Source organism: Panthera uncia, chromosome F2 (assembly GCF_023721935.1).
Source record: "Panthera uncia isolate 11264 chromosome F2, Puncia_PCG_1.0, whole genome shotgun sequence".
In the NCBI taxonomy this organism is placed as follows: domain Eukaryota; kingdom Metazoa; phylum Chordata; class Mammalia; order Carnivora; family Felidae; genus Panthera; species Panthera uncia.
In genome coordinates, this window is record NC_064812.1 from 69,210,401 (window position 1) to 69,354,579 (window position 144,179).

Here is a 144,179-nt window from a genome sequence, read left to right on the forward strand (position 1 = left end):
CACGTCACCACCCCCAACGCTGTGACAGCCAAAATGTCCTCACACAACTCCAAATGCCCTACGTAAGCGGAAGGGGGCCACAGTGCCCTGGGTTAAGAACCAAGCTGAGATGATATGTTGTTGAAATCCCAAAGGAAAATTATTGAGGGGTCTGCTTCCACTCCACAAGACTCTCCATTCGCTGCCCCCTTCATTCATTTGTGCAACAAATATTTACGGAGCACCTCTTACAGGGAAGACACTATGATCCCACTACATCTGAGGCTGGCTGGAGGGCAGACTTTTCCCATAGCTTAACCAACAGTTCCTGCCTCTATCATTAGTCACATCTTTTTATGAATTGCTCAGCTGAACTACACAAGCAGAGCAACACTTACACCCAGCAATCCTGCCTCGAACCACAGCAGAGAGGCAAATTGCCTCTGGCTCACCGCAGATCCTTGCGGACTTTCACTAAGTGTTGTGGAGAATAAAGCTGAAGAACCACAGGATCTCAGCACCCTAGCAGGCCTGCTGAGGAAACATGACAGCTGAAATCAGTCCTGAATCTCAGAAGATAGGGATTATGGTAGATGACCTCTAAAGCATAATTAAAGAAACAAAAAGGAAAAAGATTCTAAGTCCTTTCCAGGGCTAGCATACCAAATGGAACCCTTAGTATCTTAGAAGAATTAAAATATAACTCTAGATACTCTTTTTTTAAATTTTTTTTTTCAACGTTTATTTTATTTTTGGGACAGAGAGAGAGCATGAACGGGGGAGGGACAGAGAGAGAGGGAGACACAGAATCGGAAACAGGCTCCAGGCTCCGAGCCATCAGCCCAGAGCCCGACGCGGGGCTCGAACTCACAGACCGTGAGATCGTGACCTGGCTGAAGTCGGACGCTTAACCGACTGCGCCACCCAGGTGCCCCTAGATACTCTTTACTACATGGAAAATATAGCATTAAGAAAGCATTACGTTAGTGGCCTGAGAAAGTATAATTGAAATTCTTAGCTCACATTACCCTGCAAACTTCCTAATACTACCAGTCCAGACCTGAGGTTAATTTATTATATTTCAGCTCTTAGGCACACCGTGATATCTCATCACAGACATCAGAACCAAGCTATTCTCAATTCTCTCCCTGAGTCAGTCCCATGTAGAGCTTTCTTTCTAAAATTCCCAATTTCGGGGCCTGCCACAAATCTCAGGCATAAAGAAAATAGTAAGAACAGACAAGCCATAGAGTTTATTGCAATAAAAAAAAAAATCTCATTCGTGGCCCTATCTTGTTGTCATGAGCTATTCTGTTGAAAGTTCAGGTCACAGTAAATCTTACTGATGCTGCATTCCAATCCAGGTAGAAAGGGATCCACTTTGATTTATAATTTCAATCTTTGACTTTCTGTATGGTTTTTAGGTAAAATTAATGCAGCCTCGTAAGTACTTTGAAATTTTTTTTCTAGAGAGAGAATACTCTAAATGTGTTTCATGTGCAACACTCACTAGGAAACTATGAGGAATATATATTTTCTTATGACATCTAAAAATATTATGTTTTTAATACTAATTTTTCATTATTTCACAAGACACCCTAAATTTCAACATAACCACCCTTCACTATTGCAATTCCAACATTGTAACATGTTTTCAAAGTAAACATTTAATATTTGAGTTATCAAACAATGGAAAAAGCATGTAGACGTCCAGAGCTAAAATAAAATGAATTCATTAATTTTTTTTCATTATTTGTACTTCAACATAAATTATTAACTTTATTTTACTTAACCTAAACTACATGGAAATTTTTAGAAGATAGATGGACTTATTTTACCCCAAGTGCTGTTTTTATCACTTCCCACGAAATGGTGAATCTGATAAGAATGTTTGATTACGCATCATGTACATGCTGGAGTTTTCCATCCAAAGGCAATATCAACAACATTAATGAGCATCATCAGATGCCACGCATGTCAAAGTTGTTGGCCTGAAGTAACTTACAATTGAGTATAATTGACAATATATGGCTGTGATAGGAAGACAGACCTCAAGGTGGACCCACATAGCTTGATAAATGCTAAAATGTTCACTGATAATAAAATCCACATATTGGGGCAGTAAACACGAATGTTCCAAAGCTTATTTTCACAGCCCTATAAACTTTGCTATGCTGCATGTATTAACTAGAACAGAGTATCACCTGAAGAAAGGAACACGGTCGAAGATAATTAGTTGTATGCCCAGATCAGCAGTAGAATGAAAAAAAAAAAAAAATGGACTGCTCCAGAGATATATCACCTAACTTACCTCAGAAGCAATTTTCTAGGGAATTGGAATATGAGAAACTATAGGATTGAGAGAAAACTCCACAAACTGAGCAATTTTCAGCTTACCAAAGAGCTCTGTTATAAAGAACTGTTGAAAGTTGGTTGTTTGGCACACTTTAGGGTTCAAAATGGTTTTTGAAAGCCCATGAAAGCCTAGGTAAGCCAGAGTGCTGCTGAGATATTAGTAAATACTGACATATTAGTAAAGTTTCAAGCTATTCTCATCCACCATGCACAAGGATTTTATTGGCCAACAGTCTTCTAGATTTCAGAATTACAGAGAATACATCTATCTACAGATTAGGTCCAACCCTGTGACAAGAGAGGGGGCCTTTGGCACTGGTGGCAGCAAATGACAGTGACAGATGTAGTTATAGGGGGTGCTTTTCAGATAGCAGCAGAGCGGGTTCACATTTTAGTGACCAGAGAAGAAAAAAGTATAGACCCACATGCCAGAAAGTCAATAATTGTACTTGGAGATGTTAAGATGGTTCACATTACCTATTTAAAAGAGGACATAGCTCAAGTCAGAGTCTCCTGGGTCAGACCTCCCTAGGTTTCTGATATCATGTACACTGTCTGGTCACCCTACGGCACCAAATACTTAACCACATACGGCAAAGACACTTTACCTTTCTCTATTTCATTTCCCCCAGTGTAACACTGGCTATGTGTAGGGTAGTTGTACAAAATATGAAGAATAACATAAAATAGCTAGCATAATAGGCAGTCTATAAACTTGAGCCATATTATACGTTCCAACTTACTGAAATATTCTCAGCGGCTATGTCAATTTCTGATAATGTTAGATCTTTAGAGAAATATGCAGGACAGCCATTCTCCAGTCCTTCTCGCTGAGAGAACCCTAGCTCCATTCATGCAGCGAGGTGTCCTGCCTAGAGGTTGGGTGATGCTGGACTTGACCTTGAGAGTTCTGCAGGGATTGACTGAAGGAGGGCAAATGACTCAATTCTCATCAAGTAAATATGGGGAGAAATCTGGAAAAGATTCTCTATTTTTTTTTTTTTTAGTATTTTTTAAGTTTATTTATTTTGAGAGGGAGAGAGAAAGGGAGAGTGTGAGCAGGGGAGTGGCAGAAAGGGAGAGAGAATCCCAAGTAGGTTCCGTGCACAGCATGGAGCCTGATGCAGGGCTCAATCTCACAATCATGAGATCATGACCTGAGCTGAAATTAAGAGTCAGACACTTAACCGACTGAGCCACCCAGGCACCCAAAGATTCTCTTTCTAAATGCAAAGAAAGCTACAAGAGAGAAAGGCTTTTTTCCATCTACCCCTTTCTCGTCTGAGATGAGTATTTTCATGGGAAAACAGAAGACTTGGAACCACTGATGGCATATTGTAAGCAGGGTAGAAGAAAGGGAATTCGAGGAACACCAACATAGAGCCCTAACACTACTGAACTGGTAATCCAACCCCAGCAACTATTTCCCTCTTGATTTCTTGTTATGTGAGATTTATTAATATGCACACTCGGGGCCTAAATGTGTGCTTTCTCAAACACTCTGTAATAAAGAAACTTTTTTTTTTCAATTTTCAATCAGTTGAAGACAAAAACTGCTGTAAAATAAAATAAAAGTAAGTTCTTAGGATAATAGTCACACACTTGAATGTCATGAAAAATTCAAATTGCTATAAATGTTTCTAAATGCTTAGTTAAGGGGCGGCTAGGTGGCTCAGTTGGTTAAGCGTCCGACTTCGGCTCAGGTCATGATCTCACAGTTCGTGGGTTCGAGCCCCACATCTGGCTCTGTGCAGACATGCTCGGTGTCTGGAGCCTGCTTCTGATTCTGTGTCTTTCTCTCTCTCTGACCTCCCCTGCTCACGCTCTGTCTCGAAAATAAAATAAAATAAAATAAAATAAAATAAAATATAAAAAAATAAATGCTTAGTTAAGTACTTAGCTCCTTACAGATCAGAAATGAAGTCTGTGTGCTGATACCAGTCTAGGGATCACACTTTGAGGAGCACTAACCGAAGCAACTTTTACCCACGTGTTTTGTTTTATGGAACCAAAAGCATCCTGATGTTATAGGAAAAAATAACTCACTTATTCCGAATTCAACAGGTATCTATTGAGGAGCTCCTATGTGTGAATCAGGGTGCAGGCACTGTGGGGAATATAAAAACAAGTAGAACAGGAACCTTCCATCCTTACGACAGGAGAGAAATATATACAAATAATAGAAAATAAAAAAGTGATAATCTGGAACATTGGCACAGAGTCATAATTCAGAGAAGATAACCACTCATGTTAATGTAGCATATTGTCTGCCAATAGAGGTGTGGCAAATAATTAGGGGGAAATACAAAAAACTGCCAATACTTGACCTAAAAACACTGAAATCCCATTGAAATTTCAGCAGGGTTCACTGAATTAGTAATCTACTAAAAATTAAACAAATGGGTTCCATGTAAGGAGAAATGCTGTGCAAGAAAATTGAGTCATTTGCTGTATTGCTACGATTTTGAATAATCTACACAAGCCAAAATTTCAATGGTGGAACACAAACAGAGAGTTCTATTTATTATTTGTTCTAACTCAGAAAATAGTGTTATATACTTTTGGAAAAAAACCACAACATAGTAAAAATGTTTGCTGTAAATACAATTATTATACAATGGGCAGTGATGGCTACTTCATCTCTTCAATGGAATATTTATACAATTCTCAAGAGTCCCCTTAGAAAATCACACTATGAGATTAGCTCTTTCATGCAATGTTCCCCTTTGAACATGTCTGAAGTTTTGATAATATGTATTTGAAATAACACATTTTATTTCATATGTGTGTATATTTCTAAATGAATTTGTCATCATTTAGTGTGAAGGTATGCACATGAAGAGAAAAATCTTAATTTTTTAAATCTGGAAACTTCCTAGCAAGAATTTTAATAAGGAACTTTTTTAAATTTTAATAAATAAAAATAAATAATCTACATCTTAATAAATCAACCACTTATAGTTTCTAAACTAGTGGCTTTAAGATTCTTTTCAGTGGTAGAACCACTTTCCCAAATAAAGTCTTAGTTAGACTTTAGTGTTTTCTAAAACATAGAGTCTTAACTGCTCTGCTGAAAGTGTTCTTAGCCTTTATGTTCTACAGAAAGAGATCAGGAGTAGAGTCTGGGCCTGTTGACTGGGACCCCCTTATTCCTCCCCTCTGAGGAGCCAAGAGGCACTTTCTGGGACTCTAGGACTCCTTAAGACATTTTAGCATATGTGTGAAAGAGCACATCGGTGCACTAGCATTTTTTTTAATCTTCACACCTGTTATTCTCTCTATCGGAGAAGGTATGGTAGATTATTTTTGTATCAGAAAACTACATTTCTTATTGACATTTCTCACTCTTTTAGATATTATTCATGTCCCATATGGTTTGACCTTCTGCTTTGTTCACAATAATACTGTGCATAAATTATTTACTCAAGACCGTTATCTATCAGTTAATCTTATCCAAATTGGTTGCCACTGAGCCACCGGCCTGCACACTTTGTTCCAGCATAATTTCCTCTTGGAAGCCTCCCTTGAGTGCCGTGTTCTTAGCCTGGGTTAGATGCCTACTCAGAACGCCAAGCTTAGTTCTGTGTCCTAGCACATTACACTGACATTATCTATTTACTTAACTGTCTCCAGTCACAAGACTATAAACTCCTCAGGACAAGGATGATTTTTTTGTAAAGTTTTATTTAGTTAAGTAATCTCTATACCCAACATGGGGCTCGAACTCATGACCCCAAGATCATGGTCTTCCAACCTAACCAGGAGGCACCCCTAATTTTTAAGTCCTCTCATAGACAGTCATGTAGCAGTAGTAATGGTGAAGTAGTAAATAAAAATGATTAAGTAGTAAATAAAAAGTATTTCAAACACTTTGTTAGGTAATGTTAATATTGACCACAATCTTACCACAAACCTTAGCCAAAAACACTCAGACATACAGCAATTACTCAAGTTATAATCCTCTGTGCTTCAGACATGTACTGTAACTAAACTCTGTTTATCATTAAACACCACACTCCATGAGGGGAAAGCTATGTGTGCCCTATTCAGCCATTGTCTGGCACTGTGCAGAGCACATGGGTAGCCCTCGGTAATTATACCTGAATAAATTCATGAATAAATCAATAGATGCTTGGAAGAATGAATGAATGTAATGGCGTCTGAGATTCAGTTCATATCTACCTAATCATATTTGCTGTGTGATCCCATACATGAGGCTCTAAAAACTCTCAGAAATAATCTTGTTGGTAGAAATGAGTTAATTTTAAGTACCACAAGTATATCGAATGGGAATAATAGTGTTCAAAAGTAAACTGGCACTCAGGAAAAATATGTACCAGTATAAAATATATTATCAGCCTTTCAAACTCCTTGTCTTCTACATAAAGTTAACAGAAGGTAGAAAAGAAATACAGGATAGGAAAGGCAGAAGGAAGGCCAAGGAGAAAGAAGAATAGAAGAAGAAAGAAGGAGGAGGGGGGTAAAGAAAGAATAAGCTCCTGTTGGAGTAAAGAACTCAATTTAAATCAGTTTTGTGGGACTGATTTATCCTGAGAAATATGTCCCCAGAGTGCTGTTAATTTTCATCGTGGTCCTACATGATAATGCAGGAATTACACTGCGTATTTGAATCCACCGACTTTCAGATACTTAAAATCTCACACCAAACTGATTGGGAAAGAAGTATGCAATATTAAAAGCTTGGAATTGTTTCAAATTCCCTTCTGCCTCCCAATCTGAAACCACCTAATTACAGTTTTGATGCCACATACTGAAAATGTAAACTGAAAAAATGCAACCAAAGAAGTTTCACCAATGTAGAGCTTCTCAGAAACTCTAATTTAGAGTGCAAAATTTAAGCGTTAATGAAAAAAGAGGGGAACTGACTCAATGACATCATTAAGATATAAAACATGCTTTATCTCATGTTTAAATGAAGTCACATAATTAAAATTCATAATTTAAAAAATAAAATGTCAAATGTTTGCTTTGCAGGTGGAATGTACCAATTGTATGTCTATAAACATTTACTGAAAACTTCTTATTTTATTTTTCTGCCTCAGTAATGGCTGTATGATGATAATTTTTATGTGTCAACTTGACTGGGCTAAGGGATGCCCAAAGTGTTGATAAAACATGATTTCTACTACAGGCTAATATCCCTGATGACTACAGATGCAAAATACTAGCAAACCAATTCAGCAGCACATGAAAAGGATTATTCACCATGATCAAATAGGATTTATCCCTGAGATGCAAGGATATTTCAAAACATGTAAATTAATCAATATGATAAATCACAGTAATGTAATGAAGGAAAAGAATCCAATGATCATTTCAATAAATGCAGAAAAAGCATTTGACAAAATTCAACATTCATTTATGTTAAAAAACTCTTAACAAATTAGTCAAAGAAGTAATATATCTTAACATAATAAAGCCCATATATGACAAGTCCACTACTAACATACTCAACTATACAAAACTGAAAGCTTTCCTCTCAAATCAGGAACAAAAAAGGCTGCCCATTCTTACCACTCCTATTCAACACAGTACTGGAAGTCCTAGCTAGAGCAATCAGGCAAGAAAAAGAAATGAAAGGTATCAGAATTCAAATGGGAGTAGTAAAATGATCTCTATTTGCAGTTGATATGATGTTATATGTAGAAAATCATAAAGGTTCAACCAAACCTTTTGCAGGATACAAAATTAACATAAAAATCAGTAACATTTTAATATACTAACAATAAATTGTCTGAAAAAGAAAGAAATCAATCCCATTTACAATAGCATCAAAAACAATAAAATAATAAAATACTTAAGAATAAATTCAGTGAATATATATAATATATATCATCACACTTCCTGATTTCATGCTATACTATAAAGCTATAGTCATCAAAATAGTATGGTACTGGCATGAAAGCAATCAGATAAATGGAACAGAATCAAGGGCACAGAAATAAACCCAAGCACATATGGTCAACTAAATTTGACAAGGAAGCCAAGAATAGTCAATGGAGAAAAGAGAGTCTCTTCAATAATTGGATATTCACGTGTAAAATGTGAAACTAGACCCTATCTTATACCACTCACAAAAATTAACTGGAAATAGATTAAAGACCTACATGTAAGACCTGAAGCCATGTAAATCCTAGAAGAAAGCATAGATATAAAGTTCTTTGATATGAGTCTTGGTAATGATTTTGGGGATATGACACCTAAAGCACAAGCAACAAAAGAAAAACTAAACAAATGGGACTCATCAAACTAAAAAGCTTCTATACGTCAAAAAAAAAAAAGAAAAAAAAAGAAAAAGAAAAATCGTTAGCAAAGTGAAAAGACAACCAATAGAATGTGAAAAAATATATTTGCAAGCAATGTATCTGATAAGGGATTAATATCCAAAATATATAAAGAACTCAAACAACTCAATAGCAAAAAAAAAACCAAAACAAAACACAAAAAACTAATAATCAAATTAGAAATGGACAAAGGAATTGAATACACATTTCTCCAAAGAAGATATAGGAAAGGCTAACAGTACACGAAAAGATGCTCAACATGACTGGTCATTAGGATAATACAAGTTAAAATTGCAATGAGATATCATCTCATGCCTGTTAGAATAGTCATCATCAAAAATAAAAGAGATAACTGGGGCGCCTGGGTGGCTCAGTCAGTTAAGCAACCCACTTCAGCTCAGGTCATGATCTCACGGTTCATGAGTTCGAGCCCTATGTTGGGCTCTGTGCTGCCAGCTCAGAACCTACAGCCTGCTTTGGATTCTGTGTCTCCTCTCTCTTTGTCCCTCCCCCACTCACACTCTGTGTGTGTGTGTGTGTGTGTGTCTCTCTGTGTGTCAAGAATAAATTAACATTAAAAATTGACAAATAAATAAATAAAGTGATCACAAATGCTGGCATGATGTGGAGAAAAGGGAACCCTTGTGCACTGTTGGAGGATTGTAAATTGGTACAGCCACTATAGAAAACGGTATGGGGGATCCTTAAAAAGTTAATAATAAAACTATCATGTGATCCAGCTATTCCATTTTGGGGAATATATGCAAAGGAAATGAAAAATAAAAACCCTACATGGAAAAGATACCTGCACCCCCACGTTCACAGCAGCATGTACACAATAACCAAGACATGGAAACAACCTGAATGTTCATTGATGGATGAACGGATAACGAAGTTGTGAGATATATATATATGCTATAGTATATACTGTATTATAGTATATACAGTATCATATATATAGTATTATATATAATAATATGGAATGTTATTTCATAAAAAATGAGGAAGTTCTACCATTTGCAATAATATGGATGGATCTTGAAGGCATTAGGCTAAGTAAGAAAAGTCAGACATATAACACTGTATGATCTCACTTACATGTGGAACCCTTGAAAAAGAAAGAAGTCACAGAAAAAGAAATCAGACATGTGGTTACTGGAGGTGGGGGGTGGCAGGAGGGGGGATTGGAGGAAGTGGGCCAAAAGGCGCACATTTCCAGTTATAAGTACTAGATATGCAAGTTACAACACGATGGCTTCAGCTTAACCCTGTTATGTGACATAGAAAAAGTTAAGAGAGTAGATCATACATATATATTTTAATTTTCTTTAAATCCAAGTTAATTAACATATAGCATCATAATGCTTTCAGGAGTAGAATTTAGTGGTTCATCACTTATATACAACACCCAGTGTTCATCCCAACAAACGTTCTCCTTAATGCCCCTCACCCATTTAGCCCATCCCCCACACAACACCCAACCAACAACCCTCAGTTGGTTCTCTGTATTTAAGAGTCTCTTCTGGTTTGCCCCCTCTCCGTTTTTATCTTATTTTTCCTCCCCTTCCCCTATGTTCATCAGTTTTGTTTCTTAAAATCCACATATGAGTGAAATCATATGATATTTGTCTTTCTCCGACTTATTTCACTTAGCATAATACATTCTAGTTCCATCCATGTTGTTGCAAGAGTATATCCTAAGAGTTCTAATCATAAGGAGAATTTTTTTCTTCTGTTTTTTTTTCTTTTTATTGTATCTATATGATAAGATGGATGTTAGCTGAACCTATAGTGATAATCATTTCATAACACATGTAAATCAAACCATCATGCTGTATACCTTAAATTTATATAATGATGTATATCAATTATTTCTCAACAAAACTGGGGGGAAAACCCACATTATTTCTAAATGTGCCTGTGAGGATAGTCTTTTTGGGAAAAGATTAGCATTTCAATCAGTAAGCATTTCAATCAATAAAGTAAATCACCTCCCAAATGCCTGTGGGCATTATCAACTCTATTGAGGGCCAAATAAAACAAATGGGCAGAAGAGAGAATGTGGTCTCTTTGCATTTGATATCCGTCTTCTCCTGCCTTTGGACATAGATGTAGATTGATGATAGATAGATAGATAGATAGATAGATAGATAGATAGATAGATATGGAAAAGCAAATGGAGTAGTAGAAAGAAACATGCATCTACTCTCAAAGTCCAGGTTGTAATTTTAAACAATGATTCAAGAAGTAGACAGTTAAGAACTGATTACTTACATACCTAAATTAACATCAAACTCATTTTCTGTAATAGTACCTTTCATGCACCTGTTTTATCCACCATGTGCTGCCATAATGTACGAGTTTCTGATAACACTTTTTCTCTTTCGTCACGGAAGTGGCCATGTTGGAAAATGTCACATGGCTCCTTTCTCAGCCATATGGGTGGAAAAGCCTGATCATAAAACACTGTTCCAGGTGGCCTCTGAGTGTCTCCATAAGAGTGTCACATTTACAAAAATACAACTGAGGAGAGAACTCATGGTGTGACACAAGCAGACGGTGGTCACAGAAGCGGTGGCACAGGCGCGGTTACATTGTAATTTTATCATCACAACGGACAGCTGAACAGATCAAGCTGCAGCTGGGATTTGCAGAGTGAGGGTGGTTTGTAATGACAATTGGTATATAAACCTCAGAGTCTGCATCTTTCACAGTGGTAAGAGACTGATGCAGGAAGCACAAGAAAAAGATGTAACTAAATACGGTGCTAAGTTAACGTCGATTGCATCTTATTACATAGACAGGCCCAAGCCAACAATACAGGGTAGAATCGGTTGTCAGACTTAGGAACCACCAAGAAAGCTGAGGAACCAAGTGGGTAAGGAGCAAAGTGGGACACCTTGGGAAAGGTTTGACTGATAAATCATCTTGCTATAGTGTTATCTTATTCTTTCTGCTTCTAAGAAAAAAAGATGTTCAGGTATGTGATTTAAAGTCTTATTGGCCACAAACTGAACAGCTAAAGATGACATCTGTACTATTCTAACGCTGTCAACATTGGCTCAGTAACTAGGATGGGTCAGAATACACACAGTGGGACAATGATTCCAGGGATGAAGAAAACGGGGTGCTGGGGGTTCATATTTTCCTTTCAAAGTTCCGTGACAGCTCCCTGTTATACTAATAATCCACCGTTAGGCTAAATAATCTGAATTCCTTCATTTTTCCTTCTGAACTGTTTTCAAATTAGCATTCCCTTTACATTTGACTACACATTTCTCAAAGTACTTCACTATGAGGAACATAAAACTATCACATTATTTTGTTTAAATATATCTGATAAATGCCGACAAGAGTGGATTGCTACATATCATGTTTATATTTGTGCATTCCAACATGCGATGCTCACTCATCTTTTGCCTGTACTTTATTACTGTTAAGATCTTTATCTTCAGAACTTTCTTGCATACTGTTATCATTGCATATAATGGAGTTTATACACCAATATGTTCCTTAATCCCACCAAAAGCACCATTTCCCCTATACATGAACGTAATAGAAGTCTGATGATCAGAAACTCCCAGCAATGTGCAATGATTTTATTCCTTACACTTACATAGATGAAGTTTATAAAATTTGCCATGATTTCCTGCACTATCTTTTTTACTCGCATTTAGTTCAATCTGAACAACCTGTTTCTAATGTCATCTGACTCGCTGCTATCTTGGGTTAAGTTATAGCACATTAAATGGTGCTCTTACAGCGCTAATCCTACCACCTAGTTGTGATCCGCCTCCTAGGAGGTCAACCTCCAGTGTCTCAGAGCACCTTGGAGAGAGTCCTGGCTAGAGAGCAGCTCACCATCCATTACGCAATTCTGATGCCTGTGGGATAAGGGTTCTCCACTGCTTTTCCTTTTGCTTTGAGTCATGGAAAGCACATCGGCACTGCAGTTGTTGCTTGACCCAAATCTAAATTCAGATTACCTCTTAATTAAATATAATGCACAATACATATTGACCAAAGAAGCGTATTTCTTTTTATAAAAAGGGCTTTAACTACCATTCTGCTAAGGGCGTTTTAAACCTTTCCTCAAGGAGTAGGATGGCAATTAATCAACCCTTCAAAATCAAATCAGATTTTATAATGAGCAAAATTATAAGACATATAAAGTTCAAATGTCTGAAAATATGTTCACAAATAATTCTCTCTTCGGTTTGGGTATGAAATAATATTATTTCTTCGATATCATAAGACAAAAATATGATCTTGAATTAGACTCCATGCATGTTTTTTCAACTACCGAACAGGTTTGTCATCAATAAGGAAAAATATGTATGAAGAAAATTGGTATCCTGTATTTCGAGTTATCTTAAAAGAAAATCAAGCCACTACTTACATCTTAAATCAGACTCCCCCAAACCTCTGCCCTCTAACAAAAAATATAATCAGTGGTGAAGAAGTTAAAAAGTATGTGTAAAGATACTTCAGGACTAGTCAAACAAACATATTAATAATAGATGACCAATGCTCCTCTGCATGATGTAGTCTGTGAAATGTTACAGAATGTTAAGTCTCCTACTTGTGAAACGCTTCAACAGAACCATGTGTGTGGAGGACAGATCCCTGAGGACGACTCCATCTGTATTACCAACCACAGCTCTCTGTTCAGATGAAAAGGCTGTTAGGGGATCTTTGCAGGCTTCCTAATTGTTCAGTGGCTTCATCTAATGATTCCTCTAATTGGCCCTGCATTTAAGATGCTCAGTCAATAAATGGTGTGGCTGTAACGTTCAGATCTTTGACAGTCATACACTCCAAGGCCAAAAAAAGATTTCCCATCAGAGAAAGAAAAAAAATGCCTTAAAGTCTCATGGAGAGAAAGGATATTTGTGAGTAGATGTCACGATGGTATTAGTAAGTTACAACTGAACAGTAAAAGCATTTTGGAAGTGGTTTATCTGTTGAAGAAAATAGAGCATGCAAAAATTGCAGACTATCTGGTCTGCAGAACACTTGCATTTTATTCTTTTGTTTTAGGATAAATCGGAGTGTCTCCTGAGGGACTCCAAATATAGGTATCAGTCTTGAGGAAGCCGCCTTGTATTAACAGAAGCAGAAGAGAAATAAAAGCTATTTCAAATAGTTACGGTGTCTCTACTTATTACTTAAGTCACCTGGGTAACGTTTGAAAAACGACATCGTATGGAAAGAAAATACTTGCTTAAATAAATACTCTTTCCAACAGGTTTAGCCTGAGCCCAGAGAAACCACTCTTTTAATCCAGTCATAAGGTAATACACAAAATTTTGTTATCCATGTTTCTGCATTTCTCACGGTTTAAGCCATACCGTACCATACCGCTTCATATACTCCTTCATTTCTCCATGTTTCGGTTTTCTCATCTGGAAATGGGAATATATTAACTAGCTGCCTTATGGAGATGTTCTAAGAATGAAACAAGGAAACTGAGGCACAAAAGGACTTTGTTCCATATTGTAACAATGATTTCTTTTTAAAAAAATAACATTTAGTAAGAAAAATAACAAAAATTTAAAAATACATGTTTTTAGTACGTGCTCAAATAAATCACCTTCCAACAGCCTCCTTCAAGTATGACTACTTAGGATTTCAATGTGCGGAAAACAGAAAACTGAAGCCCATCCCAAGCCTGGAAGAACCTGGTGTGGTTCAAGAAGATATTTTGAACTTTTTGCCATTGATTAGTTGACATCCCTGTGGATAGAGCAAAGATAACATGGCCAGGTGGCCAGGCTGGGGCATTGGAGTGCCATCACTCAGGGGAATCAATTAACGCACATTAGACAGAAATGACTTTCCCTCATAGTGAAAGATCCTAGAGTACAGTCGGTTACCTGAAATGAAATTTAAGAACCATTACCAATTTTGGATCATTTAGTTACAAATCAGTTATCAACTATAGTGCTTAGGGAGATCTGAAAGCTGTTATATAAAAGGAGTTAATATTGTATCTTTTGAAAATAAAAACTCCATCACGTGTAAACAATCTTACAGATGCACTCAAAGCAATAAATAAAACATTTAGGTTAGGAAATATCTTTCTATTCATGCATTAATTAGTTACATCAAGGGCTTATAAATCAGTCCCTCCTTGTACAAGAAAACTGGCTTTCTTCTGAGGAAAGCCCCTACCCAGTAGCATGCTGGTAAATGTTTAATAACTGGCTCTGAGGGGTGGCAGGAGGGCCTGATTTGTGGGTTTTGTGTATCTTCATGATGTAAATACTTCCACCATGATAGATTTTTAGCTACCAGTATGATCTCACTGGATGCAGAGCTTGAAAGAGACGCTCAATAGCATCCTGTTATATGGAATCTCTACCTTACAGTAACAATGGACAGCACAGCTTAACAGTACAATGCAGAATCAGGAAGCGTTGCATTTTTAATTTAATTTAATTTAAAGTTTATGCAATTAATTTTTAATAAAGGCTGGGTTTAACCACCGGCTTGCAGAATTTCTAGAAACATACCAGTGAACTCTCCCCAGCTAGAACAAGCCAGCTCCAGAACGTCACTGCCTGTATCTGCTATCCTCATCCAGATAAAAGGCAAATGTGTAGAAGAGAAGCTAGAAATTGAAGCAAGAGAAATTCTATCTATTTTTGGGGGTGGGGGGGTGCGCATGTGCACACACGGTGGAGGGGCAGAGGCGGAGAGAGAATCTTCAGCAGCCTCCACATCCAGCCTGGAGCCTGACTTGGGGCTCAATCTCAGGACCACGAGATCATGACAGTCTAGAGGTCACATGACCTGAGCAAAATCAAGAGCCAGACACTTAACCGACTGACCCACCCAGGTGCCCCAAGAAATTCGATTTACACATAAGGACGACTTTGCTAACAGTAAAAGTTTCCATTCTCAGAGATATTTGAGAATCGCCAGGACAGTCGTCAGTATTGAAGAGTCATGCATAGTCCTGCCATGGTGCTAAAGACAGTTCTAGATAATTTCTTGAGGACCCCTCAACTCTAAAATAGGTTACCTTTTATAAACTATCATTTGAAAGACCTCCCTCACCAAGAATTTGTATTTGAAATACAAATTGATAAAGAACTGCCATTAACGAGAATTTTAGGTTTCCCATTTTCTTAATTATGATCAGTTACAGCTAGTTATCAGTACAGGAAACATAACCCGCGTATAGAACATTCTTCTTTGTACCAATTTAATTAACCAATTTAACCAATCAACCTCTATCGCCTGGGGCTTGCCACATGCAAGCACTTATTATACTACATATTAATCAATAGCAAAGTACAGCCACGTCTCTAATTACTGGAATAGAGAGAAACCGTCAGAAATATATTTACGACTTATCATCACATCCATTGAGCTCGTATCTCTTACGAGAATCTGATAGCTAAAATCCTATGCAATACTTCTTGTTAATAAAGGAACTGGGTGTCTGTAGGAAAGCAATCATAATGCAAGTATCCGTGAAGGGAGTGGAGAGAAGAAACTGAAACGTTTAATTCTACTTTATAATTCAGGAGTACAATTAATCAGGAAAACATTCTAAAGAGCGGCCCTCGATGCAGAAAAGAAAAAAAAAAACTGGAAAAAAAAGAACAAAATCATTAATACTGCCACGATCTTGCCCTGCTTCCGTTAACAACAGGCCATCTAATTCTGATCCTGAGAACCTCTGTCAGTACCCCCTGCTGCCCACTGGCCTTCCCCCTTATCTCCTGTTCCCAATAGACAAGATGCTCTTCCTCCAAATCAAGGAACTGGGGATTCTCTAACCAGCACCAAACACAACAGCAATGCAGCAGTTCAAAGGCTTCATCTTTCTCACCTTATGGCATCGAGTAAGATGAAATGCTTTCACAAGAACTGTCTATGCCCATCTTAAACTATCTGTTCTCCAATTCTCTACCAACACCAGAAGATCAAAAGGTTCTATTAAAGGGATTTAGGGCCTGTGTCCCATTTTATGTTGGTATCTTTGCAAAATGTACCAAATTAAAAATGTAAATTAGTTTGTGCCATGTGACATTTGCTTGTACTACCATTAACCGGTGTTTTGAATACTAATCATCGACAAAGTGCTATCTTTTAGTCTAACGTTATACTCTGTGGTAAATGCATGAAGATTCACACACATTAATACCAGTTAGTGTTCATGGGGATTAAAAGCATGAATATTTGAGTACCTATGAAAGAAGGTCCACTCACCTTATCAAGTATTTGCCACACAGTTTCCCTAAAATTGACATAGAGAACACCTTCAAAATTAGGTTTGAAAATCTCACCTTATGGTGTCAAAATTACTTTCGAGTGTAACATAAAAAGTATTACAAGAAAATCAAAATAAGCAATTAAAAATAGTCATTTGTGGGGCACCTGGTTGGCTCAGTCGGTTTAGCATCCAACTCTTGGTTTCAGCTCAGGTCATGATCTCATGGTTTGTGAGTCTGAGCCCCACACTGGGCTCTGCGCTGACAGGGCAGAACCTGCTTGGGATTCTCTTTCTGCCCCTCTCTTTCTGCCCCTCCCGTGTGTGCGCTCGGTCTCTCTCTCCCTCTCTCTCTCTCTCAAAATAAACTTTAAAGACATAATCATTTGCGGTTTTCTTTTTAATCTCCTCATTGTTGTCTAAACTACTATAAATCCTAACTTATACATCGGTCAACTTTCCTTTCAAAACAATTAATGTACTTATTCTCCTATTCCATATCTTCTCCACAATGGCATGAGGCAGCTAACCCTGAAGATGCAAACCTCAAAGGTTCCCAATGCTCCAGCCCCACTCCAGGGTGCCCCTTGTGATAAGCAGAATAATGTCACATTTCAGCTCTTACAAGAACACCTCTATGCAGTGCACAAAGCACACGGCCTTAGATTAAGGCTCTGTTCTCTCAAATACACTCTGCTTCATATCTTACTGGACTCTGCAATTTTGCTGGTCATCTGTTTGCCCCATCTTTTTCTTCCTAGCACAATTATTGTTTCATTTGAACACTGGGGCCTTGGGAGAAAGGGGAGATACACTCATCTACTGTTTGTCATCTTATTTTAAAAGCCCTCAGATTTTGTGTTTTCTGTTCTGATTTTTGCTTTTATCTTTAATAAGTAATTGCTAGTAAGTACTTGAAATCCTGCTATTTTAAGCAAGATATACCTCCCCTGATTAAAAAAAAAAATGCTTTTAAGGAAAACAGTCAAAATACACACATATAGATCTATTGCTTCTTCTGCCCACTCATGCAAACTCTTGCAAGGAAACCATGTAAAGTTTATGTTGATGTGCATTTTTGTCTCTAACACCAAAGTCTTAAGCAATATGAAGTCAAAATTTCTTATGAACAAGAGCCAAATTATGGAAAGAGCCCGTATGTCCATCAACTGATAAATGGATAAAGATGTGGTGTGTGTGTGTGTGTGTGTGCGCGCGCACACATACATATACACAATGGGATATTACTCAGCCATCAAAAAGAGTGAAATCTTGCCATTTGCAACAGCATGGATGCAGCTAGAGTGCATTATGCTAAGCGAAATAAGTCAGAGAAAGACAGATACCGTATGATTTCACTCATGTGGAATTTAACAAACCAAAGAGATGAACATAGGGAAGGGGAAAAAAAGAAGGGAAGCAAACCATAAGAGACTCTTAACTATAGAAAAAAAAAACTGAGGGTTGCTAGAGGAGAGGAGAGGTGGGCAGAGAGTGGGCTAAATGGGTGATGGGCATTAAGGAGGGTACTTGTGATGAGCACTGGGTGTTGTATATAAGTGATGAATCACCGGATTCCACTCCTGAAACCAGTATTACGCTATACGTTAACTAACTAGAGTTTGAATAAAAACTTGAAAAATATTTCTTATGTTGAAAGTATATGAGGGTGCCTTGGTGGCTCATTTGGCTCAGCGTCTGACTCTTGATTTCAGCTCAGGTCATGATCTCATGGGTTTGTGAGTTTGAGCCCTGCATCAGGCTCTGTGTTGGCAGCGCGGAGCCTGCCTGGGATTCTCTCTCTGCCTCTCTCTCTCTCTCTGCTGCTTCCCTACTCGCATTCTCACTCTCTCTCTCTCAAAATAAATAAACTTAAAAAAAAAGAAAGTCTTTGAAATTCTTCCTTATATACACATATATATGTATATAGATAGATAATTATTCAAATCTTTCCTAGACGCCCAAAATGTACATTGTAAAATTCGTGACAGGATGGTGAAAAATATGAACAAAGAAGTTCATTTTTTTTAAATAGAAAGCACTAATGAAGTTCTAGGGATAGAAAGCAATTCATTTCTCAAAATATTATGATAAGGACTATTCTCTTAGGGGAAAACAAAACAAAACAAACAAAACAAAATACTAGGCAAAACAAAAATCCACACGAAAGTGACCAGAATTAAAGTGATTTGATCATAACTGGAGAAAATGTCTAAAGAAATCAAGAGCACTTCACATTTTATGAAGAATAAAATAGCAGGTTTATACAAATATTTCCATTTTGGCACACTTGGCTCATTTCCATTTTCTCAGTCTTACAACGTTGAGTCCTGTTTCTGATACTACCCTCATCTATCCTTACACTCTCTCCTCTGGGGTTGTAAACACCAATCTTGCTTACGAGTCTCAAATCTGAGTATTCAGTCTAGTCTTACCGTCTGAGTTCCAGGCTCACAGACCTGACGGTTACTTGGCCTTAGGTATCAGAATCTCAAAGTGTCCAACCCAGAACCCTTATGTCCCCAGACAAACACACCTCCTCCACCTCCATCCCCCACAACACCCAGTTCTCACATTCTTAGTAAAATGTGTTGTGATATTGTTGCGCAAGATGGGGAGGTAATCCCCACAGTGAGTCCTAGGCTTTCTACCTCCTCCGTCGTGTCTCAAGTCCATCCTCTCCCCCATCTGTTCTCGTCTGACACGTGTCTGACTTGCATTATCTCTGGCTCAGAATAAGAGAAGGGCATCCCGCCTCCCGTCTCCTCCCGTTTCCCTCTGATCTGTTCTCCACTCAGCGGTGACGGTATTTCCAAACATAACTCACATGATAGCCTGGCTCAGTGGATCCACATTGCTCCCTAAAGGAAATCAGGTGTCACGGCGTGCGTCCAATGTCATCTCGCTGCATGCACGCTCTCATACCGCACCCTAGCCACACCAGGCACCTGTCACAACTGGGGACATAGCCTGCTCTTCTCAAACTAGACACTATGCTCATTTGGTTTCCTCCACTGAGAATGGTTCCCTTGTCTTTGCATGACTAACTCCTGGTCATTCTTTCAGACTCCACTTCCAAATTCTGGGAAGTCATCCAGACCACCCCATCTACGAAGGACATTGTTCATCTTAATGACACTTGACAACATTTGTGATTAGATAATCTTTGTTTACATATTTGTTGACAGCCCTTCAGCCCTTCGACATAATTCACACTGGTACACTCAGTGCTTAGGGACTCTGAACATTGGTTGAACTTTGTTGATCATTTCAATTGCAAGAAGCACTAAAGAGAGTGCAGACTCCAAATCTGAACCCTGGCTCCATCATTTACCAGCTCTATGGTCCTGGGCATGTTACTCAAACTCTTTTTGCCTTAATTTCTGAATCTATATGATTTCGTAGACATAGGTAGAGTACCTAGAACAATGTCTGGCACATTAAAAAATTCAATGAAGTTTAGCTATTCATTCATGCATCATTTTATTCTCCAAATATTTACTGAGTGCTTACCCTTTGTAGGGTATAGTGGAAGATTCTGTGAGTCGATCAGAGTCTTTGCCCTTTGTGGACTTCAAATCCAGTAAAAGAATTAGCACATACACAAAGAGATAAACTCAAAGAAACATGTGATTCGTGTCCTAAGAAAATAAAAAACAAACACCAGTGCTCATTTGTGAGGGCTGCCATGACACAATACCACAGAAATTATACGGTCTCATGGTTCCGGAGGCCAGATGTCTAGAGGTTAGACTAATATGAAGGTTTTGGCAGAGTTCTCTCCTTCTGAAGCCTATAAGAGAATCTGTTCCATGCCTCTGTCCTAGCTTCTGGTGGTTCACTGGCAAACTTTGGCTTGTAGAACCATCACCCTGATCTCTACCTTCTTCGTCATATGGCATGCTTCCTGTGTGCATACCTGTGTCCAAGTTTCCCCTTTATATAAGGACACCCGTCATATGGATTAGGGGTCCACCCTATACTAATATGGCCTCACGTAACTAAGTACATCTGCAATGACCCTTTTTCCAAATACGATCAGATTCTAAATTACCAGAGATGAAGACATCAACATAAGAATTTGGGGGGTGGGGGGGCACAATGCAACCTGTGACAAAACCATAAGAACACAATATTTCCCCAGCAAATTCAATACTCTGAATGTATACTTAAATAACCAGAAAGCTATAAATGGATCTGGATGTGTTTAAAAAAATCACTAATGCAGAATGTTGTAAGGATTTCAACAATCATGTTATAACTAAAGTCTCATTATTAGCCATAATTTTAATTTCCCTCAATTTTCCTAGGTTTCGCAAGATAAACCAGTGCTTGTCAATATAGAAAAAGAATGGAAACTGAATGATTAACAATGATACTTCACAGGAGAAAAGGGCTATTAAAACGAAAAACATGTTAAAGCAAAAGTGTCATTGTATCTACACAGTAAAATAAATGTATCTCTGTATCCACTGCCAAATATGTAGACCAGCTGAGCGCTACGGTTCATAAAACTTAGTTTAGAACATGTTACCACAACCACACCATCATCATTCAGACACCTCTCAACACATTTTAGTTCAGCCTTACAGAGTCACCGGTGGTGACAAGATAGTTTGAATGTGGGATGGAGAGAAAGTTAACATAGTTTTTCCTGTGAGAAATTAAAAAAAAACAAAAACGAGTTTTCTTTAATTTGAGAGGATGTCCTCTAAAATGAAAACATACAGCCTATCTGTGTGTTGAAAGCTGTGTGGTTTCTATAACTCTTCTAAAGGTTTCTGTTACTACAGATATGTAAAGGGAAAGTTGAATTTTGTTCCACTGATTATTAGGCCTAATAGGCATTATGGCTGTCGCCTTTCCATAAAGTGATGCAAGTCAATAAATCTCTGGTAATCCAACAACCAGGGACAGAAATCCTGTTGAATGTGTCTTTGAGTCACCTTTTTGATATATATAAAAAAAAGTGTAAAGCTCTCTGACAACCACGAAGTTCAACACTTCACTGGGGCCACTATAAGAAGATGGCTCTGAAGTGATATGTGGAGCCAATTTTTGGCTTTCAAAAATGCAATTAAGACTTCTTTAAATGTAGCAACTGTAAGTAATTTACTAAAAGCATATAATTGTTTCTTTTTTATTTCTAGATTACACATATGTGATAATAGAATACACATTATTCTAAGCCAAGCAAAATGAAAAGTATTCTTAACAACAACAACAACAACAAAATGAATTTAAATGTTCTTGGGTGACTCGATGAATCTGTTACGCAGTGGCGAATTGCTTTTTCAGAAAAGATTTACTTTGCATAGTTTTCTATGGACATGCATTCATGCTTCTCAATTTCCCTTTAAATTCGTTCAGCAGAATTTAGAACATGAATGTAAAATCTGGGGCATAGTGCACAAATTTGCTTAGGGGTAGAACTATGGAGACAAAGTAATGACGGGAGATGGGCAGAGCAGCAGAATGAAGAAAGCAGAAAGAAGGACTGAGATTTTGCAAACCAAAGCTCACCCAAATACACTAGCCTGTAAGTGAGTTCTCTCCAATTCTTCTTATTCCCAGTCTGATGTTTCACTCTGGAGCTGGGCTTGGAGGAAATGTGAGTGAGATAATAAAAACCTTCCCTTGTTTCTTTAACTTTTAGAAAGAGCTAATGGGCCATCTTTTAATGACCTGCACAGTTACTCCTAGTCATTAGCATGTAGATTCTTTTCAACAAATGTGTTCTCCAAATGCCATTCCCCTCTCAACACCCACTCTTATTTACTGCTTCATAACCTCCAACTTCCAACAGTTGGTGGGAGCAGAAAAAAAAAACATGAAAGAGAAAAAATGACAGCTGGTTTCAGTGGAAAGAACACTAGATCTTTTTCCCTGGTTTTTACCGGTTTTACCCGTGGTATGCTGGACAAGGCTTATAATGGCTCAGAGAGTCAGTTATATTTTTAGGATTTTGTGACCCTGTTGTTAAATGGAGCCATTATTAACAATTAAATAATATAAACTTAATTTTAAATAAATAATATTAAAATAGAGGTAATAAATATTAAAAACACATCCTTTCTTATTTTACTGTATTTTACTTTCACCTGCTTTTGAGGTTATTTGTGCCTATTCTAGCTGTATGCTAGCAATACTATGTAATGGTATTTCAAACTGGCCAAGGTGGGAATATTTACACCAAAGAAATTGGCAAATGCTAAACAAATCAGGGTGTAACTCTGTTCTGTTGATTGTCTATGTTTAGGAAAGCCATGGAGAAGGTTTTCTAATAATACATATTAAACCTAAAATGTGCTGTCATTATCCTGTCAATAGCACACAAAAAAACTGAAGTTTCCCAGCATGTGAAAATGATTACCCAATTCAGCAAAGCATCTGCTGGAGGAGGAGGTCACTGAGAGGACATGACTGCCAGCTGCCCCTTACGCTGGGCCAGGGCTATCCAAGGCTCCTTACTTCTCCCATCCTTGGAATATACATCTTGCCCACTGTGGGAGTCACTTTAAGGACACAGTCTTGAGAAAGTAATGTGTTGTTGAGACCTTCGCGATGGTACACATGGATGAACCCAGTTAAGGCCCCATTTAAACTTTTAAGATTCTGGTAGGCAGGGGTGGAGATCTACTCATCTTGTAGCCGCTTCGTACATAAGTCACCTTGCTTAGGAATCTGCCACCTACCAATCCGGAGTGGCCTGCCTCTTTCTTTGGTCTCTCCTTGCCTTCCCTGTATGAGAGCCATTTTGTTTGTTGGTTGGTTGGTTTTTTAATTAATTTTAGTGTTATGTTTGAATTATTTTCTCTATATAGATTGTGTATCTAATCTAGATTTTTGGTTGCCGTGAGGTTCATATATAACAACCTGTATATACAAGTCTATTTTAATTTTTTTTAAATATATGAAATTTATTGTCAAATTGGTTTCCATACAACACCCAGTGCTCATCCCAACAGGTGTCCTCCTCAGTACCCACCACCCACCCTCCCCTCCCTCCCACCCCCCATCAGCCCTCAGTTTGCTATGAGAGCCATTTCGAATTTCACCCAGGGAGGTTCCCTGAGGCTGTGAACCAACATCAGGTCCCAGAAGGATTAAAATTCCAATACTGGCTTCCTTGTGTCACTTTCCTATTACTCCTCAAAGGAAATAAAAACATTAACCAGCATTCAGATCTATATAACCAATCTATATATCAGATCTATATAACCAAGAGTATACCAAATTCAACAAAAAGACTCTTTTTGTTGCCAGAATTAATGGGCTATATAAATTTTACAATAAAGAACATTACATCATCGTCACTATTATTTGTCCAGTGAGCACTACACATCCTTTAAATATATACAATGTATTATATACAATATCATGATGTAATAATATATGTAATATAATACATACATGCTTTGTTTTGTCTGAGATCCAATTATTAAAAGTTTACTCTCCCCGTCTCTACCATGTAAAAACTATTGATTTGGAAAAGTTGTTTAACTGTGTGAGTATCACCTTTCTTATCTGCAAACTAGTGAAATGGGTGCCTTTCTCAAAAGATAATTTAAGAGTCAAACATTCAGCCAATAACCTTTCAGCTCCTGATATGAGCTCTCTTAAGCACTTGCAAGGTTTGAAAAGATGAATAATGTTTCATCTTTATCTTCAGGTAGCTTACAGTCTAGAGATGAGAGATATATGTAAATAAAATAATTTAAGACGATGAAATGTGATCCAACAGAGGAAAAGGCAAAGTGCTACGCAATTCAAACAAGAGAAGTGATTGATTTTACCTGGAGCACCAGGAAAGCCTTCATAGAGAAGACAGAATTTTGAGGTAAGTTTGAAGAGTACGTTGCATTTTGTATCAATTGAGGAGGTATATGTGGAAAGTGGAGGCATTCCAGGCTGATAGATGAAACACCAAACATATTTTCATCACAAATACTATAATATCAACTAAGGAAATCACAATTGTATTGATAAATCTACTGCATCAAAAACTCCTACACGTAATTTCCATGTACAACAGAAAGAATTATGCTATTATACGATCCAGGGTGCCTGACTACAATCTTGCATATTCAAGAGTTGACTAAATATTTATTCGGTTTTTCCTATTTATAAGCCATGTTCATTTTTAATAACCAAACTGTAAATTATCCTACGACCTTTCTTTAGTGAAAGGAAACATTCACGTCCAAATGAATTTTAAAATTATTTTTTCAAGAAACTATGTACTATGTCCTGTCCTACTTAACAGGACAGAAGGGACTATCCCACGGACTTAAAGAAAAGTCGTCACTGACTGCAACTCTATAAATACATAAACTATGCATGTATTATGTAAACAAGGAAGAGCACATCTAGAGGGAGGTTTTAATGGGAGAGTGGAACACTGAGGCAAGAGTGAGACCTTTCAATACATTTGCAGGAACAAGGACTATTAAAGAAAGAGCATTATTTCATCTCTCAGTTAATGAATCTTGGAAGGGCTGACATTACTCAGTAAAGTTCACTGGAAGGCTTTTCCCCTTGCTAGGAAAAACATGCTAGTTAATGTACGTAACTTTCAAAAACACTTTGAAGAAGGCTTGGCAGAGCATCTACAGAATTTAAGTGTAAGAGAAGGAGATGTTTATTAATCTCTCACATACAAAAGTCTGACACAATGGGTCTGTAGCCTTGACCTCAAGTGACTGTGGAAGAGACCACAGGGCCGTCTGTGTCCCTAATAGACATATGTTAAGAAAAGCAGCCTCCCAACACACACACACACACACACACACACACACACACACACGCTGAAATGAAAGCCTTTTTCCTCTTCACTCTGGATCTCTCGCCCCCCAGTACATGCACTCCCCTGGCAAGCCACTGTGCCAAAGGAGCCTTTCACTCGTTCTCTCCCTGATGACAACTGTCAGTGTGTCGCTGTCTGAACGTGCAACACTTCAACAAAATCTAAAGGGAAACTGGAAGCTCGGGGGCTGGAATACTCTGTTTAAAACCACACAGCCAGACCTCCTTCCTGGAGATCCGAGACTCCTCCACCACCACCTTTCAAACTGCGGAAGGTAAGAATCACCCCAGTCTGAGCTAGGAGTTAAAGCCGTTTCTGTGTCCTCAGAACCTGAGCACTCTTACGCGCCTTCTAATTAAACAATGTGAACAAAAATCATCCCGAGAAGAAAGAGCCCACAAGCCCCGGGGAAACTTCAGCAGGAAAGCAGACTGTGCTAAAGCCAGTGGTCCGACAGAGGGGCGGGGAAATCGCTCACTCTCCAGCGCCTCGGCAGCGGCCCCGGGACCTCGGCGCGACGTCCGCTGGGTGCGCGGTGACCCCCAGAGCTCGGGGCCAAGAGGGAGACCGCGCCCTCCCGCTGAGCGCCCGGGGCCGGAGGGCAGTGCGGGTCGGGGCTGCGGGGAGGCGGGGGCCGGCGGGAGCCCCCGGCTGGCACTCACGCGCCCGGCGGGGAGGTGCAGGTCCGCGGCGGGGGCCGTGGAGGCCAGTCCCAGGGCAGGCGCGGATCCCGGGACTGGGGCGCGCGGGGCACTCACCAGCTGCAGCGCGCAGAGGCAGATGAGCGAGCAGCGCCCGGTGCAGCAGCCCATGGTGCCGGCGGCGTCCGAGCGGCGCGCGCGGGGAGCGATCCGCGTCCTCCGGCGCCGCTGCTCCCCGCTCCGGAGCGGCCCCCGCCCGGCTCTCGCCCGGCCCGGCCCAGGCTCGCCCCGCCGCGCGGCCGCCGCTCGCGGCTCTCGGGTTCCCGGCGAGCGCACCGCCTTTGTTAGTTTCCCGGGCGGGCAGAGGTCAGTCCGGCGCGCTCGACCCGAGCGTCTGGCGGGGTCCCTGCCTCCCACAGTGCAGGTCTGCTTCTTGGGGAGGGGGAGCCGGGCGGGCGGGGCGGGGGGCGGAAGGGAGGCTACAGATGGTGAGTGGGTGGAAGTCTGTTTAGGGGAGGGGAGTATGGAGGAGGTGGGCGTCTGAAAAGTGGAGTGGGCTGTCTGGGTTGGGGTGTGTGTGTGTGTGTGTGTGTGTGTGCGCCTGTGTTTGCGTGTGGTGGGAGGCGATGAATGAAAGGGAGTGCCACCGAGGAGGCCCGGCCTGTCTTGTTAGGAGTCTTTGGAGAGAGAGGCAGAGGAAGACAGAGAATGAGAACGAGGATGAATATGAATGAGCGTGAATTAGGGCAGCTGGTGGTGGTGGAGACCCTCGGCGGCCGGTGTAATGGGGAGACCCGGGCAGCGCTTTCTCTCCGGGGCTCGTGCTAGGGGGTGGGAGGGCGGTCGGAGGCGTGCGCAAAGGAGGGGACTGGGTTTTACTGAGCAGCCCCAGGGGTGGAGAGGGTGGGAGTTGAGAGGGCTTGGTGTCCGGAGACGCGGGTCCCAGAGGCTTGCAGCCAAGGGCGGGCGCGGCGCAGCGCCGGGCGGAGCTTGGAGACCGCGGTGCTGCGAGCTCGGGAGGCCGGGGGTAGCGGGCGCGTCTGCTCGGCCCGAAGCTGGGCGCGCAGCTCTGGGGTCCCGAGGCCAGGGTCGCTCCTGCTCGCCGCAGTCGGTGGCCCAGAGGGCGCCCCTGCTGCAGCCCGGGAGCGGAAAGTTGGAGCGAGTTGGTTTGGTTAGAGGCGAAGCGGCGGCGGAGGGCAGCGCGGGCTCGGAGCGCCGGGGTGAACCCGGACTCCGCGAGGAGACGCGGCGTAGCTTTTCCCACTAAAAGCTCTTTGCAATTGTCGCCAGGGAGGAGAGAGGACCAGGAGAGAAAGAAGACAATGAGTGGCTTTTTCTAGAAATGGAGACTATTTCCGGGATGAGGAGACGATTTCTTTTCAGAGAAAATTAAATTGTTTGAGAAGGGCTTGGGAAGAAGACCTCGTCCCGGAGAGTTAAAATCCCGGACTAACTCTCCACGAATCCCAAGGAGCACCGCTCGCTCTGGCTCACCTAATAAGACTAGCGCGGAGGAGGTCTGCAAGGACCAGGTTTCACCGGAGCCCAATGTCAAATTTCATGGGCACATTAGTTGTACCTGGTGTTACTACGCAAATAGCTGGAGCACGCGGGAGAAGCAGACAGCAAGCCTCGGGGCCATTTGTCACAGAAGAGGCTTTCTTCAGAACTTGGCACAGAAACCCCGTTTCTAACCTACCGCTGCCCTCCTGGGCCCTCGGTGCTAGGTTAGCAGGAAAGGGAGAGCTCTTTGCATTTTTAAAACATTCCCCCTACACGTGGAAACTGTGCGCAGGTCATTCTTTCAGGCATTAAAGGGAGTTGTGGGGTTTGGTTTGTTTGCTTGTTGGGCGGGGGGGGGGGGGGGTTGTTTGTTTTCTTTTGCAATTAACTGCCTTTTTTCTGAACCGTTCCTCCAGAACCTATGTTTTTAACTGAGTAGTTACAGCTCCCAGGAAAAATCCTTGCGTGGTAACTTTGAAATTCTAGTAGGGACACGCGAATAACCTCGGGATCTGGGTTAATTAAATTGTCAAAAACATTCATTGTTTAGGTTCCACCTCTGTCCGTTATTTTGGAAAAGGGAAAAATGGGAGTCGGAAGCCTTTGTTGTTGTTGTTGTTGACCCAGTGTTTAAGACATCAAGCGATCCGGGATTATGAGGGCACACTTCTATGCACAATAAACATAACCATCATGATTTATGATGAATGAAAACAATAGGGGAAAAATGGAGCCTGACAAATTAATAATTTAGCATATAGTAGAGGACAATGCAAAAAGTTTCAGGCATCAATGTGTCTGAAGTCTGTAGGAAGCAAATGAAGGGGGAGGGGACATGAACAAGTCTACCTACAACTTCCAGAAATAATCATAGCCTCTTCACTACCAGTGACTGTGATGGATGATGATAATAAACATAACGACGCTCCTCCTCTCCACATTACCTGTGTTTGCCCCAATATACATTTTCTCACCATCATTTTTTATTTACTAATTTAGGAAGTAGGAAATTTGCAGCTAACGTGCATTGTGTCCTTGTTAGGCACCAGTCTCAGTGCTTTGTGTATATTCACTTATTTACTCCTCACAATGCCTAAGAGATCAGTGCACCACCTTGAACCTCCCCAGTCAAAAGAGGTGGAGATGGGAACAGGGATCTCATCTCTCAACCGATGAAGAGAAATGCAAAGCCAGGTAATCGGACACAAGATCTCCTTGATTTACACATTCACTGCTGCCTTTGAAACTTAGGACCCAAGTAACACCTGCTCTGGGCCCAACTGCTCTCTGGGAAGTAGGTATAGTAATTTGCATTAACCCTACCTCCATAGTCAGTGCCACCCTTGTGGTGTCATTTCAGGGGACCAGGACAGTCTTCCTGTACCTTTCCCTTTCCCACTGCCCCCTCTACTGATGGACTTAGATTGGAGTTTCTTCCTTGAATCACTTAAGATGTTGAAAATGCATTTGGCTTTCAAAGAGAGAAAGAGGAAAGAAGCAAAGATAAGACAATGCTAGTAACAAGTCTAGAAATTGTGTGACGCCACCTTTATTTGTCTCTGCAGTCTCTTATTCTCATTGTCTGAACTGCATCATGAACTAAAAATCTTTCTCCTTACCTTCCTGGGTTTCCTTCTTTCCTCAATCCCACCCTCAAATATGTCTTACTTGCTTCATTTCTACATTGCTTTTTATGCCAGGGGCCATACTGGTTGCCAGGTTTGCAAAGGTAAATGCTATACTCCCTCCCCTTAAGGGCTCGGTAGGGGGAGGGAGAGCAGCTGAGTCAATGAAGTAGCAGCCCACTCTGAGAAAGGTCAGCACTGAGTGCTTGCACTGAGTTTTCTTTCTGCCGGGTGAGGGAGGTTTAAAAGAATTACCTGTCGGGATGCCTGGGTGGCTCAGTCGGCTGAGTGTCCGACTTCCGCTCAGGTCATGATCTCACAGTTCATGGGTTCGAGCCCCACATCAGGCTCTGTGCTGACCTCTTGCTCAGAGCCTGGAGCCTGCTTCAGATTCTGTGTCTCCTTCTCTCTCTGCCCCTCCCCTGCTCACGCTTTGTCTCACTCTGTTTCTCAAAAATAAATAAATGTAAAAAAATTTTTTTAAATAAAATAAAGAAAAATTTAAAAGAATTACCTGTCTCCTGGGGGGGAGGGGGGTGGAGAAGAGAGTAGAAAATGACAACAATGGAAACGGTGGGGCTTAGAGAGGATTTTGGATTTTCCCAAAATCAGCTGACGAGGAAATAATCTAATAGAGCAGCGGATGCAACGTGTGGTTGGTTATGCCGCTTCCTGGCTGCGGAATCTCAGAGAAGTCACTTTGCTTCCCTCCGTCTAGCTCGCCTATGTAATGTGGGTATGATGGTATGACTTGCCCCACAGGACTAAGCCTTAGGTTGTTCTTTATCTTCTATCCACATGTGTTTTGCACCCTGGCCTCACGCAGGTCTCAGCCTCGTGTCAGGTCCCAGAGAGGCCTCACTGACTACACTGTCTGAAATAACACTCATGTCACTCCTTCACTGTCTTTTCATTCAAAACAGCGACTCGGGGGTGTTTAAGGGGCTCTGTCAGCTGAGCCACCTACTCTTGATTAGGACTCAGGCCCTGAGAACAAGCCCTGTGTTGGTCTCACACTAAGCATGGAGCATGCTCAGGATTCTCTCCCTCTCCCTCTCCCCTTCTCCCACACACACTAGCTCTTTCTCTCTCTCTCTCTCTAAAACAAAACCAACAAACAAAACCCCAGTGATTGGTTTACTTTATAATTTCCTGTCTCCTCCAGCCAAAAATAATGTTAATTTTTAATAATAACATTTTTAGCATCCTACTTCCCACACAGTGTATACACACACACACACACACACACACACACACATATATATATATATATATATATAAATGTAGTATATAGCAAGTACTAAACATATGTGTATATACATGCATACAGGACATTCTAGTCTATGTTTTTTTTTTCCTTTTTTTATTTCTCAGTTTCTTAGTAAAATTCCTTTTTTTTAATGTTTTTTTTATTTACTTAAGTAATCTCTACACCCAATGTGGGGCTCAGATGACCCCCTGATCAAGAGTTGCATGCTCTTCTGACTGAGCCAGCCAAGTGCCCCTAGTAAAATTCCTTTTGAAAGACTCTAGTCCCATCTCCCTTAAAGTCCAGAGAAAATCAAACTGTCTATACCAAGAGTAAGAGGACTGGGTGGGAGAGAGCACATCTAGAGACCAGACCCAGAAATGCAGATTTGTAGATTTCATAGGACTGTCAAATACAGTTGACCCTCAAACAACACGAGGGTTGGGGCCCTGACCCCTCATGCAGTCAAAAATCCAAGTATAACTTTTTTTAAGCTTATTTATTCATTTTTGAGGGAGACAGAGAGAGAGCATGAGTGGGACAGAAGCAGAGAGAGAGGGAAAGAGAGAATCTCAAGCAGGACTCATGCTGTCAGCACAGAGCCCAATGCAGGGCTCAATCTCATGGAACCATGAGATCATGAACTGAGCTGAAATCAAGAGTCAGATGCTTAACCGACTGAGCCACCCAGGTGCCCCCAGTGTAACTTTTGACTCTTAATAGCCCACTGTTCATCAGAAGCCTTAATGATAACAGAAATAGTTGGTAAACACATATTTTGCATGTGTATTTTATAATATATTCTTTAATATAATTATATATTAATTAAATATTAAATTAAATTAATTTAAATTAAATTATTAATTTAAATTAATTTAAATTAAATTCATATATTATATTATATATTAAATATAATATATTAATTTATAATTGTATTTTATAATATATTCTTATAATAAAGTAATCTAGAGAAAAGAAAATGTCATTAAGGAAATCATAAGGAGGAGAAAATACATTGACAGTACTGTACTATAAAGAATCCATGTACAAGTGGATCTGCACAGTTGAAACCCATGTTGAGAGTCAACTGTACTAGGAATGGAGACAAGGGCTTGAAGGAATCAAAGTTCCTCCTTAACTACTGCACTTTGTTTTTTGAAGGCTTCTAATTTGGCATTTTTGTTTGAGCGAAATAAAGTACAGTATGTTCAAGCATTTCTCTATATTCACTGAGAAAAGTTCCTAAATGTGCCCCTAGATATGTGCTTTTCCTCTAGCACCTGCTTGATGCCGGGCCCCTCCTTTGGCACCTTCTTGGAGCGAGCAAATTACAATCTTCTACAACCCCTCCTACAACTGGCTGACCTTCATGGTTACCTGATAGACACTGTACTAACAGTATGGCTGCTCAGATAGAGCAAAGATCAGGTTTACACTGGAGCCAGAGTGGGAAACACACATGTGGAGTGTTTCAAGCATGGCTTGGAGCCTTCAGTACACCTGTGTGCTGCCCGATGCCTGTTGCGTTAGAAGTGGTGATTCATGTTGTGCATAGCAATGAATACCCCAGAGTGTTGGGGACAAGGGGAGAGGTGGCAGTCATAATTTCTCTATTCCTTTTCTCCCTAAGGAGACAGATACTCTTGCTATTGTGAGCACTTTACCTCATAGCATTTAAAAGTGATCCCCCAAGGGAGGTGAGGTGAGAAAAAAGTGGGAGATGGTTATGTGGTGTGGGAGTTTTAAAGGACATGGGAGAGCCTGGAGGATGCCAGAATTACAAAAGAGAGAGAGTAAGGAAATTCCTTGGTATATTTTGCCTCAAGAAATGTTGGTAATAACTAGTTTTATTGCCAAGCGCCATCTTTTTTATTTCTGTTTGGGTTAAAAATAAGCCTCAATTAATATTTTTCTATCGTACTCCTCAGTGTCTAACAACACTGATCCTGTTGTTGCTATTATCATAATTAGTATTGCAGCGATATGCATTTAGAGTTTTTCTAATGTCAAGCACTGAGCAGCCCCGGCTGACACCGACAAGTTCAAGCTTTTTTGACCACTTAATTTACTGCCAAGCGTTGGCAACTATTGTTGATTTCTATGCAACAGACATTACTGCACGCCTATTATGTCAGAGTCCTCATATTGGAGACACAAACACTTTCTTACTACCATTAACATTTGCTCCCCTGCCCTCTGTTTTTCTCAGGATTCCAGACGATCAGATCAGACTTCTCTGCATAATGGCCTAGCTAGACCCCTAACAATTGGCAGTAACAGAGGAAGAGAAAAGGTAGCATGACTCAAAGTAAAAAGAAAACATTAATCCAAAGTCCTGGTGAATCCTAATGCCACCAACATATTTTTGTATGGATGGATACAAACATCTATCGATCTACTTATCTGTCTATTGGATTGCATTAAGTGTTCCAAAGTAAAGACTTTCTTTTTTTCTCCATTTTTAAACCAAGGACGTTAACAATAACCACAACACAAACACGTTTTTATCCACTGCAGTACCATATATGGAGAGAATATCTCTGTAAGATAATGAATCCTTATGGTTTCCTCACATGTATCTGTTTTAAGGATCAGTCCTGTATTGTTGTATAATGCTTGTGTAAGACGATAACATTAAGGAAAACATCTGAGATCTCTCTGATTTTTTGGCACCTTTTTTGTAAGTCTAAGATTATTTAGTTAAATAGTTAAAAATAAGAAACCATTACATAAAATGTGTTAGACATGTGGAGCAGGCACGTGCAGTGCTGAACAGGTCGTCCATCAGAAACGTAAATCCTAATATAAAGTACATTAGCTCATGCTAATGTGGAACAAATTCTTTTTGAGTAATGTGTGAGCGATGTATTTTTTATTTGTCCATGATAATTTAATATGCATATAAAATCCCTCAAAATTACACCAGTGCACATAAATACACATTTGTATTATTTTAAAAATCAGTGAAACAAACTTACAATTCACACTGAACAAGCTTTCGCTTTTTTTCCAGGCGTTTTTATTTATGAAATCTAGAAAATTTTAAACAATCAATCATTAAAGATAGTACAATCATATAGTTTCCCTTTATATTTTTGAATGGCAAAATAAGAAAATGTATTTGTTAGTGAGTGAAAATGAGTAGTCATTTGTAAGACCACTGTCACATTCTGAAGGAGTCTTGAATAAGGAGTGGCAAAGCCAGTTAGCATAGATTCCCTTTGCATTCACTAGATCCCAAATGTGCCTTCGGGAAGGCCATGGTCTCATCTGAAAGAGATGCAAATCACCACAGGACAGCACATTTTCTTATAGGTTTTACTGTTATTTCTCTTAGGTTTGCCTAGTATGTTCTCCAGTGTGTATATACTGAGCAGTGATAAGGAACCGACAGATTTTGAGTACAATTGTAAATATAGTATAGTTCAGTTTTTAATATAAGTCACATATAAAAATAAATTGATTAAAATAAAAAGTAAAGGACACAGGAGTCCAATTTGCGGTTATAAACAATCCTGAGTACCTGCAAACAGGTCCTTTTGGGGTGTAACCATATCACTGGTGCTGGGATAGAGTGGGAAATGCCCCAAAGTAATTTTTCCAAGCAGTACATATACAGTCTAGAAAAAGTTTTGTTAAGATGGCACCCAACGGCGTTTGTAATAGATGTTCTGGCTGTCTCACTCACATCCCCTTGCCCTCACCATTTCAGGGCACAAGGCTCCAACTTCCTCCTGACAGCACCAAGATTTCACATACAAGGTAAGCTGCAATTCTGGAGAGACACCACCTCCCAGGAAGAACTCTGGGACTCCAACTGATAGGAGTTGGTATATAAAAACCTTATTACCTTCCTAGACCATTGGAGAAGAATCAGAGGTGCATATATTCTGTACCATTTCCAGAGTTCCTCAGCTTCAGTGGCCCATGGGAATAATTTGTTTCATAGTCCACCTTTTATTGGCCCTTCCCCTTGGTTTCACTTCCACTTGCTCTACTGTGGTTTCCAGGAATTATCTCCCAAACAACCTGCATGCACTTGCATCTGAATTCTGGTCAAAGGGTCTGCTTCCATAAAAGCCCAAACTAAGACCGTGAACTCTGCTAGTCTTCCATTCTTGGCACCAGCATCTGGAGCAAATAATCAGCAGGATTCAATCTCATTTTTTATACATGAGAACAACTTGAGGGATTCTTCAGATTTGATAAAGATAAAAGATTGGCAGATAATGACTTCATCCACAACATAGGATCAGAGGTGCATATAATTCATGATCATTAAACCAAGCATGACAATAAATTACATATAGAGATTTTACACAGTGGGAGTGCTGTCATGAATTTCTTATTTCTTCCTAAGGATTAGGAACACTCTTAGCAAAAGGTGACTATAAAAATTTCTCTGTTTTTGTTGCATCTGTTTTTCTCTTCCAGCATTGATGGGTCATGCCAAGGCTACTTCTAGATATTCTGTATCATGATGATCTCCAATGAGTAATCTTGCCCTTGTGCCAAACATTCTCAGTCTCTGCTTTATGTGTAGTTCAAATTCCATTTTCAGTACAAAGTTATTACTACTTGTATTCAGAAAAAGTGACTTCTGAGAAGAGTTTTCTCATACTCGCCTCTCATCAGTCCCTTGTATCTCCAGTGAGGGCTTCCTTTCTCTCGTTGGCACAGCTCTCAGTTGTCTGTCTATGAGTTCTAATTTGGAAGAGGACGGGGAGCCTTTATGTCTCTACTCATTTTGGCAGGAAGGATAACTTCCAGATGGTGTCTTACTTTGAAATGGAAGCAGAAACATACACCTGTGATATGTGTTATCATAACAGCTCAGAAGTTTTACTACTTTACTATTTAATTCCAGTCATGTGATGACATACTGATTAATGAGCTGGGTTTTCTTCCTTAAGTCCCTTGGATAACAGACACTTCCAAGGTTGAAAGATGGAGAGAGGCCCATCTCAGCTGCAGTTAAACTTGAACCTCTGGGGACACACGTCAATGCACGTTAGAAATAAAAAAGCTGCCAGAAGAAGAATGTTGCCATGGTTCTTCTGCCATAAATACATACTATAAATGATTGTGCTTGGCTGACCGTCTCTGCAGTATAAACTGCCCCTTAAACGGGGCAGGATCACATGTTAACATCAATGTTTGGCCCAGATTTATAGTTCTAAGGTGTTACTGTATCTTTTAAATCACGTGGTTCTCAGAATAACCAGAGGTACCTAGACTAAGTGACAAACACAGCCAGCTAGTGGTGGCCACCTCTTTTACTGCCATTGCCTGCCATCAGCAAAGCACATGTAAACTCTACAAGGTAAGGCAAGGCGTACTAGCTGCTACAATAAACAAAGCCTAAATCTTAGTAGCTTTACACAATGCAACTGTCTCTCTCCCTCACACAAATGTTCCTCATTGATGGGGAAGGCTGTCCGCGTGTCATCCAGTGACTCAGGTCCTTCCACCTTGGGGCACCACCCTCCTCCCATTCAGCTGACTGAGGGCGAAAAGCTGAGCAAATGGGGATTTGTATGGGGAAAGTTTGTAAGGGCCAGACCTGAAAAGGAATACGGGGCTCATTGCTGGGCTCATTCTTTGGTTAATACTCAGCCACAGTCAGGTGCAAGGGAGAACTGGGAAGGTAATCTAACTCTGGGACCAAGAGGAAAAGAAGCAGGATTTGGAGAACACATAGTATTCTTTGTGAAATGTAATACGCTGCTTCTAAACTCCCCATTGTGTCCTGTAATCTCCCCTACCTAGAATATTCCCTTCCCTTCTTGCACTCTCCTTCTCTAGACAACATTCACCCATCACGATAGCTGAGCTCAGATGTTGCCTCCTCTGAGAAGGCTTCCCTGATGCACTCATTTCCATCCTCAGTGTATATAAGGTGCCTATTTTTTTGTTCCCTTTCTACTCCTAATTATCCTCTATAATTGACTTCTATCAGCTCTATTAACATTTTCTACTTTTGGATAGTGCATGTTGGCGAGGACACATATTTGCGGAGCTACTGAAGAAATGAAGCCCATCATTCCTCTTACTATGACATACTTTCTGGTGGCACCAAATGGCAATCCTCTTATAGTAGGGCTGACTTCTTGAGAGTCACCTGTAGAGTTGTTACACCCAGTCCCTCAGTCCTAACCCCCACAGGTGATCATTCCTCCTCTCTTTCCCCTTGAGGAGAGTATATTTTCCAACCTCACTGCCTTGGGCTTGGTCACATGGAATGTGGGCAGCAGTGCGGATGGGTTGGTTCATAATTGAGCTTTAAGGACCATCACATGTTTTTATTCACCTTGCTTCTGACTTCTGCCATGAAAACAGCCGCCCCAGATGGCTGCTGTTCCTTTAGCCTGTGTTCCAGAACGAGAGACATGTGGCGCAGAGCTGAACCGAAGTCCAGCCCAGCCCAGCTGAGCCACAACTAACTTGCACACTGTAACAAAAGATAACTAATAAAGTCTCCCAACTGAATTCTTTTATAATGAGTCAAGCTGGGGCCTAGAATATGCATTTTTAAAATGCCTCCAAGGTTATTTGGATGCTCAGTCAGCCACATGTGGAAAGCGTTGTACACACTAGTCTCCCACTCAATAGGAGAAAAAAACAATACTTAAACCCATGGGATAGGGCATCCATAAAGACTTCACTGCCAGCCATCTTCCCCATCCCATGCCAGGAAACATAACTTCAGATAGAATCCCAGAAGTTCTCAAGTGGCAGCTGAACATGAACCCTGCTGCAGCGGAGGACTTGGGAGGCAGAAGGATCCAGAGGTGTGTGCAGCTGTACCCTTCCAACCCTGGTGTGGGCAACAGTGCTATATAAGCCTGTATAGGATGTCGGTTAGTGGGGCTTTTCCTTCAACCTGAATTCACTGCTCCATCACAGTATTTAAATGGGCCAGATTACTAAATCTTAAATGATCCCTTCATTCTTTGTAGTCATTAGGTAATATAATTTAAAGGTAAAATAATTATACTCTGCATACAGTCTAGCAATAAGAGACATGGCTTACTGTGACTAACACAATTCCTATTTCATGTCTACAAGGTTCTTTTTTCCCCATCAGTCTGGCATGTGGGGTGCTATTATTGGCAATTTTTTAAAAGATGTGTAAATGATTTTTTATGCCTCTTTTCTGGCTTATAAGTTCACCATGTTCTATTTATCCAGTTATATGTTCTCTGTCCACGAATTGAGGATTTGCATTAGGCACAAAAGAACCCGATTCCATGACAGCAGTTCTTATGTGCTGTGATCTAATAAGCAGTAGGCATTCGACTTCTGCTATTCCTTGGCAGAGTAGGGAAGGTGTAGGGAGAAGAAACACATTGAGTTCTGTAAATACTAGGTCTTATTTCCTTTATCATGGTAGAAAAGGAAGAGGATGGCAGTCATAAGAACACTCAGAAATTTGTCACATCCATGAATCACATTAGGTAGGGAGATTAAAATACTTTTTAAAGATAGTCGAGTGGGTGGGCAAGGGGATGGGAGGTTTCTGCTGAGCAGAAACGGGAATCATTGAGGATGCTAATCCAACAAGCTACGTGGACGGTTAAACAAACCTTTGCTGCCAGGAACTCTGTGCAAGTGGAAGGTATCGGGCTCACACCCATTGCCTACCTGAACTGCCCAAGCAGGACAGTCTTCCAGACAGGCCTGTCACTTCCTCAAACAGTGGCTCACCTTGTTCCCGACACAAGTGCTTTAGAATATTTTTGTCTGCTGTTATCTTTCGCCTGGACAGTGCTGAATGTTTTATAGCATCACTGGTGTTTTTTTAGCAAATCCTATTTTCAATATATCCTCTAAGAGACAGACATAAAGATGATCTAATTTTATTTATTTTATTATTATTATTTTTTAAAATCTTTATGTATTTTTGAGAGAGAAAGAGAGAAAGAGAGAGAGAGTGCGAGCAGGGGAGGAACACAGAGAGAGGGAGACACAGAATCAGAAGCAGGCTCCAGGCTCTGAGCTGTCAGCACACAGCCCGACGCGGGGCTCGAACTCACAAACCGTGAGATCATGACCTCAGCCGAAGTCGGATGCTTAACCGACTGAGCCACCCAGGCGCCCCTAATTTTAAATTCATGCTTATATCTCATGTTGGGAAATAACATTCTTCATTGAAATTAAAGCAGTTTATATAAAATGATGAAGTTACTAAGCATTTGTAAGCAAACTGAGAGGAAGTGTTATCAAAATGCTGTGCAAAGAGATAGTGGAGAAAAAAAGCACAGTCTTCTTATTATAACCAACGTAGGATCCTGCTATGAGTCTATGTAGATTTAACATATTCTGCACAAGACAGGAGTGAATCCTCTGAACTTAACCTAAAGAAGACAGGCAGGTTTTTTCTCACATTATTACTTGTTCAGAGGCACAGGAATTCAGGCAAAATTTCCTCTCATCACCCCTGAGTCTACGTCATAGGATGAGGGGAAAGGTAAATGCAACAAATATTCTAGAGTGCATCACGATCATTTTAAGCATAGGCATCATTAGACAACCGGGGGAAAAAAAAGGAATGGTAGAGGGTAGATGGCTTAGTCCTCATATTAGAATGCACATGACAATACTAATTTTGATATTGAATAAGAAAGGAAAACTCTGGGGACTCCCAGCCAGGTTCTAACTACAAGTTTGGCCTCAATCTCATTCCTTATCTTTTAATGCCTGGAGCAATAGTCTAGCTAAGGATGCTTAGCAACTCTGCCCGTAACACAGTCTATTTCTAAGACATTTGGCTAAAGAGGGTCTGGATTTTTCTCCCTAGTAGAAAGTTGTCACCAAGTTTGCAGCTCAGCAATGCAAGTTTCACCAAGACAGACCATGCTGAATTTTGCTTTCCCAATAGGAAATTAGAAACTACATTGCCTTGGGGCGCCTGGGTGGCTCAATCAGTTGAGCTTCCAACTTTGGCTCAGGTCATGATCTCACAGCTCGTGAGTCTGAGCTCCACATCGGCCTCTGTGCTGACAGCTCAGAGCTTGGAGTCAACTTCAGAATCTGTGTCTCCCTCTCTCTCTCCCCCTCCATCGCTCACGATCTGTGTCTCTCTCTCGCCCTCTCTCTCTCAAAAATAAATAAGTATTTTTAAAAATAAAAAAAGAAACCACATTGTCTTTGGGACTTCCTTTTGGATCCAAGGACTTTTATAGGCTGAATCTGGGCCACTTATCCAAACATAACTACCACTCCTTCCTAATATAAGACACCAAAAGCTACTGCAAATTGCAAATCTGGTTTCCTGTCCTTTCAGGCTTCTTTCTGAGATGGAGACAATATAACCTGAGGGAAGGAACATGAGCTTTGCAAACAGACATGTCTGAGTTCACCTCCTTTCTTCTACTGCCTGGCTGTGAGGGGGCCCCTTGAATGATAGCTATGATCGCCTCCAAATCCTATTACTTGTCCTTAGTCTGTGTTTCTTCAGAATCTCTCTGTGCCATTGGACACTTCTAACCATGCCCTCCTTCACTGGTTTCTTCCACATGTGAGAGCATTCTTTTCTAGAATGATCCAATGCAGTGTTCCTAAAAATAATGTCATGACAACAGTGTTGGGTCAGATAGTTATTGAGACTGTGCAAAGAACCATGCGTGGTAGAAAGTGTTGAGGAATAAAAACTTGCCCCTGCCCTTAAAGAATTTACTGTCTGGAAGGAGAAATCAAATTACAAGGAAATGACTGCAAACCTCATAACTTGTAAGTGGTGGTGGTGGTGGTGGTGGTAAAAGACTAGTAGTAAGAGACAAGTAGTGCCTAGATTATTAAAGTTCTGGAATGCGTGAATGAGTAGCTTAAGCTTTATTCTACAGGTCAGTTCTTTTTAAAGTTATTTATCTATTCATTTTGAGAGAGAGAGAGAGAGAGAGAATGAGAACGAGCAGGGAACAAACAGGGGGAGTGGAGAGGGGTTACCCAAGCCAGCTCTGCATCATCAGCACGGAGCCTGACACAGGGCTCGAAATCACTAACCCTGAGATCATGACCTGAGCTGAAACCACGAGTCAGATGCTTAATCAACTGAGCCACCCCGGGGGCCCCTACAGGTCAGTTCTTCTTAGACATGCTTTATTATGTACAGTTATCAGTAAAAAGAAACTGAGAATACACTAATGAATACACACACACACACACACACACACACACACACACACCACACACACTATACAAACTTCATTATTCACACAACTTATATTTGAAAATTCACCTGCTAGCTAAAATTTAATTGTAGCCCCCAAGTCAACACTCAGCACTCGTGTAGTCATTTGTGGACACGGGGAGAGCAGGGGAAAAATCTGAATGCCTGAAAGGCGGGTTTCCAGCTGAAAGCAAGCAACATGATGCTTTGCCTTATTTCATTTCTCCTACTGTAAACAACTGTCCTTTTCATAGTCTGGTTAGTGCCCGAGTTTTTGTTCTTCTGTGCTTCTGCTGGGGCTTTTGCTGCTTTAAATGGCCCCCAAACACAGTGTTGAAGTGCTGTCTCGTATTCCTAAGCACAAGAGGGCTGTGTTGGACCTTATGGAGAAAATACAGGTGCTAGATAAGCTTTGTTCAGGTGGCAGTTACAGCACGGTTGACTTGAATTGAAGTCAAGTTTCAACTGGTTGAATTGAAGGTTAACGATTCAACAATTTATATTATGTCAAGTGTCTTTAAAGAGAAACACACATAAAAACTTGTTTTATCAGTGAAATTGTTTTCAGCTGAGCACATAAGGACAGATCATAATGACTTGATGTAGATAATTCAAGTATTTTTTTCATGTTCAGTTCACTACTAAGCCAAAATAAACATATCTTTGAATAAAAATTTTTGGTGGGGTCTAACCACAGCGGGAGCCTGGAATTTCACCGGTTGTCACTTTCGAAACACATGCTTTACAAAGTCACCATCTTAAGCCAGTTTCCTATTGGCAATTTTATTAGGTGTTTATCCTCTGTTGCGCAATTTCTATTAGTAATTGCATTGTGAAACCCCACGACTGTCTGCTGGAGTTTATATAGGAAATAAGACTCTACTATCCTCAGCAAATGGAAGTCAGAGAGACCAAGGAGGAGACTTTCAGAACGGAGGGATGTGGTGGCAGCATGAAGTGAAACAGAAAGGCCAATATTTCAGTGTGAAGAAGACTAGATAGAGAGCATCCTTAACAAGATCAATTTTTACTGAGTGCTAGAAACAGAAGGTGGCTTAGGCCATTGCAAAGATGAGGGAATGCTGGCTGATATAAAGGTCCAGATCACAATCATGGGAGGGAGGGAGAAAAACTTTGATTGGAATTGGGAACAGTTAGACATCAAGCGGCCAAAGAATTCTGCCTTCCTGAAAATGACAGGAATTGGGATAAACAAACAAACAAACCAACAAACAAACAAAATAAAACAAATCAATGAACCAAGCACTAAATTTCATCCTTTATGTAAGAGAATAACCCAGAGACTGAAGATCATACAGAAGTGGACAGAAAGGTGGTACGAAAGCCTGGTGCCATGGACTTCAGTATGATTTTTATTTAAGAATGGAACAAGAGTGGGGCACCTGGGTGGCTCAGTAGGTTAAGCATCCAACTTCAGCTCAGGTCATGATCTCATGGCTCGTGGGTACGAGTCCCACCTTGGGCTCTGTGCTGACAGCTCAGAGCCGAGAGCCTGCTTCGGATTCTGTGTCTCCCTCTTTCTCTGTCCCTCTCCTGCTCTTGCTCTGTCTCTCTCTTTCTCAAAAATAAATAAATAAATGGGACACCTGGGTGGCTCAGTCGGTTAAGTGTCTGACTTTGGCTCAGGACATGATCTTGCAGTTCGTGAGTTTGAGCCCTGCTTCGGGCTCTGTGCTGACAGCTCAGAGCCTGGAACCTGCTTTGGATTCTGTGTCTCCTCTCTCTCTGCCCCTCTTGTGCTCGAGGTCTATCTCTCTCTCTCTCAAAAATGAATAAACATTTAAACAAACAAACAAACTTTAAAAAAAAAAGAATGGAACAATGGTGCCTGAATGGCTCACTCCGCCAAGGTCCTACTCTTGATTTCAGCTCAGGTCATGATCTTGCAGCCGTGATATCGAGCCCCCCACATCAGGCTCTGCACTGAGCATAGAACCTGCTTGGTCTTTCTCCCTCTTTCTCTGTCCCTTCTCCTCTCATACCCTGTCTAAATAAAAATAAATAAACATAATAAACATAATAATAATAATAATAAAATAGAACAGTAATTGTTTGAAAAAACTGGGTAGATTGCTCTAGGTTGAGAAATTAGCAGTAATACAAGGGGAGGGAGCAGCTCCCACCTTCCAGGAAACCTTTTTTTTCGCCAACCTACTGATTTCTTTCATTAAGTTTTTAATTTGGGGGTGCCTGGGTGGCTCAGTCAGTTAAGCGTCCGACTTTAGCTCAGGTCACGATCTTGTGGTCCGTGAGTTCAAGCCCCGCGTCGGGCTCTGGGCTGATGGCTCAGAGCCTGGAGCCTGCTTCCGATTCTGTGTCTCCCTCTCTATCTGCCCCTCCCCCACTCATGCTCTGTCTCTGTCTCAAAAATAAATAAACGTTAAAAAAAATTTAAAAAAGTTTTTAATTTGAATTTCAGTATAGTTAACATACAGTGAGTGTTTTATTAGTTTCAGGTGTACAATATAGTTATTTAACAATTCCATACATCACCCAGTGCTCATCATGACAGGTGCACTCCTTAATCCCCATCCCCCTACCCACCTCCCCTCTGGTAACCAACAGTTTGTTCTCAATAGTTAACAGTCTGTTTCTTGGTTTGTCTCTCTCTTTTCTTTGTCCATTTATTTTGTTTCTTAAATTCCACATATGAGTGAAACCATATGGTATTTGTCTTTCTCTGACTTATTTCAGTTAGCATTATACTATCTAGATTCACCCATGTTGTTGCAAATAGCAAGATTTAATTCCTTTTTACGGCTGAATAATATCCATTGTATATACATACCACATCTTCTTTATCCATTCATCTTTCAGTGGACACTTGGGCTGTTGTCATAATTCGGTTATTGCAAATAATGCTGCAACAGATATCAAGGTGCATGTATCCATTTGAATTAATGTTTTTGTATTTCTTGGGTAAAATACCCAGTAGCATGATTCCTGGATCCTAGGGTATTTCTATTCTGAACTTTTTGAGGAAACTCCATACTGTTTTCTACAGTGACTGTACCAGTCTGCATTCCCACCAAGAGTGCAAAAAGGTTCCTTTTTCTCCACCTCCTTGCCAACACTTGTTGTTTCTTGTGTTTTTGATTTTAGCCATTCTGATAGGTGTGAAGTAATATCTCATTGTAGTTTTCATTTGTATTTCCCTGATGATGAGTAATGTTGAGCATCTTTTCATGTGTCTATTGGCCATCTGGATGTCTTCTGTAGAAAAATGTCTGTTCATGTCTTCTGCCCATTTTTAACTGGATTATTTGTTTTTGGGGTGTTGAGTTATATCAGTTTTTTAAAATATATTTTGGATACTAACCCTTTATTGGATATGTCATTTCAAAACATTTTCTCCCATTCAGTAGGTTGCCTTTTAAACTAGTTGGTTGTTTTCTTCTCTGTACAAAAGCTTTTTATTTTGATGTAGTCCCAAAGGTTTATTTTTGCTTTTATTCCCTTTGCTGGGAGAGACATATCTAGAAAAGTGTTGCTATGGCCAATGTCAGAGACATTACTCCCTGTGCTCTCTTCTAGGTTTTTTATGGTTTCAGGTCTCACATTTAGGTCTTTAATTCATTGTGTGTTTATTTTGTATGTATGGTATAAGAAAGTGGTCCAGTTTCATTTTTTTTTGCACATAGCTGACCAGTTTTCCCAACACCATTTGTTAAAGGGACTGACTTTTTCCCACTGTAAATCCTTTCCTCTTTTGGTGGAAGTCAATTGACCATATAATTGTGGGTTTATTTCTGAGTTTTCTATTCTGTTCCAGGGATGTATGTGTCTATTTTTGTGCCAGGTCCATACTGTTTTGATTATTACAGCTTTGTAATATAACTTGAAGTCTGAATTGTGATACCCCCAGTTTCTTCTTTTTCAAGATTGCTTTGGCTATTTGGGATATTTTGTGGTCCATACAAATTTTAGGATTATGTGTTCTAGTTCTGTGAAAAATGCTGTTGGTATTTTGACGGGGATTGAATTAAATCTATTGATTGCTTTGGGTAATACAGACATTTTAACAATATTTGTTCTTCGAACCCATAAGCATGGATGTCTTTCCATTTCTTTGTGTTGCCTTCAATTTCTTTCATCAATGTTTTATACTTTTCAGAGTACTGGTTTTTCACCTCTTTGGTTATTATTTTTGGTGCAACTGTAAATGGGATTATGCTCTTAATTTCTCTTTGTGCTGTGTCACTATTAATGTATAGCAATGCAGCAAATTTCTGTACATTGATTATATGTCCTGCGACCCTCCTACGTGTCCACTGCAGTGCTCTGTGAGGTCTTATCTAACTCCTCTTCACCTCCTCACGGGTCACCAAACCCTCCTCTGGCCTCAAATTTCCCAGAGTACTTCAGGCAACCTGAAGGTAACCTGAGGAGGAGGCCACAGAATTGGACAGAACTAGACAGAATTAATGTGCCCTGAGACTCCTAAAGATGTGTTTAATATCCATATCTAATGGAGAAAGCATTAGCAAAGTCTGTAAATAAACATGTAAACATATACATCTGGCAAATGAAAGCCAGCACTGTGTTGTGGTAAAACCTCCAGACTCTGACTTACTGGGCTAAAATCCTGCTCTACCAGCAACTAACTCCAAGGACTTGAAAAACATAGATTACTTCCATTTCCTTTTCTGTAAAGTGAGAATCATAATAAAGGTATTTAACACAGAAGTGTTATGAGGATTAAATGAGTAAATTAACATAAAGCCATTAGAACTGCCCATGGTGAATGTGCAGTAAAAGGTAGGTATTATTTTGATTAGCACAGTTTTGTTTTTTTTTAAATTCTCTTGATTTTAAATGAAAATTGATGTTGACTTTAGTTACATACTTGGTTTTCCTTCTTTTGGTGTTCATTGTTTTATACTTATGTTTTTCTTCTTTTGGCAGAATTTAAGCAATGAAAAGTAAATTAAAGAAAATTGTTAGGAAACACTTTAATTATTCCCTAAGTCTAATATAGCTTATGCTTTCATATTTTTACACTTAACACACAAATACACACATGATAATAACTGAAATATAATTTCAATACGTTATCTAAGGACTTCTCTCATTGAATTCTACCAATAATCCTTGAAAAAGAGATTCTATAAAGTATTCTTAAATAGGTAAGGGAAACTAGGAAAATGTTTAGACGGTATATTTAAATTAACATGAAACTCTCCTTCTCTCTCTTTCCAGTTCTTGCTCTTACTAATCTGTAAGTTATTTTAGGCAGGGATTCCTTACTTTCCCTTCTTATTACAATCATGTGGGAATGTAAATACTGGTAGCTTTTCAGATGAAACTGCAGAGTGAAATGTACTCTGCACTTTAGTGGGCCTTTACGCCGCTCCTAAAATGAAATAGCAAGTGGAAGATTTTAAGACTTGAGGTCTATTTATTAACAGGCTGCTTAGGATAGCATTTGTACTGTCCTTTCCTGGAAATCTTCCGAACTCAACACTAGCCAATCTATCATAGCTACACAAAGGAGACGATGAAAAACATGCCTGTCTCCTGCACTTAAAATTGAAATTAGCCTGATTGGATTGCACAAAGAGTCCTCTTGCAGCCAACCCTGGTTGACTTCAAAGGATTCATATACATGGAAGAAACAAAACAAAACAAAACAAAGCTACAAAGAGTCGAGAATCTGGCACAAATAGTGTCATTTTCTCACTCAAAGCTTAAAACAAAGAGCAAGCAAAACAAAACAAAAAACACCAACAACTACAGCAAAAAAACTGCTCTTACCAAACAATTTTAAAACTATGTTGATGTGATTAGTCTAATTACTTGTCATTTAATAGCTACAGGTGGCTCTAAATGTTACAACTCAAGTTTAAGTCAATTATCTTTATATAACTTATAAAAGACATCTTGCTTTGTAAGTGAAGAAAATAAAGAATATTCCTGAAATTCGGCTATGCTTGTTGACCATTTACAGTGGTGTGGCCAACATAAATGCGCGCAGGGCCAGTGAGAGGTGTGATAAAGGAAGCAGTCCGCATGGGGAACTCGGTGAACGGGGAGGGACAGTCTTGTTTAAAGGACAGCCATTCCTCAGCATCATCCCGTTGGTGCTTGGCAGGGAGGCAGATCAGCACTGCCAGCTCTGAAAGACTGTCAAGGGAAGGCTGAAAACTGGAGTTTTGTATGATCTCTCCCAGTTTACCTACAATTGCAATTAATTAAAAATGTAAACACTGTGCAGGCTAACCAAGGAGTCATATTTATCATATTTTGTAGAAAAATCAAGACACAGAGGTGTTTGCAGCAGACGATGAAAAGGTTGGGTTGTTCAAAAATTAATAACTACACGAAATCTCTTCTTCTTCTAAGTTGGAAGAGTGAAAATGTCATCCAGAGGTCAGTGGCAGGTGCCTCAAGGCTTCAGATGTCCAGGTCCAGCTCCTTAAGCTGAAGCCCAGGAAAGCCGCTCTTCCGGGGCTGGGCCATTACTGCTGTCCTTGAAGCTGCAACCGCGAGGACTCACACATCAGCTGCTACACCTGCAGCGAATACTGTTATTGCTTCCTGAATTATTCCCATTGCTGCCCCCAAAGCCTCCTTCATGGAGGATCCCTCAGTGCTGCTGCTGCTGCTGAACGCAATGTTGTTAGTGCTTCCAGAATGGTTGCCACTGCAGATTATGCCTGCAGCTACCACTGGAGATCGCTTCAGACACTGGGAACAGAAAGACAGTCGCTTCTCCCCTCCAGCTGTATGGTGTTCAGTCGGTTCCCCCATAGACAGATGACATAAAAATGCTATGCCAACTTCCTTAAGAGTACAGATGCCAAATTCTCCTGCAAATGTTAGAAAACTAAGTTGACCAGTGTGTATGCATGTACATATATATACATCAGTCATACAGAGTAATGGCACTGGTTTCATCCAGTAATGCAGGAATGCTCTACCAACAGAAATCCTTTCAATGTCATTTACCACATTAACAGACTGAAGAAGGGAAACCATAGGATCATCACAGAAGATGCAAGAAAAAAATATACGAGAATCCAATATCTATGTATATTAAAAGCTTTATAACCAAAGTGGGAATAGAAGACAACTTTTTAAACCTGATATGTTTATCTATAACAAAACCATCAATGCCAACATGTTTAATATTGAAATATAATATTTTCTATAAAAGCGAGGAAAAGGAAAGAGCTGTCTGATGACACTGCCTCTATTTACCACTGTCCTGGAGATCCTGGCCAGTGCAGTAAGACAGAACAAAGAAATGTTATAAAAGTAAAAACAAACAAACAAACAAACAAAAAGACACAAGTTATTATTGTTTGGAAATGTTAAAATTACTCTTAAGAAATCTGAGAACATCTGCAGTTAATACTATGCAAATCAATAAAGCTTTTATATATAAAGTCAAAGCAAAAAAAAACACAATAAAATTGTCATAAAACAGTGGGAACCAATTAGAAAAAAAAACTATTTTAAAAATATAACATTTACAATAGTTTCTGCTATGACTCTGCACTGTGTAACATACTTGAGTCCTGACCCAAACTCACAATGCGGCTCCTTATCACAGGACCTTTTTTTTTTTTAAACCAAAGTGGTTAAGTAGATGGTTGGAAAACCACAGTCGTGTGGATTCTGGGAAATGCTGCTGCATCAGTACATAACTACCTGCCATGGATGGCCATAGTCCACCATAGAAGACGCTACAAGCTCTGAAGCTGAGTGCTCCCTTCCCTCAAATTGATCACCATAAATGCTTGTTAATTAAGTAAATGAACACTGTTTCAGTTACCAAGTCACATACTTTAAAAGGGGGGAGAGAAGACCATTCTTAAAAACAATCTCAAATTTTCCTCCAGATTCATCTTGCATTTTGTAAGTTCAACCACTGGATAACACCAGCTCATTTTAGTCCCTGCCGGTAACATAACCCATTTAGAAATACTGAATGTCTTTATGAGCACATGAGTAATTAACCAAATAATGGGCAATACATCAGCCAATTATTCCAGAGCATAAGCTGATCCTTGGAAGGAAATCTGATCATTAGAGGGCTTTGGATCACTTCCCCCCTCCCCGCCCCGTTATTTTAGGAGTATCAAACTAATTCCCCAATGAAATCTAATGCACTGAGATAATCTGATTCAATAAAAGGAATAGCACCCCTATGCCATTTCTAATGAAGAAAATTAATTTTCTGGTATACTTGAAATGTCAGAATTCATACCCACAACCTCTATGAACTAAAATAAATCAACTAATAACAAATATTAAGGGAGAAAACTGAAATACTAGTGTTATCAAAGGGGTTATATGATAATGATTTCCATTGAATATATAAAAATTTCTGTATGTTTTCCTAAGAATAAATGTTTTAAGGAAAATAGAATGTATTAACACAGGAGAAACACTCAAAGGGAATACATGAATTTCTTTTCCTCTTTTGAATAAATGTCAGCTATTGGCCCATAATACACCGGGTTAGATACACAGAAAAAAAAGAATGTGATTAAATAGCTTCTCATTTGGGTGCACTGTTTATGTATTCAGTCTTGATGATAATGCACTCAAACACAATCGATCACTGATTTTAATTTCCTTTATTGTGTTACAGACAGATGAAAAGGAAAGAATTAAATGAAGGAGTTGTTTAGCCAGGCTGTGCACCATTTCCCTGTCCAGATGGCACCACACGTCCTGTGTTCTTTGCAGCATGAGTTTGGCAGCAATGCACACCCCACCCCAGTGCATGCGGTTCACACGGTACTTTCCTGGGTGATGCTGTGCGAACGGACTCATTTCCTCACTCTGTGTACGCGAGGGGACCACGAAACAATGAGCGAGACACTTTCATGAATCATAAAATAATAATAAAAAAACAGTCTCATATTCTGTATGTGTTACATGTTCTAGAAATTACAAGATCAATAATAGACGTCTTTGACACTACTAGGGATTCCATGATCAAGGCTGTCTTTGCTAATACTTTTCACTATAGTAGGGTTGGAAATTCCTGTTGTCTTCTCCCTCTCTCTCTCTAACTATACAAACATTAACCAGAATTTATAATATAAAGTAAAAAAAATATTGTGTTGACATGAGAATAACAATTGTTTCTTTATTGAGTATTTTCTACAGGAGTAAAGTAAAACCTAAAGAAAGGATCTGTAATTAAAAACCTGAAATTTCTTAAGCTTTATGACCAGTCAGAATATAGCATTTTTTAAGCCTTTTATTCAGCACTCAGGTTTACTACCCAGCACCATCCGTTCTGAAACCTGTATCTTGAGAAATCGTTTCTTCAAGGAACTTCCTCAAAATGCCTCACTTTTCCTGGAAATTCATACATACAGTCTCTTAACTTGGACATCTGTCAATTCAACTGGTTAAAAAAGTAAAACATATGGTGACTAAAACAAGAGTCTAAACAAGGACCCCCATTCCCAGACAACATTATCTGACGCTCAAAGAGAGCCCTCGCTGCCAGGGCCCCCCACGCTCTCTACCTCTAATATCCAAATATCCAAATAATCGTTCCTATGTATCTTTTCCAGCTAATTGTGCCCTCTTTGAGGGACAGAGTCATGCCTTCTCCATCCCTGTATTCCCCAGGGCCAGGGCCAAGGTACTGGGCTCATTTTCTGAGTTCAATAATGCGAAAAGGATCGTTGAGAAATCCTTATATGAAAATAAAAGCTACTTTTGTATTCCTTGTCATAGAATCTATTGTGGACATTTTTCGATAGTTCAGAATACACTTGAAACATTTCATCCTGTGTTCTTTTATGCGCTGGTCAGTCGAGTGTGGCCCAACACAGGAGGCACAGGAGAAATCTGGGAGAACTAAGTATTTTAGACTCACAGGTCTGGGCAAAACATACAGAAGCACATGGGGAAGATTCGGGGTGGTGAGGAGGCAGAAAGCAAGGGCAGGGGAAGCTGGGTTAGGCCCTTTCTTGGGAGTTCCGGGGGGAAAGGCAAGGCAGAGCAATGGAAACAGTTCAGGACTGACTATCTGAATGGTTTTGATAGGGTCCTAGCTTTAGGGGTGGTCCCTAATTGCCTAGGGCCTGGCCCTGGTATGCCCAAGACAGAGCCTATTGCCTCCTGGGTACGCTGACCAGGGAGAGGAGGTGGGGCTCTGGACTGGGGAGTCTGCATATTAAAGGCATGCTTTGGCCTGACCCTTTCACTCCCTTTCCCCAGCCAGAAAGGTTTTTAAGATACCAGAACATCAATAATATACAGAGATACAAAGGATATCTATCCAGAAGCACCTAAAAATATGAATAACACACGCATGCTCACGGAAAGGCTCATGCAAGTCTGTAAGCAGGAAAAAGGCGGGGTCCCAGCCACTTAGAGAAGTGGGCAGTACTGCCCACCTCTCCTTTCCTTTCCCAGTACAAGACCTCTTGGTGTCCTCTCATCTATTCTGTCTCCATTTAAGGTGGCGTGTAGATGACTGAGAACAGCGGGGGCACAGTGGCGCACGTCTGTGCAAGTGGAAGAAGGTGATTTATCAGCGGTGCTGAGATTCAGCACCGGTGCATTCCGTGGAGAGACGGGGCACTGGAGGGGGAAGACTCTCTCTTCCTCTTGTTGAATTCAGAGCTCCTCTTTCCCAGGACCAGCGGCAAAAGTGTCAACATATAGAACCCTGTGAACTGGGCTGACGTCATCCTGAAATCACGGTGGGGTCTCGGGTCCCAGACTGCCGTCAGCAAAGACAATGGAGGTAGTAGACGTGCCTTCTCTATCCTGGCTTCTTTGTAAGCCTTGTCAGTCCAGCCATGATGCTCTGTTCCACCTGCTAGGACTCTCCCCTCTAACACAGGCCACCCTGTGCAGGAACCTACTCCTCCACACATCTAACAGCTTTGTCGACTGCCTCCGAAGCAGTCACAGACCTGTGACTGTTCCACGGGCAGGCACTTCCAGCCCACCCCATGCTCGTTTTCTGTGGTGCTGCTGTTATCGGTGTTCTACCTTGCACTCCCTGAAACCCCTGTTCTCAGACCACACGGGCCTCTGGTGTACAGATACTCTCTGTATGTGATGTGTCAGGTAGGAGAAACCAGTCACGCTGATTTTCCTCTTTTGGGATATTGTGGGACATCAGTTATTATTTCTGGATTGTTAAAATTCAGTATGTTAGTCTACTATAAAGGATTACATCACAGAATGATTGTTTCTCCAAAAGTATTACCATCTTTGTTTTGGACCTGAAAAAGTTACTCTATATCAAACTGAAAGGGAGAGTAAAAAATAAGGACCCATAAATAAATGCTGATTATTTCCTCTTTTCTTCTGGAATGTTTGTATAGAAGCCTCCAGCCTGAAAATGCTTTCCCTGGAGCTCTTTGTCTGAGCCGGTACCGATGATGTCGGAATATGGTATATGCCACTCAAATTTGTTTCCAATTTAAATTCTAGGGCACTGAGAATATAATCTAAAGAAAATTAATCCTAAAAATTATAACTTTTAGGAAGTAAAGCCACCATGAAAAATTAAAATCCACTTCAGTGTTTATAAAAGAGGTAGAACAGACTTCCCACCACTTATACTTCAAGGACAAACGGTAGGAAAACAAACAGCCACATCCAAGGTCACAGGTACCTCTCCATCCTCACCATGGACCCTAGATACCAGGTTTAGAATGGGACTGAAACCTATTCAATCAATATTAATAATCATAAAAAGTGTGTCCCTATAACTCCATGGAACTACTTTCCATAAATTTTCACTTAATGGAATTGAACTGCAAGTGGTTCCAAGGCATTCATAGTGTTCTCATTGTCATGTGGGGACACGGCACAAGAAGCCCCCTTAAATATCAGACCTCAAGGTCAAGGAGAAAAGAAACAGTGCCTCTGTGTTTCCTCCCATCCTGAAACAGTGTGCTAAGGGGTCGCATTGATGGAAGGCAAGAAACAAAGATATAAAATGGCAGGCATTGTCCCAGGAAGAACAAGGCAGAACATGCAATACAACACATATAAAATGTGTCCAAAGGAAAAAGACAAAAAAGCTCTTTTCTCTTGCCATAAATAAATAGAATAAAAAAGCCAGCAGAAGAAAAGTGGACACACAATGGAAGACAGTCTGTAATGTGTGACTTATTAGCCCTGTATTTTTGCCGATGATACGCTACTCTTTGATTCCATATGCCAGACAGTTGGAACATAATTAAAAATAAGGCAGTGTATAAAAAGAAAGGTGACAATAAACATTAAGTAGGATGATCAAACTACTTTCATGGAAATAGAAGGGCATCAGTGATTGCTTTAAATCACCATCTCAGACCTGATAAAGATTATGCCTTTAAGCTTCCATTTCCTTTTCGACCTCACAAATTGATTTGAAAAATAATGAACTGCTGTTTGTGGAGCACTTATTTCTTAAATAATGATTGTAGTAAGAAGGAAGATGATGGTCAAAGGAGGAAGTATTCTTTTCAGAGCTGAACAGGTTTTAACCAGTGACATCATCTCTGAGACTCCAACTGGCTAGGTCCGGATGATATTCTAGTACCTGGACCTCATCTCTCGGGAAGCAGCAAAGAGTTACCTGCAGCGATTCTCAGACCCTGAGTGCTTGATCCTCACATCAGATCAAAGTTGCCGCTCTCAGCTCTATTTCAGGAGATAAAATCACGAGTTATTTGTGCATCCTCACACCCAAAATGGAAAATTAGTTAACTGTGTCACTCCACCTGGAAGAAGAAAATACATGGCATTCAATTTGCCATGGTACAGAATGTTGAAAAGATAAAACCTGTCTGGGCCAAAAAGAAAAAAAAAAAAAAAACAGATAAATTGCAACTAATACTGGAGTGTCAGAAGTCTCAAAAGTGCCAGGTTGTTTATATCTTCTGCAATGCTCTTAACACTAAATTAGGAAAGATACTAAATAGCATTGGAACTGACAGACTGTAGAAAGTGATATCAACAAAACTGCTCAGAGATAGAAGGAAGTCTTAGCTTTAAACGTCAAGTCCAAATTGATCTGTAGATAGAGAAAGATTCCCTCCTGGAAAAAAAAAAATTGCAGCCAAATGCTCATCAATAGAGACAAAGATGAGCTCGGCAAACTCATTATAGTGCCGAATATATAGCCAGTGAAGCTGTTTGATAAACCACAGGACAGAGACAAAGCTCTCTGTTAAAGGAGCAGTCTGAGGCTCTCCACTCAACCTGCCAACTGCAGCTAACATGAACATCTCTTAACAAGAAATGTGCAGGGGGTGGAAAAATGAAGGAGCGATTCACTGAATGAGACAGAAAGCTCCAGATCAGTCAAAGGCAGTGCCTGAAATGCCCGGACTTGGTTAGATGCCAAAGCCCAATGATGCAGCGAAAACATCTGCAATCAACTGCTCAGAGGAGATCAACATTCAGCACACCCCAAACTTAGCTAACTATTCATTTACAATTCTACACATCTGGGGCAGGGCAAAACTGAACAACGGGCTGGGCCAAATGTCATCCATGGGAGAAATAATGAGGGCTAAATATCAGAACAGCCATCTCTTCTGCCTGACGCAAAATGTCCTTGCAGATCAAGCTTTGTTCAGATCGTTTGTGACTTTGTATGGGGTCTAGATGTGTAGGCTTACACACTCAGCCCGGAATGAGTCCCGGTCTGCTGGTCTCGACAAATGTTACTCTAAGCTAGTGAGAGAATCTGAGCCAGAAATAATATATGCTCAAAGATTCAAAATGGGATAGTGCTGCTTTGAAAAGAGATAGGGTTGTGACAACCGTGGAGATGCTCAGGCAGTACCTCCCTGGTAGAGAACCTCCCAAGAGCCTCCTACGGATGACAGACAGCGTCCAGCTGCCATATTTCTAAGTGCACAAGCTGAGGTCCGGCTTCCCCCTGCTGCTCCCGTCAGTTGCTTAGCAGGGCAGGGCCACTAGAGCAGGCCACCTCTGTCTGATGTGGGAGTCCTCTGACAGGCGGTCTTTGCTTGGGGACCTCCTGTCAGCATGGGGAGAGATCTCAGAACCGCACAGTGGTCTGAGACCTGTCCCACCCAGCCCTTCCATGCTCTTCTCTTTTCACAGGTGCCACCCCTAAAGGCTCTTTTCTCCTGCCCCCCCTTCTTTCTCCTTCCTGCCATCTCCTCAGTAAATCACCTGTGTGTCTAAGCCTGCCTGGGCGACTGCTTTTTTTGAGGACCCGAGCTAGCACAAGTTTGCATCTACAAACTATAGGTGGCCATCAGTCTTTGATTCCACAAGCTACGGATTCTACCTATGGAAGAGTCCAGATTGACCTATCAGAATGTTTGTTTAGAGTTAGACAAGTATGGCATGGGTCTTCTAACTAAGGCATGAAACATGCCTTACAAGATTTAAATGGTTTTCTTTTTACAGTAGGGTTACTAGCATGATACATGGTGGGGGTGGGGGAGCAGAAGACATGTGTATTTCACAAGGCATCTGGCAATGTCCCACGTATGACACCTGGTCTGTGAATGTTGTAAGGGCTGTGGGGTGACTAACCCTGACTAAGCCCATCAAAGGACACTTCGGGGGGAAGGCTGTGAAGGATGCGTGGGAGAGGTGCACGCAGGGAAGATGGAGAAGACTGGGCAGAGACCCAGCAGGCAAAAGCTGCCATCCACGGGGATGCTTCCAGGCCATTTACTACACACCAGGCAGTGTGTAAGACACATTGCATACTTTATGTACATAAACACATAAAACCAAAACAAAATCCTTCAGATAAGCCTCTGAAAGAGAGAATTTCCTCTGGGTAGGGCTGAGGAAGCCAAAGCATGGGCAATTTGTTCAACCTGACAAAGAATGTACTGGTGGTTAAGGACCAGGATCTGAAACCAGGTCTGTCAAGCCCTGTGCTAACCACACCCCCCCTGCCTCCTGTCTTTGGGGAAGGATTTCAAGTTCAGCGTGGCCAGACTTTGACATGCAGTGTGAGGAGTGGGGGCAGACGAGGGTCTCCTCCGTAGGACGCTTCTTGCACAATTTGAAAGCAGACCTGCAAGCCCTTTTTACAAGCAGCCAGTGTCCTCTGCAGGGCAGCACATGGGGGTGCAGGAGAGTATGCGGTGAGCCTTGGGCTGCTCTGCAGACACTAACAGCACGGCCACCCCACCGACGGGGTGGCCTCTGGGCAAAACGCCAGCAGGATGAGGTTCAACCTGGGGAGGGTGCGAGCTCGGTCAGGTGACGAGATCGCCCCTCCCCGTAATGCCACAGGTAGCGGATGTGACCCATGCTCCCTTCACAACAGCTTATTTCAGTTTTAACCGTGGCGGGCGGGTCCAGTCGAGCTCAGCCGGCTTTCGTGCCGCCAGCTCAGCAAATCGAGAACCTTGCATCTTCTGCACTTCTCTCGTAAGACCTTACACAACTCGGTGGGATCTCGCTTCGTACCATGCTCATATGCAGCCTAGAAGTACAGAAAGCTTAGCAGCTCCTTCAGGGGAAGGGAGTCACGGGGTCATGCTGGGGGCAGTCTCTCTGCTTCCTAAAGGTCATGGAAAAAAATTGAGCTACTGTTTTTACAGTTGCATTCTAGATAATGTGCCCTTATATTGGCTTTTCATTTTTTTTTTTTGTCTCAGTTTCCCTGCTTCCTCATTCCCCTGTGATCACCTCTGAAAAGAAAAAAAAAATACACACACACACACACACACACACACACAGAGAGAGAGAGAGAGAGAGAGAAGGGGGGGGGCAGCGGGCTGGGCTGTAGTCCTTGTGATAGGCTCTCCTATCCGGGTAACTTAAACTAAGCCAGGTATAGGAAATGATTCTAGAACATACTCAGGATGGGATCTGGTACGAAGTCAATCACAGATCATCGCCCCATTTGTGATTAGATGGGGGCAGTCAGTAGTCCCTGGAGCGCCTGAATTATAATGACTCAGTCACACGTGAGGTGACTGGGCTGAGGGACAGGGTTGTGCGGTAGCTTTAGCACCTGAGCAGCATGAGGCCACGGTAAATAGGAAGGCGATGGCTGGCAAAAGGCTGACTTTTGCTTAACTGCCTTCAAAGGCTTGAACAGAAGAGACAATGTAGGTTCAGGTTAGTCAACTATCAACCCGGGGCATGCCGTGCCGGCCAGGACCCGTGCCAACTAACACTGAAATACCTCCTGCAGCCATAGGACAAAAAGTGCCAAAAACACATCGCAGAATTCATTGCTAAGGCTGAGGGCTCAGTGGAGACTGAACGTCTCAGCTCAAGAGGTAGCCTCTGCTGACGTCAGGGCCCTCAGAGGAACAGAGGCAGCATGCCACAGGAACGTGTTCCTCATCGGAACATGCCAACGGAACCAATGGCACCTTGAAGCCTCGGATGGGGACTCTCAGACGTCTGCATCGAACAAAGGTACAGGCAGAACGGCCCCACTTCCCATAGCGGCCAGCAACACACCTGCGGGACGCGGGCTCTATGAATCTCGGGCCCCACCGGAGCAGAGGTCCAGGGGGAGAAACCAATGGCAAACATTCCACCGAGGGACAGAAAGGGCAGTTTCCCCTGAAACTGGAGCTCCGATTGGTAGTTTTAGACTCCTTAGCTCAGCGTAAAAGAGGAATGGTGTTCTTTTAGTGCCACTGATTCTGGTTACTTTCGGGAGCTAAAGGGGGAGGGGGCATGGCGGCAACTTGGGGATTCCCTGGGGTCCTCTAGTCCTTCCACGCCTGGTGATCACTGAACAGACCACTGTAACAACCATTGCCCACAAAAAGGGCAAAGCAATCAAGAATGCAGATCCTGCTGGGCTGAAGGTCTCTGTCTCTCTACAGGGTGAGCAACGTAGATCTGCAGCAGCGTTGGATGAGGGTGAGGGAGATCGAGAAGGCGTGGCTGTGGCTGCAGAGAGAGCTGATAAATGCCCACCGTGGACTTGATGCCAGCTGCAGCAGGGAGTTTGTCCTCCCAAACCTGCCTGCATGAAGCTCGCTGTTAGAAAGTGTAGCCAGTCTCCACCTTGAAAACACAGTGGCAGAGCAGACCCAGTGAGGGACGTGCCCCGCTCTGAACAGCGCCACGGGCCGGAACGTGGCAGATACCACTGGCGCGTTGCATTCTGAGCCTCACCTGCAGTGACACCCGCATGTGAGCTCAGACGCACCTTGTTGTGCCTCAAAGGAGCATGGCCTGAGTCGATGCTCCAGGGCTTTCTGAGATGCCAACAGAACTCGCTTGCTCTCCTTGTAGGCCCAGCCTGAAGGTAATACCCTTGGGAGTGACCTTCAGCCAATGGGAGATCGGTGTCAGTGAATAACGGCTTCAGTCTCCCGACTTTCATGAGGACGTTTCTGAAAAGTATTCTGTTCATTTCACAGAGACTCTGAACGGATTGCCCAATTGCCTTTGGCAGTGGAAGCAATAATGCACACTTACATCCTTTTCCTCCTCCTGTGTCTGCCTCCTTCACTTGTGCTTCCTGAGATCATCTCTCAGACAAACTACCTGCCTGAAACCCCTTTTCAAGCTCTACTTTCAGAGGAAAGCAAACCAAAACACACAAAATGTCTTGAAAGTCTTCATATTTTCTACCGATAACAAATGTGCTCGCGCCTGCTAGAACGGTAGCTGGATTGAATATTGGATAAGGGGTATTTATTATTTAGAGCCAAGAACAGTATGAGTCTGGGGTATGTGCCAGATTTCAGATTTCTACTGCTCTGCAGAATCTTCACCATAAAACGTGGTGGAGATGCTGAAAACCCACAGTCACAGCCAGACGAGTTATTGCAACTGGAATTTTTAAGTCACTCACATAACATATTTTTGGAAAAAGTCTACCCCAGAGCAAAATTGGAAGCACTGGAAGGAAATATACCTTATGGGCCTATATTTTTTTAGCTTTCAGATTCCCTTACATATCCAGTTCAAGCCATCATTAGTATTGCTTTGGGGCACTCCAAGCTGTCCCCAGTGAGCAGTCTGCTACTGGCTCTAACCACTTTCTAAGAAACATGAAGTTCAAGCAGCGTCTAAAAGCTTAGATCAATGAGTCATGAAGAAGCTAAATGAGATGACTAGCCTTCACAGAGCTCCCAGCCCCAAGTGCAACACGGAGGAGAGCTGACTGATGCTCTCTCGGGCACGGCAGTTAAGACAACACTTAGCACTTCGCAGCTTCCAGGCCCAAATTTACTGAAATCCTGTATACTCCATAGCCGTGCCTTTGAAACATGTCATATGACTTTCGTTTTTCTAAACAGAGGAGAAGAGATTACAAGTGACTTATTTAATACTAGAGTGGTCAAAACTTTAAAAATTGGAATTTAGTGGGCCCTGAGTTCAGGAACATTCCTCCTGTGGCTGTTTAGAATTTAAATCGGACTGACGTATCATCCCAGAAGTTTTGTTTTGTTTTGTTTTGTTTTGTTTCCTGTACGCTATTTCCGGCAGTGTCCTAGATCCAAGTGCCATCAAGGAGTTCTTTGCAGAGAAGGCACTGGCTTCAAGCTTTTGAGAGTGAGGAATGTTTTTGTTGCACTCAACAGGCCACAGAGGTCTTGGAGACTCAAAAATCATTGTTGAAGACAATAAAAGAGTATTTCCTCTTCCTCACTTATTGTGAACACACAAAAGAGGAGGTGCAAACTATAAGGAACGGACTGACAGGTGTAGGGTAGAATGGACGTCTTATTGTGTGACCACAAGTAGTCCAAAATTAAGGCACCGTTCCTTTATTATGCTACCTGAGTTGAATAACTTTTCATTTAGAGTGCTTCTTGCAGAAAGTGTGTACACGGACTTCATTTTTTATATTATAAAATTTCCTTTTAAATGCAGCTAAAATGACTCCGTTAATTAAGTGATTTTACATGACCTTTTCACATAGATATAATTCCTGAAGTTCTGGTCATAGTTATACCCCAAAAGCCTAACAATCTTCTCAACATATATAAATCTAATGAAAACTAAAAAGTATAGAAGAGAATTAAACTAATCCAAATTACACCGATATAAAGTAAATATACAGTAAAAAGCCTGATACCTAAGTGCCATTTTCTTAAAAGCCTCTGGGATGCTTATTCAAAATACAGGTTTCTTGGCCTCACCGAGGACCACTGGATCAGAATGTCCTAGGGTAAATTCCCATTTCTCTTAAGCACACTCCACTCCTACCCCTCCCCCTACCAGCACGGGACTGAACAACTGAATCCTGGGAGGTGTGGACAACCAAAACCCTGAACGTTGTATCCTTACTCCCCATGTGTGGACAGCAAGTTGCATAAGAGTTCTGGTTTATAAAAGCATGTAAGTTGGGATTTATTTTTCTCACACACACTACGTCGGCCTGTGAGTGTCTATTGGCTTTGCTCCAACAGTGCTGTGGTGCCAGGGGCAGTGTCTATAGGTCCCCCGCATCTCGTCCTCAGGACTGTCACCTTCCACTAGGAAACACTACTTAGCTCACGTTCAAAACACCTGCTGTCACCCTCAGAGGGTGCAGCCTAAGGACATGCACAGTCATCAAGAGATGCCAGGTGTATTAGCAGGGTTCTGTTGGCCTCTTTCTGACGTCTCTGTTAAGCTGTCCACCTCTGACTGTATCACCCGTAGCTGTTAGGCTACACTAATAGCTGATTAATTGCTCTATTCTTTTCTTTAAAATTTTTTTTAACATTTATTTCTGAGAGAGAGAGAGGAAGATAGAGCACAAGCGGGGAAGGAGCAGAGAGAGAGAGAGACAGCATCTGAAGCAGGCTACAGGCTCCAAGCTGTCAGTACAGAACCCAACAAGGGGTTCGAACCCACAACCTGTGAAATCATGACCCGAGCTAAAGTCAGACACATAATGAACAGAGCCACCCGGGCACCCCAAATTGCTCTATTCTTTTCAATGATGCCATGGGCATAAATTTCTTTAAGGTCTGTGATCCTCTGCAGGGATATTTTTTGAGGCTAGTATTTGAATTTTTCTTAAGTTTATTTTATTTGGCGGGGGGGTAGAAGAGGAGAGAGAGAATCCCAAGCAGGCTCCATGCTCAGCACAGAGCCCAGTGTGGTGCTGGATCCCACGACTGGGAGATGATGACCTGAGCTGCTATCAAGAGGCTGATGCTTAACCGAATGAGCCACCCACGCATTCAGAGGCCAATATTTGAATTTTGTTCTCGCTGTGGGAGAACATTCTTTTTCCTCTTTCTTTTTCTTTTGGTTATCTCTGATAAAGTAGACGGCCTTCAATTTAGCTTGTTGTTCTAGTGCAACTACCAGTGTCCTCTTAGTAACTTTCCATAAAAATCTCCATTGTTTTAGAAGTGCCCTGGTGCCTCAGTCGGGTAAGTGTCAGACTCTTGGTTTAGGCTCAGGTCATGGTTTGTGAGTTTGAGGTGACTCAGGTCTCATGGTTCATGAATTTGAGCCCTACATCGGGCTCTTAACTGTCAGCACGGAGCCTGCTTAGGATTCTCTCTCTCCCTCTCTCTCTCGGCCCCTCCCCAGCTTGTGCATGCTCTCTGCCTCTCTAAAAATAAACTTAAAAAATATATCTCCATTGCTTTTTAAAGCAACTTTAGGTTTGAATACCACTTGCTCAACTCCAAACAACGTCTGTTTCTTCGGGTAAAGCTTCAGAGCTCTGACCTGCCTCTCTCTCTTTGCAAAATCTCTGAGCCACTGCTCTTGAGATGGGACACTCCTGGTTTATGAGCAGGATGCTGGGTGGAGGCAGTAAACTTAGGTTACCTTAGCTTGCCTCTCTCAGCTTTGAACCTCCCGGTATGAATGATCTAGGGGAAAGGTGATTAGGACCTGCCAGGCCTAGAGCAGAAACTTTGCCCTATAAGTGGGGGACAGGTCAAAGAAAGCCCCAACCTCCTAGGCTTGCTTGGAATTTAGTCTCTGAAACATGGATCTGGGAATACAATATGAAATCCTGGTATCCTGTTCCTCCCAAAAGATGTCATCGCCCTTGACTAGGAACTGTGAGGAGTTGTTAACTACATTCTTAACCACATTCACCTGAGGAGTGGAATGTCCCTCTTGCAGAGCTGGATGCGGAGGAAAGAAGCAGGTCAGGTCAAGTGACACAGACTCTGTTCTAACCAAGATATGGTAGATTTTTTTTTTGAAAAGATGTTTCTTCATTTTCTATAAAGCCTTAACACAATTTCCAGAGACTGTGTGTGTGTGTGTGTGTGTGTGTGTGTGTGTGTGTAACTAATATTCATGAGTTATGGTTGTATTGCTGGGGACACATCTGTGGAGCTACTCATACTGCCATTTTGGAAGTCATCTCTTTTTTTGATTCTTTAGACCTGTTAATTTGTTAAATTACAGAATTTGCATCTCCATCTGTGGTTATTAGTTGCCAGTTTTTCTCATTTGTCTTCTTATAACGGTTGCAGTGTATTATTGTGGCATGAAGGTTTAAAATGAAATTGTTCAATTATTTCCTCTTTATTAGATTTTGAATCTTAGTTGGAAAGATAGTCTCCACTCCCATGTTATAAAATAATTCACTCATTTTCCCCTAGTACTTGTATGATTTAATTTGTACATTTAGATTTCCAAACATTTTTAGTTTCTTGAAGTGGGTCGTGTGAGGTATAATTTCTAAATTACCTTGTTCTAAGTGGCCACTTAGGTGTTCCAAACTAATGACTAAAAATTCCATCTTCTTCTCAGTACTTGAGATTGCACATTTTCCACATAGATTTTAGTTGGTTTTAGATTCCATTCTGTTTTCCTGGTGTATCAGTCTATTTATGAGCTATACTCTTTTTCTTTTTCTTGAATATTTGTTTCTGAGAGAGAGAGAAAAAAACGTGATTGGGGGAGGGGCAAAGAGTGGGGGACAGAGCATCTAAAGTGGGCTCTGGGCTGAGAGCAGATGCTGGGCTCGAACTTATATAAACCATAAGATCAGGGCTTGAGCCAAAGTCCAATGCTCAACTGACTGAGCCACCCAGGCACCCCTGTGAGCTATACTCTTAACTCTAAAGGTTTTATGTTTTAAAATGGTTAGCCCTTTCAACTCAATTATTCTAATTTTCCAGGGTTTTCTGGAAGGTTCTTATTTATTTATTTTAAAATTTTATTAATTCTAGAATTAGCTTATATAGCTCCGGGCCAAGAAAATAAAGTTAAACTGTTTGGAATGTGTGACCACATTTACACATTAACTTTAGAACTACATCTTTTGATTGAGTTATTACAGAAACAGCAGCACTAAATATCCAAAAATATTTTAACAATACACATGAAAAGTCTATAAATGAGGAAAAATCTAAGATGCCACTGAAAAGCAGGAAAAAATGAGTTCAATCAAATGGGCAGACCTTCTATAATTTTGAATACAGTAAGTGGCGATTTTCTCTTCTAACATACTTTATGCATTGTTGTTTTTGGTCTATAAAAGGGCAATTGACTTTTGTGTTTTAACTTCATAACCTGCTAAATGACTGATTCTTTTGCTGTTTGTATTCATTTTTTCCACTGTCTGTCTTTGGTTTTCAAGGTATACTATTATAAAATCTATAGATGAAAATATTTTTTTCCTTTCTTGTAACTGTTATGCCTCAAATTATTGATCTTGTCTGAAGGACTGGCTAATTCTTCCAAAATAATAATTAGTAGTAATGGATAGTTCAGTATCTCTTGCCTTGTTCATGATGTTAGTGAGAATGTGAATGATGTTTCCATCTTAATTAAGACGCTGGTGCTGATTTGTCTTCATTTTCCTGGAATAAGTCCCACTTAGCCATGATGCATCTTTTTTATGGTACTGTTGGATTCTATTCACTAATGATTTTTTAGAACCTTCATCAATATCTGTGTGATTAATTGGTGATTTGGTCATGCAACTGTTGTTGCAACCATCGTCAGATTCGGGGACCCCCTTCATAAAATTAATCTGAACGCTTTCCTTATTTCATAAACCCTGGAACAGTGTAAGCAGCAATAGCAATATTTGTTCTTTGAAGGTTTGATAGAAGTCTCTGTGACAGCATGAGTGAGGTCCTTTCTGGGGTATGACACTTGGATATAGTTCTCTACTTCTTCTAAGGACACTGAAATTCAAACTTTCCCTTTTTCCTGGGGTTGGTTTTGGCAATTTTGTTTTCCCAGAAATTCAGCTTTGTTCATCTAAGTTTTCAAACTGATTTACAAAGAATTGTGTAAAGTCTTCTCTTACGAATTTATTATATTTTCCCGGCCATTTTTTATTTTATTATATTTATGTTTCTTTCCTTTCTTGATTGTGTTAGATACTTATTTGTCTTTTAGGTTGTCTATTAGTTCAAGACACCAGCTTGTGTACTTACGTATGTTACATTTTTCTTGTTTTCTGATTTGTTAATTTCTGCTTGTATCCTTCTTACTTTATTCTTTCTTTGTATTTATTTTTTTTTCTTCTCTATGAAGTGGATCTCTCCACTTATATTTGTATTAAAAGCCACAAATTTGTCTTTGAACATTGTTTTAATTGATTCTACAGATTCTCTTTTGTATAGTTTTAATAATTTCTACAAGAAATCCCTTCAATTTTAATTTGTATTTCCCTTTGATTCAAGAGATGTTTATAAGGAAGTTTGAAAATTATGCATCTAGGGGCGCCTGGATGTCTCAGTCCGTTAAACATCTGACTTCGGCTCAGGTCATGATCTGATGGTTGGTGAGTTCCAGCCCTGCATCGGGCTCTCTGCTGTCAGCACAGAGCCTGCTTCAGATCCTCCGCCTCCCCTCTCTCTGCACCTAGCCCACTCTCTTTCTCTCTCAAAAATAAATAAACATTAAAAAAATAATAAAATAAAATTATGGTTATAAAGACTTTCCACCCTCTTTAAAAATTAATTTCTACTTTCATGTATCATGATCAGTGAATATTGCTTGCATTGTTTTTAATGAAACATATTCAGATTTGGTTTATTATTTTTTTTAAGTTTACTTGTTTTTGAGAGAGAATGTACATGTGTGTGTGTGCAGCAGGGAAGGGGAGAGAGAGAGGGAGAGAGAGAATCTCAAGCAGTCTCTGCACTGTCAGCACAGAGCATGATGCGGGGCTCAATCCCATGAACTGTGAGACCATGACCTGAGCTGAAGTCAAGAGCCAGACACTCAACCTTCTGAGCCACCCAGGCACCCCTTGCCTATTTTTATATGTTAAAATTTGCATATCCTTCTTTATTAAGTTTTGTTCCAATTACTTACTTGTCTTAGCTTGCCAATATTTTGCTCAAGTCTCTTCTTATTGGTGGGATTCTGATTTTTTGCTATGTCATTTATTATTAGTATCTATTGCTGTTATTTTTTTATTAACATTCAGAAATGTTCCATATACTCATTGCAAAATTATGAATTTACTAAACACCATAATTCTGCAACATGCCAGACAATTCAAATCTACAGAGAGGAGCACCATTGCCCCTCACATACCCATCACCTAGCTTTAATAGTTCTTCACTCAAGGTAAGTACCGTTCCATTTATACACTTCTACCAGCCCTCCACCTGTTTTCCCTGCATTATTTTGAAGGAAATAATAAAATAAAATTGCCAAATTTTCTTCTTTTTCCATGCTTTCAAACAGGTTAACACTAAGATTATCTAATCTTTAAAAGTTTGTCAGGATTCCCCTCAAAACCATCTGGGTCTAGTGCTTTTTGGTTGTTGTTGTTAGCCATGTCTCCTATTTCTTCTTTGGTAATTGTTCTGAGGTCAAATTTGGTGGGCTGCACTTTTTCTAAAAGACCGTGTGTTTCATCTAGTTTTTCACACATATACAAACAGTATTATAAAGCATGTTTCTTTTGATTTTAAAAAGTCCTCTATTTTATGGTTAATTCCCTTTATATATTTCAATATTATAAACTTTTGTTCTTCTGCTTCTTAAAAGCCACTATTATGAATGAAAAGATAATAAGCTTTAGACCAGGAGAAACATTTGTAAGCAATATATATGATGCATTCAAATATGCACATAACTATGAAAATAATAATAAAACAAGCAGTCTAGTAAGAAAAAATGAACAAAAATTTTGGACAGGTCCACAAAAAATATATGTGAATATCAAATAAGCACACTAAAAGAGTCTCCATATCATTAGTCATCAAGAATCGGAGTGGTGCATGGATGGCTCAGTCATTTGAGTGTCCAACTCTTGATTTTGGCTTAGGTCATGGTGCCATGACCCTTGCACTCATGTCCTTCAGTTGGTGGATGGATTTTTTTTAAATGTGGCAAATATAATGAAATAATATAATGGAATTAATGAAATACTTCTTAGGGATTCAAAACAAATGAACAATTGATACATACCAGAAGGATGAATCTCAGATATGCTTTGATAGGTAAAAGAAGCCAGACTTAAAAAGCTATGTGCTGATAATTCTGTTTGTATGATGATGATCTGGAATAGATACACTTACAAGGAAGGAGATGAGGTCATTGGTGACCAGGTTAGGGGACTGGGAGAAGAGGTGACTATGTGAGGAGCTCATGGGGGGATGATGGAATGTTCTGTATCCTGATTGTCATGGTACTTGCACAACTCGATGCACTTGTCAAGAGTCATAAAACCATGCATCAGTAAGAGATTATATTCACTGTATGCAAATATAAAAAATAAAAATAAAGTGGATAGGTATCAGGATGGTATAAAGGTAAAAACAAATTCAAGGAAAACAAAATAAATACATCAGATATCCCATTTTTTGCTACGAAATTGCTCTTACTCCTTCACACCCCTCTGTGTGCCAGCAGGCTGACCCTTTTAGGCAACATCAACATACTCCCTTTCCAACAGTCTTTTGGTGGGCACAGCCACATGGGACCCCCCATCATGAGATCAGAGGAGTGAGGAAGGCAATGTTAGGGTATTGATTCTCCTGGCTCCTTCCCTGTGGGACTGCTTCGGGCTGGCTGTGATCTTCCACAAATCACAAAAATTCTTCTGGTCATCCTAGCAACATGAATCTCCCCTTTCACTTTCCGGCATTCACTTCTTCCTCTGATCCTTTTTGATCTAGCCAAGGTAACAATTCCCACTGATACTAGCCCTAGGGGATTACCTCACAGAGGTAAGAGGTTTCCTTACCTCTGTCCATACTTCTGTAAACATTCTTCTATTAAAACCTTTCAAATCATCCAATTTAAATTTGCCATCCGTTCCATGCAGAGATCCTAACTAATAATATAGTGAATTAAGACTCACGAGAATAAATGTTCTGGGGACAGCAAGGAGGCCAGCTTCACTGCATTAAGAAGCTAAAATTTGAATAACTGAGAAATAAGGTAAAATGCACAGAGTGAGGCCATAATCAGCAAGGTCACAATATCTAAAATTAGGTTACTCTTAATTATGTGGGGAAAAATGAAACCATTGGAAACTTCTGAACAGCAAATTCATATTATTAAAGTAATACTTAATAAAGATCAGCTGTATGCAAGATGGATTGGAGTGGAAAACATGAAGTTTGGACGAACAATTAAAAGAATGATATATGACACGTAAGGCGAAGGAAGCTACACAATCATTATGCAGTGGAAATGACAAGCATAGAAAATTAGACCTTGGAAAGTAAGTGGATACAGGACAAGAAAGAATAAGAGGAGCCAAAGATGACTTTGCAGTCAAAGTCTGGGTGACTGGAAGAATAATGACGTTATTAAAGGGTGACATTTGTTGGGAGTACAGACTGATTTGCAAAGGAAGATGATGCTTTAGAGGTAAGGAACTCACCCCCTCATACCACCATTTCAGGAATTTGCTCTGGGTGGTGGATTTGATTTCAGCTTTGAATTTTTTTTTCTCCCTACATTAAAGGAAAATCTCAAGTTGTTAATCCCCATTGAGAACCAGCAAATGGCTCAATGTGAAGAATTTATGGAGTCTGATTCCACAGACCACTGGGAAGAGAGGCTCCAATCCCAGGAACAAGGTAACATACTAATTTCTGTGACTCAACTCAACAGGTCAGACAGATTGATGGTTGGACTCAGGCAAAAGTTACTTTGCATTGAATTGGGAAAATGGAAAAACTGTCCAAACCGAAGGAAACACTGAGAATGGAGCTTATCTAGGAGCAGCTGTACCACACACAGGGGTAAAGGTGAGGGGAATCATTATGCCAGACAATTTACTTACTTAGCAGTTTACCAGGCTAAGGCTAATCACCACAGTGAAATTACTTAGCCTGGGAGGGGGTGGTATTTGGATTCGAAGGCCACAGACGTGCATGGTGTCATTCCTGTTCCAGCTCTTGCTCTGGCTGGCAGTGAGCTATGTTTGGTGCAGTGTGGGGGAACCCAGCCATGATGATCACACTACTGAATCTGACATCTGAGGAACACAGTTTAATAGTAAGCTTAGGTTCCCTGTGTAGTTACTGATACTCTTGCTGCAGACGTGAAGTCTGGCTTGAGAACTGGGGCCCGGGAGGAGATGCAGACAGAACTCAAGCAAGAGAAAGGAAGCTGCAGACGGAATACACCCCAGACGCAGAGTTGTGCAGACGTCAGCGCTTTTTCTTCCCTTCGGTCTCATATAGGATCTAACGCAATATTGGATTCACAGAAGATGCTCATTAAATAAATGTTGAATAGGAGTGGTACGAACCCAGACTAAAGGCAGTCTCGCTTTTGGCTTGAAAAAAGCCAAAAGCTTGTGAGACCCAACAAAGATACTTAGGTTTTGAACAATCCGATTTGCTTCCAGAATCATGAAGTGGAATTCTCAAATACGTAAGGGTAAATGAATGTCTTCTAGATAAGGGGTAAGAGCTGATATGACAAGACAGTATGTATACAGCTCAACAAAAACTGAAGGAATAAGGAGGGATAGGCAGACTGAAGTTACTACTCTCTATTTTTCAAAGAAATCCCCGTGGGGATGAAGCTTTGAGTTAAGAGGGCATATCAGAGATGTTTCAGCAAATCAGTGGTTTCTCAAATTGAAATTGAAACAAGTATAATGCAGATCTGTTCACACATACCTAACTGATAAATTTCTTTCATCTCAAAAGATTAAGAATAGATATTAAAGAGGCATTTCAATAACTGATTTAAATTCCATCACTTCCAAATGAGTAAGGGCACTGTAACAAAAAGTACATGTAAAGATCATCCTACAAAGTACATTGCAGAATCATCTCCTCCCTGGATACGCTTCTCCAACGGTGTTTGCCAGTGGCCAGAACTTCATGATTCAATGTTGACAGTAAAATCTTGAGTTTACATTTTTATCATTGACTCAGAAGGCTCAGAAGAATCACTAATAGATGCTGTAAAAGAAACCTATCCAAAAACCCTACCTGCATTTCCAGAATCCCTTGGTAGTTTATTAGGAAGCATCCATATCTGTGATGCTAGATTTTTCAACTGTAAAAGAGATCTTTGTCTTTAGGTTTTTTTTCATTGTCTCTGTCTAGGAGGATTGAAGTAATAGTACTTAGTTTACTGGGGCTGAGCCCCAGAAAAATTAATAAAAGAATACTCATTAAAACATATTTATTAATTATCTCTAATATGCCATAAATGGATTTACAAGTATTCCTGACAATAGGTGCTATTCCTGCCATTTCAGTTATGATGGAAAACATTAATGTGCCCAGAATATATACTGCATACCTTAAGGGCAAAATCACTCTCACTCGTTCTTAATTTTACTGATACAAACACTGAGGCCTGGCTGTGAAGTGCTCAAAGTCACAGAACAATACTACTGCAAACAATAAACTCACACAAAACTCACATGTGCAACCTCATTTTCATGAAATATACATCAAGAAATCATTTTTATTTTCACATCACCAAGGATAGCAAACAATGTAGCTACATTAAGGTATTTATAAGAATCACTATAAAATGCAATGGAGTAACCCCTCCCAATACCAATATGTTTTAGTAGACGGTGAGGGACATTTTAAGTGGACGGGTAGACAGGTATTTATTAAGTTCTTGGTATTTTATTAAATTATTAAAATCACAAAAGCTCTAACAAGTGCTTCCCAGCAGAGAAAGAATACATAAAGAAACCTAACTGAAGGGGCATTTCATTTAAAAAACAATATGCATTATCTTATTTAAAAGTTTATTAATTAAAATCTGAATGGGTTCTTTTCTTCAGGCTTAGAGAAGAGTAGAAGTTCCCTTGGGAAATTTTCTCAGCTTTCCTCAAGGCTAAAGAACTTGGTTTTATACAGATTAATAACCTTAGAATTTTATCCTCAAAGAAATGTTTAATAGCCTGATGGATTATGGTATAGTGCAGATGATTTCTATGAAATGTTATCTTTTACTTGTTTTCAGCACAGCAAAAAGGGACCTCATAAAATCATAGTCTCCCTTCCTCAATGTAGTTTCCATTACTCTCTGAGTTTATCAAGAAGAGTAATGATGCTCTAATTAAAAAAGGAACACCAGTGCTGCTGGAGTCGGGCCTCACCAAGGGCAGACCTGCACATCATTCTTTTGCTCATTTTCCCAGCAACTGTGACGGAGAACAATGGTGAAACACCTCAGATTATGACAACTGCGTAAGGGCGGCTGTGTGTCTTCAGTTCCTCAGGAAACATTGACAAAATGTTTCTAAACGCTGCCTTGCATATACTTATCAGTCTTCTGTTTTTCCTCTCTGTAAATATGTAGAAATATGCTAAAAGAGGCAGTCTATCAGCCTCCTGCCCATCAGCCCAGAGTCACTATCCCATTAGTGTGATTCTAAGATCTAAACAAAAAGGGCAGCACAAGAAATGTGATATATTCTGTATTTCTTCAACTTCCCCATCCTCACTATCACTCCTCTGGTTCAGTTTCTTACCACAGCTAAGCTGCTTTCTTGCAAAGGTCTTCCAGGCGATTTGCTTGCTTCCTAATTCATTCTTCACTTCAGGTCAGCACTCTACTCTCTCACTGCCAGAATTTCTAAACCTTTTAGGTTGTTGACCCTCTCAACCCCATTCCCATACATCCCTCCCAACCGTGGAGAATATCCTCCGCCCCCTTTCAAATCTCTTTAGACTTTATTTTCCCCGTCATCCTATTTTTCTGAACTTTGTGTTATTTCCTGTCCAAGTTATGTCAGGTGATTTGATGAGAGTGCTTCATTGATAAAACCTGGTAAGTTTCCAGTGGGTTCAAGATAATTCATCCTGCAGAAATATTCATGTGAATCAGTTTTAAAACACTGGAATTTCTTATCTGTCTCTTTTTAATCTTTAATGATATTTCTTTCACATTATTCCAATGAGACAATTTCTGGTAGTTTTAAAGGCTAACATCTTATATATTTTTAATCACTTTAAGCATATAAAAGGCAATTTGACTATTCACAATGTATTGTCAGAGTATTTTTGGACACTGGAAACATTTCTTGGCAAAGGCAGTGCACTGTTTCCTGAATTGACATTGATCTTCCTTTTAACACACCATGACTAATGTAAAAGTTTGTGAATATTTTCTACGTGTGGTTCTACATATGACCACAAGAAATTATATAAGTGCAGAATTAGTCACATGGTTCTGTTGTTTAGGATCTACATGTGGAAATGGTCCATATGTGAATGATTGGTCCTGAATGATTTATGGAGAATATGAGGTGATATAAATCCTATTGATATTATTGGTTCTGACTTAAGACACATGAGGTGTACAAAACTGAATCTGAGCAGAAACTGGTTTTTCTACTCTCTTTACCATTTTTTTTTCTCATCAAAGCAAAACTTGGAAAGCCATACATATTCAACACTATACAATTTGGTGTTCAAAGCCACTTTGTCCCAGAACATGTACTATGCTAAATGGTATCTGTATATAGTCCTTTATTCAAACTCTTAGGACCAGGTGTGCTTCTGAATGCAGAACTATGCATATTTTAGGAAAGCAAAACAGTGCATGCATCTTCCATTAAAAAAGACTCCCAGAGGAACCCTGAGCAATATCCTATAACCAAACACATTAGTGTGTCAGCAGTGAAAATCATGACTATTCACTTAGGAATAATGAACTTTATAAATGGCCTCTTCTCAAGATAGACAAGGTTTTGCAGCCAAATGAGTAATAAAGACAATTTTAATTTTTTCAGCTTTTGTGGATTTCAGAATTGTAGATCGAGGCTTTTGGACCTGTGATGTTTAATGAAAAGTAGAACATAGATTCTGCTCTCAAAGAACCCAACAAGTGTTAATATTTAGCTAGTTCACACTGGTAGACCCAATACTGGTGGTAAAATATTAAAATACTTTTTTTCCAGTGATTAAGTGGCCATTGTCCCAAGCCACTCAATGACTCTCCCTTCCAACCCATGCATCTCCTGAATGCCTAGTGCTTCTCCTGCACCTACCATGACCCAACTACGGAAAGAATAACTTTGGCTCCATGGCCAACCTCTGTGTGGTTGGTGGGTGTCTGAACCATACCAACTGTTCAAAATTTTGAATATCACTCCTGAAATCACAGGATATTACTGAATTTTGACAGAGCCAGAGAATTCTGACAGAATGAGAAGAGGTTGAGAGAACTAAGGAGTCCTACTTCCTTTTACTTTTAACTTTTATAGATCAGAGGTTTGGGTAACCAAAAAGCCAGTGAAATCATCCGCAATCCTGTTTCTACTGTCCAACAAGGACAGCCAGTCCCCAAGAGAGCAAGCAGGGAAGGGGTGACCCCAGGAAAAGATTGTCTTCCATGATCTCTCATCAGTGGCTTTCATAATTATATTCATTATATTTACCTCAGATGTAGGAAATTCCATATATGCTCATTGATATTTTTTTTTCAACAGATGTGAATTTTCAGCATGGCGCCATTGAAAGAGAACACGATTTGATGAAAGACCTATTGTTAAGAACCTCTCCTTTACTTTTTAGAAATAATATCCCTGAGCAAATTCCAACCTCGCTGAGTGTTATTTGTATTTTTCATCTATAAAACGAGTATAATAGTTCCTTTCTGATGCCAGGATGTTTGTAAATATTTATGAGATGGTATATATTGCTACACTAATACAAGACATTACCATTTGTTTCTTTATCAGATTGAAAGTGACTCTTTTAGATTCCTGTTGGTTTTTTTTCACTGAATTTGATCAGCCCTGATGGTCATGCTTCAGAATGAGATGTATTGATCTGTCCCTACCCTGCCCAACTGGCCAGAGGTCACAGTGTTGAGTGGATACTAATTAAGACTTTCATTAAAAAATGCTGCCACCTCTGATTTAGTGTGACAGGCAGTACAACAGAGTTGCTAAGAGCATGGGAATATGATTGCCTCGGTTTAAATCCCAGCACTGGCACTTACTAGCTTAAGCAAGTTACTTAATCTCTTTGTTTTTCAATTTCCTCATTGCTTAAATGAGGATAATAACTGTTTCTATCTCATAATCTTGATATAACACTGAAGTGATTTAGTGAATGCAAACCACCTACTACTGTGCCGAGCAGAGAGTAAGCTTTAAGTGCTGACCATGGCTGGAAGGACACCTGCCTCCAGGAGGAGCCCTTGCCACAGTTACTGCAGACTTGTTAACTGCTGGCCAGCCTGTAGAGGCTGCTCTCGACTCAGTTTCTCCGGGGCCATGCAATCAAAGCAACTCAACTCCTTATCAGACCTTTCTCATGGTCACTGCCATTGCTGCTGCCATCCTTCTCCTTCCTTTTCTCCTCCTCCACATCATCCTACCCTCCTTCTCCTCCTCTTCCTTTTCCTAAAATTCACCTGTAATGCACATCTCTTAGTACTGTAAGAGCCAAGGGCACTTGGCTCACGATGGGCTCACGATGGGCCACTCTGACATGAAGATTATTCTGAGCTGAAGGCAATCGAGACCCTACCTATTCAAGAGAAACTCTTGCCACTCCCTTAACTACACAGAAGGATGCAAATTGAGGACTTTCCCAGAATAATTAGCAGAGAGACATTTTGTCTGAGTGACCTATCTATATGGCAGGGCAAACATCTAATTACCAAACATCTTCTCTTTTTCCTATTGCTCTGTGAAGTACATTCCTTTCCCCTGAAGTCCCTTTTCCTGATTTCAGGATGACGTATAGACCTCATTTTGCCTGTCTTGGCAATTTCCATGTCTGCTTGGATTCCCCATACACACTCTATTAAATTTGATTTCCTCCTGTTAATCTAATGTCAATTTGACTCTTAGTCCAGCTAAAAGGATCGTTAGAGGGGACAGGAAGTCTTCCTCCCTGACAGTACAAAAACATGTTATTAGTTTTTGCTCTTCCACCGCTAAGCTTCCCATGCCTAAATTATTCTACTGCATCTTGATAATACTGAAATAGTTCATCACACACACACACACACACACACACACACACACACACACACGGTCTCCATTTTGTTATCATTATGTCACATTGTAGCTTATCCTCATTGGGCATTTCTGTTCTTATTCCTTTACACATCCAACATTCTATTTTTTTTTAATTTTTTTTAATTTTTTGAATGTTTATTTTTGAGAGAGAGAGAGTGAGAGTGGGGGGGAGGGTTCAGAGAGAGAAGGAGGCACAGAATCCAAAGCAGGCTCCAGGCTCTGAGCTGTCAGCACAGAGCCCAACATGGGGCTTGAACCCACAAACCGTGAGATCATGACCTGAGCCAAAGTTGGACACTTAACCGATTGAGCTACCCAGGTGCCCCTAACACTGTGACCCATTTTAATCCTTATCAGAACTCTGAAGTACACTCCACCAAATCAATGTGTCATCCTTTCCACTGGTTTCTCCACCAGCCAGAAGTTTAGCTATGTTTATTAGCCTGTGTCACAGCTTGCTGACAGTCTTTAATTTTCTATCCTATTTTCTAATGCCTATTCCTAAGTATGCCACTTCAAATAAATATTGTTCAGGTGACAGTATTTAAATGGCAAGCAAGAATCATCTAAGTTCATGGAGTAAAGATTCTTTATATTAAAAATTATATTTTTATGTTAAAAAAGATTAAGTTTGCAGAACATCCCCTACAGAGGTTTTTCCCATATCTACAATTTAAGCCAAAACCTTAGATAACTAACTGCATTTTAGGATAATATACAAACTCAGTAGCAAAATTTATTACGCTTGCTAACTTGACCTTGTATTAGGAACTTGTTTAACTATCTGAACTTTGAGAAAAGAATAACCGTGAGGCATGCAAGAAAGAGTAATTCAATTCTTGTTTCTTCTTTTTTTTGATTTCTCCAGTGGCATCTTAAGTAACAATGGTTCCTTTTGATCAGGTTCCCTAGCAAAGAGAGATTAAAATAAAAGTATATGTGCTAACATTTGACAGATTTAGCCATCATAAGGCAATGTGATGATGGAAGCAGAAAGTAGGGTAAGTCAGCTGAGAGCCAAGGAATGCCATAGCCTCTAGAAACTGGAAGAAGAAGCCAGGAACTGATTCTCCCCTAAAGCCTCCAGGGGGAACTAGATCTGATGAGTCCTTGCTTTTAGCCCAGTAAACCTAAGGTTATTCCTCTGACCTCCACAAACATAAGAGGATAAATAGGTGTTGTTTTAAACCATTAAGTGTGTAGTAATTTGTTACAGCAGCAATAAGAAACTGGTATATATTTTGGTACCAGAAGTGGGATGCTGCCATAACAAATACCTAAATCATCATAAAACAGAATTTTGGTAGGAATGTGAAAATTAAAGGTGCTGCTGGTGAGAATTCAGAGGACATGAGGAGTATGTTACTGGCAACTGGAGGAAAGGAGATCCTTGCTACATAGCAGCAGGAATCTTAGCTGAATTGTGTTACGTAGTTATGCACAAAACAGAACATGATGGATATTATCTGAGCAAAGTTTTGAAGATATGGCCTGATTTCTTCATGTTGACTATAGTTCAAATTTGGGAGAAAGAGATAAATTGAGGGTAGAACTAACAAGCAAAAAAGAATCTGGATTTGATAATTTGCAAAATTCTCAGCCTAACTGGATTGCAAATGATGCTAAAATTAGGAGACTCACTGTCAGAAAAGAATGGTCTGGGGGCACCTGGGTGGCTCAGTCGGTTAAGCGTCTAACTCTTGGTTCGATTCGGGTCATGATCTCATGTTAGTGAGTTCCAGCCCCACATCGGGCTTTGCACTGATGGTGTGGAGCCTGCCTGGGATTCTCTCTCTCTCCCTCTCTCTGCCCCTCCCATACTCTCTCTTTCTTTCACAATAAATAAATTAACTTTAAAAAATTACAAAAGAAAAGAATGCTCTGGAGAGAAAGCCGGGGATGTGCCTAGACTACCTTTTGCCAGTTCCTGGGAAGAATCAAAAGGTCAAAGTATTCAGTCACACAAAAAATTATTTTAAAAGATAAAGCATATGAATCACGGATCCTCTCAGCCATATCAGCAGAAGCCAGGAATAGACATGAAATTATTCGGTAAAGACCTTTGAATGAACTTTTGTCTAGTGGAGTGAATACCTGTGATATATGTTGGAAATCCACAAGGTTTTTGCAAATGTTGTATCAGCAGAAACATCTCCAGCTTGGATTGACAGGGAAGAGAGGGTGAAATCAAAGAAAGCTGTTGGATTCTATAGATAGGAGCCAGGCTGGTGTAACTACTCAGCTACAAATATGCTCCTCTTCATTAAAAAGGAAGAAGGACTCAGAGGGTTCCTGTGGAGGCCCAGAGGACAGAACCTCAGTCCTAGAGGGTGCATCCAGGGTCCAAGTGGACAGAGCCAGGAGCCACAGAGGATTATTCTCAGACCTGTAAACTGATGGAGGTTTTCATCTCCCAGCTGGATCCCAAAACTGCTTGAGAATAGTGACTTCTTTATTCCTTCCATTTTCTCCCTTTTGGGAAAGGAACTGGATAATTTATTCTTAAATGTTTGGTATAATTCATCAGTGAATCCATCTGGACCTGGCGCTTTCTGTTTTGCAAGGTTACCAATTACGGATTTAATTTCTCTACTGGATATAGGCCTTTCAGACTGTTCCTTCTTGGGTGAGTTTTGGCAGACTGCGTCTTTCAAAAAACTGGTCAATTTCACCTAGTATTTGCCCTGTGACTTCATTTCTCTTCTGGGTCCATGAAGGTCTAAGAAGGATCTTCACCTTTTCCTTGTTTTTAGAAGGGAGCAGTAACTTCTGCACTCCATGCACACTGGGCTGGAAACAGAAATCTCACAGGCTACTTTTTTAAGCAGCATGGTTGAGGTGTGAAAGAATGTAATGAAGACAAAAAATTAAAGAATTTTATTCAGGCAGTTCTGGAGATCTGAGCCACACAAAATAAGCCAACAGAGGGAAGAGGCTGCAAACAGAAGAGGGGGAGCCACGGGGAGAACCAGACAGGAGGGAACACAATCCTGAGCATGGATGAAGTAGCATTCTTGGACTGAGGGGTGAAACAGTCCTCCCTGGAGATCGAGGGTCTGCTACTCATCTGGAGAGGAGTTTAAACATAGAAAGGCTTGGTGTCCATCTCCTCTTAGGTGGACAGCGAAACCAGCAAAATAAGATATGGAAAAGTGCTAATAATATATGACGGTCAGTAGACAAATGGGACGAATGACACCTGTTAGTCCAAAAACCACAGACATTTTCAATATTCCTCGTCATCATACTTTTTCTGATCTACATATCTGCAAATTTTCTACTCTTCTCTTCCCCCCTCCAAACTACATGACGTTTCATCTTTATTTTTCTCAGTACCAGTCTCCCTCTATATTGCATTATGATACTTTTCAAAAAAATTTTAAGGTAAGTATTAATTGACAGATATGCATTGAGTGTCTACATTGTGCTAGGTAGGCCTCACATCTCTTCTTAAAATGATTGAGATTGGGAACTTCCTCTAATTCATTCTTGATTCCACCAAAGGGTCTGAACCAGGGTTTTATACTTACATAGATAATAGGCAAATATTTAACGTTTAATGGATTAAAAATAAATGAAATTACGTTAGTGTTGACATGTTCATTGTTCCATGCATTAAATGGCAGGGATAACAGCGAAAAGGACTCAGCTTTTCTCATGAATCATGTTGTTTAATCCTCATGCAAACTTGTGATGTATATATGGTTATCTCTATTTTACTGTTGAAGAAACATAACTTTCAAAAAGTTAAACAATTTACTCAAAGCTACATAACTAGTAAGGACTCTGCTCTTTGAATAGCCAACTCCAATAGCTTATTTTTTAACCAGCATCTTCTTCAGTCCACAGAGTATACTGCCTGTTCACATAAAACCTTCACTTTTCACCATCAGAACTTGTCAAAAATGCCAAGGTCAAGCATTAAGAAAAAAAGAACTTAGAGGATAAACAAAAAGGAAGACCTTCACCTGAGAATACTTAAGTTGTATAATCGCAATAATGCAGCATTATGAGAAAATAAAAATCCTGAAAAAAGAGTCTCGGTTGGTGAAGTCCCCTTTTGCTCACAAGATACCAACAGACACAGAACCTTGGCTCAGCCTGTCCTTGTCCGCTCAGACATAGTGTGTTTGCTGAGATCAGCATGGAATGCCTGCCTGTGTGCGTAACTCGTCGCCCATACAGCTTTACCACAATTTGTCATGGCTTATATTTTGCTTTCAGTTTTGGCCCTGGTGCTTAGGCTTCTCACTGGTGCCCTGAAGGGCTTTTCCAGGACCATCTGACAACAATCACCTAGGTTGCTGCAGCACAAGCACTTTGTGGAGTTGGAGGCACTTGATTGAAAATCACTTACTCCATCCCTGAGAAGTAATATTTTCAGTTTATTTCACACAGACAACACTTTCTCAAATTCAGAGTGGTTGTCTGTTTCCATAGCACAGGTAATTCATTCCAGTTACTTAAGACTGAACTCTAAATCCATGCGCCGTTGGTAATTTAGGATGGATATAAGGAGGAATTTCCTGAGAGCCTTATGGGTTATTAAACACTAAAATGTGCTACAGAAGAAAATTGAAGGACCCTCTTCCTACAAAGGTGTTTAAAAATGGAATCAATGAACATTATCCAGAGTGGGCTAGGGTGAACCCATATGAAGGCAAGGATGTGGGCTAGATGACTTCTCAAGGTCCTTTAACAGGGCTGGCATTCTATGATTCATTTCCTTTAAAATCAATGATCTGTGTTGAGAAAAATTGTATCTTATCAGTATGTGAAGAAATCAAACATAAAATATTCTGGAGGCGATGATAAGCATTTATGGTGTACTAAACCAATCCTGCTGCCTTAGAAGATACTTACCAAGTTTCACTGATTGCAAATGTGGCAGAGATACTATAATCTTAGGGGGGAAAGCTACCAGTTTTTAATGTAGCATTGAAAATTCATGCAGTGAGAATGGAGAAAGTTTTCCAAAATGCTCACCTTCATTTACTGTCTATAGTCAGTAAACAAGAGAGGAGTTAGGAACCTTCTAAAATGTCCCTGCATTCACATTATACATGAACCTGAAGATGTAAATGAGGTTGTACCATGCTATTTTTAAATGGCATATAACCTCTTTATTCTTCCATTCTCATAGACTGTTTAGGCAGTTTTCCATTTAGCATGGCTGTCCTCCAAAATCTGGGGCTCGGGGAAATGAGAATGCATTTTTGTTGTTGAACAATGTTGATTTACTTGCTTGCTGAGCCTCCAAACAAGTCATTTAGCCTAAAGAATAAACATAATGCTGCTTTAACCTTAACCATAAACAAATGAATGAATTGGCAGTAGGTTTTTTGTATTGCACTTCTTCATCTTAAATACCGGAATTGGAAGAGGTGGAAGGACATTTAGGCAGAAACAGTGCAAACAATGTATGTGCATTTACATAGGCTTTGGTACTTGGTGTGACAGAGTACCTTTGTAATTTCATTTCAACTCTTTTTACTTTTGATCATGTGGATGGGTTTAACATTACTGATAATTTCACTGAACTTTGACAGTATTCGTATTTCCGTTTATTTATTAAACAAGTAATTTTTGAGCACTAAATGTGTTCCAGGCACTGTTCTAGCTGCTGACTTTAGTAGTGATGAAAAAGATGAGCCCCTTGTCTTTGTAGATCTTACAATGCACTAGAAGTTACATACGGACAAGATAATCACAACAAAAAAACGTTTCAAATGTGCACATGTGTTTAAACGGGAAAGGCCTGCAGAGTAAAAATTCAGAGGGAATTTGAGGGAGCAAAGGGAAGGGTGCATGGGATGGGATGGGGCTGGAGTTCAGGCACTGAAAGCAATGAGGACACACTGAAGAGAATGTCTGTTCAGGAGACATAACTGAAGGCTATGTATGAGACTGATGATGGAGGACGACAGAGGAGCATGAGACAGTACGAAACTGTTACTATATATAAAAATGCTTGTATACCGGATGTGCTCAACTCAAGTTGAGAATGCCCGGACCTTGGGGTATAAGCCTTCCCCAACATCCCCACTGAGGTGCCAGTGCATGTGAGTAAGGATGATGTGGACCCTTCAGATAAGCACCCCCACCAGCTAAAAATAATACTGATTGATGGCAACTGATGGCCCATAGAGCAAAAGAATCACATAGCTGAACCTTGTCCAAATCAATAACTCAGAATATTGGGGTATCAGTAAATGGTTGTGGTTTCAGGCCACTAAGTTTTTAGGGTACTTTGGTCCAGAGAAATAGGTAATTGGGATAATTTTTGTTTCCCAGGAGTGAGGTGCTGCCATACTGATATCTAAAACCAGTGGCTTTGGGACCCAACAGAAAGAAGCTAGAATGGCCTCAAGGAGACTGGCAGTGAAAGCTGGAAGAGCTTTGGGGAGGTTGTTCATGAATACTTGAAAGACAATGAGGAGAACATACTGGAACTGAAGAAAAGGGAACTCTACTTATGTAGTCCCAGAAAGTTCGGCAACACCTACGGCCTGCAGAAATATAGAAGATAAGAAATGTATCTGTGGAACTCATTGATTTAGCTAAGTGGATTTTCAGACAGAATGCTCAAAGGTTGATGATTCTAGCTATGATAAAATAGTCTATTATGAAACATAAAAAAAGAAGTGGCCATTATTTGCTTTTTGAGAATAATTTAGAGAAGATATAGAGTTCCCAGGAAAGTTTTTTCTAGCCAGCAGAAGATTCTCAAAGTAGGAAATGATCCTCAGGCAAAATTCAAATCCAAGTCAGTAAGACTGGGTCTCTGGGAAAGGCTGAGGTCAGGATGAGGCTCAGACCCCTTGTTTCATGCTTTGCAAAGATATAAGGGCATGCCTCACAGATTCTTTCTGTTGGACAATAGCATTTTTAAGAATTTTAAATGCTGTCATTTTTTCCAAGACCCTCACCAGTTGCCCAAGATAGGCCAGTTGCTATCTGGGGAAGTCATGCAAGTATGGCTTTTGTCTAATAAAGTGAAATACAATCTGACATATTAGACACCTACAGAATGTTAAGAGATTTGTACTAAATTAAAACAGACATAGAAAGTACAAAATCAAAGAAAGAAAACTCTGATATCTGTTCTCTTAGCTGTCTACGGAAAGAAAGCAGCCCGAGAAGACTACACAGCTGTGCACCCGGTGGATTTCTCATGGGAAAGGAAGCATGACTCACATCCCTGAAGGGTGGATCCAAACAACACTGAGAATATTTCCCAGGGGTCAGAGACTGATGACATGTACCTGGCCAGATTCAGAGTCACTATGAATCAGTTACGTGTCTCGTATTTTCCCCCATTTTGAAGGCGAGTGTCTGTGGTGGTTGCCCTGACGGTCTCATAGTGTATACTGAGCATATGGAGGGCAGATTACTTATCTCTTTAGTTCACAGGTCTTCAGAGCAAGAGGAACCATACTCAAGGAGCCATTCTTGAGGAACTTCATCTAAACCTGGCCCTAATCGTAGAAAACTAGATCGTGGACTTTGAGATGATGCCATAATGGGATGAAACTGTGGGCATCTAGCAAGAGGTAAATGAATTCTGCTTGCAGAAGAAACGTGAAGAATTTGTGGCTACAGGAAAGATGGTAGCAGGGGAACCATGCCTCGAATTACTTGAAATTTCCCTTTTGAGAGGTTTGATTCATTTCCCTTCGCACTGAACCTACACTGAACTAGATTCCCTGGAGCATTATGGCACGATGGGATGCAATGATACTATGCTAACTGCAGGCCTAAACTGTAAAGGGACTACACGTTTCTGTCTTCATAGCTTACATCTCTGAGCTGTCTTTATAAATCTGATTTCCCAGTTGAAGACACCACATGGAGAAGATCTAAGACTACATGGAGAAGACGAAGAGCCCCGCTGAGGTCAGCTTTCCAGACATCCCCCTCCAATTCGCAGGCGTGTGAGTAAAGTCAGTGGCCTTTCTGGAAGAGTCCAGCTGAATTCCACTGAGAGATGACAAAGTTATACAGGGAAGAACCACCCAGTTAAGCGTGCCCAAATTCTAATCTATAAAGCCACAAGATATAATGGAATGCTTTTTGTTTCAAGCTACTATATTCTGAGGTAATTCTGAGGTAATAGCTGGTGCAGCCCCTTAAGAACTGACTTGGGAGGAACTGAGGATTATGAATGGAATGTGTGTATTTATATCAGTAGAAGCAGTAACTGAAGTAAAGACAGAAGCTTTGATGACTGAAAATAAGGATAAAGGGGTGCCTGGGTGGCTCAGGTCATGATCTCGCAGTTTGTGAGTTCAAGCTCCGTGTTGGGCTCTCTGCTGTCAGCATAGAGCACACTTCGGATCCTCTGTCTCCCTCTCTCTCGGCACCTCCATTGCTCGTGCTCTCTCTTCCTCTCTCTCTCAAAAATAAATAAATATTTAAAAATAAAATAAAATTAAGTACTTGAAAACATAACATTAAAAAAGAAAAGAAAAGATGGGTAGACGTTTAGTGATAGGGCACAATGACCTCAAGGCAACAGGGAATATTGGCTTACAATCCACATAAGCTAATAGCTGACTACTGACAGATCTTTGGCACGCCATATGAGTAATAAATATTGGTTCATATAATGTATGATTGTGTCCATCATTGTAAGAACTTGGAAGCGGCTATGGTCCCAGATGAATCTGAGGAATGAATTAGGTGGCTCTTTGAGTGTTCAGATCCTAAAGACTCACTGCCCTTTTTCCTCAGATTTAGACTTCTCTCAGAGGTTTTCTGACAGATGAAAGTTCTTACTCCATTATATCCATTCATTCAGCAGTATTTATTGTATCATCTGTATATGTACACTCAGTGCGAGGTTCGGTTAGGGATGCGAAGGAAGAGATGTTGTCCCTACACTTTCAAGGGACTTACTGCAGAGTGAAACGGATCAGACAAGGAACTCAAGGAACTCTAATGCAGGAAAAAAAAAATACTGATTTCTAGCTTTTGGAGAGGGTTGACTGACAATAGGATTTTGGAGTCCAGTCAAGGAGCTTCCTAAGTTTAAGAGGTAAACAATCCACCCCTGAATAGACTAGGGTACCAGACAGGGACAAAACAAAGCAAGAAGCCACTTACTGGAAAAGGTTTTACCAAGGTCTCCGTACAATTTGAAGAAAGATTGTATGCTGAACCTCAGCTTCTTCATTGAGCTTTTAGAACTAGGAACATATTAGAGTCTACATCTCAGAAGAATTGCAAGTAAGTGCCAAATCACTCCAACTAAGAAAATTAGAGGTCTACCTGAGATTAGAACCAGTAATAGTAGGTGAGATATCAGTAATTCCATGAAAATGTTGCTGCCTGAAATTCCAATATAATTCCTGTTGCAAGGGTGGGATAGTGGCTGAGTTGGACATAATTTGTCCATGACTTTATAATGGATGCTGCTACTTAAATCCCAGAGCCACTGCTTTCCTTATTTTCACTGCTGCTCTCTTGTTTTCACTAAATCCTCCTCTTCCTGCAAATTGTGTCCTGTATCTCTCAATCCAAAGGACTCATCCCCTGTCTTCCCACCTTCCCCAGCTTCTATGGTTTTTGGGTTGTTCAGTAATATACACACTTTTTTTTTTAAGTTTTACTTGTTTTAAATGATAGCCCCTCCTCTGTACTCACGTTCCTAGATTCTCTTACAGCTGTGGTTGATTAGATAAACTGGTTTATCAGTTTTCTCCAAGGAGACATAAGAAAATCTCCACTAGTTAATTAGGATAATCTGTTTCCTTCAAAAAGACATTTCTTAAGCTGCTTCTTCCCTTCTTTCTACCTTGAAAATAGATGTGATGCCTGTAGATGCAGCAGACATCTTGCAACAATGAAGCAACCAGCATGAAAATAAGAAGCCAACACACCAAGGATGACAAAAAAAAAAAAAAAAAAAAAGAAGGAAAGAAAGATCTGGGTCATTGATGACGTTGTTGAGTTTTCAAATTGGCTGTCAGACCTCTTGTCAAGGACATAATAAACATCCTTACTTAAGCCGCTGTTGGACAGGCTTTCGGATACTTACAGAGGAATGAAATGCTAACTGATGTAGTTATTTTTCATTTCATTAAATACATAATGTAATTGATTATAAGTTATATCATTATTAAATTATATCATTATTTAATATACTGCTGAGCAAGAAAATAAGCAGCAAGTTGCACAAAATGAAATTCCTCCTATCACTTATCATTTTTATTTTATACTTCTGGAAAAAACTCTTTTCTATTTAAAAAGACATGGATTTTTATCATTTATTCCATTTGTGAATACATTAAAGAAAATAAGTGGAGTAAATTTCTTAAAGCATGCCAAAACTTCCTCACATTCAACATAAAACTCTACTGAATAATTTTGTTACTCATAGGCTTCTATTTCCATGGTTCTTTTTCTACATAATATCATTTTTTGTCATCAAGAGTGTAGATGATGCAGTATTTTTTAAGTGAATTCATAAAACAATGAATTCCAATATTTGGGCTCTTGAGCCTGCTTTGCATGTGTCTAGAGCAAATCAATTTTCAGATTTCCACTTCAAGAATATGCCTAAACACTTAAAATTAACAATTTCCAACACCCTCTCCCCATGCTATTGAGTTCCTAGGAGTAATGAGAGTATGGAGTCAAAGAGGAAAGATAAAAGATCTGAATTATTATTATAATTGTAATGTTAGCCACTGGGGAGTATAGTCTGGGAGTTTTTCTAGTACAAAAATGGGCTTTCACTTCCTTTATAGAAATTTAGGAAGTAGAGGTATGTAACTATGGGTTGGTTGATAGACATATTTGCTCACTGAATATGGCAGGCCTAACAGTGGTTAACACAGCTCATGCTTCACCAATTCTATTTGGTGGAAAAGTCACCCAGCGTCTAGACTAGGTTTTACGTGGAGGTCATGGCAAACCGAGAAGGCAGCTGAGGAGAATTACCATATGCAGTTTTCACATTTGGGTAAATGATAATGAACAATGAAGATAACTGAGGATCTATAATCCTGCAGGACAGAGGAGATTTGGAGGGTCTAATATATTGTGAGGCAGATGGAAAATATCCTGGAGTGAGGAAGGAAGCTGGGCAGAACAGACTGAGGGAAAGCTATTTCCCTTAGAGTAGGATTCGGAATGAGATGATAATGTGTTCTGTTATCAGTGAGGTAGGTCACTAAGACCTATTTCCCTCATGCTTTCCAGCTAACTTTTCAAAGGCAGATGTCTTGTTAAAAATTTATTCTTTCTAATATTCTTAAAGTTTTATTTATTTATTTAGACAGAGGGACAGCGTGAGTGGGGGAGGGGTAGAGAGAGAGGGAGAGAGAGAGAATCCCAAGCAGGCTCTGTGCTGTCAGTGCAGAGCCCGAGACAGGACTCAAACTCACAAAACAATGAGATCATGACCTGAGCCGAAACTGGGAGTTGGATGCTTAACCAACTGAGCCACCCAGGAGCGCCACCCCCCCCCCCCAAATTATTCTTTCTAAAACCATAAACAGAACTATTAGAGTAGTCTACCCTCCTTTTAGGACAGCTAAGAGCTAAAGTAAAAGATGAGCCAGGATTGATTTTGCTCTGAAATATCAGACAAGGTCACGCTGCTTTTTTTGCAGATTGTGTTTTGTTTGCTAGGTGATCACACAAAAAAGAAACTGTCTTTATTTCAAAATTACACAACAAAGAACCTTGGCCCTAGCCAATCTCTGCTTAGCATACAGAAGTATAGAAGACATTCCCCAAATCTCATGAATGCTTATTATTTGACTAAACTAATCTAGGAGGGAGGTGCCTTCCCTGAATAGAATTGTCAGCCAAGGTCTTTCTTCTGTTCAATGGCCACCTAGTATATGATTTGTCTTATAACTCGTGATTACACAAGTAAAGACTATGGATTTTAGATTACACATTTTGCTACCAAAAGCATTGGAAAGGGCTAAATACCCATTGAAAACCAAATGAAGGAACCACAACGTTCAACCTGGGGCATGAATTTTTAAATACCTGCTCCTAGTTCGTTTCTGTGTATAGAAATTCTATACATAGTCACATTTTAAAACTTAGCATAAATAATAATATGAAGAAATTAAAGAGAATAATGAAAATAAATGAGGCAAAAGAAAGTTTTTAAATTCAAAAGACAAACTTGCTAAGATAAACACAAAAAATAGAATGTATAAAGAAACAAGAAAATTTCACGTAATTGAAAATACACTTTAGAACATTCAATAAAAGCGCTAAAATTTTAAAAGGGACAACAACGTAGTCAGATACAAATAATGTAAATGAATATTATTTGAAAGACTAAAGAACAGCAAATAGACCAAAAAGAAAAAGTTAAATGATTCAATGATAATGGTCTAAGATTTAAATCCATGCATGGAACAGGGGCATGTGTTCTCATAAGAGAAAGCCAGCGAGCACCACATAAAATGACCCTTTATATATATGCAAAAAGCTTTTATTTTCGTATTTTTTAAATGAAGATTCTCCTTATTCAGAAAATAAGAGTAATCTAACATATGGGTAATTTTTTTTAATTTTGTTTATCATTTATTCAATTTTTGAGAGACAGAGCATGAGCAGGGGTGGGGCAGAGAAAGAGAGGGAGACACAGAAGCCGAAGCAGGCTCCAAGCTCCGAGCTTTCAGTGCAGAGCCAGATGCGGGGCTCCAACTCATGAACTGTGAGATCATGACCTGAGCTGAAGTCGGATGCTTAACCGGCCGAGCCACCCAGATGTGCCAGTATATGGATAAAATTTTAATGAATTAAAACATTGATCACATTTACAATAGTAAATTATCAGAAACATTTAACTGTAAACAAAGTATTAAAAAAAATTTTTTTTTTAGACACAGACAGAATGTGAGTGGGGGAGGGGCAGAGAGCGAGGGAGACACAGAATCTGAAGCAGGTTCCAGGCTCTGACTCAAACCCATGAACCATGAGATCATGACCTGAGCTAAAGTCCGGCGCTTAACCTACTAAACCACCCAGGCGTCCCATCAAAGTTTTTGGTTTTTTGGTTTAAAAAAATTTTTTTTAATGTTTATTTATTTTTGAGAGAGAGACACAGAGTGCGAGCAAGAGAAGGACAGAGAGAGAGGGAGACAAAATCTGAAGCAGGCTCCAGGAGGGGTGCCTGGGTGGCTCAGTCGGTTGAGCGTCCAACTTCAGCTCAGGTCATGATCTCACAACTTGTGGGTTTGAGCCCCGCATAGGGCTCTGTGCTGACAGCTTGGAGCCTGAAGCCTGCTTGGGATTCTGTGTCTCCATCTCTCTCTGCCCCTAACTCACTCACATTCTGCCTCTGTCTTTCTCAAAAATAAATAAACATTAAAAAAATGTTTTTTAATGAAATAAAATAAAGCAGGCTCCAGGCTCTGAGCTGTCAGCACAGAGCCCTATGCGGGGTTTAAACTCAAGAGCTCTGAGAGAGATCATGGCCTGAGCTGAAGTCCAGCGCTTAAATGACTGAGCCACCCAGGTGCCCCTCAGGTGCCCCTCAAAGCGGTAAGTTAAATACAATATAGGCATAATGGCCAGCTCCTGCTGCGAGCTGGGTTCTATCCCCTACTGCTTACTCAAGGTTTTCTCTACTGCAATTTTACTTGAGTATTTTGAGTCACTAAATTATTCTTGTCAATATACAAATATACTTTAATATTTCCCATATCTTAAAATAGATATGTATTTATTGGTAAATCATTAGTACCCAGAATATAAAAACCGTATTTATAAATCAATGAGGAAAAGAGAGCTAACCAAAGAGAAAAATGGACAAAAGGCTTGAAATGACACTTCTTGAAGGCAATGTGCAATGGGCCAATAAACATTTGACTTCACCGGTGTTCAGTGAAATGCAAATTAAAATCACATCATAATTGATAAAATGAAAATTTAAAAAGGCAACTACGTCTTGGCAAAATTATTCAACAACTGGAACTCAGTGCTTTAAGAAAAAACAATTTGTAGAATTGTTTGGTTTTAATGATATATATGTTTTTTGTGACTCAGCAATTCCATTTCTAGATCAATCCATCATGTGTTCACTGAAGGTCATGTACTGGAAAATACATGAGCGTAATCTAGGAGATTATGACTACTGGCAGCATTATTCATAATAGTCCAATAGGTGTAAATAGCAGATTCCCTTAAACATATTAATAAGTGAATAAACTGCGGTGCATTCAAATAAAAGAAAATTAAACAGCAATGAATGAGAATGAAAAAATGAGCCATTCTCACAAATATAGTTCCCAGGAAAGAAAGTCAGACACAAAAGAATTGCCAACACTAGTGTGAGACATTAGAAAAGAGGTCGATCTTTTGAGGGTAATTAAGGATTACATGGAACACTTTCTAGGAAGGTGGTAGCATTCCGTTCTTTGATCTAAAGGCTGCTGAGGTTCTGAAAATTCATCAAGAATATTTAAGATATATGTAGTTTTTTTCTAAGTATATGCTTAAATTAAAAGTAGAAACAAAAAAAAAAACCCAAAAAACCTTGATCTCAGTGCCCTCAATTACTACACATTACATGGCCTATTATAATTAATCTTCTCAACTAAGTGTTCTGAACTTGCTGCATTTAGTGTATCCACTTTCTCATGCTGCTCTGTCTTTTATACCCACTGCTCAACAGTAAGACACTTTTTAAGGCCACTGATGACCCTAAACCAATGGTTAGTTTTTAGTCTTTATCTTAACCTCCCAGGAGCACTTGCCACATTGATTACTCCATTGTTCTTGAGAAATTTGTGTCCCTTAGCTTTGTGACACTACATTCTCCCCACTGGCTACTCCTTTGTAGTATCTCTTGCTCAATAGTATGAATAAAACCAGGAAAATGGCATAGCTAGAATTCAGAGAACACCACAAACTTCAAATTACCTGTAAGTACGAAAGTACGTGCTGATTTTCAGCAGAGCCATCTCTCAAGCTTTGCAGACAGCTAGGGAGAGGGAACTGGGAAGAAGGCTTGGAAAAACTGCTGAGGAAGAGAAAATTGGACAAGAAAGGTCCATGATTGATCTAAGATCCCCTTAGAAAGAGAAAGTCCGCTGTAAGTGTGAAATAACTGAAAAATATTTCTGATAAATCAGAGCACAGACAGAAAAGAACAGGCATAATAGTGTGTGGGGCTCAAAGTGACAAGATTGAAAAGCACGGTTTCTGAAGGATGAGGGTAACGAGAAAAGGAGTGTCCTCCTTTGTGGACTGAAAGGCAAAAGACACAAAAAAGGAGCAAAGGGGGGATATTGGGATCCTGCTAGAGAAAAGAGAATAAAAAACAAAATCAAGGGCATACAAGCTCTTCTCCCATTAACTAACTAACTAAATAAATAAATAAATAAATAAACGAGAATTTCCTATTCTTGAAACAGAAAACTTGTAACCCATTCCCCCGGCATCCTGTCTGCAAAGTGTGTAGATGTAAGCTGTGATGTCTACACAGTGCTGCTGCAGGAGGAAAACAGAAGGAATCAAAAGCTCCATCCAATGAAAATTCTCTCTCGGGAAACCAACCACAAAGCAGAAGAAAACTGCAGCACAATATCCCAAACTGAATTAATCCTCAGGTAAGCTTTTGTGGACCTATAGCCAGAATAACAAATGTACATATTAGGGAAGAAATAAAAGCTGACTGAACTCAGAAAAGAAGAGGAAGAGGAGGAAGAGGAGGGAGGAGTAAAAGGAAGAAGGGAGGAGGGGGAGAAGGAGGAAAAGAAAATTATAATAGCGTTAACTACTAAATTATATGAGGTACCCAGGGAGAATAGACTTAAATACTTAATAAGGGACTTTGGAGAAAAGTAAGAAAATAATCAAAGGAATGACAATGAGTTAAAATAAGAAGTGGAAAGAGTGAGAAGGAAAGTGGTGAAAATGCAAAACAAGCAAATATTTAAAAAATCATAAAATATGGAGTCTCTGACAATGAAAAACAAAATAACAAAACAGCTTATATTTAATTGTTTAATATAAAAATTCCTGGAAATAAAATAACTCTTTTTTTAATATGGAAACACCCAGTAGGCGCCTGAAAGCCTTTCTTTCTTTCTTTTTCTTCCTTCCTTCCTTCCTTCCTTCCTTCCTTCCTTCCTTCCTAATATAATTTATTGTCAAGTTGGCTAACATACAGGGTACACAGTGTGCTCTTGGTTTCGGGGTAAATTCCTGTGATTCATTGCTTACATACAACACCCAGTGCTCATCCCAACAGGTGCCCTCCTCAATGCCCATCACCCACTTTCCCCTCTACCCCCCAACCCCCATCCTCCCATCAACCCTCAGTTTGTTCTCTGTATTTAAGAGCCTCTTATGGCTTGCCTCCCTCCCTCTCTGTTTGTAACTATTTTCCCCCCTCCCTGCCCCACGGTCTTTGAAACCCTTTCTTGAACTGACTATGGAGAAATAAAGTTGGAAGCAGTAAGTCACTCCTGGCAAAGGGACACATAGTTGAACTGTTAACACTTACTGGGATGGCTGCTGTCTGACACCTCAACCCAAATCACAACAGCTCTGTCCTCCTCATCCATCTTCTCCTACACTAGGACTACTGCTAAAAGTCAGTCCACCCTTGGCATTATTCAAATTCCCTGGTCGGTTCCAGTCATATCTCTCTCCCTCCCCCTCTCTCTCTCTCTCTCTCTCTCTCTCTCTCTCTCTCTATATATATATATATATATATATATATATATATATATTGAGCCAAGACCTCTTGTCTCTCTCTAGGCCTAGACATCAAAAGGTCCTAGCCCAGGGACTCCCCTCACTTTGCATTTGCCTGAGTAATCAGCCTTTGAATTATCTGCACTCACTGGCTGTGGTAAGGTATGTTTTGACATATGATACTTTTAAAGGTGAGAGAGCTGGCCAGATCGGGCCTTAACAAGGGTCAACTCCAAGAGCTATGTTAATAAATCCATAAGACTTTAATGATTCAAAAAAAAATCTTTAGGACTTACAGGCAAATCCTTTTGACTTACAGGAAAAATGATCAATAATTTAAAAGGACAAGAGAATTAGACTGACATCAGATTTCTTAAAAGCAACATAAAAAGCAAATTAAAACTAAAACAATAGAGCAGCATTTTTTAATGAAAAGAAAGTGAACCAAAGATACTCAAAAACACTGTCGTTTTTTGAGTGCCAGAAAAATGGCTTTAAATGTACAAGAACACAGGTTATACTGTACTCTCAAGCTCTCCTTGAAGAACCTTCTTGAGAATAAGCCAAAAAAGAGGTAATGCAGAATCTTCAGCAAAAGTTACTGTGATAAGCATTTACTACTGAAGTGCAGAACTAAAACTGAGGGTAAGGTATGGAAGAAGGTGAAAGAATGGCAAGTAAGCGGTATGTGTTCTCACAAAATAAAAATAATGCAACTAAAATAATGGAAGAAAGGGGCACCTGGGAGGCTAGTTGGTTAAGTGTCTGACTCTTGGTTCTGGCTCAGGTCATGGTCTCACAGTTTGTGAGATCGAGCCCCACTGTGGGCTCTGTGCCAACTGTGTGGAGCCTGCTTGGGATTCTTTCTCTCCCCTTACTCTCTCTGCCCCTACCCCAATAGCACTCCCTCTCTCTCTCTCTCTCTCAAAATAAACTTTAAAAGAAAAATAAAATAATGGAAGAAAGAAAAACAAGAGGAACATGGACTAAGTTCATTGATTGGCATAGGCAAGAGGCAAAGTCAAAAGATACTACTGAAATTCAACAAACCAACTAATACATGTTTGTATAAGAAATCAGGGTACTAAGAGCACTAAAAAGGTACAAGTACAAGATAATTACCAGAAAAAATATCAACTAAGTAGCAAATGAAACATAAAAATGAAAAGAGCAGGGGCGCCTGGGTGGCTCAGTTGGTTGAGCGCCGACTTCGGCTCAGGTCACGATCTCGCGGTCCATGAGTTCGAGCCCCGCATCGGGCCCCTGTGCTGACAGCTCAGAGCCCTGAGCCTGTTTCAATTCTGTGTCTCCCTCTCTCTGACCCTCCCCCATTCATGCTCTGTCTCTCTCTGTCTCAAAAATAAAATAAAACGTTAAAAAAAAAATTTAAAAAAAAAATGAAAGGAGCAAAGTAAACACAACAAATGCAGAAAGAAATATGACATGATACACAGAACAATTATATAATTATATATGTAATTGTGTAAATGCATAAAAATTATTAAAAATGAGTTATATCACTCGTATCAGTAAATACAGGTGGACTTAAATATTAAAAGAAAACTTTTAACTTTACTAACAAAGAAATGCCAAGCTATAGAATTCTGTACATAAGTGATATACCTAAAATAAAAGGATTCAAAAGGCTAAAATAAAGATCAAGGACACATTGGTCAAGTGTCCAATGATAAGAAAGTAGATTTATGATCTTAATAGACAAAGTAAAGTCAAGCCAAAATTTAAAAAAAAAATTAAGTGTGACAGAGGAAGACACTTTCAATATGAAAGCCACAATTCCCAATAAACATGTAAAAGTTATGAATGTGAATAACCAAATAAATAATACACTACTATCTTAAAGAACAGAAACTATAGAAAACAAAATGAGATGAAAAGAGGTTTTAAGGAAGAAATAGAAACTCACTACTAAGAGAAGATTTGAATATCTTTTGGAGTATAAGGTAGATCAAGTGATTAAATAAGTAGGGCCCCTGGGTAGTTCAGTTGGTTAAGCGTCCAACTTTGGCTCAAGTCATGATCTTGCAGTTTCTGGGTTCAAGCCCTGCGTCAGGCTCAGTGCTAATAGCTCAGAGCCTGGAGCCTGCTTCAGATTCTGTGTCTTCATCTCTCTCTCCCCCTCCCCTGCTTGTGTGCTCTCTCTCTCTCTCAAAAATAAATAAACATTAAAAATATTTTTTAATATTTAATAAGGAGATAGAAGTCCTAAGTAGTATAATCAATAGGATACAGTACATTGCATGAATATAAAACAAACTTTATACCTACTTAACAGAAAATACACCTTCTTATTAAGTGCATATGGATCATTTACAAAAATTGATCACAAAATCCATTAATAATTTATTGATCCTTAAGAAAGGATCTATAGTACTATAATGTAGAAATGCTGTAATACTCTCTTATTGCAGTGCAATAAAGATAGAAAATACTGACACCCCTCATAAGCAACTTTCACTTAAAAATTTTACTTACAAAAGAAATTTTTCTATTGAAAAACTCTTGAAATACTCTTGAATAATACTACAAACTAAAAATATAAAATATATAAAATGATGATAAACTATATTATATATATATATATATATATAATACATTCATGTATATATATATACATACATTCAAAGTAGTGATCAGAAGAAAACTAACAGCTTAAACCATTATAGCAATAAAAAGCAAAGAATTAAAACAAATAACTTTTTCCAGTTCCTCTTCCTTTTCTTCTTCCTTTTCCTCCTAAATTATTTCCTTCTTCTTTCCTTCTAAATTAATGCATCGAAAGTTCTTTGGTGGGGCAGAACAAGGAGGGTAATGGCTCCAGAAGGGGTAGGCAGCTATGGCAGAGTTGATCAAAATGTTGAGAACATCCATAGCCTCCCCCATTACCAACATCCCCCACCAGAGTGGTACATGTTTTATAACTGATGAACCTACATTGACACATGATAATCACATGAAGTCCACAGTTTACATTACAGTTAACTCTTGCTATTGTACATTCTATACGTTTAAAGATACATATAATGACATACATCCATGGCATCATAAAGAGTATGTTTACTGCCATAAAATTCTTCTGGGCTCTTACTATTTATCCCTCTCCTCAAACCCTTGAAAATCACTGATTTTTTTTTACTGTCTCCATAGGTTTGCCTCTTATAGAATGTCATATAATTAGAATCATACAGCATACAGCCTTTTCAGATTGGCTTCTTTCACTTAGTAATAGACATTTAAGCTTCCCCTGTCTTTTCATGGTTTGATAGCTTATTTCTCTTTAGCATTGAATACTATTCCATTGTCTTGATGTACCACAGTTTTATTCATTCACCTACTGAAGGACATTTTGGTGTCTCCAAGTTTTGGCAATTATGAATAATGGTGTTATAAACATCTGTGTACAGGTTTTTGTGTAAACATGAATTTTCAATTCATCTGGGTAAACACCAAGCAGACCAAATGCTGGATCATATAGTAAGAGCATGCTTAGTTTTGTAAGAAGCAACGAAACTGTCTTCCAAAGTGGCTGTACCATTTTGCATTCCTACCAGAAAAGAATGAGAGTTCCTGTTGCTCTATATCCTTGTGAACATTTGGTGTTGTCCGTGTTCCAAATTTTGGACATTCTAATAGAGGTGTAATAGTATTATCGCTGTTTGAATTTTAATTTCCCTGATAACACATCATGTTTACTATACCTTTTCATATGCTAATTGCCATCCATATTTTCTTTGATGAGATAGCCATTAAGGTCTTCGATCTATTTTTAAGTTAGGTTTTTTGTCTTCTCATTATTGAGTTTTAAGTGTTTGTATATTTTAGGTAGCAGTTTTTTATCTATGATTTGCAAATATTTTCCCAGTCTGTGGCTTGTCTTCCTATTCTCTTGACATTGCCTTTTGCAAGGCAGAAGTTTGTAATTTTAATGAAATTCAGCTTATCAACACTTTCTATCACGGATCATGCCTTTGGTGCATCCAAAAAGTTATTGCTATGTTCAAGGTTATTGAGGCTTTCTCCTCTGCCTATCTTTTAGAATTTTATATTTCTGCATTTTATCATTAGGTCTGTGATCCATTTTGAGTTAATTTCTTTTTTCTTTCTTTTGTTTTTTTTTAGTTAATTTCTGTGAAGGATGTAAGGTCTGTGTCTAGAATCTTTTTCTTTTCTTTTCTTTTTTGCACGTGGGTGTCCAGCTGTACCAGTATCATTTGTTGAAAAGACTACGCTCCATTGTACTGCCTTTACTCTTTTGTCAAAAAACAGTTGACTATGTTTATGTGAGTCTATTTCTGGGCTCTCTGTTCTGTTTCCTTGATGTACTTGTCCACCCCTTCACCAACATTACTTTGTCTTGATTCCTGTATCTGTACAGTAAGTCTTAAAGTTGATCAGTGTCAGTCCTCCAACTTCATTCTTCTCCCTAAATATTGAAGTGGCTATTCCTGGTCTTATGCCTTTACATATAAACTTTAGAATCAGTTTGTTGACATCTACAAAATAATTCGCTGAGATTTCTAGTGGAATTGTATTGGATCTATAGATTAATTTGGGAAGAACTAACATCTTGACAACATTGAGTCTTCTTACCCGTGAACACAGAAAAGTGCAATTTTAAAAACTGTGGTTAGGGTCACCTGGGTGGCTCAGTTGGTTGAGTATCTGACTCCTGACTTCAGCTCAGGTCAAGATCCCAGGATCATGGGATCAAGCCCTGCCTTTGGCTCTGCGCTGAGCATTGAGCCTGCTTGGGATCCTTTCTCTCTCCCTCTGCCCCTCTCCCTGTATGCTCTCTCTCTCTCTCTCTCTCTCTCTCTCTCTCTCTCTCTCTAAAACAATAAAAATAAAATAAATTAAATAATCCCAAAAAACTTTTTTTTAATTAAAAAAATAAAAGCCTGTGGTTACACCTATATTGGAAAGAAGTTAACTTTTCTTTTTAAATTTTTTTTAACGTTTATTTATTTTTGAGACAGAGAGAGACAGAGCATGAACAGGGGAGGAGCAGAGAGAGAGGGAGACACAGAATCTGAAACAGGCTCCAGGCTCTGAGCTGTCAGCACAGAGCCCGACGCGGGGCTCGAACTCACGGACCATGAGATCATGACCTGAGCCGAAGTCAGATGCTTAACCGAACAAGCCACCCAGGCGCCCCAGAAGTTAACTTTTAAATAAAGACTGAAAAATAAAGCCTGAAAATATTTTTGATGAATTTTCACCTTCTTCACTAAAATTATTAGAAATTAGTACGTTCTACCTTTCCAATGGGAAAAGAAAATTTCAAAAATAACCTTAGTGTCCTTTATGTTGTCCACAGTTAGTGTACCACACCGTCCCCTCCTTTTTAAATCATCTTTGGCTTAAATATGTGTACCTAGGACATAAGAAGGGTGAGAGGCTGAGAGTTCTTTTTCTATATGGCAAGAACTGCCATCAGCATTTTGAAAAGGTCTCTCTTCAGACAAGAGAGGAACAGTCACTTCAAGCATGGACTTCTGGGTTCAGATGGAAGCAGTTTCCATGTCCCAGCTCTGCCTAGTGCTCATATGTCACTGTGAGTGACTTAACTTCTCCAAGCTTCAGTTCCACTGCTTAAGAAGTGAGAAGCATACAAGAACCTTCGTTTTCTTTGTTGTGAAAAGTTAGTGAGATGATATGCTTTGCACGGTGCCTGGTATGTGACAGCAATCAATAAATTGTGTGCCTTTAGTTTTTTACACATCTCTTATGAGCAAAAAGTACTCCATGTATTTAAGTAACTCATGTCATATAAGGATATCAAACCCCAAATACTGATACAAATACATGGGATAAATAATGAGTAAAGACTATTTACTTCACCAAACAGATCCACAGCAAGATCTTCTTAAATTCTGTCACTATAGTCCATTTACTTTTTATAAATAATTTCTAAGAGACATTTAATGAACATATAAACATATGTAAAAAGAAACACAAGGAATTAAGATCTATATACATAAAGAATATGCACATCACATTTATATAATGCCAGGCATCCTTGGTCATGCTAAAGCACTTGACCATTTCCTTATCTGTACCAGCTATTCTAGATCATAATCAGCTAGAGGGCAGGCCAGGGTGGTATTTAACCTTCTTTGCCTTGTACTTGTATAAACTAAAAAATATTAATGTCAACAAGCTGACTTGATACAAAGTTTCACAAATCTAATGCTAGTATTCAAGTGTGAAATGCAGAAAAAAATATACATTGTTTTGTCTGGTGTCTGCTTTTCCTCTGGATGACTGTGTCAGGGAGCAATGAAGTTCTCCATCCTAAGGGCTCAATGGCCCAGGCTGCTCAGATTTAGAAAGAGCACGAGCATCCCTGGTATAGAAAGCCGAGTTGGAGGAGCGTCTCAAGGTCAGGGGGACCAGAACAACAGAAAAGTGCGTCACCCGGCTACTGTGTGGTCGGTGACTTTAGGTGGGAGTAGTTCTAAGAAATGCACTCTCAACTTTGTAAGAGATTCCTGTCGTATTCTAACCTCGCCACGGGGAGAGAAGGTAGAGGGCTTCTACCGAATGCTTGAGGTGAATACAGAGGTGTTCTCTGTTCCACCGGCAGCATGAGGAAGAGGGAGAGGATGTCTGCTCTGTTCTTAGCCCTTCACCTGCAAGCTCCATCTGGGAGGACCCATCATCTCCTGCCCACAAAGAGATAGCCTATGTCTCTGAAAAGATGCTCTGGAGGAAACAGAACACTGAAGGGGAATTTAAAGGGCAGCGGAAACAATAAAAGACATAAAAGGTCAATTGATCCAAACACTCTGGCAGCCAGAGCTCTCCGACCCCTCAGCATTTGGAGAGCAGGAAGGCAGTTACAAAGCGCGCTGGGTCAGGGCATGCATGAAGTCACTGACAGGGAAACTGGTTCTTCCTTGAGCTCAGCGTATTTGCCTCAACCACAAGAACACTTAGGAAAAGCTTGCCTGTCCTCTGCACAGTGTCTTCACTTTTAGATCAAATCGTTCTTCAGGTAAAAACTGTCACATGGAGATGGTCGATTACATTGGCTCTTTGAAAGAAGAATAATTTCTTGGAAAGCCTCCTCTTTCACGGGGTATAAATGTCTTAAATATCCATGGGCATGATCTTATACTGGCTAAAATAAATAGACAGTTGCTACTATCTAGGCATATGTTAGTTAAATGAATGCCACACACACACACACACACACGCACGCACGCAGAAGATGTTTGTTTGTTTTTCCTGGAGGTTCTATTCATGGAATGCACTTTATGTTTTCTTAGAGAACAGTTCTGCTTTTGTAGACCATGAAGCCATCACGTATAACTTTCTGACCTGCTCTTTTGAGCTTTAACCACACCTTCATACCCTTCCCTGCTCTACTCTGGTTACTGATGGAAGGTAAAATAACTTACTAATTCTATGCCAAATCATATTGTGCCTATTTCTCTGTGCCTCTGTGTGTGAGGCTGCTTGTATACGCAGTGCTCCTATGCTCTAAGTCAACACGCATAAATACCTACAGCCTTAGTGATGGTAAAATGCCGGTAAAATTCATTGGAAAATAACTTTAAGGTGGATGCGATTCATTCCGCATCGTTTTAAAAAAATTTTTTAACATTTATTTATTTTTGAGAGACAGAGAGACAGAGCACGGGTGGGGGGAGGGGCAGAGAGAGGGGGGTACACAGAATCCAAAGCAGCCTCCAGGCTCTGAGCTGTCAGCACAGAGCCCGATGCGGGGCTCGAACTCACAGACAGCAAGATCAGGACCTGAACAGAAGTCAGATGCTTAACCGACTGAGCCACCCAGGTGCCCCCATTCCGCATCTTTATGGTTGCACTTATTTGATTTTCAAGATTATTTTGAGTGTGTAGCAAACTGTTGCTTTCGTCATAGTATGTGTAATTCCACAGGGGAGAGAAAAGAAAAGAAGAAATAGGGAAGGTTAGGAAAATGTACACAACAATGATGCATTTAGGTAGAGACAATAGAAATTGCTAACCAGCATGCATTTGGTTGTAAGATTTACTTTCACAACATCTGCTAGACTTTCATTTGTAATATTGGCGTTAGAAACTCTAGCAGCGTATTTTTACATTTTTTTTTTTTTAGTTTTTAGGGGAAGTCTTTTATTATCTTTATGGTTGAAAACATATGGATGAGTAATCTAGCAATATATATTAGAAATTTGGAAGTCATAACTAAAAATATCTAAATATCCAAGATACCTATAATAATGTCTGACCTAGATCAGAACAGCATAAAAAACAACTATTCTTAGCCTGACCCCTAGTGTTAACAGCAAATAAGCATGGAATCTGACAGTGTTAGACCAAGACAAAATTATTTAAAAAGAAATACATAATAATTTTTTTCATTATAAAATAATTCATCCTTAGTGTGTAAATACTGAGCACAGGAACATCAATCCAGAAGGAGCTGAGAGATAAACACCTTCATTTGATAGAAGGGAACATCCAGATCATTTGATAGAAGGGAAACCTTCCTTTGGTAGTCTGACTGGTTCTGGGATGACAGAATTAGTCTGAATTAGTTTACAGAGCCTCGTTTCAGTCTTTGCACCCCCTCCACTGGCCATAAATCTATTTTACAACTGCAGGAAGACAATATTCTGACTTTTGATCCCTGTCCTCACCACTTCCTGAGCACTGCTATGGCTAAGACACGGATGGGTACACTCAGCACCTGCTCGGAGCTGGCAATTAAGTTCAAGTTACTCAGAAGGCACAGTAGAAAGGGCCAGAGAAAGAATCTATTCTTTATTAATCAGGTCTGAGTTTAGAATTGTCTGACTTTTCTACAATCAACCGAGGCAATCTTAGTAATTATCCACCCATTTACAAGACATTTCTAAATATAGCTCTAAATTCAACCAACTCAAATGTTTCCCTCTGCTCTCTGGAAGGGAGAAATCTCTTCTTGTGGAGGAAGCCCTCTGAAGCTTTGAACAGGATGTCCCCGAAAATGAAATTATCATCCAGGGACTGACTTTTATTCATGACTTCAGGTGATATTCTTGGCAGATAAAGAAAAGGAGAATTGTGAACTGCTTGCTTATTTTTCTGAAGATCTGGAACATCCAGATCTTCTGATCTCCTTTGCTCTCATATACTATACTTGTTTTAATACCCCCACATCTTTATTATTTTTTCTTATTTATGACTTTTTCTACTTCTTTTGATCCTAAATTCAGTTCATAAAAGCTTTCCCAATAGAAATTCCTTACTTTTAGAACTTAGATAATTTCAACTTTGCCTCTTATTACCAAACTAATACGCACATTTACTTCATAAGCCTGGAAATTGTCCCCAACATGTTCTAAGATACTTCTGATAAAACTAACCAAGTTGATTTTTCAGCAGAAATCTGAATAACTAACGTCCCAATTACCACTCAGTTTCTTACCTTGGGAATATTTGAGGGGGTATATTTATAAGCTGATTAAAGAAGGTCATGCTTAGAGGTAGCCTAATTGTTACTGGTTTTAAAATGACACAATTCTCGGGGCACATAGGTGGCTCAGTCAATTAAGCGTCCGACTTTCAGCTCAGGTCATGATCTCACGGTCTATAAGTTCGAACCCTAGGTCGGGCTCTGTGCTGATAGCTCAGAGCCTGGAGCCTGCTTCAGATTCTGTGTCTCCCTCTCTCTCTCTGCCCCTCCTCCGCTGATGCCTCTGTCTCTCTGTCTCTCTCAAAAGTAAATAAACATTAAAAAGAATTAAAAACAAAAAAAAATGACACAATCCTCATTGTCTTCCCTGTTTGTTCTCTTGTCTTTTAGTGTATTGATGGAAACGTCTGAATAAAAACATGATTTCAGAGATGTTGTCAAAGTAAACTTGCAATAACACTTTGCAAAACTTTTGATAAAGCAATTGCAACGATGCAGTTATATATACACTTGAACTTTTGCTGTGTTTAGAAGTTTGCCCATATTAAAGAAACAACAAACACGATAAAGATAATAATTTGGGGGGGCATACTAATTCTTAGATCATGAACTATGGTGACTCAGCCATCTCTGAATCAGCTTCTCTGCTATCCCTTTTACCCACCCCTTCAGAGATCCTTGATTCCTGTCTGTTTTCCAAACATGGAGCCCAGTAACCTAACCTTTCCGTGAGCTTCTCCAATAGTATTCTGATCAATTTCCTTCATTTTATAATGTTGGTTTCTGTTGCTTGCATCCAAAAACCCTAATTAACCCAGGGTAGCAACATTACGAGTAACAAGCAAAGGCTGGAATTGGTTCCAGGCAAAATAAGGCAGGTGGCAGTGACAATTCCTAGCCATAAACCCAGAGAGGAACGTAACACTCCATGGAATGAAATGGCTGGATTAGTTAATTAAATCACCACCTGTGCTTATCCAAAATCAAATTCCTACTTATGGCAAGACGTTGCACTGCTCTGCTATGGAGAGTAAGAGACGTTCCAGACCCCAGGGTGACAAAATGCCAAGCCGCAGCCCTGTATGAGGCAAGCACAGTTATAAGAAGCAGTAGGGCAGGCGCAGTGAACACATTTTGATCCACAATAATGCCATGGTCAATCTAACGTAGTTTTCTGGAAGAAAATAAAAAATAAAAATTCAGGCCTGGGGAACAAAAGTCTGTCATGAGCCATCATAATAAATGGGTTCAATCGTCCCTCATTTCCCAGTCCTGAAATAGTTCGCAGACAAGAGCTTCTTGAATAAAGGAAGGCAAGGTGGACTTCAAAATAAACCCTGAAATATATCCACTATGTATGGCCTATGAGATTTTTTTCCCACCATAACCAAAGGGTCCTAAAGCTACTTACCAGGGTAATTCTTTTTTCTGAAAATTTTTTTAATGTTTATTTATTTTCGAGACAGAGACAGACAGAGTGCAAGTGGAGGAGGGGCAGAGAGAGAGGGAGACACAGAATCTGAAATAGGCTCCAGGCTCCGAGCTGTCAGCACAGAGCCCAACGCGGGGCTTGAACCCACGGACCGCGAGATCATGACCTGAGCCGAAGTTGGATGCCCAACCGACTGAGCCACCCAGGCGCCCCATACCAGGGTAATTCTTTAGTGGAATGAACACACCAAATCTTTCAAAGACAATCAGGCACTGTCTCTGAGCTAATTGTTGGGACCCCAAAACATTGCTTCATACCCCTAGTCTTATTCGAGGCTTATGAGCCACAGGAGAACAGTGAAGTTTTCACATTAGCTTCCTGGAAAAACTAAAAAACTTCAAACTCATTTCATGGTTATGTTTAACGTTCCTGAGTGTGTAGTTTGAATAGACATCTTTAGAAGCAGGCATCATCCCTACATTTGTGCCACTGACTAAAACCAATGATTATATAGGGTCAAGGGTAAGTCCCTGGAGTCCCCTCTTCCTACCACGCAGCACACCATAAATCTCAGCACTCCCCCTTGGTAGGGAAAATAGCAGGGACTAGGAGAACCATCAAAAACTTTTTAAAAAACTAGGTAATTTCACATCCTCGTTTAATTATACAGTTTAACTGATGCAAAAATGAACAGGCTTAAAATAGCAAGCGTTTGGGGGGTTGTTGATCTGAAAAAAAGTGTTCATTTTGGCTTGGTTATAGAAAGATAGTATTTCTGGACATTGATTCAAGGTCACTAGTCATTTTCTTTTAGGACACCGGAGACATTCTTCTAGGTCTTTATTTTTGCTTTAGAGAAGTCACTTCTCTGCTTCTGTGATTTTTTTTCTTTGATTTTCTATAGTCTCGCTATAATTCACTATGTGTTTCTTTTTATTTAATCTGTTTGGGTTCATTGGGATTTTGAATGGGAATACTGAGATCTTTCATCAGTTCTGGAACACTGTAAGCTATCATCTTGTGAAGCATTGCTTCTATACCATCCGTTCTTTTCTCTCTTTCAGAAACTCATGTTCAGACCTTGCTCTCTTCTGTTAGCTTCTTAAACTCTTCTCTATTTTATATCTTTTTGTCTCCTTATCCTCTGTTCTAGATGATATCTTCTGATCTCTCCTGATTTTCTCTTCAGTTATATCGAATTCGTTATTAACATGTTCATTGCATTTTTAATTTAAATTTAGTTAATTCATTAATACAATTTGTTTTCACAAGTTTTTAGATTTATAGAAAAATTGAGAAGCTAGAACAGTTTCCATATACCCCACACTCCGTTTCTGCTATTATTAACATTTTACATTATTATGATACATGTATTACAATCAATGAAGCAATGTTGATACATTATTATTAACTGAAGACCATAGTGTATTTAGATTTCCTTATTATTTCCCTAATGTCCTTTTTCTGTTCCAGGACTCCATCCAGGATACCACATTAAATTTAGTTGTCCTCTCTCTCTCCAGGTTCCTGTTGGCTGTGACTTTCCATGTCTTGACTTTCCATTTCTTGACTTTCCATGTCTTTAATGACCTTGGCATTAAATGAGTACTGGCCAGGTGTTTTTTACAATGCCCTTCTCTTGGAATTTGTCGGATGTTTTTTCTCATGATTAAGCTGGGATTGTAGGTATTGGGAGGGAGATCACAGAAGTAAAGAGCTATTATCATCACATCATAATAAGCATACATACTATCAATATGACTTATGAGTTGTTGACACTGGCTTTAATCACCTGGCTCATGTAGTGTTTGCCAGGTTTCTCCACTGTAAAGTTGTAGCCCCATTACTGTACGTTTTGGGAGAAAGTCACTACGTGCAACACACGCCTATAGAGCGAGAGTTATGCTTCCCCTCCTTGAATATGGAGCATTTATTAAAATTATTTGGAATTCTTCTCCATGACAAATTTATCTCCTCAGCATTTATTAGTTTATTCAATCTCTTATTTATACATGTATAAACATATGATATGCATTTTATTCTACTTTGAACAATAATCCAAGAATATTCATTTTGTTGCTCAAACGGTTTCAGCTTTGGCCATTGGGGGATCTTTCAGTTGTCCCTGTGTTCCTTTGATATTCCTTTCAATGTGTTTGTTTTTAGCTATTTCTTGTTTTCTGGCAAATGCTCCAGGCTCAGCTTGCGTATTTTCTGTCGCAGTGTTAGGATCAGCCATTTCTTTGAGGAGCCCTGGTTCCTTTTATTAGAGAACGGTATTAGAAACCAAAATCTGGATGCTATATACGCATGTTGCAACAGGGTGTCATTTCTTTTACGCCCTTTCATCTAAAAAGCAGAACATATATATGATTATACTAACCTGTATATTTAAAGGTATCTATAAATGTTTCTATATGCAAACATCTGTACCTATATTAAGCTAACCATGAATTCACATGATGTCTCCAACTCTAGCTGATTGCCACATGGGTATTTTTAGCTCCCTCTTTTCACTTAATTGTAATCTCCCACTTCAACAGTGATAAATCTGGCTCCCACCATGTGTCATACGTTTATTAATTGTTTCAGTCTGGTATACATGTATAGCAGTGGCAGAATTGGCAACCCGTAATCCCATGGGAAACAACTTTATCAATTAGAGTACAGTGCTTCTGTGCAGTTTCTCATATCTTTAGTCTTACAGATGCCACTCATTTCTAAAAATACTCCGCAATCACCTTTCCTCCAACCCCTGCAGTGAAATTCTTTCAATTGTTTTTAAGAGTTAGCCTCCTTGTCACAGTCTGCATTTCTTCTCAGAATACCCCAATCTCCTAAATTATAATGAAAATTTTGCATCCACTAAGGTTACTTTTTGTGCTGTACAGTTCTCTGAGTTTTGACAAATGCATGATATATTGTATTCACAATCACATTATCATAAAGAATAACTCTATTCCCCTGAAAACCCACTATGCTTCACTTATGTCTTTACAATTTTATCTTTTCTAGAATGTTGCGTAACTGGTTTCTTTCACTTAGTAATATGCGTTTGATATTTCTCCATCTGTCTTTGTGGCTTTATAGCTCATTTCTCTGTATCTCTGAATAATACTGTGATGAATCTCATCTTACCCATTCAGCTTTTAAAGGACATCTTGGTTAAATCTACAATAAGCATTTACATGGAGGTCTTTGTGTGGGCTTGGCTTTCCAAATAGGTTGGGCAAATACCAAGGAGCATGTTTGCTGGATCATATGGTAAGACTGTGTTAACTTTGTAAACGACTGTCAAACTGTCTTCCAAAGGAAACATAGCATTTTATATTCCCACTAGCAATGAACGAGCATTCCTTTTGTTCCTTGTCTTATCATCTTCGAAAAAGTTTTTGTTTATTTTACATTTCACAGTTGTACCCACCCAAAATTGATTTCTATATATGGAGTATGTATGGATCCATGTGTTCTTTTTTTTCACATGAATTTTTAGATAGAAAATGTGATGTTTTTGCAAATAGAAATGATAAATGTATTTCATTTAAAGCAATTTATTGATAATATGTTGGAACACAATTTTGTATGTTGATATTTTATTCAGTGATGCTTACCTAACTTATGAATTAATTCTAATAAGTTATCTATAGATATATATATAAATTATATCTTTAAAAAAATTTTTAACATTTATTTATTTTTGAGAGAGTGTGAGCCAGGGAGGGACAGAGAGGGAGGGAGACACAGAATCCGAAGCCAGCTCCAGGCTGTGAGCTGTCAGCACAGAGCCTGACGCGGGGATCAAACTCATGAACCATGAGATCATAACCTGAGCTGAAGTCCAACGCTTAACCTACTGAGCTACCCAGGCACGCCAAATTATTTTTTCTTCCTTCCTTTCTTTCTTTCTTTCTTTCTTTCTTTCTTTCTTTCTTATTGAGGTATAGTTGACATACAATGTTACATTAGTTTTAGGTGCACAACATAGTGATTCCACAACTCCATACATTATGCTATGCTCACCACAAGTGAGGCTACCATCTGTAACCATGTAACTATCACAATACCATTGATTATATTCCCTATGCTGTAACTTTCATCCATAACTGAAAGCCTATTCCTCCTACTCCCCTTTACCCATTTTGCCCATCCCATCACCCTTCTCCCTTCTGGCAACCACCAGTTTGTTCTGTATTTACAGGTCTGTTTCTGCTTTTTTTGTTTGTTTGTTTGACTAGTTGATTCATTTTTTAGATTCCACATATTAAGTGAAATCATATGGTATTTATCTTTCCCTGTCTGTCTTATTTCACTTAGCATTATACCTACTAGGTCCATCCATGTTGTTGCAAATGGCAAGATTTCATTCTCTTTTTATGGCTGAATAATAGTCCATTGTATGTGGATACCACATCTTCTTTATCCAGTCATCTGTTGATGGACTTTTAGGTCGTTTCCATATCTTGGCTATTGAAAATAATGCTGCAATAAACATAGGGGTGCAGACATCTTTTCAAATTACTGTTTTCACTTTCTTTGGTTAAATATCCAGCAGTGGAACTACTAGACCATATGATATTTCTATTTTTAATTTTTTGAAAAACCTCCATGCTGTTTTCCACAGTGGTTACACCAATTTACATTCCCATCAACAGTGCATAAGGGTTCCCTTTTCTCCACATCCTGGCCAATACTTGTTAATTTTCTTGTCTTTTTGATATTAGCCATTCTGATGGGTGTGGAGTGATATCTCATTGTAGTTTTGATTTGTGGTTTCCTAATGATTAGTGATGCTGAGCATCTTTTCATGTGTCTGTTGGCCACCTGGATGTCTTCTTTGGAAAATGTCTATTCAGGTCCTCTGCTTATTTTAATCAGATTATTTTGGGCTTTCACTGTTGGATTGTGTTCTCAAATATATCACTTGCAAATATCTTCCCCCATTCAGTGAGTTGTCTTTTCATTTTTTTGATGGTTTCTATTTGGGTGCAAAAGCTATGTGCAAAAGCTTCCTATATGGGTGTAGTTCCAATAGTTTATTTTTGCGTTTGTTTCTCTTACCTGAGGAGATATACCCACAAAAATGTTGCTAAGGCTGATGTCAAACAGGTTACTGTCTATGTTTTCTTCTAGGAGTTTTATGGTTTCAGGTCTCACATTTAGGTCTTTCTTCCATTTTGAGTTTATTTTTGTGTATGGTATAAGAAAGTGGCCCAGTTTTATTCTTTTGCATGTAGCTGTCTAGTTTTTCTAGCACTATTTATTAAAGAAAGTGTCTTTTTCCCATTGTATGTTCTTGGCTCCTTTGCCATAGATTAATTTAACATACAGATGTGGGTTTATTTCTGGGCTCTTTATCCATTTCCACTCATCTCTATGTATATTTTTGTGCCAGTACCATACTGTTTGATCACAGTAGCTTTGCAGTATATCTTGAAATCTGAAATTGTTAATACCTCTAGCTTTGTTCTTTCTCAAGATTGCTTTGGCTATTCAGGGTCTTTGTGTGGTTCCTCACAAATTTTACGATTATGTGTTCTAGTTCTGTGAAAAATGCTATTGGTATTTTGATAGGGATTGTATTGAATCTGTAGATTGCTTTTGGTAATATGGACATTTTAACAATATTAATTCTTCCAGTCCACAAGCATGGAATATCTTTCCATCTGTTGGTATCATCTTCAGTTTCTTTCATCAGTGTTTTATAGTTTTCAGAGTACAGGTCTTTACCTCTTTTGTCAAGGTTATTCCTCAGTGTTTTAATCATTCAGGGACAATTGTGTAAATTATCCTAATATATAATTAAATCCATCTTTAAATACTGTGAGTGATATTTCTACTTTTCCGATCTTCAAGTATTGTATATATTTTATATATTTTTCTTGTATATGCATTGATTAAGACCATTTGTACTCTGTGGAATAGAAATGGTAATAGTGGACATCCTTATCTCATTCCTAATCTTAATAGAATGTTCAGTATTTCACTAATGAGTATGTTCTTTACTGGCATCTAAAACAATATAAATACCACTATTTACAATAATCACATCACCTAATTATCAGATTATTCTCAGATTAGATACTTGTTTTTAACAGATTAAGGCAGTTTCCTTCTATTCCTAAATGGATAGTTTTTTTTTTTCATTATACAAATAAATAATGAATTTTATCAAAAGTGTTTTCCTGTGTGTACTGCATTACTCATGTAATTATTCTTACATTCTATAGAATCAAGGTATGGTAGCACTTGATTTTCTCATGTTAAACTAACTTTAAATTCCTGAAATGGGTCTCACTTGTTTAAGATGTATTAACTTCTATAAATATTGCTGAAAGCGGTTTCCTAGATTTTTTTTTTTTTTTTTTAGAGAGACAGAGAGAGAGAGACAGCATGAGCAGGGGAGGGGGCAGAGGGAGACAGGGGGAGAAAAGGAAAAAGAGAGAGACAGAGACAGAGAGACAGAGAGAATCTTAAGCAGGCTCCCTGCTCAGCATGGAGTTTGATGTGGGGTACCATGCTACAACCCTGGGATCATTCCCTGAGCTGAAATCAAGAGTTGGGCTCTCAACTGACTGAGCCACCCAGGTCCCCCAACGGTTTCCTAGATTTTTATTTAAAATGTTTACATTTAAGTTACAAGATGTATGAGCCTATAATCTTTACTAATGCCCTTGTCAAATTTCAGTTCAAAGAATTTGGACTCAAAAAATTGGTTTGAATGCGTTCCTTTTTCTATGTCTGAAAGAGTTTATGTGACAAAGGTGTTAAATCTTGCTTAATATTTGGTAGAAAATTTTCACTGATATATTCTGGGTATGGAATTATCCTTGTGGAAAGAATAGTTACAGGACTATTTCAATGTTTCTACATTGTCTTGAACAGCTTTGGTAAGTAGCATTGCTCTAGAAAGTTGCACTTCTCTTTTGCTGTTAATTAATTGGCTTGAAGGTATTCCTAATGTTCTTGTATTATATTTGCATTGTCTGCAGGATACACAGTGATATCCCCTTTTCACTCCAGTATTGGTTATTTGCAGCTATTCTTCTTTTGTTCTCAGTAAGCTTTACAAAAGTTTTATTAGTCATTTTATAGAAACATTCTATTTTCATATCAACATTAGTCCTTTCTGATCTGTGCTTTTCTATACCAACAGCTTCTGCTCTTATTGTATTATTTTTCTTCATTCTTTGGTTTAACCTGCTGTTTTTATAAACCTCTTGAGAGGAATATTTAGTTCATACAGCTAAGCCTTTTTATTATTTCTTAAATACTAATTTACAGCTATAAATCTCTAGGCATGACTTTAGCTACATGCTACATATCTTATAATGTAGAATTTTATTGCTCAATTCAAATTATTTTTCACTTACACTATGATTCTTCTTTGATTCAAGAGTTAGTGATATATTGCTTAATTTTCAAATAATGGCAGTTTTCTGGTTAACTCTGTGGTCAAATAACAAATTGTTTATATGAGCCCTTTACAAGGTTGCCGAAGGCGTGTCAAACTTTTGTAAATTTTTCACATATATTATGATTGTGAATTTGCCTAGTTTATTTTTTAATGTGAATTCTTGCTTCATGCATTTTGAGACTATGTTATTAGATTTTTCCTGATGCAATATTTAGTACATTAATGGCTTTTTATGTCTAACTTGTTATACATTTACTGATTATGTTTGTACTTTCAGTTACTGTATATTTCCACTGTAGAACGTCTGTTTTGTCCTTTTATAGTTATTCAGCTAAATTCTAAATCTTGTTTCATTTCTTTGAGCATGCCAATCATAGTTATTTCAATGTAAATAGAAATAATACTTACTTTAGTAACTATTATCTGAATCTCTTTATGATTAGTTTCATTTTTTATTTTTCTTAGTTTTTGATCATGTTTTCCAATATACCACGCCATTTATATTTTTATTTATTTTTACTTAACCGCTAGATATTGAACATGAAGAATTGGAAAGATCACAGGAACCTGTAATGGCACTATCCTTCTCCAGAGAAAATTTGCACGGACTTCTGACAAGAGCTAAAGACAAAATAAATCTCATATAATCTCAATCCAATCAGGAAGGGAGAAGATATGTACCTCGTGTAAATCCTTAAGGAGGTTGATCTGTTTTCAGTTTAGCTTTTCTTTTAGAGTGGAGACTTTGAGAGTCCTGGGCACTTACCAGGGACCTTTACAGCCCTTAAACTCCAGTTTTTGCCCCACAAGCCTGTGAAATGAGTGAAGATTTCTTAGACTTTCAGTATCTAGGAGAAAGTTGGTCCCTCCTAATAGTTAGAATCACCTCTCAGGTATTTTGTTTTCCTAGATATTTGTCCCTTAATTTTCCATAGGTGTGAAAGGTCTTTGATATCATCCAAAAGATTAAAAAAATATCTTGTACATCTTCTCTAGTTCTTCTTATGTGCACTGCTGTCTGAATGTCTGATGCATTCTGCCTTAACTTAAAACAAAACTTCTGTGTTGAGAGTGAAAAATATAAAGGGTTTTGAGAAAGGAGAGACATGGGTGGCTTATTTTTCTCAATTTTGTTTATAAAATATGACAGATATGAGACAATGAAAATATAAAGAGAAATATTCATGGAAATTAGAGGCATATGGAGAGTGCTTTCTTAACTTCAATTTAACATTTCTCATCCTTCATTTCCTGTGACATTTTTAAGCAAATATATTAAGTTTAAGCTTTCACTTAAAATTCTGTTTTTGTCCCAATGCTATGATCATTTCTATTTCTACACACAAACTGGCTGCAAATCCGAAAGAATACACAGCCTATGGTATAATTAAATAATCTTTATGCAGGTCATGTGAAGACAACCCCACATAAGCTGACTGCCCAATCACTTGGAGAGACCTATCCAATTCATCTGCAGTAGAATGAAATAGCAAATATTGCTGTAAGGAATATGTAAGAAAAATTTAAATAGTGACACTGAAATCTCATTTCCCTGAAATTTGAAATGGTTTAGCTACTAATATTTTTCCCTCATCTAGGATTGATCTGATGCCTCCAGGAAGTTCTGAGTCAGTTATGCAGTTTCAATTTTCAGTGTGATGACCCTGTGTTACTTGTGTCTTTTAAGCATAGATTAAGAGTCAGAACCTTTCTGCTGCCTTATTTTCTTTAATTACTGTGATACCGCTGAAGATATATTTAGCTCTTGGGCCAAGAAACTCAGTATGTAAGTGACAGTGATTTCTATGGGGCGAGCAGTGCTTTTCTGAGCTGTCAGATAAACAGTGTTTGATATGTCACATTACACCTTCTTTTGAAACAAGGGTAAAATAATTTGGATGGCTATTGTTCCATTAATTTCACCAGTATTTGAAATATTAGCAAGGGTATCTCTATAGGTTAAAAAACTGCTGTGGCAGAATGCAAATACTGGCAGTTGATACATAAGTTGTCTATATTTAATTTTTCTTTTTACCCCATTCAATTTAAAGAGAATATGAAGTATAAAGGCAGAAGAGGCAGAACACAGAAAGGAGATATTCTGTCATTCTGCACTGATCAGCCATTTATTAAAATGAAGTTATCAAGCAACTTATTTAGAATAGCAAGACAGTTTCTGAAAGCTGCTTCTCTAGATACTGAAATATTTTACAGAAAATTAACAATACAGAAAAATTATATTTTAATGCTGAAGGTTTACAGTATAATAACTTGGTGAATCAGGTATCTTTTATTTTTGTATTGATATCTTGGCTTTTAACTGCTTAAAATCACATAGGAAGTCCAGGGGATGTGGTAATGTTGGAAACTGGTATATCCAGGCTTTTAATAATCTAAAACGTTAAGTGGGATTGAATTTGTATACTACTCTATCTTGAAAGTTGTGTATGTCAGGATAAAATTCAACTTAAATAGTATCTTTTGTCTTTCATTATAGAAAAACCAAAAACCACAGATCAATACATGTTACTCCACCTAATTCTTCATGTTTCTTTTATTCTTTTCCAAATTATACTCAGTTTGCCCTCTATGTTTGAATGCTGCCAGCTAAAAAAAAATCCAGAAAGACCAGTACAAAATAATATTTTAAGCAGTATATCCTATCAAAAAAAAAAAAAAAAAAGAATTTCTGCAACAAGGAAACCACAACAAATGGTGAACTTTAACAACGCAATGACCTTGATGTCTCAGGTGCGTAATAACATACCAGTCAAGGGCTTTATGTGTGTCATTTAAAAAGTATATAGTAGTGTCCAATGTCACCCTGAGAAAAATCCTTCATAAAGGAAGTTCAAAACCTACTGACTAAAAAGATGTAGACTCCAATGCAGGGGTGCTGAGGCTCTCATATGTTCCTTACTGTCAGGGAGATTGAAGGAGAGAGTACAGAAGACTATTTCCACACACATTTCCTATGGTGACCCTGATCTGACACTCCTTATGCAGCTGTTAGGTCCCCCAAAACATCACCTGGACCACATGTTACTATCATTCATGTGACAGTATCAAATATTTTGGGGGAAATGCTTGAAATAGGGATAAAGTCTATGTTCTTATTATCAAAACACCACCACATTAAAAGTTATAGTTCGTGAATTAAATAATCTGTGTATTTTCTGACTTAAAACTGTTTTTTTAACAGTGTTTAAAGCCATTATAACTTAAGAAGCCAACAGAGGGCACTTCAAAACTAAAAGTGAAAGTTTAGGAATTAAGATATCAGAGTTATAATTCTGACTTGTCCATTGACTTTCAGTAAGATTACTTATCCAAGGTACTTTATCCTTTTCAGTCTCAATTTTCTCATTTGCAAAATGAAGAAAATTGAACATGAATATTTCTTAGGCTTCTTATACTCCCAATAATGTACCTGAGATGGAGACCACAGAAGAATTTGAGGAAGTCCCATATGCTGGAGAACGAAGGCAGTAGCTGCATAGCGTCAGGATATCTGGAATAGACCAGGGCAGTGGAACTAAGGTCACATCTAGTTATGCCTTCATCAGAAGGAAAAATTGGGTCTACTCATTTGGTATAATATCAGTTCTCTCCAAAATCTGTTTCATCACTGAGGGTGTGACCAAAAACATGTGTATTCCAAGAGCATTTCCTTGTCCCCCAGCAGGCATCAGCAGCATGCTAGGTCTAAACAATGTGGTGCCTCCAAAGCTTCTACACCCTTATCAAAGGTGAGACAGAGCCCCAGGAGGCCACACTTTCACTTCTCCCTCACTCTCGGCCTTTCCACCACTGCTGCGTTGAATTGACAAGAACTAACTTTGTTCAGCCTGATTCTCCTTATCTCCAGTCACTAAAGGAAGCCACAGACCATCAGTCAACTTCCAGTATCTTAATTGTCAAAGGCTCTGCCCTTCCCTTTTTACTGAACCTTTTTCCACCTCTAGCTCTGAATCCTTTCCACCATGCCCTCTAGACCTCACCTTCCATCATCAGCAAATCTCCCTGCATGCTTAGCATCTTCTCTAAACATTCCTTGCCTGTTCTTGATGTTGTAAAACCTGGCTCTCCCCCAAGGACCTTACTTCCTCTTACCCTCTCTTACCTTGTATGGTGTGCTGGAAGGTGGGGCAGGTGATTGACTTGCTCTTGATTGCTATTCTCAAACTACTTTCCCTTCCTCCTAAAGACCCCTCAAACTTTCACTCTCCTATGTCAGATAATTCCCTTTATAACTTTTTAAAAATTTCCATTCATTTCTATAGATTTTAGTTCCTAGCTCCTTTTATGAGAGAGACTCTCTACTGCTTTAATTCTTGGCCATTTCAGTATACATGTAGCTATTTTTCTCCATACTCTACCCTCTCAGTCACTGGATCACCTCTCCACAATGGTCTCATTGACGCACTTTCCTCACTCACTCCCATCGCCATACCTAAGATCTTGTCATTACCAATAACTGTAGAACAAAATGACATCCTCTCTTCACATCCAAGTCGGCACCACTAAGTATAAAGGGCAATCCGCTGCCCTGGTCCTAAACAGACACTTGTTCAACAACAGCCAGGGACAAGTGCTCTGAGACACTGAGAATTTAGACTGGCCCAAACTACTCCCACTTTTGGAACATAAAACATGGGGCCACTGGGCATATTTTCCTCTTGATAGAACCAAAGATGTGTATTAAGACTATTTGTACCATTTATATCTGTGCTATTTTAATGTAAAGTATAAAATCCATAAGCTTTCCTTTTTTTTAAGTTTATTTCTTTATTTTGGGGAGAGGGGGGCGGAGAGAGAGAGGGAGAGAGAATCCCAAGCAGGCTCCATGCTGTCAGTGCAGGGAGCCTGATGTGGGGCTCGAACTCATTAACCATGAGATCATGACCTGAGCCGAATTCAAGAGTCAGATACTTAACCGACTGAGCCACCCAGGCACTTGCATAAGCTTTCTAATACACAGATATGTACCCTGCAGCACTGAAAAAAAAAAAAACCAGAAAAATAAGAGTTATGGAAGGATTAGGAGATTTTTATGGAACTAAAATGTTTTCAAAGCAAACAAAATAATAGGTCCTAGTAAAATCCACTCAAGAAAATAGGGATTTGGAATTACTTTTTGAAAGCAAATAAAATGAGATTGACCAGGTTAGTTTGTTCACATTAGGGCTATGATCATCTAGGTTATTTAAATTTAAATTTTGAAAGCAAGTTATTGTAAAATTCAAAGGATGTAGTTTACCCTAGCAAAAGGGCTCTATTTGCTAATTACAGGCTTAATGTTAAATTAGGTCCTTTTTCTCTGCAGCAGCAAAGTAATCAAATAAGAATTCCATGCCTCTATTAAACATTTACTTTAGAACCCACTAATTATACCAGATTTGTTTGGGTAGCACTGGCAGATGTCCTGAAAGGCGATGGAAAATGCAGTTACTGTTTCATAGAAGACAGGCACCCACGTAGGACAATCCTGGTATCAGAGCAAGGTGTGTGAGTGCATGTGTAGATCAAAAACTGTACTGGGTGAACGATCTGCCAGTATAAAATGATAATTATATAATTTATTACAATGGATTGTCTAAACACCTGTGATGAAGCTATTTGTTCTCCATGTGCGTCAGGAAAATACTGCAAGGATTCACAAAAGAAGCCCAAACATCTTTAAGCTTTTCAAAATTCAGTACTGTGGAAACAATAGTTATTGTAAACAGAATCCTAATGTTGAAAAAAAAAATCCACATAGGTTTCTTTTCTGGATGACCACACATTTCCTACAGCTGTTTTTATCTCTACAAAGACACGAGATGTATAATGCTATGACATTCTACTGTTAAAAGCTCTCGTGGTTCATAGCTGAGTGGATGATACCTGGTCAATCACTGCCACTCGAAAATGAGTGCAGCTGGCCCTGTTTCCTCTACTGCATTTTATGAAGCCATGCTTAAAGGGCTAATTGTGGGTCAGACAGCCCAAAGAAGGGAGAATTGGGACCATCTAGGTAACACAGCAAATGACAAAGAAATAAGCTCCTTGTCCAGATTTACTCTTCTCCTGCTCCTCTGCCTGAGGCCCAAGATTCTTCTATAAAAGCTCCTTTCTCTGGTTTGGGACGTTCCTCTGGTTTGGGACACTCCCCAGCTCTCTGAATGTCCCGTGCCCAGAATACAGTTGCTCTCACCCATTTTCCTGATGCTGCACCTTTGGCCTCTTTCCTGGATCCTCCCTCTCTATCTAGCTGCCTCTGATAAATGAATTGGTTGGGTGGTCTGCCTGATTTTCATTTGAAATTCTTCCCCATGAATCTACTCGTTGGGTGGCACCGGTTGGAGGGTGTCATCCAAAAAATGTGACTACCAATTGACTCGTGTGGTTCTGCTTGTCTTTCCCGCCCCCAGGGGTGCTTCAAAGACATGGCCTTGAGAAGGTGATGTATCGTGTTGGAAACACCTACATGACGTAAGTAACTGAGCTCAGTTACAGCCTCTTTATAAACTTTTAAGATTCGGATGGTGGGTGTGGGGATCCATTTGTCTGGCTGCCACCCAAGGCGAGCCTCATATGTAAGTTCCCTCTGCTTTTTAGCACTGCCACCTACACTAAGCTGGAGTGGCCTGCCTCTTTCTTCAGTCTCTTCCTGCCCTCTGAGTACAGGGGCCAGTTTCAGATTACACCACGGAGACTCTCAAGAGGGTTGTGAACCAACAACACCCTGGGTTTTACATCGTGTGGCCCATGCAAGATTGACCCCCTTCACATGTGCCCACTTCTCATTGAACCTGACTAAATTCCTGTAATACACAGTGCCCAAGACCCCCCACATTTTCAGGAAGGGGGTTCAGATAATACCTATATGTAGAAATGTTTTAATGTGGGATTTTGGAGACAATAAGTTAGTTGTTGATAATAATTGGACTAACATTGTGCAGTATTACTTTGAACATCAAGTCCCATCCTCTCATCCCCATTAGCGCTTTCCCTAAAATGTGCACAATTCATCCTTGGCCTTTCCATCTGCAAGTACTCAGAAATGACATCAAGGGAAATCCTGACCACTGATTTCCGTTATCTTAATTTATCATCCTACGAATGACCTCCTCTGTTGGCTTCATTCTGTTCGCCATCTTTACAATCAGAGCTCTTTGACCATTTTAAAAAAAAATTCCAGATAGTGTCCTTCTGCTTCTATTAATTTTCAAGATGGTGTGGAATTAACAATCATTTCAAGCTCTTTTTAGCGGGAGTAACTGTTTTCTGTTCGGAGTCCAAGTCCCAGAGTCATCCCAGTCAACTGCTCTCAAGGCAGCTGTGGTCCAGGTAAATTCCTGCTCGATGCATTTCATGACTGCAGTGTCTATGGCTGCACACTGAGCTGCTATGTCTGTGGCAGCACGGCTTTGCGGGTGGCCACTGTGGACACTTGTTCATTCCATCTGCTCTTCTCTGCTCATCTGCATTCCCTCTAGGCTATGGGCTCTCTCCTCAACGTTTGATCATGAAGTGAGATTTTGAGGCAGGTTCTAACCCAACCCCTAACAGTTTCGTGCAGTGTCAAAGACTGGCTCTACTGAAGAATCACAAAGGCTGAGAACTTTCCCAGAAAAAATGAATAGTTAGCAGTGACCTACCTATAAGAAACCACACCTTCATGCCAATGACAAGGGAAAGACACAGAAGGGGTGTGGCTTAATTCCCACTATACCTAAGTATATTAAGCACACTTAATTTTTATTTATTTCCCATTTTATTACTAATATATGCAATGATTCTTAGAAAGAAGCCAACAGGGATATACCCTAAGAATGGCTTAATATAATATCAACAGCATATTTTCCTGACTCTTGGAATTCTATTTTTAAACTTTTTTTTAATGTTTATTTATTTTTGAGAGAGAGTGTGTGTGTGAGTGGAGGAGGGGAAGAGAGAGGGAGACACAGAATCTGAAGCAGGTTCCAGGCTCTGAGCTGTCAGCACACAGCCCAACATGGGGCTTGAACCCATGAACCGTGAGATCATGACCTGAGCCAAAGTTGGACACTTAACCAACTGAGCCACCCAGGCACCCCCTGACTCCTGGAATTCTATTTTATTCTATGATGACAGGATTTTTGATCAAGTTCTAAACTTGGTCATGACTGCAGATTAAACCATGTTTTAGGAAGTATGGAAAAGAAAAATGAAAGATGCAAGTCTCTCTCTGTTGTGAGTTGAATTGTGTCCCCGAAAAAAAAGAATGCTGATATCCCTAACCCACTGTACTGACTCCAGAATGTACTGACTTATTTAGACATGGGATCATTGCAGATATAATTAGGTAAGCTAACATGAGATCATACTGGAGCAGGATATGACCGATGCTCTTATCAAAAGATGGCCATGTGAAGACAGACACACAGGGAGAACACTTGGTGACAATGAAGGCAGGGACTAGAGAGCTATAGCTGCAAGCCAAGGAAAGCCGAAGTTGCCAACAAACCACTAGGAGCTAGAAGAGGAAGGAAGAGTTGCCCCACAGGTTTCAGAGAGAGTACAGTCCCTCTGACAAATGATGTCAGCCTTCTAGCCTCCAGAACTGTGAGACAAATTGCTGTTGTTTTAATTTTTTTTTTTCAACGTTTTTTATTTTTGGGACAGAGAGAGACAGAGCATGAACGGGGGAGGAGCAGAGAGAGAGGGAGACACAGAATCGGAAACAGGCTCCAGGCTCCGAGCCATCAGCCCAGAGCCTGACGCGGGGCTCGAACTCACGGACCGCGAGATCGTGACCTGGCTGAAGTCGGACGCTTAACCGACTGCGCCACCCAGGCGCCCCATAAATTGCTGTTGTTTTAAACCAAGAGGTTTGGGGTGCTTGTCCTTTCACCCCACTCCCACAGCCACGCTGCAGCAAGTCCTGTTGCAATCTGTGGTCACTGTTGCCACCCTCAGGAACTGATCTCAGGGAAGCAGCAATGAACAGCAGTGCACCCCCCAAAATGCAGTAAATAGCCATGAGAGTGCCTGCCAAACACTGAGGCTGCCTCCCACCCAAGGATTTGCTAGGAATCCAAGGCCAGGGGAGAACAAAACCAGCAGCATGATGGAGTTAGATCTGGGCTCTGCTGATCTGGCTTCTGACCTTCAGTATGTTCCCTAATCATTTTAGTCTTCTGTGTCTTAATGTTTGAAATATGGTCAATAATATATGCCTTACAATATTGTTATAGAATTTGGGGGGAAAAGTGTATACTCAATAATTATTATCACAGTAACCATCAGGAGTTCAAAGTGTTTATAATCCACAATACCAAATGCATCAGTTAACATTGATCAATAGCTTTGTTGAAATTTATTTTCTCAGCCTGCGTGGAACTTTTTCTAAAATATCTCCCAGCCCCCATAATTACTGATAATTCATTTTACAACAATATCTACATGTTGCCTAGGCCTCTACAGGTGGGATCTGGTTTTGTGGCCAGGAATCTATCCCAGATTGGACTCTGCTCTGAGCTAACACTACATACAAGGGTCACGATTAACCCAAGGACACTGAGAGCCATCCCAGCCTTATTCTACAAAGGAACAATGCCAGTAGCAACTGCCATTGGGTGCAGACTGCGGGTCAGGCATTATGGTGAGTTTTAAATCTATCATTCTATTCTGTTCTCACAACAATCCTGTGGAATAGCGCTGTCCTTATTTTGGGATGACTAATTAGAAGCCTAACAGATTGCTCAAGTAACCTCCCATAGCAAGAGGTAGAGCCGGGATCCTAATCCAGTTCACTCTAACGCCAAGTCAGGCTTTTAACCACTATATTAGTCTTTCTAAGATGTCTTTTAGCTAGCATATCCCTTTTCATCAAAGTTATCATCTAGGCTTTTTTTTTTTCTTTTTTCTTTTTTTTTTTTTTTATCAAAATGATTCACAATCCCATCTTTCATCCTATTATCCAGATCCCTAACAAATATAACAAAGACATCCAGCTGGTGCAGAGTAAGCTGAGAACTCCAGGGCCTGCAGGACAAAGTGAAAAGCCTTTACTTCAGTGGAAGCTGCTTCCCAGAACCCACTTGAGAAGTATCAACAGTCTCCACACTGTCGTGTGATATTTAACGTTAATGGAAACAGCAGCGCTGTCCTGTCAGGCTGCCCGGTCGCTCGGGGGCTTTTGCCACCCCTGTGTTTAGTCAGCGGACACAGCTCATGGTGCCATTCTAGTGGCAGCAGAAGCCCTGGCCACATCCAGCTTCCACAGAGAAAGTGAATGTGGACCACTTGTTCTCCAAATGGGTGAGCCTACAGCAAAGAGATTGGAAAAAGCAGAATGCAGAGAGAGTTTTCAAAGCAAAAAAAAAAGATGGGCACCCAGGTGGCTCAGTTCTTGATTTCAGTTCAGGTTGTGACCTCACGGTTCCTGAGTTTGAGCCCCACATTGGGCTCTGCACTGACAGCACGGATCCTGCTTGGGATTCCCTCTCTCTCCTTCTCTTTGCCCCTCCCCTACTCATGCCCTTGCTCTCTCTCAAAAATAAACTTAAAGTTAAAAAAAAAAAAAAAAGACTGTTCTCTCAATCACATCACTACACCTACAGGTACTGAGAATTCCACGAATAATTCGGGTAATATTGCCACTGCCCGGAGGGAGTTCCATATCCAGGGTCCCAACTCAACACATGCATTCTTGCAGATTGCCAGTTGTCTGTGCTAATGTATGCAGTGTAGCAAAGGCCACAGTTCAATGCTACTCAGAATGACCAGTTTGGACATTTCCAACGTTTTCTACAGTTTTTCCTCACTGTATTGTTTCTAAGGCATCTACTTCAGCCTTTGTTTTCACTCTCACTGCTTTTATTCAACTGCAGCATTGCCAACGTTTGCTGATGAAGTGACCTTTTTTTTTTTGAACCTGGAATTTACTGAATATCCTTCGAGAACCAGTAGTTTACTGACAGCAGCTACACCCAGTGCACTCAGTCCTCTGATTCTCCAAGAGGCCCAAGAGGACGGAGCATGAAGAGGTCCTTTTTACTACCTGATGGTTACTGCTGTTTTGGTGATTACTTCCAGAGCTGTCTCAGCACTCGTAGTCCTTAGCTTAGCAAAACTGCTGAAACTCCTCCATCCTAAACATCAGTATTTGGCAAACAGCAGGTCAAATGCGCAAATTCACTTTGTCTTTTACTCTGTAATTTGTTTAACTTAAAGTGGTGTAATTTTTTTTAAAGTGATGTAAATAGACCAGAGTTTAAAAGAAAACAACTGTGCAAACCTGACTCAGAAAGTAACTAAGAAGTCAGTTAAAATTATAATCCAAAGGAGACACAGTTTGGAACTTCCTGCCTGAGATCCAACTGCGCAAACATTGTTGATGCTGTCAACAGTCAAATGAAGCCTGGATAAGATGTAGTAAAGCTGGAAGAAGCAGAGGGAAATGTCTGTGCACAACATTTGCAAAGTAAAAACCTCCATGTGGGAGGGAGGGGAGGGTGGGTGATGGGTACTGAAGAGGGCATCTTTTGGGATGAGCACTGGATGTTGTATGGAAACCAATTTGACAATAAACTTCATATATGGAAAAAATAAAAATAAAAAATAAAAAAAAATAAAATAAATCAAGAAAATAAATAAATAAATAAATAAGGATTAAAAAAACACCCAAAAAACAAAAAACCTCTATGTTTTCAACAGCTTTAGAGATGCATTTAATTATTTTTACACTTTTAAGCAAAATCTCCTGAGAAATATCAGGAGTTGCCTTAATATCATTCTCATGTACCCTGAGTGGGAATCACTCCAAAATATTTTGCTCTACTTACCTATAATCCATATCTGCTCTGTAAACAATCACAGTTGCTTACTTGAAAAATACGCACCAACTTGATATCTAAAGTAACTAAGTGATTTTCTATGAGAAAACGTTATAACATGAAGGGCCAACCTGGTTAAAGTGATCTAAGGCCTTTCTAAATATTCTTTTACTCATAGGGAAGAAAAATATTTTTGCCTCTAGAAGATTGATTTTAGTGGAAATTAAACATACTTGCTTTTTCTGAAAAAAAGTTACTAAACTCAAATTCCCAAAGATTAATTCAGAAGGAATTATTAACACCAGAAAAATATAATGGATTTACTTGAGGTTTATGGTATATTTTTTACACAACCTTTTGTGATAGATAAAACATTTTCAGTTTATAAAAATGAAGGAGACACTTTTGAGGACTATACTTACTTTTTAGGCCAACAATATTCTATGTAAAATATGATATATGGTACTTATCACATTCCATTTATATTTATTAATATATTTGTGTTACTGGATATCAGCATTCTCATATGATCCACCCTCTTGAAACAGTTGTCAGAGTGACAAGAAGGATCAGGAAAATTGCAGCATGAGGATGACCAAGCTCCTCAGGATGGAGGTCTTCTATGGTGCATACCAGCGGCCATTTTTCATTAACATATGCGGAAAACAATCTACTCACTTTGGTAGATGGCCCACTGACATCATTCTCCACTGCCTTAACAGCCGGAACTTTTAATTTAACTTAAAAAAATACGTATCTTTTACTGTCAAAAACAACTTTGGTTCTAAAACAATTGCCAATTAAGGTGCTGCTTTTTAATAACCTCAAGTGTTTGATACCTGGTGACTTAAAAATTGCCACTTGAAAACATTTATGCATGCTTATGTTCTCTGATTGCTAGGAACTTGAAATTACTTAGACCCTTTATCAATCTTTTCTCTGCAAATAGGCAAAGTCCACAGAACAAAGTATAAGGGGGATATTCAATTGTAAGTGGGTTATCTCCTGCTTTTAGAACCTTGATATATACATGACTTCAAAATTTGATTCCTATATCTCATATTATATGCTTGGGTACGCCATTAAGTGTTTCAATAGCTTTCTGAGTAGGTTTCTCTAATTACTAGGAATATAAAAATCCGTAAGATTACTTTAGAAAGATTTCCAAAGACTAGGTATTTTGAGTGCATTTTTATGTATTCTTCCTTTTTATTGGATACACATAATTATTCTCACTGGCCTTCACAGAAATCTACGGTTATGATGAGGATTTTTTTAAATATACAAATGAAAAGCAGAACTTTGAAAATCTGGTCTTTTATTTGAATATTTTTAATTTTATATAATTTTGAAGAGTAGCAAATAATTGGTAACATGTAAGATATTCAGGAGACAATATATTTTTATTTTGTATATAATATTCCTATGTGCTATGTAAACCTGATTGGCTCAACAGGCCTCCAGACAAGCCAATAGATGGCGGGGATGACTTTCATTTTTCCCTTCCTGGGAAGCAGGGCCCAGAAAATATACTGAGCTAGGAAAGGTGCAACCCCTCAATCCAAACCCCAGTGCTCTGCCTTCTTAAATCAGGCACTGCTTCTCCAATTCTGTTCTATGAATGGTACCTTGGTCAGTTCTTCTGGGGAGAGAACATTCTATAATCAAATATGTTTGGCTAACAATGAATACTATAGTCCCCCTTTGAAGTTTCACAATGCCCATTAGTTTAGTATAAGCACTGAAAAGTTCTGCGTAAAGAAACCTGTGACACCTTGTTTACCTCAGCCTTTCTATTATCACAGAATTGTTTTTAGAATGAATTCCTGTTAATATTCCATGTAAATTTCTTCAAAAATTGTTATTCTAGAGAAACTAGGCTTATGTACAGGTTATGCTCACATTAGTATGTATTTTCTTTCCTTCTCCTTCTCCTTCTCCTGGTATATCATATCCCAAGAACTTATTCATCTTATAAATAGAAGTTTGTACCCTTTGACCAACTTTTCCTCGTTCCCCCACCCTCTGAGTTCAGCTCTTCTAGATTCCATATATAAATGTATAACCATATATACAGTGTTTTATATGTATTCCACATATAAATACAACATTTGTCTTTCTCTGTCTGAATTATTTCACCAAGCATTATGTATATCTATGTCTACACCTGTCTCTACATCTACATCTATCTATATATTTATATCTATATCTGTACCTCTCACATCTCTCTTTTCCACTCATCCATAAACAGGCATTTAGCTTGTTTCCAAGTCTTGGCTACTATAAATAATGCTGCAATGAACATGAAGACATAGGTATCTTCTGGAGATAGTGTTTTCATTTTCCTTGGATCCATACCCAGCAGTGGAATTGCTGGATAATATTCTAGTCTTATCTTTAATTTTTTGAGGAGCCTCTATCCTGTTTCCATAGTGACTGCACCAGTTTACAATCCCACCAACAGTGAACAAGGGTTTACTTTTCTCCACACCCATGTCAACACTTGTAATCTGTCTTTCGGATGGCAGCCATTCTAAAAGGTTGATGTATTCTTGTGGTTTTGATATGCATTTTCCTGATTATTAGTGATGCTGAACATATTCTCATGTACTTACTGGCCATTTGTATGTCTTCTTTAGAAAAATGTCTACTAAGTCCTCTGCCCACTTTTTAATCAGATTCTTTGCTTTATAAAGCTTTTGAGTTGTACAAGTTCCTTACATATTTTGGTTATTGACCTCTTATCAGATAGAAGGTTTGTAAATATTTTCTTCCATTCCACATATTGCCTTTTCAGTTCGTAATTGCAGATCTTTATGTGTTTGGATTCAGTTACTGGTAAATTATTGAATTCCTTTAGATGGTTCATGTTTCTTTGATTTTGTGTGTTCCTTACGATATTATGTTGCTATTTTTACATTTGAAGTAGCAGTTGCCTCTCTAGTCTTTGCTGTCTAACTTCTGGAAAGAAGTATCTTCCACCAGCCCTGCTAGAGATCCTGAGGCTTTCTCAGATCTTCTGTAGATATGTTTGCTCCATACTTCTCACTTTCTCTAGTGGCAGAATTCTTAAGCAAGTATGCATTTTCTCTACGCTGCAAAGTCAGGCCACGTGTTGACAGTCTCCTTTTTGCTTTCTGTAGGATAGTGTTGTGTGCTCAAGTTTGATTCTGTTTTGTTTTGTTTCCCTAGACTTGCAGATTTAGGCCAGGTTTTTGCACACATTCACCAACCATCTGCATAAGTTCACTCTTGCTGTCATTGGGAGCATGCGCAGGGAGTCTGTCACATGGTAGGAGTTTGTGTGGATGTGGTACACAGAGGGCTGGGGGGTATCCAGGGGCCAGCTGTGAGAATTCACAGATGAAGTATCCTCAGAAATTCATGGGCGGGCCTCCCAGTGGAGGCCAGTGATGTAATTAGTGGGAAACAAGTCCCTTTGAGACATACCATTCTGTGCCCTGATAAGAATGGGCCTGTTCAGCAGCATCTTGAATAGCCAGGGAAGGTGGGCACTCACTCACATGCTCTCACTTTCCCTTGCAAAATAAATGATGAACCAAGAAGGGCCCTCTTTGTACTGAGCTGTGCTGCCTTTCTGAGACCGGTAATGCACATAGTCAAACTGTTCCTTTTATCCTCTTTGAAATAGCCAATCTCAGATATTTTTCCTCCAATGGTGTGCTGGAACTTCTCTGCCACTCTCCTGGACTTCCACAGAGTTTCCCTGTCTTTGGGTGACTGTCTAAATCTGTGTTCTTCAGGGGCTCCTGAACCACGCCTGAGAGGGTTTGGACCTGTCCATGAGCCAATCAGGGTCCACAGCTGGAACAAGGTCTTTATGCCTATTACCCCATACACAGATGGGTGAGACTCTTCTGGAGTCCCATGGCTATGGTGTTGATGACAGAACTAAAGCCAAATGGGTCTGTGGCCAAGTCCTCAAGGGTACAGTGCTGTTTATAGGTCAATAGCTGGGACACAGTTAGGTATCAGCTACCTGGGTGTGGCCTGCCTTCTCAAAATGGCTCTCCTCAATCTTAGACTACACCAAGGTTTCATAATCACCTACTTGGATCCCAAAGCTCTTACAAAGCATTTTTGTCCATGGATGGATACAAAATTATTGCTTCTGACGGGGAAATATGAGTGATGCACATCTTATTTGGCCATCTTGCTGACATCACACTCTCTTAATATCTGCTGAACATTTTCTCTAATGCTGAACGCCAAGACATATGTGTGTGTTTTATTTTTACTCTTGATAACTAAGTAGAAAGTATTACAGAATGGAGGTGTCTAGGACCCAGAAATTTATTTTAGGTCATCTTCCAAATGATGAGCTAACAAGTATGATTTGCAACCAGGAAGTACATAAACATTGATTCTAAGAATTTTAGTACCCTCATTAAATTTTAGTCCTAATTATATTCCTACTAAAAAGAGCAAAAGAAGGAGAAAATGCTCTTTCCTACAGGATCTTCCTGATCAATACAATAGGAGTAATAAAGAGCCACTGCCTGACAGCACATGTAGTCATACTGATGGACTGACACAGCTGTTAGAGCAGGTGGCTGAGGGGAACTCCTATTCAGAGTTGCCTTAGATGGCCTAAAAGCCACCGAATGACCCAGGGCAGCAAGGGACAGAGGCAGCATCCTTTCAATTAAATATGCAACTAAAGTTCAAGTTTTCCCATTTCAGCATGACCATCAACTCTGACAGAAGCTGGAAATGAGGAGAGGATCGTGAGGACTATGTGTATGTGTGAGACACTAAATCCAACAATACTAGTTGACTTTGACTCTTTGTTCCTTTGACCTCCACTTTACACCTCACTTATAAAACTGACCTCAGTGAAATATGAATAAAAGGATGATCAGAGCTTTAAAAAAAGAACATTTACTCATGAACAATTAGTTGAGTAAAGTATCCAACATGTCAATGTGCCCTTGAAGTGAGCATCCTTCATGGAATTGATATGGTTTTCAAACTGAATTATCTGTTCTTCTCCAAACAGATCCTAAGTTTTCCAAAATCTTTGCACTGACTCATGCTACTTCTGCCACAGCTGAAATTCATTCCTTCACTGAGTATAACCAAAGCTTTCCTAAAGTTAAGACTTCAGATGAACTGTCATTCTTTTCTCTGATGCCTTCCTTACTTTCCTTGTCCAGAAGGAATTTTGTCATCCTTTGCATTATGATAATATTTTTACTGTACTTTGTTCATGGCATTTGATACTTTCTACCATGAATTGTATTTACTCGTCTACATGGCTTACTTCGTTTATAAGCAGTAAATTTGGATCACCTTTGTTTGTTGTTTGCCCTTGAAACCAGCCCTTGAATTTTCTAAGTATATATGCTCAATCAATATATGATGACTTATGAAATAATACCTTTAAACTGGGCGCTCTATTTATCTTCTCTTTGCACTCTCTTTCACCTGAATAAGGCCCAGCTTTCCCCACAGTTGCATAACTCACTAGTAAGATGGTTATATCCTGCATTTACATTCACTCCTTCAGATTCCCCAATCCTCTTTTGATTTTTAACCTTACTTAGTCACCTTTTTCTTCACAAATATCCTTTATATGCAAATTATATAAATAAGTCTTAGTATGGAATCAAAGGGTGTCTGTAAAATATCTTTGGTCCAATGATTTATCTTCAATAGCCGGAGACTGCACCTTCTGCTATAAATACAAAGGACTCCTTAACACCCCTCTTGAGGACCTTAACCTTCTCTACCTCTTGCATTTTCTCCTACCTTTGTCTGTCAGTCATCTCAACCCCTATTTTTCTGAGGAACTGCTTCAAACATGATGGAGCTTTTTTACCTTGAGTTCTGACAGCATTTTATACTGTTTTTCACCCCTGAAATAGTTGAATAATGCAAAAGAATAAAGACTACAATTCAACGTTTAATAGAATAAAACGTTGGCATTATTTATAACAAAACTGTTCAACTTATGCAAAGCAGGACCTATTGAAAGAGTAGGCGAGGAAATAAGATTTTTCTAGACATTGTGAAGCACTAATTGCCACCTGGTCTTTTCTAAACAATCTAAACTTTTATACAGGCAGCAGGGTTTGTCAGCATGGTGGTTAATATGTGAAAAAAGTTTAGTAAATGAAGAGAAAAGGGCATCATCAAATTAACTACTAAAAGGTTAGAACAAGTAAAGGAGGCACTGTGTTTCCAAATGTCAGAGAAGTGTCTGTCTTAGAAGAAGCAAGTCAAATGATGGCAGTTTCATGCAAAAGGTGTAAGAAATAAGGACCAGAGACGCCATTCTAGAAGGGAGAGAGAAGAAGGGAAGTGGCTTTTTTTAAAAGGTTTGAAAAATAAATAAATAAAATACTATGTGTGTGACTTCAGGAGCAATTTTAGGGAATGGCTGGGTAAGGTATGTAGGCAGGTGCACCTATAGTTGTAAAGCTAAGGAAGGGACTGGGTGCAAATGGCCAGTTCCATTCAGGACGTGGTCTGGTCAGGACCTGGGAGAGCAGGGAAGGGCTAGCCATGTTGTCACTGTGGTCAGTGTTTCTTCAAATGTGGTGAATAGACCACTGTGTGCGTGTGTATGTGTGTGTGTGCGTGGGGGGGGGAGGGATCAGCTAATTTTAAATCATATCAGAAAAAGACTTTTAAAACTTATCTATTTCATGCTTCCTATATTATAACTAGTATCTAATACCCGATTTCATTGATACTGTTGTTTAGAGGATGGCTAAAGGGAGCTGTACTATGTTTATCTATCTAACAGAGACAGCATAAATCACACATGTACCCCTGGTGTGGCTGGGCCTATGGATAAAATCAGGAAGAGAGCATGTGAAGGAATGAAATTTGGGAAACAATGTCTCAAACTGGCAATTCCCCAAAGAAGTACTCTAGGTTTACTAAAACTAAACATCTGTTTTGTTTTGTTTTTTTACTATTTTCTGGTCACATGATGCTTAATATTTGAGGGAAAGGTGCATATCTTGGTGTATACCAGATTGCACTGGAAAAGTGTGAGTTGAAATAGTCATCTACTCAGGCAAATATGGAGCCAATTTCCCTGCCCATATATGAAAGGAAAAAACATTCTAAATTATATAGATATTTTACATATATTTTGTGGCACTAAGTTGGAACCAAAGAATTTCTTTAACAAAAAATACTGTATAATTTTATATTTCTTTTCCCTTTACTATACAAAAGAGAGTTGTTTGCATTTATTAGTACATTTTTACTGTTCCACAGGAATAGTGTGACGGGACATTATTAAAAATTCAATTTGGGAGACTTTTAGTATTCATTTTAGCATGTAAGCAATGTCTTCAGAACAAACATAAAAATAGTATTATTTTGTAATGTTTATAATTTTCTCCTAGTGATTTTCAGCAATTTACTACATCTTTCCTCTTTCTGCCTCTATAATTTACTTATTACTTCCTTAGAAATAAAATTTAAAAAGGATCAAAGGATATTTCCTGGTAAATGATTTGTAATTATTTCAGGGTTTTGGCGGGGGGGGGGGGGCAATAGAGGAAAGGGGTAATAGAAAACATCCCTGACATCATAATTGGTTATAATGAAAACGCAATAGTAGGATCAAAAGGGATGCAACTTATTTTATATGGAATTCACTGAAATGCTTTACTGAAGCAAAGAATCAAAATGGAACTGAGTCTTATGAAATATGGAACATTAAAAACAAGCCCGTATTTGTGTGCGCGTGCATATGCGTGTGTATAAAAAGAGACAAGGAAAGAAATATAACTAGTGAATATAAGAAATGTGAATTGTCTTTTATAAGTACAAAGCATTATTATTTCAAATATTGTATTTTGCCAATAAATCATTGTCCTCATGTAGGACGATGAAATACTACAACATTTGTTTGTATAATAAATTATTGAATTAATAAACAACAAAGGAACCCCAGGCCTCTAAAAATGCAAGTATGATGAAATAAACACAAAGCAACCATCAAAATATCCCAATCCCAAATACAAATGTGCCTGAAAGTAAAAGTATTCATTTCTTTCAACTCTTACACACTAACTTCAGAATTTGCTCAACAAGTGGGCTGGAATATAGATGAAAGTGAACAGGATACCAAAGTTCAGGTCACCAAATCTCATCTGTGTGGAGGGACGAGGGCTCCTCCCACACCACCAAGAGATGCTCTGGACATCAGCTAGGTGTCCTATAATTCAACTCAGTCCTGACACTATCCACCTGCAGAGTATCAGGCCCCACAGACTGAGGGCTCTGTCCCAAACAGTGCCCCCCTTATACAGCTTCTCTTTGGACACCAGTCACAAGCCTGGTTGTCATCTGTCTTCCTGACCAACGAGCTCTAGATATTGGCGGTTTCAACAACCACCTCCTTGGATTTGAATAATTTGCTAAAGGGGCTTACAGAACTCAGAGAAACATTTTACTTGCTAGATTATCAGTTTATTATAAAAGGACGCACAGGGCAGGAAGGTATGGAGGAAGCATACAGAGCTTCTGGGCCCTAAGCACCCCACTCTCCCAAAATTCCAATGAGTTTATCAACGTGGAAAATCTCTGGACCTTCTCTTTTTGGATTTTTATGTAGGCTTCATTAATAGGCATGACTAATGACATCACTGGCCACTGGTGACTGAACTCAATCTGCAGACTATCTCCCTACCCCGGAGGTATGGGATGGGACTGAAAGTTCCAACCCTTTATTTATTTATTTTTTAATGTTTTATTTATTTTCGAGAGAGAGAAAGTACACCATGCATGCACATGTACGAGTAGGAGAAGGGCAGAGAGGGAGACCGAGGATCTGAAGTGGGTTCCACACTGATAGCAGAGAGCTTGACGTGTGGCTCAAACTCACAAACTTTAAGATCATGACTTGAGCCAAAGTTGGATGCTCAACCAACTGTGCCACCCAGATGCCCTAGTACCAACCATTTAATTCAGAATTGGCTCCATGGGCAATCAGCCTTCCTTAGGTTCCCCAAGGCTTTCCAAAAGTCACCTCACAAATATAACAAAAGACATAGGGGCACCTGGGTGTTTCAGTCAGTTGAGCATCTGACTCTTGATTTCTGCTCAGGTCATGATCTCCCAGTTGGGAAGATTGAGCCCCTCGGGATATTCTCTCTCCTCGTCTCTCTGCTCCTCTCCAAATCGTGCTTTCTCTCTTGAAATAAACTCTAAAATATACACCAAAAACATATCACTTAGACTCTCTCATCACTTAGGATATCCCAAGGTTATAGTTATAGTTTATAACATATATTGTATTATTATAACATTATATTTATTAATTATAGCATTATATAACATATTTATTATAACATTATAACATTATTGTGACATTTATAGCATTTCTGTGCCAGAAATGTGGGTAAAGACCAAATATGTATTTCTTATTATAAGTCACAACATCACAGATACTAACCTTTCTAGTGTGGGGAACTGGGGAATATACGGGTATAATTCAAATACAAGGTTGAAAGTGATTTGGCCACAGTGTAGGTAATAGATAAGTCTACAGAGGTTGAGAAGTGAGAAATTGGTGTAACTGAAGGCTATCAGAGAAGTCTGCATGGAAAAAGTGTCTTTGATTAGGACCTACCTCTAATAAGCAGAATTCACACATGTAGAAAAAGATGAAAATGGGGACATGAAATTAGACATTAAGCACAAATGCAAGCAAATCAACAAAGACAGGAAACATGGGGTGAATGCTCTGTAGATAATAATAAAACAGGTTTGTGAAGGAAAAGCAAATGTTTATAAAGGGAAGCAATATATGGGGTGCCTGGGAGGTTCGGTTGATTGAGCGTCTGACTTCGGCTCAGGTCATGATCTCACTGCTGGTGAGTTCAAGCCCCGCATCAGGTTCTGTGCTGACAGCTCAGAGCCTGGAGCCTGCTTCGGATTCTGTCTCTCTCTGCCCCTCCTTCTCATGCTCTGTCTCTGTCTCTCTCTCTCTCTCTGTCTCTCTCAAATATAAATAAACATTAAAAAATTTTAAATAATAAAATAAAGGGGAACAATATAGCTAAAATTAAGCATTTACCGTATGAACATGTTTTTGTCATTTAAAAATGAGAAAGCAATAGAATTTTGAAAATAGTTATATTTGCAATACATAATAGGGTATTTAAACTTTTGTGTAACTAATTATGAGAGGAAAAAAACATTATGTGTCAATCTGTATTTCACCAAATAAGTAGTCATTAAAGGATTTAGAATTCTAAAGAGAGTGAATACAGTGTTACCTTCTCAGTAAATCAAAAAAGATATCTTTTTAGTATTCTTGACAGTTATTATTGACATTTTTAATTCTTTAAAATGTAGGAATGTAGGGACTTACATATGATTGCTACAATCAAATCAAATCAATAATGGCTTCCAGCATTTGCTCCTATCAGGCTAACTCTACACAAAATAGAAACTATAAATTATAGACCATATGTATGCTGCATATACTATAACTTTTATGACAATGAATGCAGTAAGTTTGATGAAATGGACAAATTCATTTCAAAATAAGACCAAATAATAAACAAGATGAAATGAAAATAATAATATGAATATATTCTCATGAATATAAACTGAAATCATGATCAAACCATATTCACAATGAAAACCCCAGACTCAGAGGCTATTGCCAATGATTTCTATCAAATATTTTAAACAGAAATGACAAACTGTAGACAAACTCCTTCAGAATTAGAAAAAGAGTGAACCCTTGTCTAATCATTTTATGAAGTTAGCTTATCCCTAATAACCAAACTTGAGAAAAAAATTTCAAAGTAAGAAAATTACAGACAAATATCCCTCATGAACATGGGCACATATACCTTTAACAGAATATTAGAAATAAATTATGTATATAAGTACATACACACATATATGAAGGATAATGCCACAAAATCAAATATGATTATGCCAAGGATGAAGACTGTTTTAACAGGTAAACAATATAAACCCTACTAACAAAGTGAAAGGGAAGAAATCTTACCATTTTTTCTTACTTTATGGGTTTATCATTTCAATAGATTCAGCAAAATCATTTATCAAAATTCAACACCCATTCATGATAAGATATCTCAGAAGACTAGGAATAAATAGTTTTAAAATCTGATAAAGGACATCCAAGAAAAACTATAGCTCACATCATCTTTTTTGTTGAAATACTGAACTTTTTCCTCCTAAATTTAGTACAGGGAAAGGATGTCCAGTGTTATTTCTATTTTCGGCAAAAGAGCCTAGTCAGTGAAATAAGGAGAGAAAAATAAATAAAATACATAAAGATAAGAAATGAAAAATAAAATTCCATCTATTTGCAAAATTCAGATTCTTTTAAATATTGAAAGCCTTCAGGAATGTATAGTACAATGATGAGAACTAACAAGTGAATATAGCAAGGTCCCAGATTATTAGGAAAATATGAATCAATTACATTTTCTATATACCAGCAGTATTAAGGAAAAAATACTCATTCTAACTGGTAAAGAAGAAGCTATCCAGTGACACTTGTTAAAGCACTGTAAGAAAGACTTTATTCAAGGGACGCCCTGCAACAGGTACAGGGACCATTGCAATAGGGCCCTGCAGGGGGACAGAATGGACTCAACTCTGTATACAACACAGGCAAATGGGAATTTATAGCCAAGGAGAGGGGTGGGGGTCAGTGGATGGGAAATTACTAAGAGGAACATCACAGGTAAGGGGGGGGGGGGGGGGGGGGGGGGGGGGGAGGGTTGGGTGAAACTGACCTCACAGGATGCTTGCAGAAGGCAAGCCAGGAGATCAGACATCACCCGGGGGATGGTGGAGGATGAGGAACTTGAGCAGATACCAAGGGAGACCAGAAAGGAAGGGTGGGGGATTGGAGCTGAACTAACTTAGGATTCCTGCTAAATTTGGGCAATGCAGACAAGAACACAGAAGTCTAAAAGTGAAGGCCTACTTGAAAAGTTCAGGGGAGGCTGAACAGCGTTTGGTCAAGGACAGAATCTTTGTCAGTAGCCAAGTTTTAGAAAATGAAGTTTAAGAAAAATGACTCACAACCACATCAGCGGCGTAAAAACACTTAAAAAATTAACACAAATCATATAAGCCTATATATAGAAAAGTACCAAATATTGCTGTAAGAAATTAAGGAAGACCTAAATACAGAGAAAGAAACATATTTGTGGATTAAAAGGCTCAGCATGACTATGTTTTCTTCAAATGGCTTTGTAAATTCAATAAAATCCCAGGGAATTTTTGCTTCTTTACTTTCCCCTCATCCTCTTCCTCCTTCCGCTAAGAATCAATAAACTGCATTTAAAATTTATAAGGAAATGCAAACAACCTAGAATATTCCAAATAATTTTTACTTTAGAAACAAAAATGGTTGAGGGCTACAGTATCAGATTTCAAGCCTACTATAAATATAAACAAGAATATGTGGTACCAGGATAAAGATAAAGCATGGATCAATGACACCCAACCGAGTTTCCAGAAATAGAGCCACACATATACACCTCCCCCACTTTCTACAAGATAATCTAACGAAGGAGAGGACTTTCAAAACAGACTTTTTGAGCAATTGGATGTGCATTCAGAAAATTATTAAATATTTTAAATTGGAAATGAAAATACACTTCAGAATTTGTGGGATGGAATAAGCACTTACAGGGGAAAATATCACAGTAAAAGTTATATTAGAAAAAATAAACTTACCAGATCAGTGATCCAAACTTCCACTCTAAATATGGTCATGCAAACTGCTGTTCAACCTCTTGTCAAGAAGTTGAGGGCAGTCATTCTGTTAGAGCAGAAGGCAGTGTTCAAGTGACCCAAGGTTCTCAGTGATGGAGACAGCACGTGTCCAGGTGGCCAAGACTGTGTGGATGCTCAGGGGACAGACTGATCTGCATCTGTATCCCAGCCCTGTTACATCAATCCCTCTCCTTGGGCAGGTGAGTTAACCTCTGTAAGCTCCAAGCCTCTCAGTTTGGAATGGGACAACAATGTAACAAATATCCAAATGTGTATATGATATCACATACCATAAAATGTGTTGATCTGCGACCTTGGGAGCTTCCCTAGGTGACACTCAAAACCAGCACACGGAGGGCAAGGAGAGCCAGAAGAAAGAGGCAGGCCAGATTGGTGGGCGGCAGGCTTCACAAGCAAAGGCACTTACAAGGCTTGTCTTGCACGAGTCCAGAGATCTCCATCTAGAGATCTCCATCCCTTTCCACCTGAATCTGAAGTTTGTACACAGGCTGCAGGCTGTCACGGGCTTAACATGGAAGAAGCGCATAAAGTTCAGATGGCCTCAACAACACTTTCCTCTCTCGAGGCTGCCTCCCTGAGCGGATCCTGGCGAGAAGACTTTCCAAGGCCAGGGAAGAGTGGGAGGAGCCTGTGACCGCCTGGGTCAGTGGCGCTCCCGGCCGCCGGAGGTCACGTGGCAGTTACGGGCGCTGGACGACCTCCTCCAACCTCGGGAGAAGAGCTTAGCCGCTTAGCCGGGGCCCTTAACCCAGCTGGAGAGCTCACATGGGCACGTGTTGGATGCTGTCCTCATTCTGGAAGGACCGGAAGAGGCTGGCTGGTTCTCCCGAGGTCCGGGGTGTTCAGGAAACGCCCATGCTGGCGGCATCCCGAGGTCGCCGGAATTCCAGGTGAGCCTGAGCCCGTTGGGGACGCTTTCTGAACCCGCCTGAAAGTATTTTGCTTGAGGAAAAAGTAAATCACTCCACTTAAGCTTTCTGTTGTCTAGAGAAATCGCTGGTTAAAATTATGCTTTCCTTTTTTTATAGAAACAAAAATCACTTTTCAAAAACCCTTTCAAAGGCCATACTGTTCATCGGTATATTTAACGCATGGACCCTATTATTAATGGAAGAAATTATAACCTGTTAAACCAGAATGTGAAAATTAATTTTTCGTGCACGGTTTGTACTAGCTATATAGACATTTTGTACTGGTTTGGTACAGGAAAAAAATGTAATGCCTGTTTGCTGGAAAATTTTTTACGAACGGAATGCTGGTGTTTTGCCTGTGAGTTAGTTTGGAACATTCCAAGTACCTTTTCACAGTAATAATTTTGTCTTTTTATCTTTGATGTGTAAAATGTGTAATTTTGATTTTTAGAGGTAGACTATTCCCATCTTTAATAGTCGGAGATTTCACTTGGAACCAGGATTTATTTCATGGTTTGGAAATTTTATTTTCTTTTTCCAAGTAAATTTTTGTTTATAACTCCTCTTCCCTGACTATTCAGGTCCTAATGAATATGGTAAATTCATTTGATGAACGTCGTAAATTAGCACAAGCCAACAAGAAGACTAATTTTTATTCACACCTAATCAGCTCTCTTATCAAATTATCAATCTATATATTTTTATAAGATGTTACTCTGGGCACTTTACACTTATTATCTGTAATTTTCAGACACTTGTTACAATTCAGTTATCCTAACTTAGAATTAAGAAGCCAGGGCTCAGTGAACTTAAATAAACAACCCAGTTTCTCACAGTTGAGTCGTCTCTGATTGGGATTCAACCCAGTTCTGTCTGTACCTAAAGTACATGTAAGGAATGCTCTCTGATAAAGCCAGGAAAGAGCTACAGTAGGCCTCCCAAGACAAGCCTGGATTGAATTTACCCACTTGAGTGTAGGTGGAGAAGCTACAGGAATAGCTGACCTGTTCTGAGAGGGTCCCAGCGAGGGAAAGAGATGTTTCTCTGGAAAAGTTATGAAAGTTTCCTCTATCTGCAACCAACTTTGTGAACTGAAGTAGAATATGAGAAAAGCATGGCCATGGTTTCCCATAACCTTTCCAAGGTACTCTAAAAAACATCATAATTTGGACAGTCTCTGGCAAACAAAATGGAGAAATCATGCTTTAAGGCGTTGTTCACTTTAGGATTCAGGAAGGGCTCAGTATTCCTGAATAGTCAACCCCTTTCTTTGCTTAAAATTTCTTGAGTAGACAGTTTCATAAACAGGGCAATTACAAGTCCTGTTCTATGTTGGCATTCCTTAAATGGATGCATGGATGCATGTGAGTAACAAAGGAAAATTATTCAGTGTCTTTGCTCTTCCAAAGAGCAAACTATCTTGTTTATTAAGTGGCTTCCTGACATAATTTCATAACTGCAGGGAATCCAGTTAAATTTTCAGACCCCTTGGGGATCGTTTAAAGCAATGTCATAATGCACTCTCTTAGAGAACATATATATATTTTATATATAGTTTTCAAATGTTTTTTTCCTATAAGTAAAATGTATATTCGGTTTAATCTAAGAAGAGTATTTTCTTTTTTAGCTCCTGTAAGGGTAAACAATGTGGGAGCAAGAGTTATCTTCCTGGTTCCATAACTTTTTCACTTTTGGGGGTAGACAAGGATAATAGTTGCTGCCTGTAGGAATGCCACGGAGAATCCTGGCGTCTTGATTACTTTCCTGGGGTATTGGGGGAGGCCGCTCAGATGTTCTGTACATTGAGTGTTGAGAGTATTAGTAGACAAAGGGGTGGTTCATTTACATATCCTTCAAAAAAGGAGTTAAATGAGGTCACTAACTTGGTGATGGAAATAAGGATATAATCCAGACTGAAATAAGGTGGAAGTCCCAGAAACAAGGTAAAATTAAGAAGATACATGGAATTGGAAATAGGTGAAAATGAGAACAAAGAAATAGGCACAGAAAGAAGGAATTTAAATGTGAGAAAAATGTTATTCTACTATCATGAAGAAAAGATTGAGCATGGAGTAAAAGGAAAAGTTATAAAATCCTATGGATGAGAAAGAAAAATACACGTGAAAACAGTATTTCTAAATAGACATGGAAAAATAATGTCTTAGAGAGAAATGCCAACTTTGAGATACAGTTCCCTGCTTTAGAATAGAGAGTATAAAATATGACATAGTCTCTAATTCCAGAGTTAAGTGCCACTACAAATATGAGCCTGTGTGTCATTAGGGTATGTGTGTGCTACTCAAGCTGGTTTTCTTCCATTTCTCTATTTTCCACTCCACTGCTATTTTCTTTTCCCCCCAAACAGACCACACACATACACACACATTCACACACAAACTGACTAGCATTTACTATGATTCTTAAAGGTAATCCACTTCTTGGAGTTTCTTCATTATTGAGAATGATCAGTATTTGAGAATGACAGGAAAGCATTTTCCTAATTTTGGGGGGTGGAAGTAGGAAAAGCCAAAACAGATTGGATAAATTGGCTATCTGCACAAATAATTTAAAAGCTTCGCCTTGACAACACAAGCCATTGTGAGGTCTTCCAATATATTTTCATGTTTCAGATTCTTTACAGTGTTTTGCTACACTTGGGTATCAAGAAGATAGAAATGCTGGGAATCCTTTGTTCTTTTTAATTCTAATTATAAATGTAAGTAATTAGGCATCCTGATTCTGACGTCAGCATCTTATTCTTTACTGTGAGTTCTCCTACTGCCTTGGAAATCTTAGGAGTACCAAGAAGATCCAGTTTCTGAACCAAAAGCTACAAACTTCTGCAGCCTTGCTTTGCTTGTGCTGCCAGCTGGTCCCGCTGATGTCTTCTTTGGCTTGTCACTCTGGTGGGAACAACAATCTCTCTACTCATGTCTTTAAGGCATCTATGCCAGTGTGTCTACACAAACCTTGTAGTGTCAAACACTTTCACTTCCATTGTCATTACCTTTGACCTTCACATCATTCTAGGATGGAGGCACAGTAGTACCAGTCCTTAATTTGATCGTTCTCCTCTTTGGAAATGAATGTAAAAAGAAAGTGCATGGGGAAAACAATTGGGTACTAAAATAAAGGCAGCAGATGTTTATTGAACACTCTGGAACACATATTTCATGTAGTGTTTCTAATTAACATAATAGCCTTGCAAAGTGATTGTTATCTCTACTTAAAAACTTGAAACTAGAATGAAAGAAAATGTTAGATTCAATTGGGAAATGTGTCTAGTGATAAAAAGATTTCTTTCAAATATGTTTTCAATAAATTTTCTATTATGGTATCATTGTACCTGGCTTATTCTGGCCAACTTCTGTATCTCCAGATCATGAATTTATGACCTTTTCTTTGTATTTAAAGAAAGCAATTACTAGCCATTTCAAGAAAGTCTTAATAACTGAAAATCTACAAAATTATTTTTAAGAAACAAAATATATTAACTTTGATAATCATGACCTGACCTATTTCAGGTTTTTACATAAGGCTTTGAGAAGCTCTGTGGAACACCAATAATTTTAATAATTATTTTTTGCTGAATATTTTAAATCTGAGTTGAATTTTTTGCCAGCTATATAATCTTTTAAAGACTTTTTAAGCAGTTTTATTGAGATATAATTGGCAAATAAAATTGTAAGATATTCAATGTGATGATTTGTTATATGGATACATCACAAAAGGATTCCCCTGTGAGTTAATTAATACATTCATCACTTTTCATAGTTACTTTTCTTGTGTGAGAACATTTAAGTTCTACTCTCTTAGCATTAGTATTTCTACTCTCCTATCAGTTATATGATATATTGTTATTCATTATAATCACCATGTTATACTTTCAATCCTCAGACCTTATGCATATTCTATCTGAAAGTTTGTACTCTTAAAAAGTTCATGTGTTACCAGGAGATTCATTCAGTTGGTTAAAGCTCATTGAGGACTAGACTACAAGTTTACAGGGAGAGTTTACAGTGTAATTTTTTATTAATAGTATTAGTGGAAATGTGAGATATTTGAGTTGTTTGGGAGCCCGTGAGTATATTAACCTCAAAAAAGTTATTTTACTTACTGGATCACTTCATTATGCAACAAAAACACATGTGTATTATATTTATTGAACCATTAAATAGGAGTCCAGTATGCTATAAAAATTAATGGGTCAACGAGGAACAGGGTAGATAAAGGAGTAGGAAACAAACAAACAAAAAACCCTAATGAGATTAACCATCAACTGCTACATGTTTGTCAAAGTGAGTGGAGATGCAGCATTTTTTTTCCACAGTTGCCTTTCCTTTTTCATCCATTATAATTTATGTGTGGTTGTATTCTTTAAAGGATGCTGATTAGAATTAAATGCAAATTTCATAACCACCTTCTTCAACAATACCGCTAATAAATTCTAGGACTTGAAGTATGAAAATTGATTTCCTATTCAGCACCATGGTCTCCTGAACTACAACACCAGAGGATACAATGAGTTACGAATATCTTCACCCTGACAGCGAGTGCACAGGCCCTGGTGTACCAGCATGACAGGCTAAGTGAGCAGACAGGATGGAAACAGACCTCTTAAGTAGAGAATCATATATGCGGCTTCATAGAGGTCGTGCTTAAGGACAATGTAGGGTAAAGAGTATTAGCAAATAAGGGACATCTCAGTAATGCACACTCTGTTTTTTGAGGGACCAAAGTGTCTGAAATACAATTCAGTTCCACAGATAGAATATAAAGAAAATTGTTTACTTCACTGTGAACTATTTGAATTTGAGATCCCTTTCCTTCCTTCCTTCTTTCCTCCCTCCCTCCCTCCATTCTCAGTGCCTCTCCCTCCCTCCCTTCTCATTGCCTATCTCCCTCTCCCCTCCCTCTTCCCTCCCAATCCCTCCCTCCCTCCCTCCCTCTCTCTCCTTCTCTCCTCCCTCTCCCTCCCCTCTCCCCTCCTCCCTCTCCCCTCCTTCTCCCCTCCCAGTCCCCTCCCTCCCTCCCTTCCCTAGGGTGTGTGTGTGTGTGTGTGTGTGTGTGTGTGTGTGTGTGTTTTATTTTTGGCTAGGAAAAAATTTCCTTCCTAATGTCATTTTATTATTTAAATAATAGTTATAGAATAATAGTTAAATAATAGTTATATAATTCTCATATGCATCATGGAAGTTTGTAAAGAAAGTGTTGGGGAGAAAAAACTAACTTTCACTCTATTCTTTTAGGTTCTTGGCTAAGACACCCCCCCCCCATCTGTAATACCAGACAAATTAGGAGGAGGAAAAAAACAGCTTTAATTATGCATGTTTGTTTATACAGGAGCCCCACAAAGATATGATATTCAAAAAGTATCTAGAGAATTGAGACTGCTGAGGATATATACCATCCTGAGCTAAGAAAAGGGATGGGGGTTTGGGGTTTCTGAGGTCAGTGTGGGGGCTTGCTGTGTTATGCAGATAACTTCCTTAGGTAAAAAGTTTTCTCTGGTAGTCACTCTCTTTCTGGTTCGGCCCACTTTCTTATGTCACAAAAGAGCTTTTCCTGTGTTTGAACTCTCTCAAAATAAACAGCTTGAAATACTTTTCATGCCCAAAAGGCATATTTTGGGATGACATACTCTGCTACTCTTCTACGCCTCAAAAGTATGTACAAAAATTAATGATTACAGAAGGTTATAAATGACCAGTGGCTGTGCTCTCCCTAAAGTATGCCACAGTAATTAGACAAAGCGCTAAATAGAAAAGTCTTTGTGTATTCAAGAAAGCACACACATGAACATACTCACGTACCCACAGACAGAACTGGACATACACACACACGTGAATCAGTTGGGTCGGTAATTATTTATTATTTACACAACAGGCTTATATAACTTTTAAAAGTGTTTAGAGACTTGGGAAAGGAAAGGAAGAAATAAAGGGAGGGAAAGAGGGAGAGATTGAAAGAAGGGAGGAAGGAAATGTAAATAGACATTACCTAGATAGATATTACATATATATAACCTAGAGAGAGAGAGAGAGAGATTACCTATACCTATATATAGGTGTTATATAGACAACGGTATAAAGTTCAAATGCATGTGTGTGTGTAGAACCCTATATATCAAGTATATATTATAGTTTTTATTACATGATATCTATGTATTACATATATACATTTTGTATAGACAGTAATAAAGAATTCAAAATCTTGAGATAAACATAGGGATTTCCAGTGTTACCCATAAGGTATACAAGAAATACAAAATTTTAAATCTATTTATGTAGAGATCTAAGTCCCTGTTTTTCTTTTTTCTTTTCGTTTTTAAATTTAGTTATTTTGAGGGAGGAATGAGAGAGAACTAGTAGGGGAAGGACAGAGGGAGAGAGAGAATCCCAAGCAGGCCCAGCACTGCCAGCACAGAGCCCAATGCAGGGCTCAAACTCAGGAGCCATGAGATCATGACCTGAGCCGAAATCAAGAGTTGGACGATAAACCGACTGAGCCACCCAAGTGCCCCTAAGTCTCTGTTCTTCTGATGCAGAAAAAAATCAATCAACCGCAGATTGATTTTTCTCAAATTCAGTAATTCCACAGATAATTCAGTTTTAAACTCAACCAAGTTAGAATTCTGGCAACCCATCCTGCCTAAGTTCCAATTGCACCGCTCCTGGAAATCCTCTGTTGTCTGCAGGCATCCGTTAGCAGTGGTCCTCAAACTTGTACCCAAATCTGGAGGGCTTGTTAGGATACAGACTTCCACTCTTGCTCCCAGAGTTCCTGATTCTAAGTAGGTCTGGAGTGGTACCAGCCTGTGCTGATTCTGCTGCTCTAGGGACCACACTTTGAGAACTACTGCACTAAGACGTCCTTTCCATGTGCTGATCTTTTCTCTGTCGAATCTGTTTCTGAAGACAGTTCCCTAGGTCAGTGCCGTACCTAAATCCCTGCACAGTCATGGGAGATACTTGTAGGCTCTTTCTTGATGTCCCGTTGACCCACTGGATTGAGGACACTGGCATCTGCTCTTTCTGGCTGGCCATGTCTGGCCGCCATTGCTGTTTGTCTGCTACTCTACCGTTCCACTGAGACTTCAGACTTCTATCATTAGACAGCCCCTCTACCTCGAAAATGTATCGAAGGGCTCTTTTTTTTCTCACATCCACCCATCGGGGCTTTGCCCAGAGAAGGGGAAAGAAGCACCAAGTCTTGCTCTATCCTTCACTGAAGCTTCATCTTCTCCGTGAAAACATTCATTCTTATATCACTATGTAGACTTCTCAAATGTGTGTTCTCATTCCTTCATGCCCTTACCATTTTAGAGTTTCAGAAATGTTTCTCCCAATAAAAGCCTGATTTTAAGCTATTCAAGTGGATGTTTTAAATATGAGCTAATAACGGTTTTTAAGTCCTATTTTATAGGTTGAAAACCAAATCTTTGTGTTTTATACTTTCAGCTCCTCTTTGATAATGAGGCTCAATTTAAGATTTAATTTTGATTATGTTAAGTCCATAAGAGGAGAGGAACCACTAAAAGCAATAGTAAAAAAAAATCAGTTAAATTTCAAAATGTTACCCAGCTTAAATATATTTGGTTCGTTTTCTTGAATAATGGCATACTTGCTGTCTTTGTGCTTTTGGTGAAAATGTTACTTTTGGTGAAACTGGTGTTTCTTATTATTTTAAGGAAAAAAATACCTCCATGGGCCATTGTTAGAATTTACTTTATCATTTTAAGGGTAATACTCAGATTTGATCACAAGAATATCGAAGGTGTAATGATCAGTGATCTGGGTGAGATCATTGAAATGCTCATACCTGTCCTACCTGAACAAAAGGCTCATGTGCAGATTCTCTGAGTTTTGCCTCCAGAAACCTCTCTCTGTGGACCCTAAATGAAGAGCCTGAGGAAGCCAGATGCTGTAAAGAGTTGTGTCTGAATGAAATTACCCTGAATCTAATTTGGCTTCACTCTGTATGTTTAGAATAGAAGCATTGCTAGTTGAACATGGAATGTCATGTTAATTAGCATACATGCATAAATAATGTGCAGTAAACAGGCTCACAGACTGATTAAAAATGACAAGTACAGACAGAAATATAAGCTAAACTTTCTGTGGCCTACAATTTGCCTAGTATAGAAAGATGGCAGACTGAAATTGTAAGTGGGCAGAGAATTAAGTGAATAGGGAGCTAAGGAATGCTCATATCGAAAGAGAGCCCCTTAACTTACATTTTAGTTATAGACTCCTAGTTTAAAACCTTTCAGGGGAGTAATCTCCCCTAGTTAGTAACTAAAAGTCAAATGGCATAGGGGCACCTGGGTGGCTCTGTCAGTTAAGTGTCCAACTCTGATTTCAGCTCAGGTCATGATCTCATGCTTTGTGAGTTTGAGCTCTGCTTCAGGCTCTGCAATGGCAGTACAGAGCCTGCTTGGGATTCTCTCTCCCCTTGTCTCTCTCTGCCCCTTCCCCTCTCATGATCTCTATCCCTCTCTCAAAATAACTAAATAAACTTCAAAACAAAACAAAAAGTTCAAATGGCATATATTTGAATGAAAATAATCATTTCATATATGTGTGTGTATTTGTATGTGTGTGTATATGTATATATAATCACACTTATTCTTTTGTTCCTCTTTATTACATTACTAGCTACCACTAATTAAGTGCCTACTATGTGTTAAAACTTCAATAATGTGTCTTTAAGATAATATGCCTGTGAAGCCAAGATTATCATCCAGATTTACAATGAGGAAGCTGAAACTAAGAAGGTTTAAGGACAGACAGTTTTAGTCCAAAAACTGTCTGCATGGACTTAAACCTAGATTTAAGTCCAGATATTCTATATTTTTTCTTAATTCAGATTACTTGATTGTTTTTGGTTTTTAAATTAAAATATAGTATTTATTCAACTGTTCTGATTGTTGGGGTGATTAGTGGGATACCATGGGCTGATCTGAAAGAGTTACTTACTCACCAAACAAGAGAAGCCTATGGTTAAATGAGCCTCATGTGTTAGAAGAACAGAAAGAGGTAAGTATTCTCACCAAAAAAACCAAAGAAAATAAGAAAGAAAGAAAATGGTAGCAGTATGGTGATGTATATGTTCATTCCTTTGATTATGGTGATCATTTAACAGTGTATACGTATACCAAAATATCAAGTTGTATGTCTTAAGTAGATACACTTACTCAATCATGAGATGTATGTCTACATTATGTCTTTTTATATAATTGAATCATGTTGCCCATATTCTTTGGTTGCTGAGAAAAATCAGACTTGACAATTCATTATTTTTGTAAATCTCTTTATGAAATGCAACATTAATTCTAAATAGTAATATACTGCATTATATAATTTTATCTTCTACATATTATAATAAATCAATCTTAAGTAGGTATCATGGCTGTTATCTTGTTAAAATCCCCATGATGTTATTCTTTAAATACAGTTTCAAATAAGTAATTTCTTATTCATTTATTTGGAGAGGTAAATGAAAAAAAATACATACACATTTTGCTGAGTTTGAAATTTTGGAAGTTTTCATTTTATTTTGTTCTCTTTCAGTTTATTTCTTACATCTGC